Below are 143,161 nucleotides of genomic sequence, written 5' to 3'. Positions count from 1 at the left end.
ACGGCCAGCGTAATCATGGCCATTGGAGGAACAATACCGAGAACGCCCAAGGAAAAAGAAAACAATGATTGGTGTTTGAATGTACACGTCCTTGTTTGTACCGCGAATTTTAAAAGTATATCTAGGAAGAAAAAAAAAAAAAAAAAGTCACCGGGCGCAGTGGATTTTGGGACGTTTCGGCATGATGCTATGAAGCCTCTCTAAGAAATCTGTCGCCTCTGTGCGCTTTCCCTCAAAGCACTTGAAAGAGATAATCGCTACGAGCTACGTCTGTGCAGAGCTTTCCCCGAAGAGTGCAGCGAGTGACTCTCTCAACTGTTTGATGGGGAAGGGAGGCGCTTCAGATATCCGACAGTCAACGTACCGGGGTAACTCGAGCTTCGAAAAGCAATAATAACATCGCTCAACTTTTCGTCATTCGCTAAACGAGTGAGATCTCAATCAGGACGATCAGTCCTTCGCTGCTCTATGGAGAAGTATAGCAGACGCCCCAAGGGCGAGTCTCTCGACTCCAAAACACAGTTTGCTCTCTGTGCTACCCAATTCGCAATTCAATTACGCTACCCTAAGGATGCAAAGCAGCTACGAGTACTTTTTGTGGTGTTGTTGTTGAGCACGTTTTAATGTTTTGATCTCTTTTTCTTAGAGATGTTTTTATACGAAGTACGCGTGAAGGCGTCAGATGCGTTCGCTCCTGTGTGTATATGTATATATATATTTTTTTTTTCTTCTTAAGAAATGCACATAAATGTTGCGGAGGAAGTGGAGGCCTCAGCCGGGAAGACACTCCAGATTTCTTAGAATCTACGCCTTGGGCTCGTGAAACTCAAGATAGACTCGAAACTCTCCTAGATTTTCAGAGGATGAGACGCTTCCTCACCTGCGGTATCTGTTCCGGCGGACGTCCAGCGGCCAGCACGAAAGACGCGTGCATGTTGAACACGGCAGCGGTGAGCAGAATCACGTTCCCGCCCACACAGAGCCTCATGGCGAGCTGGGACCGCTGGTGCGAGGCAACGGACGAGCACGGCAACGACCTTCGGCCCGGTCTCTCACACACATTCGCACCAGCGCTCCTCGGCTTCCGAATTCACGGAGTCCGCGCCGCACTTCCATGGAGTTGCAGCAGACGGAGCGCCGCCAGCATCGTCTGCTTAGCCGCGGCGTCGTCTGCTATCGCCGGCTCCATCCTCGCGGAGCACTGGCCAGACTCCCCGCCATCCACACCAGAGAGTCACACTCCTCCTCGCCTTCAACGGGTCTCTCTTTCACTCACCATCACCTCCTCTCCTGTTACAATTTTTCGCCCTCGCGCATTTTTAGACGAGGGTGAAAGTGGAGATGGCAAATAAGGGCGAGGAGGAAGGTGCATGGCGTGGAGGCCCAACCTTCGAGGGCGCTGAGGAGGCCATGGAGATGCTGCCAAACAGAGACTAAAAATATGGGAGCCTCGGTCACATACTGCTAATACAAAATGTCCCCCCCCCCCCCCCCCCCCAAAAAAAAAAAAAAAAACTGTTTTTTTTTTTTGTTTTTGTTTTTACCGCAAAAATAAAATATGTATCACAGTTCACTAATTCTCTGTCCAAATGTAGTGCTAGAGGTTCAAAACAGATGCCAGTTTCAGCATTCAAACTCTTGTTCAAAGGTTATATATAAGTGATTTGCGGAAAATTTTAATGGTCAAATGGGGCTCATTCTCGCTGGTTTTCGGTTACTGGCGTCAAAGAGCGCTTCGTATATTATAAAAAGGTACATCAGCCGCGCCATTTTCCCCAATAAAATTTTCAAAAAAATAAAACCGTTTATAAGTTTTGAATATAAGATACCGGTTAGTGGGAAAACTTCGAAGCATCTTCGAAGTGTGTTGACTTAACACATATGTACGCTTCGAACCTATGTCTAAAAACTGTATTTTGTACTACCAATATGTGATGGGACCGTCATACGGGGGAAAAAAGAAAGCCTTAAGCAGTGACTGCAGACCGTTTTTTTTTTTTTATTTGCATTTTAATGATGCAGCGCGAGCGTTCCACAGATTGCATCCGTGGCTATATGCCCTTTCAGCACCCTTTATATTCTAGGAGAAGGGTGTTGTCGAGTCGATCGCTCTTCATCCCTTTGAGGGTGTAAAAAGGGTGTTGTACCGCAGTGTTGGCACGCGAAAACGTACCCGCTTCAAACTGCTTTAGTCGAGGTCCCTTTTAGCGACGGCATCGAATAACGATTGCCTGTGTGCCAATGTTCCTTACTTGAAGACACGTTCCTTGAACTTGGAGATATTACGCTTTAGCCGAAACGTTGACGATAATTACGCGGCCAATATACCCTCGACCTTAATCGCGGAGGACGTCACTCGCCAATCGGTGTCTTTCAATTGTCGAGTGCATAAGGCGGTGGAGCAGTCCGCGGGGTCGTGATCTCGGTCTGGTGCGTGCTCTACCAGGTTGTTGTTTCTGTGCATATCACAACTTTACGTGGGGCGTGTTGCGCGTGACTCTGTGTTTGTCGCAAATCTTCCTATGGTGCCGCTATAAGATCACGAGCACCCTATTTTAGAGTGCTCACCAGCACCCTATGGGTGTTAGCCCTGGGACAAGCTGTTTCACACCCTTAAGGGTGTAAGATCGTTTAGTTTGTATACGCAGATTAAAGTCGAAAGGATTCTGGAATACCGTTTCAATGGAGGCAATCGAACTATAGCCAAGTTACGCACAATTTATGATTGTACAGTTCATCCCTTCGAGAAACAAGAATTGTATTTGTAGGCTCGTGTACTTTCGAGCGTTATAAAAAGAAAAATTCGAATTACAATTTTACAAAACGGTTTTGGAATGGTGCGACACATTTCATTCGAGGGACGGGAGTAAAAGGACGGAAACCACCCCGTAGCAGACAGTGTGGTGAAAGCTACGTGCTTGTTGAACCAATCGTACGTCTGTCTTTTGACACGTGATCACGCTAACGCCTACACGCACTCCTGCAGTCAGCGGGAACCTGCCGTAGAACGAAGCATTAAACAAACGGACTTACGTTCTACTAAGAACTGGACTCCATACTAACGAAACGATTGGTGAGACGAAAGTCCGAAACTTTATATAAAGCGCTACGTATATAATGAATCATCGAATGTGTAGTATGTAACTGTGTAATGTTTAACTGTTTATAGTGATAATTACTAACAACAATTCAACCATTTTAAAATCTTCGCTCAAGTACATGCTCCAAAGTAATAAAGGCATAGTTTTTCCTGTAAACTTGGTCCTTTTTATGAGTCTTCACGTATTACTCCGCACTTTGAGTTACACAAACTAAGCACAATCTGAATGCAAGGCGTGTAAACTTGGTATTATAGATGGGCCGGAGCGTCCTGCTCCATTGCAAGGCGGCAACACATGTTTCGTTGTCATTGCTGTCGGGAAGGCTCGCCGCGCGATTGCTCACAATATCTCCGCGACGTGGTGGAAAACAAGAGCGGAATTTATTCCTCTATTGCGCCCGCGGCAAAAGCTTTTGCGGATGTAGCCGAAGAACAAAAGGGAAAAGGGTTTATGGCTGCAAGTTTCAGCTATAGTGTAACGTATTTTATTGTTCACATTTTTATTCCTGTGCCCTGCTGATAACGGTAACCTTGATGGAATAGATGCAGTCTTTCTCGCTTTCTTTCTTTGTTTTTGTGTTCGGTTTTGCGTATATGAAGTTTCGGTTGACATTGAAATGCTGATTTTGCTATGAGGACTCATCAGCTTGTCCAAGTTTTCATTCTCCTAAGAAATTCGCTTTGTTTACGGCCTTCCAGATAAATGGGAAAGTTGAGACAGTTGTTGAACACTTAAAAAAAATAGCCATGGCAAGATGCGACGCGTTTCAGGGAGAAAATAGAATCACGTGTAACTAGCGACAAACACCAGTCCGTTGTTCGTTTTTCAACGGATGGAATTGAACAAATTTTCCGCGTTTCAAACTTGCATCCGATTTTCGGATGGTTTTTTCTTTTTTATATGTGCTCCAGCTTTAAAAATCGCGAGTAAAATCTCACAATATGAGTCAAGCATAAAAACAAATTTTCATATGTAAAAAAAAAACCTTTGAAACCCGTTTGAAAATTTGAAGTTAAAAAATATTCTACTCCACTTTCTTTGTAGGAATTGTGCGATAGTTCTTTTTTTTCGGTAAAATACTACCGAATATACTTTTAGCAAGACCTTATTTTCATTGTGCGTCCAATAAATGAATCCCGGAGAAAACTTCACCAGAGAAAAGCTCGCATGAAAAAAAGTTCACCGAAAAACCGGCGGATGCGGAGAAAAGCTCAACGATTTTTTTTCCTCTTTTTATATAAAAGCCTTCGGATCCTGCGTAACATATATCAATGTATTATCATTAAAATTCGTCAATTTTGTAAAAAAATTAATTGTTCTTTTTTCTTCTTTTTTTATATTTGTTAAGCTTATTTGCTGTATATTTAGGATTTCGTGTTTTCGAACTTTATTTCTCGTGAATATCGGAGGGTGTTTTTCAGAGTTTATTTTTCGTTGAGGATTTGGTGTTTATCGTAATTTATTTTGGTTTTAAGTCCAATTTTTTTTTTTAATTCGGAAGTTATTTTAATGAAAAAAAAAAAAGATAAAACAAAGTTCAAGAACAAAGAAAATAAGGTCCGGGTGTCGTCATCCGTTGTTCCGAAGGAACCTCGACGTGCTAAAAATAAAAAGCAAACCCCTTTTGTCAGTAGTTCTAGATTTTAAAGGAAACTGAAGTGGAATCTCTTTGAAACCATTGACCCAGTGTGCTCTTATAAAGTTTAATTGTGAAATTTCGTATTTTTTTGCTGTTTATTCTGTCGTTGTGACCTCGAAATTCTGAGTTTTTCGGATAAGTCCGAATTGACAGAAAATCTAAAAACCAGTGTTTTTCGGATTTTTTTTCGGATTTATCTGAAAACACGGAACCCTTATTGCTCGCAAATCAATAATAACGAGTGCTTTTTATGGTTTACTCTCTAGACAACAAAAGCTCAACTGAAAACTTCATAAACTCGAAAGACATAAAGAAGTTCAAAAACTTAATAATTTCTGCCTAAAACCGCCCCCCCCCCCCCCCCCCTCAAGAAATAAACAAAAAAAAAAACAACAATACTGTAATTTCGAATGCGCATGCGCAACAACTCGGTGCCTGAAATTCTCTTTAAAGCGTTTGTTAACCTTTGAAAACAGGATAGAACGCTCAGTGGGATATCGAGGTTTCCTTCTTCCACGGACATGCACCGTGCTGGTGTTTCCACACGTTGCCTTTGTGCGGTAGTGCCGTTCTACGGAGAGCCACCCGTGACCTTCAGAGCTGCACACTGCCACAGTTGTTACTCGTGATCTATGAAAACCGCTCAAACGACGAAGACAGAGTTCGGACAACAAACACGACTGGACGAAGCTGTTGTCACGGCGCAACTAAAGTTTTATTAGCGAAATTAACAGAATGAACTCACCGGCCCTTGAGCGCTTACATCAACAAACACCTACTTATCTATTAGGCAGTACACAATATTCGGAGCTGAAACGGTTCACACACCGCTATTCATATTAGCTCGCAAAAAAAAACAAAAAACCTCTTTATCTGACGGAGCTATCGACGGCGCACCCTCAAGCTGCCAATAAATTGTTGTCATTTTACGGGTGTCCTACATTCTGATTTTACATTTGCGGCGTCATTACTGTACAGAATGGAGGATTACTAATTTCTGACGAATTAGTATATCTGTCCAATAAACTTCGAAAATATTACAAAAAAGAGGATGATTATTTTTAATAAAGTGGCGAATTTTAATTGCGTTAAATTGCCACGTGCGACTCACAACCCGCTAAACTAAGAACAACAACAAAAAAAAAAATCGGTGAGCTTTTTTCCGCATCCGCTTAAGGGCCGGTGAGCTTTGCTCCGCATGTGCGGGTTTTCCAGTGAGCTTTTTTTCCGGTGAACTATTCTCCGGTGAGCTATTCTCCAGTGAGCTTTCCTCCGGTGAGCTTTTCTCCGGTGAGCTTTTCTCCGGTGAGCTTTTCTCCGGTGAGCTTTTCTCCGCCGCCCCAAATAAATACGCTCAGTTCTTAAACATATAGCGTGAAACGATTTTTGAATATTCCGATTTTTGTCCTATTTTCACATTGTTTTCGCACACGTGTTTCTTTTTTTACGTTTAGTGCTTTAAAAGAGCACAGAAAGAAAAAAAAAAGAAAGAAAGACCACGAGGGACATTCGAGGAGGAAGAGAAAGGGACAGCATCTGGTAAGTAAGACATCAGTGAACGACCGCCGGCCTCAAAGACATCTCGAGAAACGGAACGTCGAAAGGGATGCATGCGGTTTCAAATTCCTGAACTACTTTTCTGGCCTGCCACCACTCGTCGTAGGCAACGTTCTCAAAGAAAAGATGGGGCTACAAACCGGAAAAGCATTTCACGACTGCTAAAGACGCGGAAACGTTGGAGGCGGAAGAAGAAGAAGAAAACCTTGGTGAAAGTCTTGTTCGCGAAAAAAACTTTCGGGCAGTCTCGGACATATCGTTTACACTTAACGCTTTCTATAATCCGACGAAAAAAAGAAACGCGGTAGTTTCCAAACGACGAGAGCAGGAAAGCAAATCTATCTAATTGCTCTACGCTGCGAAAAAAAAAAGTCTGTCCATCGCCACGTCGTGTTTTTCCTAGTTTGCTCCACATTGCCGCAGAAGCGTTATTAGAAATAAAGGTCAAACCCTTTTAAAAATAAAAATAAGAACACTCTAAAAGAGTATACGAGTTGATTTGCTTGTAGGACACGCAGAAAGAGTCAATTACCGCGAACGATGTAAGGCGCCCAGCGAATGACAAAGCTTAAAATACGAATAAAGTAGACAAAAAAAAAAAAAAGGGTGATGTGTGTAGGACGAAGTACATTACGTTTCACTCGCTCATTCTCGTTACGCACATGGCGTTTTTTTTTTTTCTTTTTTTTCCGGATGTAATCGGTATTTTGAGCTTCGTCGTTTGCTGGAACCCTTTCACTGCTTGCCACGATGGACTGCCTTCGTGTTCTGCGGGAAAGCGAACTCACGGACCCTCTTTTGCAGAGAGAGGTTTTGCGACGGTTTGTAATTAACTTGAATCAGCTAAAATACAATTAAATTTCTATACTATATTCTCGAAAATGAAAAGTATAATACTAACGGCTGTCCTGAGCCAATAACGATTACTATTACTAATAATCATCATCGTCATCATCATCTTCTTCTTCTTTTTTTTTTCACCCCAAAACAACCACATAGTATATAGGAAGCTTCCCTTTGGGTGCAGAAAAGTAATAATATTTTTAATCGGACGATCGTATAAAAATACATTACATACTTTTACACGTGCCAGCTCGTTGCGAAAAAATCCCATGGTTACCGAACTAGATGATGCACTCCTAATAAATGAAATTTGCATACGTGACAGTGGCGAGACCGTATACAAACAGAATGTACGTAAAAGACAGTAAGATGCCTAGTCACGCGTGGAGGAACATGAAAATGGGCAGTTTTCGTTAGAAAAAGTGCACCACCCTATAATCCGTTAAGAACAATCCCCGCTGTAACTGAGTTTTTGCACCACGTTCATTCTGTAGGATAGTCGTGGAGCACCCATTGTCGCTGCATTATACAGGACGGCGCAGTCGCGGAGATTACTGGGATAACTGCCGAGTTGATTAATGAAATACCCGACTACTTCCACGTACTCATTGGAAGCTATTCGAATGTGTCCACTAGGCGCCGAGAAACTGAGCCGGGAAAGGAGGGGACGCCGAGCTCTGTGATTGGACAGATTAGTGGGTAGGCGTGAAGCTAGCTGGCCTTGTGTCCACTGCACTCGTCAAACACGACTAAACACGGAACGCCGGCGTCCGGCGATTGGCTCTCGCATTCGAAGGCGTTCGACGAGCGCAGTTTGCGGTCTACCCACTAGCCTTTCCAATCATAGCTCGGCGTCCCCTCTCGTCCCCTCCTCTCCCTCACTTTCTCGGCAAATAGTCTCTGACACTCTCTACGGACATAAGGAACGCTGGGCACACTCTAAGAAAAGCCCGTGAGTCCGCTTTTTCGCACAACACTCGGAGAGCCAATCACCGCAACTTACGGAGGCAGCGCAGCGGATGACGATGCCGTAACATGTTTAGACCAAAAAACGCAGTCTGAGTTGTGACATTAAGCAATGCAAAACGTCACGCTTGCATTGCTTAATGTCACAACTCAGAGTGCATTGTTTGGTCTAAGCATATGTTTCGGCAATGTCATTCGCTGAGCCGCCTCCGTAAGTTGCGCTGATTAGCTCGCCGAGTGTTGTGCGTGAAAGTAGACGCACATACATTTTTTAGAGTGCAAACGGAGTCTTCAGCATCTCGTTATAGCAGCGCAGTTGATGAGATTGAGGCGTTGACCCATAAGGACGTCAGAGAACCAATCGCGAAGCAACACCCGTGAACGTTATAAGCCACGCCCCTTTTACTGCTGTCAGGGAGTCTAGCGGGACCAACAAATCTGAGCACACCTTTCGCAAATCATATATATAGATACCGGGCGTCTCAAATGGTGGTCAGGCTCTTTAACTCGACCGCAAAAATCGGTTCCTTAACCTATCGCGCTACGATTTCGTACAGCATTGCCCACAGGTGCTGCATTTTTTTATTTTATTTTTGTTTATCAAATTTGCAAAGAGCGGACTTACCCGAGAAAAACGTAAAAAAAAAAAAAAAATAAAGGCTTAACTCCGCTCTTTGCAAATTTGATCGAAAAAACGCACCATCTGTGGGTAATGCTGCACGAAATCGCCAGCTGGATAGGTTAATAAACCGATTTTGGCGGTCGAGTTAAAGAGCCTGGCCGCTATTTGTAAACCCTGTTCGTGCGTTTACCGAAACGCGGTACTCAGGAGAATCGGACATTGTGCAATCCCAAGATTATAAATGTGAAGTTATCTGCCGCGAATCTCGTCGTGGGGCCGGTGTTGCCTTGTACTTTCAGAATGAACTAAACTACCATGTACTGCATGCTTTCACTTGTATAAACAATGATTTTGAATCTTTGGTTGTGGGTTATGGAGGTTGTATATAATAGCTGTGGTTTACCGTCAGGTACTTTAAATGTTTTTTTTTTTTTTGTTTTTTTCTATTTTCTTGAAGAAACACTTGAATATGTTATGTCAATAAATCAGAAAACAGTCTTGGTGGGAGTCATGAACATTGATTTGTTGACAATTAAACCTTTGAGTGTAGCATAATTAGAAATCGCTCAAGCAAGCGGATATGAAAATATAATCAGTGTTCCCACCCGCATAACTGAACGTACGCAATCACTAATCAATATTTGTTTAACGAATTACCAAAAAAATTGGCGTATTTTGTGGAATTCTAACTTCAGATCTCAGCGACCACTTACCATTTTTTTGCTTCTTTCCCCAACACAATTCACGAGCTCCTGTACAAAAGCCTAATATTTTTCAGACTCATAAACGCAACCACTTTGAAAGATTTCTATAATCTTGTTTCGACAGAAAACTGTGAAAATGCTTTTTAAGGAACCTAACCCGACAAAATCTTACAATATTTTTATATCAAATCTTCAAGAATACTATAATAAAGCTTTCTCGAAAGTGGAGGTAAAAACCATAAAAAGTCAAGGAAACCATGGGTAACGCTAGAACTTTACAACAGAATCAACGCACGTGATCAGATGGTTGCAACATTTATCAAAACTAAAAATAAGAATTTACTTACTGAATATAAAAAAAAATGCAGAAACAATCTTCCCTTGACATTAAAAAGGGAAAAATAAACTTTTATAGATCTCCGTTTCTTTTAATTTATAATTTATAAAGACCCTGCTAAGCTGTAGAATACTATGAGAAAATTAATGTCAGTAAATTTAGTCTTCATCCCCGAAGAGCTTAAAATAGGTGGTACTGAATATACGCAAACTTTATTGGCAGATAAATTTAATGCACATTTTTGTCATCTGGTGCCAGTGAATCAATGACCTATATGATAACCATTACTCACCTGTTCCGGTATTAAGCTCGATATTTTTAGAACCAACAGATGAAACAGAAGTTCGCAACATACCGATGTCCCTAAAAAATAACCGCGCATGTGGTGTTGATGATATCAAGGTTACCCCTATTAAAGCAGTAACGGAGTGGCCTCCTCTTGTTGATCTTTGTAATAGGATAATAGTTTCTGGTACATTCTCAAAAAAAAAATGAAAATTGCTAGAGTCAGTGTTATCCACAAGGGAGGCACATATAAGAATCTTAATAATTACAGGCCTAAATCTGTACTACCACTTCTTTCCAAGGTTATAGAAAAAAATAATTAATTCAAGATTTTACAGGTTTTTTTACTGTTAATAGTGTTATACAACTGAAAAACAGTTTGGTTTTCACAGAAAGTGAAATCAACTGAATCAGCCCTAATATATATCAAAGATAAAATAATTACTAATATAGAAAATCATGCATATACGTACCATTGGTATTTTTCTGGACTTCAGAAAGGCGTTCGTTTCAATCAAACATGAAATTTTACTGGAGAAACTATCGGCGTACGGAGTTAGAGGTAATGCAGCACTAAAATTAATTCGCAGCTATTTATATTCGCGTTCTCAAAATACGGTACTTAATGGATTTCAAACTTACCTCGCACCAATAGCATATGGCGTCCCGCAAGGTTCCATACTGGGGCCTCTGTTATTTCTAGTTTATATAAGCGATATTGTGAATATACCTGAATCACGTGATATTATTTTATATGCTGATGATACCAATGTCTTCTTTTCAAGTGGAAATCTAGATCAGCTCGAGGAATTTGCAAATAGTTGGCTCAGTAAATTATTTTTGCGGCCAAAGCGCAACCAGCTTAATCTTAACACTAGTAAAAGAAAATATGTATTGTTCAGATAAAAAAAAAACTATTTCGCGTACATTGAACATCTTTTTTGATGGGGAAAAAATCGAAGGTGTTAAATATCACAACTTTCTTGGTGTGTGGTTTGAAGAAACACTAGTTGGACAATACATATAGAAAAAAAATGAGGGTTGATATTGCAAGAGCAGTAGGAATATTAAGCCAATCCCGACAATTACTGCCAAAAAGGTTGAAACTGCAATTATATTATTCGATTGTCTACTCACGCTTACAGTACTGTATGTTAGTATGGGGAACCACTACACAAACAAATAAGCAAAAACTATTTATTTTGCAAAAGAAGGCTGTTCGATTTATTGAGAACCTTAAAAAATACGAACACTCATTCCTGGTATTTCAAAAGTACAAAATATTAAATATAGATCAAATCCTGCTTCTTAAACTATATATTTTTATTTTTAATAAAACTAGACAAAACCAAGCACCCTTTCTTTATGTCTTCGACCAAACCTCGGCAAATTACAGTCTCAGAAGTGCACAGTATACGAAACCTAGGGCTCGAACTAATTACGGTACACAGCACCTCACATATCTCGTACCAGACATATTAAACACACACCCAACCATAGCAGAAATGGCCCAAACACACATTTCGTTTTCCCAATAAAAAAAAAAAAAGGATTGGAGTCTACAGTTAGTACGAAGTTGACAGTTATGTGTTATTCTGTCTGTTGTGGATTTTGAAATTGGTGTATTTTTGTATATTTATTATTTTTATGTTCCTGCTTTTCTTCCGAGTGCGGTAAAAAAAGAGGGCTGGAGCCTCGTCAGAAGATAACTCGTCTTCTTTTGCTCCAGCCCCGTAGATCCTTTTTTTGTGTCTGAAATAAAATATGCATACATACATATATATTGTACACTCATTTAGAAATTTCAGCTTGAAATGAGACGCACGTATTCAAAGATCCTGAGCGTGTTGAAAGCATTGTAAACCTTTATACGTCCAATCGCGATATAGCGTTACATTGTTACGTCGAAAATCGGAATCCGTCTATTTTTTTTTTTTCTCAAAGGCTGAGAAAAAATAGCCTCTTGAATTAGTGAAAAAAAAAACAGTCTAAAAAGTTACTTGAGATGGAGACTTGAACGAGCCGAAGATCTCCTCTTCCCCTTCCTTCGATAAAGGAACCAAGTTGGAAAGAATGGCGGTTCTCAGCTTTGTTAAAGAGGGGCTATCAATTCGTTTCCCAGAGAAACAAGACACGCTGTGATCCAGTGTTGCGGAATGGGCACCCCCATTCCATTCCAATTCCATTCCGGGAATTAGACTTTTCGATAATTCAATTCCTTTCAACTCCTAGGAATGGGGGCACTGGGCCCATTCCCACTCCTGGAATGGCTGAATCGTTCCATTCCATTGCTCTAATTCCTAAACGTAAAAATTGGGACTTGATAGCTACATTTCGCAATGTTTCCGGCAGAAGCAACATAAAGCTGACATTGTCAAACGCATAGACAATTGCAAAAAAAAAAAAAAAACGCTAAATGCCTAAAAAAAGCACTAATTTTACTGAGCTCACGGCGCTGGATTGCCTGAAGCGAAGCGTCCGCAGCGGTCCATCGCAGGTGAGACAAAGTATGCAGGGACTAAAGTCAAAAGAAATGAGCGGGCATACGCTAGCTTGTTTGTAACCCCAACCCACTTGAATGTAAAACATATAACACAAAAAACAAGCATTGGAACAAACAAAAAGTAAAAGGTAGACTTACACGTAAAAATGCAGTATAAAAAAAAGGAGCAAAGCGCAAGAGGAGAAGTGAGAAGTGAATCTCGCTTTTTTCGCACTTCAAAGGAGTGCGCGCGAATGAACGTGGAAGGCGGCAAGGTTGGCCACCTGCCAAACAACGCTCCTCGAACTACAAGAAAACAATAACTGATCATCTTTCTGCGGCGGCATGCGAGTCAACCAGTTCTCAGAGCTCTGTGAGTTATGAGTCGCCCCCCGCTCCCAGATCTTAGTCTGTGCGCACGCGTGCATTCTCCATGCCGTCGCAAAAAAAAAAAAAAAATGTAATACAGGAAGCACGATGAGGAGCCGCGCATGGAGGCTTCTTTGCCGCTTCCTTCGCTTGGTGATTGGTTTCTTATTTCGCTCTCGTGTAACACCAGTAAAGCCCGGCGTCTGCGCGTCCGTGAAAGGCGCCACCGCCCCCCCCCTCCCCCCCCTCCCCCCTTTGGTCTTTGCTCCGACGCTTGTCTTTTGTATTGCTATAGACCTTTTTCACAATCTGACGTCACTTCCAGTATGGGCGAAAACATTGTTTTGCCGTCGCCACGCCAATAGAATGCATTTAGGAGATAAGCGTAACCCTCACCCATTCTCGTTTTGTCTCCCCTCTATTTGTTTACTGTTTGCAGGTTAAAACGTTTTGATATTTTTTCCGGATATGCCTACTTTGCAGTCGGGGCGAGAGTAAGTGGAAAATGTCTATACTCGGCGACAACTTTTCTTGGCAATGCAGTGGAAGGTACGTCCCGCGTACGCTCTCCCATTTTGAGTGTACGCAGGCTCTCCTCCTCTCCCCAGAAATGGGGGAGGAGGAGACACAGAGCCTGCGTCCACTCAAAATGGGAGAGGGGACGCGGGACGTACCTTCGACTGCATTGCCAAGAAAAGTTGTCGCCGAGTATAGCAGTTTCCCACACATTTTTTTTTCTGAGCAACTGACTCGCTGACTGGCTCCGTTTAGCTGAACGTAACCTCCCCCCCCCCCCCTCCCCCTCCCCCTCCCCCTCCCCCTCCCCCCCCCCCCCCCCCCCGCTCAAAAAAATAAAAAAATAATGATAAAGAACCGGTTTCATTCCATTCCCATTCCATTCCGGACAAATGACATCTAATTCCATTCCCATTCCACTCCCCTCATCGTTACCCGCCATTCCATTCCCATTCCATTCCGGGGTCGCGAAAATGCGGAATGATTCCGGAATCATTCCAACTCCGGAGTGGCAACTCCGCAATTGTATATTTATTATTTTTATGTTCCTGCTTTTCTTCCGAGTGCGGTAAAAAAAGAGGGCTGGAGCCTCGTCAGAAGATAACTCGTCTTCTTTTGCTCCAGCCCCGTAGATCCTTTTTTTGTGTCTGAAATAAAATATGCATACATACATATATATTGTACACTCATTTAGAAATTTCAGCTTGAAATGAGACGCACGTATTCAAAGATCCTGAGCGTGTTGAAAGCATTGTAAACCTTTATACGTCCAATCGCGATATAGCGTTACATTGTTACGTCGAAAATCGGAATCCGTCTATTTTTTTTTTTTTTCTCAAAGGCTGAGAAAAAATAGCCTCTTGAATTAGTGAAAAAAAAAACAGTCTAAAAAGTTACTTGAGATGGAGACTTGAACGAGCCGAAGATCTCCTCTTCCCCTTCCTTCGATAAAGGAACCAAGTTGGAAAGAATGGCGGTTCTCAGCTTTGTTAAAGAGGGGCTATCAATTCGTTTCCCAGAGAAACAAGACACGCTGTGATCCCACGGGGTCTGATGCCGGAACACGGTGCCGCTGCCGCACGTGATTCAAATTCGATATGAGCTTCGTTGTTACACTCCGAGGTTTACCGGGAGATAACGCCATCTGTCCGAATTTCGGAGAACCTGTTTTTTGTACTTAAGATGGCGCTTGAGTCGGTCGTCGGTCGTAGTCGGTCGCCTACGCGAAGACGTTGGGATTTGTTAGTTCATCGTTCGTTCCCCGAGGAAGCCTGAAAAGGGTCTTCAGGATTGGGCTTGAAGGCCCTGATTGGGTCTGAAGTTCACTGAAAACGAGCCTGGAGTTGTTTAGGGGTCTTCTTGAATGAAATGCATCGCTGGATAAGAAGTATACACTCTAAAAAACGTTTGTGCGCCTGCTTTCCCGCACAACACTCGGAGAGCCAATCACCGCAACTTACGGAGGCAGCTCAGCGAATGACAATGCCGAAACATATGTTTAGACCAAAAAAAACGCAGTCCGAGTTGTGACATTAAGCAATGCAAAACGTCACGAACTCAGACTGCGTTTTTTGGTCTAAACATATGTTTCGGCATTGTCATTCGCTGAGCTGTATCCGTAGGTTGTGGTGATTGGCTCTCCGAGTGTTGTGCGGGAAAGCAGACTCACGGGCTTTTTTTAGAATGTAAGAGCTCGTTTATCGTGAAGCACAAACCACTGTTGAAAAATTCGTTCAATTGAATATACCGGGTGTTTCAGAGAAGGCTTCAAAAAAGTCCTACGGTAATCGAGGGGGAAAAAAAATGTCTTCCGGTAACAAACTGCAAACGACGATGGACGTCAAGGAATCTCAACACGCACACACACACACACACACACACACACACACACTAATGAGCTAAATAATAAACTAAAATTTACAAATTCACTTTTTAATCAGTGCCAATAAACAAGGTTCAAATTCGAAACTACCTGAGCGTTATCGAAAACTTGTAAATCAGCTAATTTTTGGAAAACTGAAAGCACGCGTGGAGCGTGGGGAGTGCGCTAGAGTTTTCAATCGTGCAGCACGTGACCATAGAAAAGAGAGTGAGCGCGACAGAAGTCGGCCAATACTCGACTGGCTGTCGAGTATTGGCCAGTCGAGCCACAATTACTACCGCCATCGCTTCTGCACGGGACGCAAGTGTGTGAACCGCCCTTTATGCGATCAAAGTTGGACGCTAATCATCCCCCTCTCGAAGGAAAATGCGAAAAAGGCGCCTAAAACCTTGGTAGCACTACAGCTATTAAATAAGAACGACCACTTCACGTAATCATATCATTTGACGTGAGCTTCTCTCCGGGTTTATCGGAAGACTGGTGAGCTTTTCTGCGCTGAGCTTTTCTCAGGGATCCAAGTTAATGTGGTCAGATTTGCAATAAATAAGTACCGCTTTATTTTATCTGCTCGTGCATGCATATATGTGCGAAGATGCTTGTTCCGCGTTCAAAACATCTCCCGCACACTCGAAATCTTTGAAAATAGGAAAAAGCCAGGAATTATGTGCCCACTAAAAGCCGCCCGGCGCAAAATAAATAAATCAATAAATAAATAACAATAATTAAGAGACAGCTTTTATATCCCACGCACTTTACTCGTTACGTTTTGAATGCACCAGTGCTCGTAAACCTTGAACACACTCTACATTCCTTTCGATCGTTAGTTTATTTATGATTCGTCGCTCGTGTTTACACCGCTCCTGTATGGAACACCTGTTTGTGCTTGAAATATAGCCAAGTTAAGCATCACTTCTGCTGACGCCATATTGGTGACAACCTCGGATTCGGTCTCCCGCACGCGATCAGTTCTCTGAAATTCACCTCCTTCCTGGCGAAAATTTCTAACTGGGGCCAGTCGGGACCTTAACTGGTTTCAACTGGGACTATAGCTAAACCCAACTGGGACCTGCTGAGTGGTTAGCTGGCTTGAACCATCCCCCATTTGGGGAACGAGTAGGAGTAACCTGGGGGGGACCAGTTAAGAAATTAGGTGGTTGGAGGGATTTCCCTAGTCGGAGTTTAAAGGGTTTTCCTATTCTCAGTTGGTGTTCGCATGGTGCGTCAATTTTGACAAGTTGGGGGCGTATTAATCTTTGCCAATGAAAAAAACAAAACAAAAATTACGTTTATAGATTTATATATAAATAAATAAACATTTATTTACTAGGTACATTTATGTATTTACAAAAATAATTTTTAGTTGAACTAGTACATTTAATTTTATTTTTTAAATTAAAAATATAATTAAAGACCTAAAATGCGTTTATACCTAAACAAACATATATGTAGATATATAAAATGTATTATAACATTTATTTTAACCCCTGCATTATAATATCTTAAGAAATAAATTAACTTTTGGGCAATCAGAGCTATACTTCGTTTCATTCTATCTGCGAGCGAAGCCAAAGCTAGAAGCGCGAGACCAGCGCTTTTTGCGTTTCTGCCCAGCTCACGCGCTCGAGCAAAGCCTGAAGGCACGGAGGTTTCGTGCTCGCGCTTCCAGCTTTGCCTTCGCTCGCACATAAGGTGAAACGAAGTTAGCCGGCCGCCGTGGCCCGTGGGTGCGGATTAGATTTATGCGCTCTCGAGCAGATGGCGCTGCATATGCGACAGGGACCTTAGACGCGCGTAAGGTCCCTAGACGGGGGCAGAGGACCTAAACTCGTCAAACACAAAGTTGGAGCCGAAAGTTCGCGGAGCGCGCCGATTGGGCGTCGACGACAAAAGTGCGAAGTCATCGTCGTGATAGTTCAGTCGCAGCGCTCCGTCAACTTCGATCCCAACTTTGTGTTTGACGAGTTTAGAGCCCCAGGGCGCGGTGGGCAGGAGATCGATCTGACCCGTTTGTTTTCCCCACGCTTGGTGTTTACTCAACACAAGGCCTGTACACATGCCGACAGGCCTTATGGGCATGGCCATGTCATCGTCTACAATAGAGCGCGGGGCACAGTTTAATGTAAAAAATACTAACAATCGACGAAGCGACGTTAAGTGCCGGATCTATCCTCGGAGAATGCGAGCTTGACCCACTTTGGCTTTTGTGCGGAGCTGGGATCGTGCATGCTGCATTGTTCATGCAGCCCGTAGTGGAAAAAAAAAAGCCCCTCCTCCCACTCGCCGGAGAACACGAACTCCAGCCGAACACTGACGCCGCGTTCGGTTATGTCGGCCGAGCGCTGCGTCATTGTATTTGTTGTCCCTATCCATGTAGTTGTTAAGTTAACCGCTTGGGGCGTCACGGTCTGAATTGGGCAGGAGATCGAACTATAGGGGGCGCTCTGACCCGTTTGTTTTCCCCACGCTTGGTGTTTACTCAACACAAGGCCTGTGCACAAGCCGACAGGCCTTATGGGCATGGCCATGTCATCTTCTACAATAGAGCGCGGGGCGCAGTTTAATGTAAAAAATACTAACAATCGACGAAGCGACGTTAAGTGCCGGATCTCTCCTCAGAGAATGCGAGCTTGACCCACTTCGGCTTTTGTGCTGAGCTGGAATCGTGCATGCTGCATTGTTCATGCAGGCCGTAGTGGAAACAAAAGGGCCCCTCCTCCCCCTCGCCGGAGAACACGAACTCCAGCCGAACGCTGACGCCGCGTTCGGTTATGTCGGCCGAACGCTGCGTCATTGTATTTGTTGTCCCCATCCGTGTAGTTGTTAGGTTAACCGCTTGGGGCGTCACGGTCTGTCCTCCTCCAAGGGGAGACATCGCGACGCCCAAGTTGGCGTACAGAATAAACGTATGATAAACGGATATCGGCGCGTCTTTGTACCCAACTGTAAACACGCCATGACGGCAGCGCTGAACTTCGGGAATAGAAGGATGCAGTTCAGCTATTAGAGGACACCCAAGGAAAACACAGGCGGAAGAAAAAACCGCCGCGGAGTGCATAATGGCAAAAATGGCAGGAAGTCTACCTCAGAAATGTTGGCCTGCTGTGGCACAAGCAATAGGAAATGTTGGACCGCAAGGTGGGAGTGCCACCGCATTCTATCGGGACTTTACCTGCACAACGTGGGAAACATGGGTGAGCCCCTTTCTTCCCGCGATGGGGGAGAGAAGCTGAGCACGTCTTCACTGATGCTGACAGACACCAGCGGCCTATCTTCTTTCATCTCAATGAACACTACCTCTCAAAGGGCGATTCAATCATCGCAAGCAAGACGGGTCGGCTGAAGAGTTCCTCACAGAACCACACTGCGATTCCTTCAGCTCGGAAACGTGTACGTCACTGAATCTATTATTTATTTTTATTCTCCAAGTTGTTGACAATAAAAACTGGTCAACCTTCCATTTTGTGCCGTGTTTCGTTGTTGCTGGAGCTGGCACCAGCGGAAGGGACCAACTCCAGCTGAGATCAACTCCAGCTAAGACCAATTCCAGCTGGGACCAACTCCAAATTGGCTGGGACCAGTAGTAACTGGGACGCGCTTGAACTGGGTCCCGCTCAAACTTGGACCAGCTGCAACTGGGAATTGTTCCATGAGCCGGTTGAACTGGGACAAGTTGGACCCCATGTTGAAAAATTTCACCTGAGCCAGTTTCTACTTCTGCTATATTTCTTGTCCTCAACATTATCGACTACAGCCGCTTTAAAACGTCTTTTCATTACAAGCCTCGACTCAGGATGCTACCTACCTTCACTACTCTTCTTGCCACCGCAAACACCTAATCGACTCCGTTTTGTTTTCACAATTTCTCCTCTTTCGACTCCTTTGCAGTGACGTTGACAATTTCCATAATTAGGCCCTCTTTATGTCCACAATTTTTCTGAACCGGGGGTACCCTCACCCCCTTCTCGACAACATTAGACCGCGTTTCACACATGTCCCATTCCGACGCCCTTTTCTCTCCACCGAGATTAAAAAAAAAAAAAAAAAAAAAAAAACACCTACCCCTTTCATCCTGACATAACACCCTTCTCGCCCTTAAAGGCCAACGACCAGTTCGCGCTTTCCACTCTTCCCTCACTTCCTCCTCTCCCCCTTCTACCCTGTTCACCGTTGCCTGTTTCCTCCTCCCCCATGGTGAGGAAGATCTTCTGCCTTGCAGAATCTCGAGTCTGGTCGTCGGCCTTCAACCAGCCAAAACCAAAATCACCCATCAGCTTCTCTCCACTATTGGCCACCTCCACAGTCCACTTCAGTGCCTCGTACCCTTCCAAACAGATTTCTAAAGCCCCTACTGTCGCCTACCGCCACCCCGCAAACTTCCGATCTCTCAAGGGTGAACAGCCGCCTTCCCTCCGCCGTCCCTAAATCCCCCACACAGCAATCACCCGGTACCACGTACACCTCAAGAACCGGAGTAAAAAAAAGTCCGGCTCCTCGCGTATAGCATTACTACCTAATTTTTCCTTATAAGTAGATAATTAAGATTATGTAGGTTCATTCTAGATTAGATATATGTTACCTTATCAAGGCGTATACGCTTCAAACGGCAAAAGCATCGCTCCTTTCTCCGACAAACAAATTCTGTAAGAACTACTTCGCGGGACGTATGAACAATGCACAAAACTTCCCTTTTTTGGGGGGTGAAAACGCGTATATCAGACGCCCCACCTACAAGCGTGTCGCTCCTCCTCTCCCTATTTTTTTTTTTCAAACACAGAATTCCTGACAACCGTACCGGCAAATTTGTTAACATTGTTTGCGTAATTTTCTTCCCAGTCCAGCACGTGCGTGTTGGTCGATTCGGAAAGCGAGGAAAGCACGCTCCATACGCACGAATATTCAAGATAGCACCTCCCACACGCTAGCTCTTTCTTGGCCCTAATTTCAAACACAAAACTCCTGACAGCCCATACCGGCAAATCTGCTAACATTGCTTGCGTTATTTTCTGCACCGCATGCACTTCTGCGTGAGCACCGCCGCCTCGTAACCCTGAAGCTCACCGCATGTTTCCGACCACTTCTCTCAATATAGACACCGTGCACTCAATATGCGCGTTTGCGTCATCAAATCTAACTTCATTTTCAACCGCTCCCGCAAAAAAAAAAAAAAAAAAAAAAAAAAACTTGTTGTTGTGCTTAATTGTTCTGTTTTGTCCTTTTCGTTTTTTGTTTGTTCGTTATTCCCACGTCATGTTCCGACAGCCCTCGCGTTCTTTTCCTTAGTTTTTCTTAATTTTCCTGCGAAGTTGACCTCCTCTCCTATTTCGTTTGTTTCCCCGTTCTTCACAGTTTGGACCTTCTTCAGGACCTTTATCTCCCCATCTGACTGTTGTTTGCTGCTGTGTTTATGCCCTTCTGTTTTTTAGAGCGCAGCTCTTAGGGGCCCGTTCCCGGCTTGAGCGGCGTCGGCGTCGCCGTTGGCGTCGCCGTCGGCGTAACCAAGGTCATCCCAAGGTCACGTGGCCCCCAAGGTAACCCCAAGGTCACGTGACACCCAAAGTCACGTGACCCCCCGAGGTCGCGTGACCCCCCCCCCGAGGTCACGTGACCCCCCCGAAGTCACGTGACCACCCCCAGAGTCACGTGACCCCCGCCGAGGTCACGTGACCTCCCCGATGACGTCACCGGCATCCGCATCGTCATCATCACTGGACGTCATCAGTGACGTCACTGATGACGTCATCAGTGATGATGACGATGACGATGCGGGTGCCGGTGACGTCATCAGTGATGATGACGATGACGATGCGGATGCCGGTGACGTCATCAGTGACGTCACCGATGACGTCATCAGTGATGATGACGATGCGGATGCCGGTGAAGTCATCAGTGACGTCACTGATGACGTCATCAGTGATGATGACGATGCGGATGCCGGTGACGTCATCAGTGACGATGACGTCATCGGGGAGTCACGTGACCTCGGCGGGGGTCACGTGACCTGGGGGTGTCACGTGACTTCGGGGGGCATCCGCATCGTCATCGTCATCATCACAGATGACGCCATCAGTGACGTCACTGATGACGTCACCGACATCCGCATCGTCATCATCGCTGATGACGTCATCGGAGTCCGCATCGTCATCGTCACTGATGACGTCATCAGTGACGTCAATGATGACATCATCGGCATGGTCACGTGACTTCCCAAGGTCACGTGACCCCCCCAGGTCACTTCACCCCCCAGTACCCTTCCCTCCTCCTCCTCAAGAGCTGCGCTCTAATTCGGTGTTACAGAGAGTTGTAAACGGCTTTCACTTTTTGTTTTTTTTGTTTTTTGTTTTGTCGGCAAGTGGAAAAGGATGCTAAAAGCAACATTCAAATATACCCGCGCTTTTTAGTGCCGTGACGTCAGGGGAATGCAGGCTTGTGCGTCGAGAGAGCAGACTAAATATAGACAATGCCGAGCATTTGTTTTGTGCTTTTGTAGAACAATCAGGTTGCTCATGTTCTACAAAAGTTTGCGACACCCAACATAAAACCAACAAAAAAGTGACTCGGTGTTGTTTCAAATTATGAACAGCAGGTGGCACAAAGCATCGACCAATTCATACAAAAAGCATAGTATCTACCATCCACTCAGTTACAACTGGTTTGTTTACAAACCATGTACAAACCTCGTGGACACGAAGGATGTGGTTCGTACACGTTCTTCGGTTCACCTTCGGAAACGCACAGATCTAGCATCAATTGGCTGCTTTCTTCGGTAACCGCAAGTCATGAGAGCAACATTTACATTCAAGAACCGCTTACGAGCGGAAAGGTAAGGCCTCGAAGCACCCCCGTAATGTCCGAGACCGCTAGACCGACTAACAGAAGACAGAAACAACCGATACCGATTATGACTCGCAACATGCACGCGAGGATATTTTTTTTGGCAGGCCTGCAATCACACGGTGCTCGTGAGGTATGGACGAGTGATCTGTCACTTCGCGTGCATGCTGGACGTGCTCCAAGCCTGTCGATATCAGTTTCTGTTTGCCGCTCTAGTGGGACTTCTGGCATAAGCGAACGTCACAACCAAATGACTACCGTGCTACCCGTCCTTGGCTCCATATCACAAGAGCGAATGACATTTTAGCGGACGGCGACATTTGAGCGAATGGACGTTTTAGCGAATAACGGGGGCGCGCGTTAACCCATCCGCCGCGCTGCGCTTTACGCCGCTTCGCGGCGACAGTCTGCGGCAACTCATTACAAAAATATGAACTCACTTGGCCCACCCGAAAACGCCGCTTCGCGGCGTCCGACTATTCGCTAAAGTGTCGTTCGATGAAACGTGGGCGTTCGCTAAAACGTCATTCGATCAAGTGAGTGCCTCCCGCTGTCCTCCACGAGCACTGAAATTTGTCGGGGAGACGTCAGTAAGGTTTGTGAAGTAGTGCTTTTATTGCGTCCTTTCAATTACTCGAGCTTTTTTCTTAATATTTGGTGAGGGTGCAAGCTAGACGGTGCAGGTGACTGCGCTGAAAAATGATCGCACTTAACCGACGACATCTCACCCAGTTTAAAGAGATGCTGAACCGAAATTTCCAGCTCATAACCAAAACAAGGCTGGACGGATAGGCGGGACGCTGCAAAATCCAAGAACATCACTCATTCAGTGCTATCTCTAATGGATGGCCGTATTCTTGGAAAAGAAATGCGCGATTGAACACGGCCGACGAGACATGCGACGTCACAATCCTCTTTCCCCTCCTCCTCGCTATGTCCCTTTGAGCTGGTGAACCGAAGCGAGAAAAAGAGAAGCGAGGCCGCTTCCCCTCATTCTCAAATTCTCCAGGAGGACAATGACGTACGTCATAGCCCTTGCTTGATCGCGCCCTTCTTTTCCAAAAGTATGGCCATCTGTTTGAGATATTGATATATGAGTGCTTGCTGTTTTGGAGTTCGTAGCGTCCCATTCAACGCTTTTGTGGCCTTATTTTACGAAATCCAAATTTCGGTTCAGTATCCCTTTAATCGAACGCGCCTTAAGGGGTGTCCAAACAGGACACTACAAAACCCGCGACTCCGGCAAATCGTGCCGCGCTCTGCCGCGATCCGCTTCCGGCCGTCGGAGGGAAATTTCCCTCCGTCAATTCTTCCCGGGGGGAAACTTCCCTCCGTCAAATCTCCCCCTCGCTTCCTCCACAACGGCCTTGCTCTGCTTATCACGTGGATCCGGAGAGCCACTCACACGCTCTGTTGGCTGTCGGTCAATTGCTCAAGGCCTCCGCTCACAATACGGAACCCCATCGGACGCCATCACGATGAAAGTGAATCTCGACAAAGAAAGCAGATCCGAGGCGGGCGAAACGCACCCTTCGACGCAGGAATGTCCCAAATCCACCCAAAGCCGGACCTCCTTGGCCTTCGAGCTGAGGCGACGGCGGTACGCGAGGGCGTTGGCGAGGTGAGACAGACGCAGGTGGCGTGTGACGTCAATCTGAAGAGGAGAGCAGTCGTGATAGTAAAAATTTTCACGACTCCTGCAAACATTTTCACGACTCCGACAGACCGTAAAAATAGAAGCGTCCGCTTCGATTTTCACGATTTGTCGGAGTCGCGGGTTTTGTAGTGTCCTGTTTGGACACCCCTTTACCAGGCTGACGGAATCATATCGCCAGTGCCTCGTTTGTTGAGGAGAGTGCACATGAAGTTGTGATTGTTCATTTATTTTGGAGTGAAGAGAAAGGGGGGAGGCCAGGAGAGGTGTGGGCAGGAAGTTTTGGTCTGGCGAGTACTGCAGTGTTTAAACCTTAAGACCAGAGTGGACCGTGTGAGGCGTGTGGTGTCGCTATAGGTGTAGACACCGGCGCATCGGCGTTAGGGTCAGTATGGTTGTGCGCGTCCACTACGCGCACGTTCAGCGGCCTGTGCGTACTGCAGCGACTTTCTGCCGCCCTGTCGACTGCAGCGCCGCGATTGTTGTCTACACGCGCAGCCTCACAAGTTCCCATTGTCAAGTTGCACCGGTCCAGACACTACCCCAGTACACTGTACCAGTACGACTGGAAAGTAATGCTACTAATTAGCCCTGAGCAGGACCGATTGGAGCGCTGCAATCGCTCGATGGCGATGTAGTGACTGGCATCACATATGACGGGGCCAGTTATTTTCTCTGCTTTGCCTTAGTTGCGCGATTTAGCGCGTAGCAGCGGAAAGTGTTCGCTAAGTATATTTTGTTTTTGCTAGGACGCAAAACGACGTGCGTAGGACTAAACCCAAAAACAAATCTGAATGCACCGAGCGATGGGATTCGGAAGTTGCGTGTAGGTTACGATAGAATCGCACAATACCCTTGTGACTGCCCAACACCGCTCGAATTCTTCGCCTTGGAGACCAGCGAACATACTTCTACGTGCTCTTCGGTGCTTCCCAACTTCAAGGAGCAAAAGGAAAGAAACACATACTCTAAACTACGATGCCCAGTGAAGGCTGCTCAATCCGCGGATTCCAGAAGCAATGACAACAGCCCCGCCGACTTGAGAGGCTGTAGCCGTACTAGCAAGGCGTTGGTCACTCGCTGCCCACAACCCGCTGCTTTGTTGAATGAAAAATGTTTGCTTGACCCTTTCTCATTTTTTTTTAAGTGGACCCCTTCTGAGTTTGAGTTATTACCTAGATTTTTTGGTTAGAAGGTGAGTCTTATCTTTTCGTCTTCTTCTTGTCATTTTCGAAGCGGTGTGTGGTAGCGTCGCACACTTTCGTCGCAATGACACCCTCAGTGTTTTTATGTGCTGTGTTTCTTGACGTACAGCTCAGATAAACGCTGTATGGATTACCTTGGCATCTTGTGGTATGCACATCTTATTTTTCGAGCATGTCCCTTTTTGTTTTGAGGTGACACCACAAAAGTCAACACGGATGTAGCTCCAACACGTCTCGGTAACTACACTAGTTACGCGACACCAGGCCAGCACTTCCTTTGCCGAACTCACGTCGGCATCGAGAACAAAAAAGTTACTGCAGAAGGTAATGAAGTGGTGATGCCGCACGTTCGTGATATTTCAACGCTCGGTGAGCTTTCAAGGGCCACAGTAGCCTCGAAGCCGCACAAGCAAACTGAAGAAAACGGTGATCGGAATGCCTAGTTTGACTCCTGCTCAACAGTCCTTGCGATTCTTTTCTGTATTGCACTATCTGTTTCCGACAGGCTGGAAAAAAAATAAGTAAACCTCTCCGGAAACAATGCTGTCCCAGAATCTATCTGTTTTGTCACTTGACGAGCCTCCGAAGCCACAACTACAACCGACTCGTGGTCAATACAATAACACGAAGCTAGCTGGGTTGTTGGGTCTTGTTGCTTAGGCTGTGATGCTGCTGTTGTTGCTCTGCTTGGGTTTAATTTTGACGAGAAGTATAGCGAAAAGATTATGTCATAAGCAAACCTGAACTCTTAATCAAACTAGCAAACTAAATGTGAATCGTGAGCAATACACCTCAACCTTCATACATAGAATCGGTCATGTGATACTTGTTCCTACGTCACGAGGAGGAGCCATAAGGTGGCCCCATTCCGTGTTCTCGGGGCTAAGAGAGCTCAACGGTCGAAACCAAAATCTAAAAATGAGATTTCGTTCTCTGGATTGGATTAGAATTTGGTCTTTCTTTTTGTGTTGAGGACTACAGTACAGTGACTTTCTGATTTAGCGAGTGAACCACACGCTATCGTTTGCTACCGCCGCCTCTGCCTAGTCAGCTTGGCTTTGCATCTTTTTTCGGTGACACAACCCCATCACCAGCACGGACTTGACGGTGTTGCCAACCGCAATGTTGCTGTTTTAGCTTTGCAGTGCTGCCGGCTGATCAATCTATCCACGCTTCTTTAAGCGAACCGTGCCACCTCTTTTTCCGGATTTCATCTACTCCTAGCGTCGATTAATGGTGCCACACAGAGCCCTCACTGTTACTGATCTGTAACCTCTTCACTGTACGGTACAAACCTGACGAAGCTCTATTCCTGCATGCGTTCTTTGCTTTCTGGCGGTGGTGGTGGTAGAGAACAGACGACATCTGGCTTGTGACTTACTCGTTTGTTCGAGCGCGTCCTGTGCTTATTTGCCAACAAAATGCAATGTACCCTTTGAGATATCTTCTCCCTCCTTCCTTGGAAACTGAGTCCTCGTTTGTAAAGAATTGGTGGATTTCGGGAAGCTGTACAGAAGATGGCCGTAGCTAGACTAGCAGACACCGCCGGCCGTATGCTGACCATGACGCCCCTGTCCCCCCTGCGCCAGGAGCAGATGACGATGTTGCTCGCTCTGATTGGGCAGATAAGAGTTTAAAGCAGCTAGCATATCTCTGTCTGCCCACTATACTTCCAATCACAGCTCTTTGCTGTGACATCACTGTACCCGTGGCGCAAGGAGCGGACAAACTCGCTCGCCACATAGGGATTTTCGTTCGATTTCTTCTTAGGTGCTCCTCAAGACCACAGTGGGCGACATCGACGTGGAGCTGTGGTCGAAGGAGATGCCCAAGGCGTGCCGCAACTTCGTCCAGCTGTGCCTGGACGGCTACTACGATGGCACCATCTTCCACAGAGTGGTCAAGGGGTTCATTGCCCAGGGTGGAGACCTCACGGGCACCGGCGAGGGCGGAGAGGCTATCTGTGGAGCCCCTTTCAAGGTACCTCGGCTACTCTTTCATACATTTCTCCTTTGTTCCGTGGCTGCAGAGTACTGTGGCTCTTGCGCCGCTCGTGTCAACCTTAGCCACCTTTCTCCAGTATGCCTTCTTGAGCTTCACCGCTTTGCACTGGAGTGCTAGGAGCAGCGACTTAGCTGGGGGAGTGCCTGGCTTAGCGCGAGAGGCACGCATATTATGCTCAGGATTAGTACAAGTTGAACTTCTTTGTCCCCATTGTAAGCTAATCTCTAATATAAAAGAAAAGCAGCGGTGAAAGAGAGAGAAGAAAATGAGGTTTTACATATATTTGGATAAATACTGTAGTCGCTGTACAGTCAATCCCGTTTATAACCAACAGCAGGAAACGCTACGATCGGTTCGATATAGTAAAAATCATTTGCAACAAACTTCCATGTTGCGTGCGTTGTAAGGCAAGAGCATCTCTTTCTTTCTCAGCTCTTCGCTTCCGCCTTGTACCTACGCGCTGATAAGCTTTTTTTTGTTTTTATTTTTAGCTTATTTCCCTTTCTGAATTGCTTCTGTTTGTGGGCAATGATTTTGGGATGAAAAGTTTTATTTTTCTGTGCGTGCGTGGAGAGTATTTTTAGCTTTCTCCCATTCTGAATTGCTTCTCCTCACTCAATTTTGTTCGCAACTTGAGCTTTTAAAATTTTCTTTCTTTTCCATTTTTTTTTGGGGGGGGGGGGGGGGGGAGGAGGGAGGAGGGGAGGGGAGGGGGGAGGGGGGAGGGACAGGGACAGGCTGGAAGACAATTGTTTGCTCATTTTTGAAAGCCTTTGCAAGGAGAAAATGTTTGATATAGTGAATATGCTGTTTGTTATAAAAAGTACATTTTACATGCATTTTTATTTAAAATTTTCCGTGACTTCGATATCGACAATAATTTGTTGTACGTGGGTTTGTTCTAAACGGGTTTCACTGTAGTTCCCGTGCAGCTGTCGATCGAAAGAGCAGCAAACTTCGATGTGACTCTGGTTCCTATGCTGCTAAAGAGCAGTGTCATCTTTAGAGCGCGAGTGTAGGCTTTTACAATATTTTTGGGTGGTTGTTTTTGCTGTTTATGATATTAGAGTCTCGAGTTTCGTAGGTTCATTAAAGGGGCCATGAAACTATTTTTCTACTCTCGCTAGATAATACTTAGAATCACTCTCTAATGTCCATAACTGCGTAAACTTGCCTTTATTTTTCTTTCTAGGCAATGGCAGTCGCCCAGAAAATTTGAGAAATCTGAGCATCTTTCACTTCCTCAATTTGGAGCCAGAACACAAGCGACCACGTGGCCTGGTGCCTGTCCTATGCTGCCAACGTTTATCATAGTCGCGCGCTGGGGTTTGCAAAGTAGCAAATGCCTGCTAAGCTCCAGGCGTAGTTATGGGCTATTCTCATCACCGCAGCCTTCGGAACGAGCCACTACATGAGTGTCGCCCAAGGCATTGACTGTTACAAGCCGAAGTCGAATGCTCGCGCAGTTCTCGTGTCCAATTCATGAGCCAGGCTCAACTTTCGTCAGACAGGTGGTTTTGATACTACAATTAGGTCATCATGCTTTGCGAAGGCAGGACTGAAAGAAATAGTCCCCTTTTATCTTTGCAATTTCACCGCGACCAAAAAGTTTCTGAATCGGTGGCGATCTGTGCGAGTATACTTGGGGCAGACTAGGACCAATACGCCTCTGCGAAATCATGATCATTTCAACCCGATATCGTTTCATGACCCCATTAAACTTACGGGACACATTTTTCTTGGTAGACATGTTAGCGGATATGCTGGTTCTTGCTGGCATTTTACAAGCATTATGTTTACGAGCTAGACAGGCTACTGAATGTAAAATGAAGAGGAGAGAGAGAATTTATCCCAATGAAGTGCTGCGTGCTATGATTCACTTTTCAACCATTTTTAATACCCATTGTAAATGAAACCTACTCTGACTAGAGCCTTGTATAAGAAGACTGTGTTCCTTTTATGCCCTATCTATTCTTATCACAAAAGGTGGTAAGACGTATGCTCAGATATTAAAGAGGAACCCTCGATTACTATCATAAAGGAAATCATTGAGATGTAGTCACTTTTTCATTCTCAAGTGATGTGCTAACAGATATTGACATTTGCTCCAAAAGCATCACTGGCTGCTCCAAACTAGTATTTTGCCTGTTACATCACTGTAGAACACACATCATCTTCGAATGTCTCGCCGTGATGTTCAATCACTTGTAGAATACACATCATCTATGGCACGTATTGCGAGGTATTAAAAATATTGTTGGAAGTTGATCAGTTACGACGCCACTTCATAGCCAAGGTTTATAGGCACGATCTTGCCAAGTCATTGCCTCATACGCTAGTTTGACAGGACGAGTTTTATATGCACAAGTCTACTGGGCAAGTGTTACCTTCACAGAATGAACACACCCAAAATCTCGCCGCGTCATTTCCTGAAATGGGACCTCCACAAGACGAGTGCCACACGCGGCTGCGGTTTGTGCAGAGGGGTCTGGTGGCCATGGCCTCTGGAGGAGCAGACGACAACGGCAGTCAGTTCTTCTTTACCCTCGGTGCGACGCCTGACCTCCACAACAGGCACACCGTCTTTGGGAAGGTAAGCTGGCATTTCGGCTTGGGCGTCAACGCTGCTGTAAGGGAGCTCCTTTTGGCAAGCAAGTTGAACTTTCCATAACCTTTTCTGAATTTACTGGATAAAAATTTGGCAGGGCATTATTGTTTGGTAATCCCTCACCCTTCTAGTGAAACTTATGACATGTTAGATGCATAATTATAAACTATCATTGCTAGCAGTACTACTCCATTACTGACATAAGGCTGGGGCCAACTATGAGGTGGTCCATCGGGTCTAAAAGGGTTCTAAACCTGTTTAGAACGAACCCACGTACAGAGAATTATTGTCAATATCGAACTCGCGGAAAATTTAAATAAAAATGCATGTAAAAAGCATGTTTTATAACAAACAACATATTGGCTATATCAAACTTTTCCCCTCGGGAAGGCTTGCAAAAACGTGCAGACAATCGTCTTCTACCCTGTCCCTTCCCCCAAAAAAAAAGTAGGAAAGAAAGAACATTCTAAAAGCTCAAGTTGCGAACAAAATTAAGCGAAGAGAAGCAATTCAGAAGGGGAGGAAGCTAAAGAATATACTCTGCACGTGCGCAGAGAAAAAAAAAAAAATGTTTACCCAAAGCGTTTGTTCGCGAAAGAAGCGATTCAGAAGGAAAGATAAGCTAAAAAAAACAACCTCTCCATGCATGCAAAAAAAGAAAAAAAAGGAACTTTTTAGCACATTGTTACAAGGTGGAACTGAAATGATGAGAAAGAAAGAGACGCTCTCGCCTTACAATGAACTCATCGCGGAAGTTCGTGGTAAATGATTTTTTGCTCTATCGAACTGATCGTAGCGTTTCGTGCTGTTCGTTATAAACGGGTTTGACTGTATGCTTGCAGAAAGTATTTCTCGGTTATGCCAGTGCTATCGGCACTAGAGCAGACTCACTTTGAGTTGAACTCTGAAGGACGAGGCAAAACTGTTCCACATTGCGAGAAGTTTAGTTATCAAAGGATGAGACAAACATTCTGACAATAACAAGCACATGCTGTAAAGTTCCACTCATCTAGGACACTTCATTAATCGGAGTTACGTTTAAAGAAAGTATACTCTGTGTTCCCCTTACAACTTGGAGTCTGTGTTTTCGGAGTTTATTCCTCGCAAAATTCGGAGGGCCTTTTTTGGAGTTAACTTTTCGTTGAAAATTCTGGGTTTGTTGGAGTTCATTTTGTTTGATTCCCAATTCTCGGAAATTCTGAGTTTATTTTAGTGTGTTCCCAGTTCATAAATATTCATAAAATGAAATAAATAAAGTCCAGGTAAGACGACCCGTTGTCTCGAAGGAACCTAGAGATTTCAAAGGAAACTGAAGTTGCATCTTGTCAGGCCCACTTACACTTGTACTCTTACAAAGTTTGTCTTTAAAACGCTGTCTTTTCTGCTTTTTATTTTGTCATTGTGACCTCAAAATTCAGAGTTTCTTTTTTTTTTTGTTTTTGTTTTTGGATATGTCCGAACTGGACGAAAAGCCTCTTGGCGAATGTTTTTCGTATTTTCTCGGATTTATCTGAAAACAGAAAACCCTACTTGTGACCAGCCGTTGTGGATGCTGCGAGACAACTTGAGCCAGTCCAAGGCTGTGTGAGCTTTACGTGCTCTTGGAGAGGGGGCGCAGTGACGGGCAGAGAGCGCATCTCTCGCTACGTTTACAGATCTTGTTTGGCCGAGATGGCTCGCAGCATCCGCTGCGGCCGTACGTAAGGTGAAACCGGGGTGCAAGATGGGCACAGGGAAAACGAGAGCCGATGGGGCGGCCTGACCGCGTCCCCGCTTCGGGAAGGTTCGTGGCACTCCACATAGATGGCACCATGCAAAAACGAAACGAAGAACTAAATGCCCTCAGTTTAGAGCTGTGGTTCTCAATTGGGGGTCCGCGAAGCCCTACCTCATCAGTCGAGTATTTCTTTTAGATTGAGATGAAACGTTCCAATTTCCGGGCAAGTTGTCTCGTGTGTATGTCAATAGGAAAAGTCTACTTCACACTAGCCCTTAGTTTTATTGATTTATGGAATCATTATCATAACCCATCCCTTCCCCCCACCACGAACGGGGTCCTCCATCATCTCCGCCGATCGCCAAGGCGTCTGCAAAACATCAATGGTTGAGAACCGCTGGTTTAGGGATTAAAAGTGCTAAAAAGTACTTTTCCGCCCCCAGCTTGCTGGTAGCACTCTGTACAACATGCTGTGGCTGGAGGATGGCCTCGTGGACTCGAACGACCGCCCACTGCACCCGCACAAGATCGTCTCCACGGAGTTGGGTTCGCCGCCTTGTCCCTATAATTACACTTTTCATACTTATGCTTTCCATACTTATACTTTTCATATAATTTACAATGAGGCAACCAACAGAAAATGCCAAGCACATATTTTATCTAAATAGTATAATTTTCAGACCCTTTGGGGTTCTTAGGCCCTGTCGTAAATTACTCCAAAATTTTTCGACATCTGGAGTCCTGGACATTCTAGGGTATGCAATGTACCTGATCAAAGAAAAAAACAAAATTATACGAGCTTGATCATGCTGACAAAGACTGACAAGCGCAGATTGTGCCGCGCGAATGAGTTTGCTTTTGCGTGCTCTGGCCACAGACCCTGGATGGCTCGGTTTGCGAAGCACTTAGCTCACAATCTCGGGGTGGTGAGTTCAAATCCTGCCGGTAAACTGAAGTCCTTTTATATGGTTTCCCATGTGCATAACGCTTCTTGGTGTCGGTTTTTCGTCACAGCCGTCTGGTACAGCTTGCCACTACAGCCAAACGTTACATAACTGCTTGTGGTGCCGCTTTTGTGCTACTATGGCTTTCCACAAAGAGTCTAATATTTAGACTTCATTAGTTGCGCGCGGTGCTGAGGAAGCCACGGGCGAAACAGAAAGGAGAGCCGCTTTTGTACTAATTTTAAGTGACAGGCTAATCTCTGCAGGGACAAGAGCGACATCTTGGAGGGTACAAGTAAAAGGGGAGTTTTTTTCTTCCCCTCCTCTTCAGTTATGCTCTCACCCCTGTACTCTTGGTAATGCTGCGTGCAACTATAGGGAGAGAAAATCAAATAAAGCGGCGTCTGCTTTCTTATTCGCCACCGCCGCAATGCAGGTGCTGGTGAACCCGTTTGAAGACCTCGTCGCTCGAGAAAAAGAGAGGGTCCGCGTGGCGGAATAAGAGCGCGCCGCCAAAGAGAAGCTTAAGTCAAACGCCTCAGCCGCCGCTGCCGCAAGGTGAGCCAGTTTTATCTATACTTCGTTACACCTTATGTGTGAGCGCGGACGATGTTATGAGCCGAGGGGCCAATCAAGCAGCGAAAGAGGCACAACGTCATGGCGTGCTCTATGCGCGCTTGATAGGACTAGCTGGTATTCGCCGTCTTTCTGTGCGTGCTCCTCCGCCGGCTAGTCCTATCAGGCCCAGAGAACACGCCGTGACGTTGCACGTTTTGCGCTGTTTGATTGGCCCTTCGGGTCATAACATCGTTTGCGCTCGGACCTGAGGTGAAACGAAGTATAGCAACAACTGAAGCTAGAGCTTCTTCAACTTAAAACACACCGAGTTTTCCCACGCCGTCGTTTGACTCAGCGTGGAAGTAGTCAGTGACATTGAGATGACACTGACTTCCATGAGGGTTGGAAGTACAGCTTTTCTTAAGAGTAGTATGCAGGCTCTAATTGAGACAAGTCAGAGCCTGCGGTTGATAGTTACGCAGTAATGTGCAACTCGTATAGGCCTCAGTCTAAAGGCCCATTAACACAGTGTCGTTTGACTACGTTTGACAGCAATACGAGGATTTACATTCATTTACAACTGTGAGTTGCTGGGTCATCCGTGCTTCTTTTGCAGTATGGCAGTCAATTTGAGGAGTAACTTAGGAGACGACATACAAAACATGGATGTTTTGGTGACTTGCACTCGTATCTTGTCATAACACAGTCAGATGTGCTCAAACGCATCTTTGTGAATGGCCCTTTTGCGAGCCGGGGTTATTGATACGACTTGGGTGCTATACCTTGTGGCACTCCCGGCCGGGTTGTTGGAGCCTAGCTTCGAAAATTTCACCGTAAAGAACCCTTCGGTGCTCTAGGCAAAAGTAATGGATCTGTAATTACAATCTCAATTCGAAGAAATGTTCCATTTCACTCCCTCGCAACTTTTGTGTCAGCACTGGATGGACTGAAAAAGCAACTTCTCGACGCATGTCTCTCCTGACATCGCTGTATATTGAGACAAAAGAAAAGCTGTTGACTGCATCTGAAGTGACCTGTTGCCATGCACGGGTCAGATTTTTCTCTCTACTTAACCACAATCCCAGTGCCCCGCCTGTGACAGGGAACTTGTCGTAGCTAAGGGCGATTCATAGCTAACTTTTTTATACACCATCGGCCGTACACGCGTGCTACTTCGTTACAGAATTTACAAACTGCTCTCTTTCGGCGAGGAGGCGGAAGAAGACGAGATGGAGCTGGACGTTGGTTCCAAGGTAGCCACTGGAAGCTGTTCTTGACTTTCGGGGTGTTGCTTTGGACTTCTATTGGCGTCCGAATGCCACGCAGCGCTTAAAGGGGGTCAGGACACGCGAAACATAAAATCCGAGCTAGCTCTACTGCTCAAACCCTTTAGGTGTCTGTATATTTTTGCTAAATTTGTTTCGTAAGCAGCGTTTTAGTTTCTTAGATAAATTTGATTGAATCGCGGGACTCTCGTACCCGTTTGTTCAAGAAGGCCGCCATGTTTGAAGGGTGACGTAGTCCACCTGTATCTGCCTCCTTAGCGGCGTGGTGGCGCAGTTCCAACCGTCTCTTGCATGCACTCGTGGATTTGACTCTTGGAACTCTGGCTGCTTCGGCCATTGGCTTCCTCGTTGCCCTCCCGCATATCAAGCCGACGGGAGTCTACAACATCGCTCGCGTCACCAGAATCTTTTGTTTCGGTAGACTAGGAGTAAGGAGCAGGCAAGGAAATGAGGCGAGCTGTGTAGCGTGGCGAGTATGGATGAGTCTAGAACGAGAGGGCGTGCAACTATACGATCAGTCACGTGGCTGATGTACTTCATTACATCGCTACCCTGGGCAGGTTATAGGTAGAGCCCCTGAATAAGTAACGCTTTCAGAGTAGCACTTTCCTTTTCTTTGGCATTTTGCCGACAATACAGTCGGTCTATCCAACAATATTCTGGTTCGCTGCGGCATCATTGGACAGCGGCAGTCACATGAGTCACTATCATTATCATCGCGTTTTCTCAACGCCACCATCTTGGGTCCGGGGATCCTCTGCCTGCTGGTGTTTACTTTTTACTGCACGCGCTCACAGAAGTCCGTCGCTCAGCATGCTCATTTTCCGTGTTATGTTGAGATATGAAAAGCACAACCTTGATTTGCTGCCACGGCTGCGGCAGCTGGCGCAGGCAACGGCTACAGCTCGGCTTGGCTTGGCTAGAGTCACCTATCCATCTGCGCGTGGACCGAAGATTTGGTACTGTGAAAGCGTAGCTTTATTTAGTGACTCTAGTTACAAGCAGCTGACATCCGAGTTCCATCAGGGTTGCCTGGTCGCCAGATCGAAATGGTAGACAGTAGAAAATCCCTTCTTGTCATTACAAAGCAGCGTTCCCCAAGCACTGATGTTTCGGAGACCCTTTCTGGGTTGACGGAAGTGATGGTGGGGGGGGGGGGGGGGGACATTATCTACCTGGGCAGGGGCGGGACGATTACAACAATGACAAAATGGTTAAAGGTGGAAACCAACTTTAAAGCTGTGAAATGGAGAATTACCAACCCTGCTCACTCGGTGCACATAGTTTGGTTAGCCTTGTGGCACAGCCAGTGTCACTACAAAAAAGTTTTCTTGCTCGGCTCGACTGATGGCGGTGGGCTTTGTGGACCCTGAGGAGCCTCAAGGAACCCCAAAGAGCCCGCAGGTTCTTATGGAGAGCCGCTCTACTAGAGCTCTCAAAATTGCGGAACTTGGCAAATCTACTAAGTAATCCCTGAGCGTTCCATGTCGAGAGTAATCTTCCTTTTACAGCAGAGCTGTTAAGGGCGAGTTTCCCCAGTATCATGTCCGTGGGCAAACAAATGTCGACACAAAACTCTGGACAGCTACCGCCATTTATGAGCAACGGCGGTAACCAGAGAACCGGCTTGCCAGCTGTCTGGTTGCCGCCGTCGCTCATAGATGACGGCAACCTTTCCAGCCTTTGGCACTCTGGTTTTCAGCAGAGTGGAAAGGCTGAATTTCTCTAGGCGTCATCCCCGAGGTTCTACTAAAAGTCGTTCTTGAGGTCGTCCCAGAGATTGCTTTCGAGGTCGTTCTAGAAGTCATCCCTGAGGTCGACCTATGCGTCGTTTTTGAGCTCATCCCAGAGATTGTCCTCGAGGTTGTCCTAGAAGTCATCCTTGAGGTCGTCCTAGACGTCATCCTTGAGGTCATCCTTGAGGTCGTTTTAGACGTTGTCCTCGAAGTTGTCCTAGACGTCGTCCTCTAGGCATCGTCCTAGACGTCATCGTCTAGACATCATCCTATATGTCGTAAAGATAACAGCTTGGCTGGTCCTCCATCTTCATGTGAAGTGGAAGGGCTCTACATTTTTTAAGCTTTGCATCCTAGCCCCTTGAAGAACTGACATCCAGCCAGCGCTATAATTGGTTCCCTCGTTTCGTTCCATTCCGTGTCAGGACCAGAAGGGCAAGAGCAAAAGCAGTCATGACTTGACGGATGATCCGGGGCTGAGTTCGGTTCCGGTCATCGACCCTGAATACTCCACGGCGGCGTCGGACGACGACGAGGAGACCACTGGCGCTGTTGCCACCGCCACCGCAGTGGCCGCCGCCAGGGTGCGCCAGAAGTTCAAGGACGGCTTCACTGTGACGTCCAAACTGAAGCGGCTCAAGAAAGACGACGAGGAAGAGGAAGTGAGGAACTATTTTGAGGACGAGCAGTGGAAGGCGTCCATCAAGAAAATGTAAGTTTCGCCCTTTCGTGTCGCGGCTCGATGCACCTTTAGGTCCCTTAGTGAGCGCTAGTAGTAGACCCTTTTCGAAATCCCATAGGGCAACATTGACGGTCGCCATTTCTTGGAGGAAAATCATACAAATATCTGGGAGTCTGGTTCAACGAGGGAAGGAAATATCTAGAGCAACATGAGGAGAATATAATTGGAAAGGGATAAGAAATTCATCTATTACGAAGCATTATGAGGTATCCGAATTGTCAGCAGTTACAGATCATTACGAAGTGCTATGCATACATAAAGAGCTTGAAGTGTGTTCTGTACCGCACACCCAATGAAAATGCATTAGAGTTCGACGAATTTCTAGAAAAGTTGTTTAGCACTATGACTGAAGTAAAATGCAATTTCATCTTTGGAGGTGACCTGAATATCGATTTTCATGATCTATCACGTGACAAGTCGGATTTATCATTATTGCTGTCTGGAAACAATCTCATCCCACACGTATAACAGCGTCATGTTCTTCTTTGCTCAACCTTTTTATTACAAATCATGATAGCTCTGATATTTCTGGTGGAGTGATGTGTTTAGATTTGAGTGATCACTTGCCCATATGCATGCTGATTCATAAACAAAATGTGACATCATTTGCCCATATTCATGCTGATTCATAAACAAAATGTGACATCTAGAATGAGGGTCATGGAGGTTCAGCCCTCCAGATACATTCAAATATTAACGATAAACTGTTGCAAGAAGAAACGTTGAGTGCGTAAACTGGAGTACTATAATAGGCATAAAAGATATAAATAAAGCCTACAACACATTTATTGAGGTTTTTAAAGATATTTATACTTCTTCATTTCTGTTAAAATTGGCTAGAACCAATAAACATGCCCACAAACCATGGGTTACTAAATATCACATAAAATGAATGTGTGCAAGAGCTGGCTTAAGAAAAGCATTTTTAAAAACAAGAGTCTTGGTCAAATTAGGAGTATTTAAGTCGTTAAAAAAAACACCTGAACGCAATGTTGAGGCGTGCGAAGCGAAACTATTTTAACTAACTTTTTGATTCTGAATGTATAAAACATCGTTAGTTATGGATTGGATGGAAATGTGTGGTTTTACAGATGCTTTCAATTGTCATTTTGTGAAAGTTGGGTCTGGTACCTAGTGCAGTGATGCAGCTCAAAATATACCCAGAGTTTGTGAAACTCTGGACTTATCCCACCGATGAATATGAAGTTTTTCCAACAGTAACTAATTTATGCAACCATTCCAGTTGCGGTGCTGATGGTATAAACTATGAACATTAAACCCGTGAAATTCCTTGTGACCTCATTGTGCCTCGTTTAACGCATATTTATAACCTTGATCTTTCGTCGGGTGTGTTTCCCACAGGCATGAAAACAGCAAAAGTAACAGTACTGCTTAAAGCAGGGGATAGAAATAGTAATGGGAACTATCGTCCAATATCCATTCATCCAATTTTTTCAAAAGCCTTAGAAAAGCTTATGCACTCGAGGGTTACGAATTTCTCATATCACCATATCAAGCTCAGCCGAGTTTGCACCGAACACCGACGCAGCCGTCATGTCGAACACATGCCGAGTGTGCATCCAGGCAACGGTAAACTCTGACAATTGGTGCAGTAGCCACCAGATGGCACCCATGATTTGAAAATGGTCTATTATGTTTCATCAGGGTCTAGCTATAATGGGCGCGCAGACTCCCTTCTTGCCCTGTTAGATAAGCAGAGGTTTAGAAATCTCGGGTTGTGTGTTTTGTTTTTAAATAGAAATGATCCGTTTGACGTTACTAATCGTTTGAATGCAATGTGGAATATGCCGAGTCGCGGTAAATCATTCTGCTTAATACTGGTTTCGAATGCTGGGATGAGGTCACAGACAAGAGAGCGCAACTATGGCCCCGGTCACATTTGCCGAAAAACTTCTTTGCAGTTTAGGCTTCGTCGTCTGCCAATAAATTCTTTATGGGATCTCGGCACGTCTTGCGTTGCATTTCACAATTTGAAATGCCATACTTATTTTTTTAGCGCAGAAAAATGCGACCCAAGTTTCTATGTCTCTAGGCGATGAACGCAATCTGAAAGATGGGGCACGCTTCCACGTTTGGCCTTGAAACCCCACAAACATTTCTTTCATTGTTACGTTGCACACTAAAGCGGAGGTAAACTTTTTTTGTTACTACTCCGCGATATGACAGCGACTGTCTCAAAAGCCTACCCCCAGCTATGTTTGCACGGAGGATCTTTGTGGATAGTGATGGAATAGTTGACCACATTGTGCGGCTTGGCCTTGTTTCTGTTTAGCAGGCCACCCTCTGGCTAGTTTGAGATCCAGGGTTACCAGAGGCCTCACAGTCCTTCCGTCTGGTTTCAGCGGGGAGATCCGAAAGGAGTTCTGGCAACTCAAGCAGGAGATGCGGGCACAGGACGAGGCTCGTTAGGAAAAGGCCGCCAAAGGAGACGGTAAGGGAAGGGCCACTGCCCCTTCCGAGACTCAAGCACTGGCGAGCTTTGCAATAGGAAATGTTGAGAAACATTTGGAACGAGAGGTTAGCAATTACAGACAACTGAAATGCCAACCAAAGAGGACAGACAGCATACAGGTCTCAGTGCCGTCTATTCCCTTCGGGTTGTTTTTCTTTGGTTTTAATGCCGGATGTGTCGTAGGGCTGGCTCGTAGCAGTGTCCTGTAACGGAGATTCACATAATGCACATTTCTATAATGCACATTCCTGTAATGCACATTCCTATAACGCACATTTCTGTAATGCGCATCCCTGTAACGCAGTCTTGTAACCCAGTCCGTGAAGCAGGAGCATCATGCATTAGTCCACCGGTCTAAAGAAGAGCTCCGTAGAAAGTGTGGAAGAGTTCAGTTTTGAACCAGGGTTTCTCTGGTTGTAAATCCGACGCTAAACCAACTGCTCCGACGGCACGTGCGGGAAAGGCGAGTTTGAAATGTCGTCACAAGACAGCCAGCCCACATGCGATGGGAGCGTGTGCAGGAGGGAAGGGGGCTTTGGAAGAAATGAGAAGACGAGAAATAGTGGGGTCAAAGCTAAGGTGCGCCACTGCAAACAACCGCAAAGTGGAACGTGAACTTCGCTTTCCACTTTGCAGAGTGCTGGCGGGACTTTCTTTCGGAAACGCCACACGCGATGATGCGCGCACCGTCGAGGCGTAAAATGCGCGTGCCAAGTTCTCCTTTGCAACATCTGAAATCTGAATTTATGTGAAAAACACGTATTTTGATGAGCGTGTCGGAAAGACTGTGTGTCTTTCATAAGCCTCGAGAATCGAGCAAACTGACGCCGAATATGGCACGTGACAGTCCCAGACTAGCACAGAGGATAACTCGAGACTGTACGACAGCTTGATCGCTTCACTATCCTTCAGTTACCGAGTGACGCGGGGCTTTTCCCAGTTTTGCCCTCGCTAATACGGTTTGACTGTGCGTGCAGAGCAAGTAGACGAGAACAGCGAGATGGAGGAAGAGCGGAGGAATGCGCTGTTCAAGGCCTGTCGGGATGAGCAGCGGCTCTATGCAAAGAAGAAAAAGCAGCTGAAGAAAGGATCACAGAGGGAACAGCAGGTGAGCAATTTGTTCGTTCGAGGACCGCGCGAAACACCGCACGTCGGCCTCTGACCGTATATTGAGGGGATAGTAATTTCTTGCAAAAACTAAAAAAAACACCAAATGGCAAAAAAAGAAATTTAAGCTAGTTAGAAAAGTTGGCATTTGCACATAGAAAGCTCAAGCTAGGCACAGGTAGCAGACAACAGAGTGCGTCGTCTGCTCACTGCATCTATGGGGAGATGGCACTGCAAGTTAGGTTGATTGCTATATCGGTGGTCTGTGAGCATAAAACCTGTTGACTTTGGCAAGTTTGTTGGTCTTGTGTTCAGAAGGAGAACTACGCCTTGACATTTCACAAAGAAAAATTGATGATCCCTATGCATGTTCCGTGAAAGTTTGGGCTTTGTGCGCGCAGACGTTGGCGGCTCTAGCCAAGTTCCAAGCCAAGTTCCATGCCAAGCTGAAGGAGGTCCAGGAACGGGCGCCCGCAAGTCCGAAAAAGGAGGAAGAGGAGGAGGGCGCCGACGAGTGGTGAGTGACACGATTCTGTCTGAAGAAGGATTTAAAAACAGCCCGAAAAGACGAGGACCAGACAAAGAAGTGACACGGATGTAGCGCTGACTTATCAAGTAGGTAAGTCAGCGCTACGTCCGTGTCACTTCTTTGTCTGGTCCTCGTCTTTTCGCGCTGTTTTTAATTCCGAAGTATGTACCAACTGACCCGAGCCTCAACTTTAGCATCATTCATTTCTGAAGAAGGGTTTAGTCACTGACAAGAAGAAAACAGCAGGGAGGAGGTTGAGTTGTCCCGCCTCCAGCAAGAGCTCCCTACCTTCGACAATGTTTCAACATCTCATGCTCCTTGAGCGCGCACGCGCGGTCAGAGCGCAGCGGAAGGCACGGAGCACGTGCCGCAAGTCGGGCGTTTGAAGGACGCGCCTTGCCGTTCCCCTTCTGTACATGATTATATAATGAGCAGGTAGACAGTAGACATAGTGACATAGTGAGAAGAACAAGAGCACAGGGACACAGGCGCTTGCGTGTTTCTTGCGTGTTCCTTTTCCGTGGCTTTGTCCTTGTGCTCTGCCTGCAATGCGATGGCAATGATGAGCGAACCCTATAGGACTTACGCGTCCGTGGCTTGGTTTGTAACCAACGAAGCAAGTGTCGCGCATCTGTTATGTACCCACTTCGATTATGCATACAGAGGGTAATGCGCGCACTGGATGTGATATTCATATTTTTCCGAGTGTCGATCGAGGGGGGTTAGTTTCTCTGAGCGCGCTTCTTACCAAGCCCCAGTGCACTGCGGAGAAGACGCACCCGCAAAGCTCGCTTCCGCGGGGTGTCACTTTTTCGCAGTCCAGCGATGCTCGGTAGGAAGCGTGTTCAAAAGGGCTCCTCCCCGCCGCGATCGAAATTTCAAAAACTACATATGTGCCAGTCAGGAGCTTAAGGGGAAAGTTGAGTTCGAGTAAGGAAACTTTGTGGATTTCGATATCTACAGTGCAGTAAAATTTTCAGGACTAAACTTTGGTTATTATACGAGAGTATGTATTAAGCGGAGATGTCCTGACAACATTAATTCATCATTCATGATTATCTTTTGTTTTTTCTTGAATTCGGAGAAGATATTTACAAATAGCGAGATCTATAAATTCCCTCGATTAGGTATATCTGGGCATATCTATATTAACTTTTTTTTTTTTTTAATGACACACGTGTCATTTACTTGCCATCCCAACCTAGGCATTGGACTTCCTGAAGCCACAGTCCATAAAAAAGTCCATATAAAAAAAGTGCTGAGCAATTTTTTTTTTGTGTGTGTATTTGTGTGTTTGGTGTGCGTGTCTTTTGGGGTGCTCTGTTACGTTAGAGAACCCCTATTTGATTCAAACTCGCTTTGAATTCAAAATCCACTAGACGCACTTGCCTAGCTTTTTCCCTTCCGATCAGCCGCATTCCACCATGTTGACAAACAGCGCCCGCCACTTTCGCCATTTGTTTACGTGCAGGCGCTAAGTTAATGGCGTTGTTTTTGGTGTTTGTGAGATGCTGAAGCATGGCGAGGTGGCTCTGTTGAGGACCGGATTCAGTATGTACGATCCGTAATGTATTTGGGCCGCACAAACTCAAGCTTACTCCAATTCGTTCGTTTGCGGAGTCGCCCCGGCGGACTTTGCTGGCGTCATTTCGGCCGCCGACGAGTCAACTTCTAGGTCACCGGCTCGTCTTAAGTTCAAACAAAAACCGGTAGTATGTATAAAAGTCGAGTTCAAAGCAGTTCATTCATGGTACCGCAGGAGCCGCGATCAATGTGACACCCTTTGCACTTCCCAAAAGACGATGCGACTCCAAAGTTTCCCGTTATATCCTGGTCTCTGCCGTTCGTACGAAACTTGTTCCAAAGGCTGGACGGCGTTGGGACTTGCGCAGGTTGGCACACACGTTGCACTTTGAGGAGCAAGGTCCGGTGCTGGCCCGAGACGCGGCCAACCTCAACCCCGAGGAAGCGTACGACATCAGCGATCCGAGCAACACCATGAACCAGAGGTGCAGGGACCGCAAGAGGAAGAGTCACCACTCTGAGCGGCGGCATTAAACTCTCTTTTCATTCTTTCTGCATGTGTGTCTCTCCCCACTCAAACAGTTGGTGGCCGATTCTCAACGTAGCTGCTGGTGCACGTCCCTTTCATCTAACGTGCTGCCTGGTGCTGTTTACAATGCATATGGCAGTCACTTTTCTAGCTTTTAGTAAGGCTGGCTCATTTTCAAGTAACATTTTGAACTGATTTACTGGGAGCGGCTTCTTAACAAGAAGCAAGTTCCAACATGCGATATATGCCGCCACTCACTTTCCTTATTACTGCCACATTTATTTTGACCACCCGTATACATAATATGCACACAACACACAATATGATCCAATATGAGGTGCAACGGTCCTTCGTGCTTCTCTGGCGTATCTGCCAGTTTTTGAGAGAGCCGTGCTCAGAACTAGTCTGAAGTTGAGGTCTCATACTTCAGACTGTCTAACAAATTGAAAGACACTGTGGAGGTTGTGGGGACTGCTGATGTAGAAGAAGGGCGAATCGGGTGCTTCGGGTCATCGATTGGTATAGTACTTGCTGTGTATGCATTCATGCATATCATTGTACCTGTACAGCATCTCATCCCGGTGGTCAACACCCGACGGTGGCTTTCATCGCTGCCTAAGAATGATTTAAAATATATGCCACAGCGATGAAGCATCTGGTTACAAACTAGGTAAAACGTCTAATTGTAGGAAGATTTTTTGCCTCTTTTTGGGGCACCTTTACGAGGGCATTCCGCCAGTCGTGGGCACCGTCGGCAGTTACCTAATTGCTGCGCCATGTGTGAAAGGGCTCATCCTGCTGAATAATGATACACTTCTCCAAAACGTGAAGATTTCGCACCAGAAGTTAGTTTCTCTTTCACAAGGCCGAAACTGGACTCCTTTACACTGCCACGTCCTCTCTGATGCCTGCAGAGGAAACGAAGATGGATTATGTGCTTGGGCTCCAGAGGTTACTGCTGCTTCGAAACGGGCCTTTGGTCCCTCTAAATCTGTGGTTTCAAAAGTATTCCGAAAGGGCGTTTCTCACAAAAAGGGGAAACATTCTCGTCACAACATTTTTGTTACTGTGGCTGGTGCTTGAAGGCCATAGAAAGGCAAGGAGAGAGAAGGAATTTCTTCCAGGCAGAAGGTCTTTCTGCAGGTCGGCCTTTGACATAATACTTGCAGTAGCGTGCATGAAAACAAAGTATGCGGTAGGACCCTAAAAGTTCCTTTCTGCTTCTCCAAACTGGGTCCTTGGCTGCTCAAAAAAGGCGCTCCAAAACGGCAATGCCCAATCGCGTCACAGCGCCAGACGGCGCCTCGGAAGCCCCCACGCCAGAGCCGTATATTGGGAGAGTTGGGCCATTGGGAGGCGCAAGGGCCGCCGCCAGTGCCAATTATTCCCCAAGCGGTTATAGCTTGAACTTTATGTAAGCCATTTGCACCAATCAGCAAACCGTTACGTCACAACATTGAAAACGACATTGAAGGCGTGTAAGTGAAGCGTTCAGTCTGGGTTCAGTCGGTGTAGCCGGTAGCGGTCGGTGACACAACCGGCGACAGAGCAACGGTGGTTGCCGATTGTGTGCGGCGTGACTGAGGCTACGAACAAACTGATAGAAACGTTCCCATAATCGAGACGGTAGTCTCTCTTCCGTGGAAATTAGACTTCCTTTTTTGTCAATAACAGGTGAGTGAGCGCCAACCTAATCGAAGAGAGAAGGCATCGGGATTTCCGCTGTCACCTAACGGCTCTGTGCAGCGCCTTGCTTACAAGCTGCATGTACCAGAATTTATATTCTGCACCAGAGTGGACTGTAGTACATCCCGCCCGGTGTCGGAGTGCGTAGTGAAAAGCAACTCGCAACCGGCGGAAGCTAGCGGTATCATGCTATCCTGCGAGGGCGAGCACCTCGCTTTTGTACCCACCTGCGCTGCTAGAGTGTTCGTCGTGGACCGAAGTGGTTGATGCATCGATCAGAGCCCCGATGAGCGGCGCCGGAAAAGACGCTACACCTTTGAGCCACACAAGCGGCTTATTTGATTGAAATTTCTCTACCACTTTAATAATTTCTGCCCCGGAAGTATGCTTAGCAGACTCCGCTACCACACCGGGAGTAAAGAAGCTGGATTGAGATGAAGCTCCCCGGGTGTTGCGGTTTTGTCCAGTGGAGGTTGCCTTTTACACCAAATTCGCGTCATATAAAGTCACTCGATCGTTTAGGACAAAGACAACTCTCATTTGGACCAGTGCATAGAGGAAGCTGAGTGTCAGTAAATATTTTCGAACCACTACTTCATCTGGGCGACATCAGTTAATTTGAAATGTCATTTCTTTTGCTCACGAGAGACGGGGGTAGAGCATGTAGGCCGAAGGCCCGAACCAGGTGGCTGTCATAGTGTGTTTGCACTGGATTGATTACAAGTTTAATTACAGCAAGAGATACTTGTAGGTGAAGCGAGCACTGGAAAATGTATCTCACTTTGTTGCTGTAATAAAAACAGTCCCATCACATTTAGTTGGGTGTATTTCTTGTCTGCAGTTGCCTATGCGGTCAAATGAGTACCATCCCAGGCTCTACGAGCTACACCACTCAATCTGGCTTTTTGGTACTGTTGCGATTTTCACAAGCGATCTCCAGAGTAGAGAGTTTGGGACTGAAACTTCGTATTCCAGTCCTACTCTTAACCATAACTTCAAAAACAGGAAGATATGTGGCAAAGAAGCAAAAAAAGGCTATGTTTAATTAACCTGAGACGGGTAGAGAAGAAACATCAAGACGTAGAAGGGACAGAAAATAGACAGGACGACGTCTCAAACTCACGTAACTTATTTATTTAGTCCACCTCCTTATATAGTCTCAATCTCAAGGTTATCTCCACCAACACAAAAGGACGAAATCTATACAGATCAAGTGCCACAGCCTTCATCGCACAATGCAAGAATGTTGACAACGTTTACAGGTCAACGCGATAAGGCAACATCCATCCACCCTCAAACTTGAACAAAAGGATCTCTTCCACTACTACTATTCTATACACAGTTCATACTTCTGTTCAAGTTTGAGGGTGGATGGATGTTGCCTTATCGCGTCGACCTGTAAACGTTGTCAATATTCTTGCATTGTGTGATGAAGGCTGTGGCGCTTGATCTGTATAGACTTCGTCCTTTCGTGTTGGTGGAGATGACTTTGAGATTGAGACTATATTAGGAGGTGGACTAAATAAACGAGTTAGCTGAGTTTGAGACGTCGTCCTGTCTATTTTCTGTCCCTTCTACGTTTTGATGTTTCTTCTCTACCCCAGTCTCGGGTTAATTCAACATGGTTAATATTCACCAGCTCGCCTGCACCCTTCAGATTTTTTCTAAAAAAAGGCTGTTGTAGCTCATTGTTTGCAATCAAGTAAAAAGACAATTGGCGAAGTACCTTTTTACATGAGCGGAGCATAAATCCTTCCATATCAGAGCTAAAATGTAAAGTTATGTTTGGGCACACAGGCATGTCCACAAAGTTTTGTGTCCACATACCTTTTTTGTGCCTGTGCCTTACTCACCTGCTGCAAAACTTTTGCTTCGATGTGCTGGCAGTGCATCAGTGTGATTATTTTTTATTTACCTTTTGTCCAAACGAGGTGAATGGGCCAATAATTTTTCAGCAACACATGCATCGTGCCAAATGTTTTATTAGCACCTCCATAAAACTTGCACTCCTGGCTTTAACAAAAAAAAAAATGCATTACAGAGGTATGCCCACTATACCGAGAATCACATCTTAGTATGCCTAAACTTCTCTTTCATTAGTCACGGAGTCTATTATAAACTACTCCCAACGAATTATAATGTGGTGGTACATAAAAAGACACACACAGCTACCAGTATGCAAATTTATTTCGAGTCACTCACAAAAGGTATAAAATATGCCTTCAGAGAGAGCAGAGCAACTTTGTTGGTTAACGGTCAAATGGCGCACTGGAAAGAGTGCAGGAAATTGCACCAATGATGATACATAGAAGAGTAACATTGTTGTTTTGGATGCTCAATTATATCGACAGCGTGTCCTTGGTGGATGCACCTCCTAATTATTGTGCTTACGGAATTACTACGCCACTCTTCTACCATTATAGGCGCAACTTCTTGTGCACACTTTTTTTTTTTTTTTAAATCTGGTGACAAACGGCAAACCTTTACCTTAACAATAAATCCTGAGAGCCTATTGCCCCTTCATAAATTTTGGAGTACATTACCTTTCTCCACTTGGTGATCCAGACATCCCATTAGAGTTACAGAAAGCGTTAAGTCATGTACCACACATTAGAGGGGAAACAGTGTACCACAAATGTTAAAGCAAAAGCATGACATTTTATTATAAAGAGTGTGAGGCAGTGTCAGTTATCCGAGTACCAATCTTCAGTAAAGCCTTTAAGCTTCTTAGAGAAGAATGATTTGTGCACTCCTTAATTTAAAATTGGCAAGTTTTGATATTTGCTTGCAGACTTGCAGCCTACAGTAAAAAGAAGTGTTAGTATAAACAAGTCCTGTGTCTTTCATTAGTAATAAAAAGTTTATTTAAAATGTATTAAAAATTACTGAAAAATAATTAACAGTGAAATTTTAAGCCTTATATTGTTCCCATTCAAGCAAGGGGATTCCACTCAAAACTCATCCCAAAAAGAACAGAAGAATGTTTAAATACTCAAGATAACTTACCATGCTCAGGTGTCCTGTCAATTTTGCAGTAAATGGCATGTTATGCATGTATATCAAAATGTGGTTAAAAACAGCTTCCCAAGATCAGTGTTATTGTGCTCTTGGCATAACAAACAAATCTTACCACAATCGCTTTATGAACAATGGGTTAGAATCATAATCCCCAAGGTTGTCAATGGGTTTTCAAGAGTTTCGCAGGTACTCCACCAGCTGGTGTTTAAGACAAAGAAACTGGCATTCCTACCAGAAGCTATGTGCCGTAAAATATTGAGAAAGCGCTCATCAAATGGTTGGAGATAATTGTAAAAAATATGGGATGGGCACTTTGCAGGTTCCAGCGCTGAAAGTCAGAACAGTGCAGGAGCAGTTTTGTAGTCTGGTGGGACCCCTATTTTCTTAAAGCAGTTGCACCGCTTGCATCCAGCCAGCTTTGTGCTGGCACTCTCATGTGAAGCTTCATTGCTTCTTACCGGAGTGAGCATGGAAAGCTTCACCGCTCTGCACCAGCGCACTGGGAAATGTGGTTGATGCAGAGGAGCACCTTGTTTCATTCAATACATTCAGAAGTTTACTGGCCTGGGTGCTTGATATGTTCTTAATCGCTTTTTAAATTTTCAAAAGTGGGGTGGACACCTATTGCGATATGAGCACATGCTCATCATTTTATGGCACATGGAATGGCAGAGATAAAAAAGTAAGGAAAATATTTTGCCTATCACAATGGCGGGTAGTAGAAATGCATCGAAATGATGTGTTATGCGTCACGGAAAGTTAAAAACATGAATGGTTAGTAGTGACTACTGCTGCATTAGAAGGAAGTGCAGAAAGGAAGGCAAAGAAATTAACTTGGGGCATTTTATGCTGCATCAGGTAAGTTATAGTAAAGTTTATAAAACACAACATTTTAGAGACAACATGCCTCCTATAATTTATACAATTTTCGTCATGGCAACATACCCCCCCCCCCCCCATACACATCCCACACATTTAAAACGCTATTGCATGCCATTATAAATAGGGTGCTATGGCAACTATTTAGGCATCTCTCTTGACTTGTAACATAGCAGACATTGTAACATATCACGGCACAGACAAGACCGTGAATTTCAAACATTACTAAATCTTAGGCGCAGGAAGACCGAAAGGAGAAGACACAAAAAAAAGAGTGACAGCACTGAACGGGATGGTGTGTGTGTTGTCCCTCTTTTTTTTTTATCTCCTCTCTGTCCCCTTGCATCTTAGGTTTACTGATGCTATGACATGTTCCAATCAATATATCAAGAGTTAATCATTTCTAAATTGAGAAATATAACATGCAAAGCATACTGCAAGATCATAGGCGTGCACAGGGTCCTCCTATAGGGGGGGCCAAATTCACTGCAGCGCCCCCCCCCCCCCCCCCCACCCCCGTCTCACCGAGACCCTTACGCCGTAGGGGTAAGGCTCTGGGGGTAAGGTGTTCTAGTGTACCCTAGTAGGAGTGCACTAGAACACCATATTTTAACCGCGAAATATGACTTCCAAGTTTACTTCAGTGTCACTATAAAACTACCTTTCAGTTTACTTTCCCGCAGATTACTTGGAAGTCTAATTATTGCGGTTTACGAATGGGGTCCGGAGAATGATAAGGCTTGAAATATGTTTGAACCTAAAAATTAAATCTGAGCTGTGACACCGAACATGACGTAATGCCACAAAACGTCACACTTGCCACTGTTACGTGTCATCGTATCCATATCCTCGTAGACCGCAGTAATTGGATTTGCGAGTGCTCTGCGTGAAAGTGGACTTACATGCGCTTTGAAGTGTGGGAGAAATAAGAAGATGTGATAACTTTTCTAACAACAAAAACGATTTATTGCCAAACAAAAGTGGAGACCCCCACGATAAAGAAACCACAGCTTGCACTCGTAGGGCACAAGCGCCATCACAAAACACAGAAAGAAAATGAATCACACGAGGGCTCAGACGATACACAATTTCAGTTCACAAACGGTACTCTAAAAAAAAATTTAAAACAACACAACAACAGGGCTGGTGCAAATGAAAACAGTAACACACAGTAAAATTACTACACTATACAAAAGTACTATTCAAGCTGAGCTGTGCAAAAATACTATCGGTGTGAGAGGCGAACCTTAGTTCGGACGGAATCGGCTGTAAAGCACCCTCTTCCGCCGGCTGTCAACCAATTAAGGATAAAGTAGAATTATGCGACATTGTAGGTTAATGCGAGAGCATATCCTGCGAAATTAAAACACATTCATAACAAAAGTTTGCGCGTTTTAGTCGTAAAATGCTTTAAGATATTATCAAAACTGATGGATGTTGCTAGGTCCTGCTCCACAAAGGGCAGCATCAGCCAACGAAGCCGTTCCTGCGACATCATGGATCTTAACTTGGTCTTTACATGTGCGAGCTTCGAAAATGTCCTTTCGCACGAGCAACTGGTTACAGGAATCGTGGAAAAAAGTTGAAGAGCGCGAGAAAAGTCCTTGAATACTGACTTGTCCAACCCATTTTCTTTGAGTGAATCCAGCCAGTCATAGGCGGTCATGCTGTTTGTTTTTTCGTCGCTGGTTCGGGACTTCAGGAGTTGCATATCAGCACCCAAGCTGTCGGCATCTACCTCAAAAAGCTACAAATAAGAGATATTTGTTCGTTCGCTCACAGAGAGGCCCAAAAGGTTCTGGAGAGCACACACAAGCTCAAAAGTTTCTTGTGTGAACCTTTCCTCGATCCCTCGAACACAGGAGTCAAGCATCAGAAAGAAAACACCGACACGAAATTCCTCCTCTTTTGTCGCATAGAAACATTCATTCGCCCAGTTTTGGTCAAATCGCTTCGATACCTTTCTTCTTCGAACTTCGGGAATCTCGATTTCATTCATCTCGCAGATCAAAGAAGCTTCCGCAAACATCTTTTTAAAGACTGTCCAATCTTGCCTCATCTCTCGCAGCGCTTTTTGCAGATGCCCGACTTCATTGAGTGCAGTGGTAAGGTTAATTTTAGGGTCCTGAAGAGCTCGGCTAACCTTCAAAATCAGCTGTAGAATAGGGTGAGCTATTTCCATGCTGCAGACAAAGTCAAAGCTCATCACCTGGGAAAGGAGTCCATTGCCTTTTGCTTTCGTCTCCGGGTGCTTTGTGGAGTCCACAATCGTTCTTACTGCACTCGACAGTTCGCTGTAGCTCTCACAGCGAACTGGCCTTTACTGCTTCAGCACGACATGCCCATCTGGTTGTAGACAAAGATTCAAAGTTTTCAGCTGCGTGCCGACAGTTTGGAAAATTCGCTCAAAAACAGCATGGCGCACAACACTGTTTTCAATAAAGTTGTACGCAAGTTGCACAACGCCAAAGAAATCAAACATCATTCTGTTTTCTGCTCAAGACAAGCATGCATCGACAAGCACCAGGTTTAAGCTGTGGGCATAGCAGTGAACGTAGACGAGCTTGTTGTTCTGCTCTTTGCACTTTGCTTGAACGCCAGCAACGTGCCCTGACATAGAACAAGCCCCGTCAAAGCAGACGGAACTCACAGAATTCCAGGAAACATTGATGGTGTTGAGAACTGCTTGCAATGTGGAAAACACAGAGTCGCTGTCTAAATTTTTAAGCCTGTCGAGAGTAAGGAAGACCTCCACAGGCCTGTTCTTAATTTCGCAGAAGTACCTAATAACAACAGAGAGTTGTTCTGATGACTGCAGTCACTTGTTTCGTCGCACATGAGCGAGACTGTTTTACCTTCTATGCGGTGGACAATCGAAGAAAAAATGGCTGCATGCAGTGACTCTAGGATGTCATTTTGTATTCTGTTGCTGATGTAGGAGGCGTTCTTTGGGCCTGACTCTAAGTGGCCCCGCAAAACGGGGTCATACTTCTTTAAGATATTAACTATCTCTAAATATAGACCTTGCTCTGCGCTTTCCTTATTTTCACTGTGCCCTCTGAATGGCCTTCCTCCCTTTGAGAGAAGAACAACGATGTCAGTAAGGCGCTTTAGCACCTCACGATTTTGTTTTCGTTTTTCTTCAACTTGAGACGCTCGTCGTTCAAAGCTTTCATCCAGCATTGAAGCAATCGATCTGTTTGCTTTGGAGCAATTCCATGACACAACACTGTTAAGATGGCCCTCAGACCTTTCATGCTGATTAAACCTTTCTATCGCTTTCTTCCAAGTTCGAAACCCAGTTGAAACAAAGGATGGGTCTAAATGTGCTTTGGTACCACTGCCCGGCGGAAACGCCCGACAACAAAAGCAAAAGGCTGCATCTTTTGCTGGACTGTATTCAAGCCAGCTGAACTTTGCAAACCAGTGTTCACAAAAGCTGCGCTTTCGATTATTCGTTTCTGTTTGGGCATAGCTGCCCAGATGAGGCTGAAAAGGACCCCGTGCTTGCCTGGCTTGCTTGTCCAGGTCGTTAGTCGGCATTGGCAACGACGGGTCGTCGTCAGACATTTGGTTCTGGTTGGTGGAAAGCGTTGAGCAAAATCTCGGAGGCTCATCTGGTGCATCAGCGATGTGGCTTGGCGTCGTGGCACAGCTTGGCGTTGGCACACAATTTGGCGTCGTGGCACAGCATGGTGAAGTGGCGCAGTCGTCAGCTTGCTGGTGGCTGGACATCTTTTCCGGTTCATTTTGTTCATGCTGCTCTTTGCAGCTTGTTGACTGTGCTGCAAACAAATAAGAGAAGTATAACTTTTTAGTTTTCTTTTTACCTGTTAACATGGCTCTTAGAACACGCTCGAAAAGAAGTCTGAGTAAACAATTACAGAACCAACTGCGCCAATAATAAATATATTTTTTTGGAAATTTTACGACAGCTTTCTCATCGACAGCTCAGCATAGTCTCTCCAAGCTAACATCAGCAACCGCTGCTCGGAGGCGAGCCAAACACGGCCTGCTGATTGTGTTTTCTACGTTTTAACGTAAACAACCTTTTTGAAAAACCTAGGTTGCTAAAAAGCTAGTTTTTTTTTTTTTATGTCGGTGATGTTAGTTGCGCTAGAGTTACTAGTCTGGCCGAGGAGCACTACCTTCTTTGTTCATCGCGACAGAAGTTCGCGCCCTTCTCGTATAGTTAATAATTTCTAGAGAGATAATCCTGCACAGAGCGTATACACGACTCAAACATTTTAAGACTGCGTTTTATTAATGGTGAGCACTGGCGCTGGGCACGGAAATGCCCAGAGTTGCTGATTACGTCAGTGAAGACAGACGGGGCTCTAATAGAAACGTTGCTAAGTTCGTTAGACACATTTTCCTTTGTGAGGACTTAAACATTCGTGAGTGGGTGCGTCTCTCACTCTCACTGTTGCCTTCGTTCATGAGGCACTTCATTCGCCTCAACAAGATCAGTCATTTTGCTCAACGGGGTCCTGTTGAGGTGCCACGCTATCGTCTACGAACAGACTTCATAGAATGATACCGACACATGCTGCTATATAGAGACTTTTAATGAAAAGGATATGAATAATTTAACCAACTAAACTGAGATCTGGAATGAATGAATTCAACAACGAAGAAAAATACTACAAGGTCAGTTTACTCGTTTTTTTCTTGGAAGGATCACATTATGTGAATGAAACGGCCTCTAGGAAGCCTTCATACGAGCACTGAACGTCCCTGAATTGACTCATCCAATCACCAAACCAGTACCGATGTGCACGGTGGACCCCTTCTTTCGTTTCTAATAAATTGCACTGTTCTCTCTTTCTATACTGCTCCGGCAATTTATGGGGTTCTAAAATAGCGGTGTCGTTGGCAGTGGCGGATCCAAGGAGGGGGCGGTGGGGGTGATCGCCCTCCCAAACGCCTCGCCAGGCACCCCTCCCCCCGGGGTTCTTCGTCAGCTCGAAGAAAAAACGTAAGCAATCGACGCAGGATACAGCTTGTACAACCAGGTGACCAATTGCTTTTCTTCTCAACTGAGAGAGGAAGCAAATGCTCTGGGTACAGTGTAGTCTGGGTCTGAGCTTCTCCTGAAGACGCTCCGGACTTCCCCACGACCTTGGCTTAAACATAAGCCCGCTTTCGTCCTCGCCTCCATCCCTCACTGAGGATCAGATCAGCGCTGCAGCGCGGAATACAGAAAGAAGCCGACGAGTGCCAGAAGGGGGAGATGTTTCCTCTAATGGGCTTCATACTGCCTGCGGTACGATTTCTCGTGGCGGGAAGCTAATAAAAGAAAGATAAACGGTACGAGCACTCTAAAGGCTGGAGGCTGCTTACGCTAGGGAGCCTTCATGTGCGCTCATGAAGGCACCCTAGCTTACAAGGGGTCCTCAAGCCGACGCCGTAGGCATTTATTTGTATACAATGCCGTTTCAACTTAGGGTGGCGGGACATATTTTAGGAAAGGCGCCCGCTACCCCTTGTCTCCCCTTGGCGCCGTCTTTACTTTTCAAGTTAAACGCGGCTCCTGTGGATTGACGGCAGAGCTTTCGCCCGGCTTTGCAGGAGCGAATATGTGTGTGTCTAATGGAACAGAGGCGGGGCTTGCTGGTTTCCGACTGCGGCTTCGAATTCCCTACCTAAGGGACTTGGGGAAAACGAGCCTTTTCAAAGATCCGACTATACATGAATTAAATAGAGAGTGCCTGTGCCCCTTCGAGTGAACACCGACTCCCAAACATCCATGCTGCAGTCGTGATCGGCCTTTAGCCCAGTTGAGATTCGCCGACCGGACAACCGCTCTGCCCCATCATATCTCTGCACCTGTCCTCTTGACCCTGACGAATGAGCTAACTAACCAGAAACAAGTGTTCTTTTCACACAGAAAATATCCAGACGAATTGCAATTGAATATAATTTGGAAGGATCCATTGCTGGTTTAAGGTCTTATCTAAGTTCAAAAGTTATAGTTGCCGAACTGCAACATGCTTTCAAAAATATTCAACAATTATTCGCTTTCGTTCTCTCGAGTTGCATCCAGAACACGTGAAAACACGAGTTTGGGTTGGCAATGCCGCATGTGCTGCGCTCTGGACATTCCAAATATACGGCGAACAACCGACGAACTTGCATGGCAGCATTCGTTTCGCTCGCTGCGTCAACAGTGTTTTGACGCCGCGAGCCATTTTTGCGTTGAAGCCGCCGGGCCATTTTTGTCGCTTCTTTGCAACGTACTCGCTCCGCTGATTTAAGCCGCTCTTCCCGTTGCCGCAGCAGTTGAGCACTAGCTTCAACCAGAATGTCTGCCAAGGCAATGTCTTTAAGCTTCCCTAAATTGACTGCTCACGTAGTGTCGGTCTGAAACCCAAGTTTCAGAAAGGATAGTGTCACCACAATTTTCGAGATACCTCTAGCGTGGTCACCCGAAAGGTTTTCATTCAAAGAGTTCATCCTCGACAGGTAAACCGATACAAAAGCTCTCAAGATCTATATTATGTTATCAGAGTTTAATAAAAACGATAACTCTACAAAAAATATAAGCACTCCCTCCCCGCCGTTTTACATCGAGGAACCGCCCCCCCTAAAATGGAGGTCTGGATCCGCCCCTGGTCGTTTGCATGGGCACCGACAGGACCTTCTTTCTAACATTTGTCACACATTCAGTTTTAATATCCAGCCACTAAACTACCAGTATATACCATGGAAAAGTTCAAAATATTTTCACAATTTGGACACTCAAAAAAACTTCAAATTAATTAATTAGATAGCATGAATGATGTGAAATGACAGAAATCTGATATTCGTCCACCCGAGTAAGTTACCAAGCTTTCACCTAATTACGAAAGATAAAGGCAATGTCACTGATGGGTCCGGCTACCAGAGGGCCAGTACTTCTGAGGACTTTCCTGCGAGCTTGGATGCAAGCAAGTCAGTCGTTCAGCTCGATCACTAGGTAGATAGACTTACCTACCTATCTCAACAAGCTGAAAGCCAACCTGAAGGTTCCTGCTCCATGGAATTGCCATGCACTTTGTTATTTCTCAGGATTCATCATCTATAGCATGCAAGCTGCCTGCCTCAAATGTTTCAGCTATTGGCTCCATTCAACCACCTGCTCCGGAAAAATGTGAAATAGAGGTGTGTAAGACGACGGCTTTAACAAGGCAAAGCAGACACTGGTGCGTCAGGCTCCTGGTGTATCGCAACCACACTGAGGAACTGATCCTGAATGTGCCACACCTCCAGAGGCAGTTGGACCAGTGTCGTCACACAACATCCACGGAGTCAAAAGGCCCATAGGAGGTTAACCTTCTTCCAAGAATTCCATGACACATGCATGGGTATCAACGCAATTAGGTAAGGCAATGGTTGATGCCGTACAACCTTGAACAATACGCCAACAGGCTGCATTAATGCCACCAGAAGCAGAGCCACAAGCTTGGCCAGAACCCACAGCTCCATGGACAAGAATTTACATGGACTGCACTGCACCTATCGAAGGTAAAACGGTGCTAATTGTGGTAAACAGTTACCAAGATTGAAAGAAACCACTGGCATCAGCAGCCAGCCAACTCCACTGCAACAGTCGAATATCTGAGGAACACGGTCGCCTGGTTAGGACTTCCTGTTTGCTTGGTGTCCAATAATGGAACACCACTCCCCGGCACGCTGTTTACCGACTTCATTACTCAGAATGGAATTGGCCACCTAAGGACTGCACCTAACTATCCACAGTCAAACAGACTTCCCGAGAGAGCTGTCAGAACGATCAAGGACAGTCTAAAGAAACTCTCGGGTGGTTCTTTGGCCGCATACTTGCCAAGATGGCTCCTTGTGTACCCTTGCACACCGCCTACCACAGGAGGACAATCTCCAACAGAGCTCGTGTTCAACTTTTGTCCTAGAGTTTGCTGCATGGACCTCATCACTGAGACCCAGGAGCCAAAGGTAGACCTGGAAAGACCTAGCAAGCTTAAAGAAAGCAGCCCTGTTTTTGAAAGAAACATGGGAGCTGTAGAACAATGGCGACCAAGATCATCTTCCAGGCTGTCGAAAACTGCATGACTTTGGTAAAATCCACCATGGCACAATGAAGCACCACCTGGGCCAGTTGTGCCCCAGACGCTTTAACTCAACTCATTTTTAGTCAGATGATGAAATTACCACTGGGCACTAACTTGATTGGCAGTTAACAAGTGAAAAAACCAGGCTATGGACCAGGAACTGAGCAGGCATTTTAAGCAGTGCAAGGATGCCCCACCCAGGCACGGGGGACACCAACCAAGATGAACATTTAGCTTGTGCGGCAAAGTGTTGGATCATGCCACCACTAGGGGTCAGTGTTTCTGGGGGCTTCCCTGTGCAACGGCCATGGGCTTTCTCTCTTTTCCCACACTTTCCAGTGACCATGTAACAAACATGTATAACACGGCCATGTCAATTATTCCCTAATAAACAAATAGGTATGATCCTTGCACTCCATGGATGAAGCAGCCACCAACAATTTCAACATTGGTCTGTATGGAGTCAAAAAACAAGGAAATAAAGGAACTTCTGACACACAACTATTCTTGATGCATGCACACAACAGACTACTTCCATAAAGCCCTGCATGCAACATGGCGCGCGTTGCACTCTGGGAACTAGTTGGCCAGGGAGGAGAGTGGCATGGTTTCGGTTTCGATCGACACGTCGACCAGAGATTACACACAAAGCGTGGACTATAAACGGCCATTATCTCATGTTTTCTGGTCCCGAGAGCGTCATTTGTGGTCTATAAACTAACCTAAATGGCCAGACCTCGAAGCTTTAGCACAAGCCCGAGACGTATATAGCTTCTCTTAACACATGCTTGTTCTATTTTTGTACTTGAGCCTTTTTGTTAGCGTTTCGAGGTATCTGGACGAGCCAGTGCTGGGAATCTCGACGCTGCGAAGCTCGGGGATCTTGCTTATGTACGAATCAACAGGCTGTAGCAACCAATAAGTATGCATACATCAAGCTCGCGCCTTTACATTATATGTTGTTGATCAGGAAGTTTGTTCGTTTTGTGCGTCCATAGAAGAAATACTACTTTTTGCAATTACTGTTTTCTTAATACGCCTGTGTATGCGAAGTAAAACTCGGAGGTGCCACTGAAAAGCTTCTTATCTCTTATCTGTACTGACCCGCAGCACTGCACGAAGCGAAGTCCCCACCCACTTGCATTTTACTAATATTCAACATCGCGTATGCACGTAAAGTTATCCTGCAATCGTATAGGCACATTCGCGCATACAGACCGTTTTAAGAAAGCAAAAGTCGAGCACTTGTGTGAAAAATGTTGCACCATTCGCCAGAAGTACGCCGGACGGGTATGAACCCCTATGCGGTGCGCCAAACGAACGAAATTTTTCAAAGTGCATTTGACGGTTGCTAATGGCCATAATATTTGTCATGTGTTAGCTTTCTTCCTGCCTGAGTATGCTGCGATAATTTCGGACACACCGTTCAGGCACAGATCTTGGGCGTCAGTAAAAGCTCGTCCAAAAAGGCTTAGCGAGGAGTAGGGGACGCTTGTTAGGGCCTCCGTTGTAGCTAGCCCATCTCCGCGTTTGCGAAAACTTAATCGTCTATCAGCATAAAATTTGAGTGGGAGATATATGATGACACGAGGAAGACATCATAGTAACTTTGGTGCAGTAGTGAGGTCGAATTTATTGCATTTCCTTAAAAGTTTACGCGTCAACGCTGGGCTCAACTTTGATACTCCTGTGAAGATGCGGCTTGCTTTTCGCCCAATGAAGTAACAAGAAGCGGACATGTGGCAAACAAAATATGTGTAATGCTCCAGGTGACCGAATTTCACTTGTAGTTCAATGGTACTAGACGGGATTATTGAAATTGAACTCAAAGATGATGTGACTAAGCCACGTCCTATTACGTTTGCATACGCACTCAAATATTCGGTGTTTCGGGAACCAAAAAAAGTGCCCCGGCCTTCGTTTTCTATCGCTCGAGAATGAGTATATTGTACATTCGTAAAAAAGTCAGACAATCGAAATTGCAAGCAGTGCGTTCAGTCGCGGTGTGATAGCATGAGATGAATCTGCTCAGTCGAAACCGAAACTGAGTGGCCAACTAGTTCCCAGAATGCACTGCATGGTATTTCGCTGCAATGGGGCGTGTCGGTTTTGGAAGAAGTCCATTGGCCAGCAGTCTCCTTGCAACATCCTGGACACAGCAACAAAACCCAGCCCTTGCACCTGTTACACTGAGTACGAGCGTCTGACAAAAACTAACTCACGGAAAGGAAATGGCGGCAGTTAGGTCTACTGCAAACAAACTAACACACAGATACCTGACAATAATTAAGTCTGCAACTACAATGAAATAAAATGAGACAGACCCAAAAGCTGCAACCGATGACCATGGAGGGGACATGGGTCTCGTGCTTCTGCAAGAAAAAACACAGAAACTGCAAAATTAAAATAGGCAAGTGGATAAACCAAAAGGGTCAGAGGCAAAGCACAGGCTCCCAGAAGCGTAAAGGTGCTGCACGGTGAAGGCTCACATGGAAAGCTCATGAAGTAAAGGGATGGCTTGCAAATGTCTTAAGCAAGTGCAGAAGTGATAAACTTGAGGATACAGAGAGAGTGCATATTTCGAGGTATGCGAATGACACGAGGAAAGTGAACAGAAGAATGACAGGGGAAAAGACAAGCTAACATGGGCAGGAAGTCTCTGCATAGGCTTTCATGCAAGACACCAGGAAGGAAAGTGTAGGCTACAAACATCCACATGAAGCAAAAAGGGATGAGTGAAACATAAGCAGTGCACAGCAAGGACAAGAAAAAAAAAACATGATACAGAAGAGCAAGTTTGCATGACAGCGAAAGCTTCACATAGGCCTACATGCAGAGCAGAAGAAAAAGTGCTCCCCACAAAGAACCCTAGCAAGCGTAAAAAAATTCAGAGGCTTCATGCAGCCATACGCACAGAGCACAATAAAAAGAAAAGCTTCCCACAAACATCTGAAGCAAGCGTAAAAGAAAAAGAATATTCTGGGACTTCACTCAGGCTTACATGCAGAGCATAAGAAAAAGCAAGCTTCCCACAAAGAGCTGAAGAAAGTGTGAAAAAAATTTAGATGCTTACGCAAACTTACACGCAGAGCACAAGAAAAAGAAAGGATTCCCACAAACATCTGAAGCAAGCATGAAAAAAATCCAGAGGCCTCATGCAGGCTTGCACGTAGAGCATAAGAAAAAGAGCTTCCCACAAACATCTCTAGTAAGCGTAAAAAAATTCAGAGGCCTCAGGCACAGCACAAGAAAATGGGCTTCTCACAGACCCGTAGCAAGCATAAAAAAATTACAGATGCTTACAAGCACAGCACAAGAAACTTCCCACAAACATGTGTTGCAAGCATAAAAAAAAATGCAGAGGCTTCACGTAGGCTTACATGGAGATCACAAGAAAAAGGGCCTTGCACAAACAACCGTTGCAAGAGTAAAAAAAATTCAGAAGTGCCTCGGTAAACAAGGAACGCAAAAATTGAAAGCTGCCCTTAACACAAAGAAGAAAGCAAAGTAAAAAAAAATGAGAACGGGACACCAGTTTCATCAACTAAGGCAATCTAAAACACTAATTAGTTCTCCGAGGTCCTGCCATCGACTGCCGAAGTCCCTGCGTTCAGCTGCCCCAGCCGCCAACTCGCGACTTTTTCCCCGCAGGAACAGTTGCAGCCGTGCATGGCAGAATCCCCTGATGAGCTTCATTTTGATTTCATGGCAGTTGGGCAGCTGAACACATTGGCTCTCTGCAGCCATCCTCGCTGATAGGCCGTCCAGGATGCCCCGTGCATGCATCAAATCCGCAATGAGGCTGCGAAAGACTCTTTCACAAATTGTGAAGAGGGCGCGTGCAGCTTCAGAGGGGCAGGTCAGAGCGTCAGGGACATAACTCTTTAGCCTGAGGAGGCTATTTGCAGGTGCCATGGGGACTCGAACAGCTGCAGCACACCTGTCACATGTAGCATTATTTTTTACAACTCTTCGTACCACATACCCGCGTAATAGTCAAAGCTATCCTCCTCAGGTTGTGACATGGTGAGTTCTACCTCCTCAAGAAAAATGTCGGTGGGCACAGCAGGTTGTACATCCAAGTCTGCGAGGTCAGCCAGGTAAAAGGAGGCATCGTCCAGTTCGTAGGACCCTGCCTTGGACGCCTTCAGGTACTGCGAGTGTGTGATGATTTTCAAGGTCATCTTAAACTCCAAGAAGTTGTGATAGGGTTGCCCTGTCGCACTACCGAAAACAAGTTTTCATGGCAGTCCTGCGTGAATCTGGATGTGAGCACAAATGAAAAAGAATGTCTCTCAATGAGACTTTGCTGCAGGTCCAGAATGGACTTAGTAGAGAGAATTACCCCCGCCTGCACTGGCTTGAACGCCCCATCCCCAATAGTGAGGTGGAGAAAAAGATCCTCAAATTTGACCAGAAAGTCAAAGGTGTTCTTGTAGCAGGCCTCATTTTGCCTGCTGATCGCAAGGACTGGGTGCCTGCTGCTCATAAGATCAAACCATTTGTTGACCTGTTCCAAGAACCAAGCCGTGGTGAGGAAGTTGGTGCTCCAGCCATGATTCTCCACCAGGAAGCGCAGGGCAGTGGCCGTGGAGTGACTGAGGACCCGTAGGGCAGTGCTCACCTACAAACACAGAACTGCTTTAGATCATCAAGTGTATGCAATGTTTGGTAAACTGGACTGAAGGAATCAATGATTTGAAACTTCCCCCTCAGTCAATAAAAGAACAGCATGGGCACTGAACGAAGAAAAGGCTGCTAACTTCCATTCCTGTTGTCCATACGAATGGTTTTTGCTGGTTTTTTATGAGTTTTTGCCACTCTCTTAAAGTTGGCAGTTCCACTTCATGAGCAAAGGTGATGAATGCCAGCACTGAAGTAAAGTACACTCCATGGTTACTTTGGTAGCTGGGCGTTGCTAAAAGTGTCACCGACTCCGATTTGTGAACCACTGACTGATTTTGTTGAAAACACTTTAAGGGAAGCTAAAGAGGTTCTCCAAAAAAAATGAGTTAGAGGTAAATTCTTCCGTATTTGTATCCTGCAAATTTGAATATGCACTATTTGCTCAAGAAGTATCACCCAACGCAAAGAAATATTAAAAAAATTCACTCGGCATGATGTCACGTCAAGAACTTTCACCTGGCCACCGAAGCTCAAGCACCATCTCTCGTGCAGTGTTCCGGCACATGTGACCAGCCTTGCCCAATGCAGTGCTTTTTTCTCGTGAAATGGTGCATCATCTGCTACAGACGCCTAGTTCCCGCTACAATCTTTCACGCCTGACCAACATCCGCTAAATCTTTTATGAAAGTTTATAGGTGTACTAAACTTACGTCAAAACAAACAGGCGAGCGAAAATCGTGAGCATGAGGTGAATCGCACACAATTTGTCGACCACTCAAATAAGCTTGCAATAGCTGCAGAGATTCCGAGGATCCTTGTTGCGACGCTGCTGTCTCTCAGAAATTTCCTCCTAGCTTCTTACACCTCGGGAGGGCGGGGCTTCAGTGCTATGGTCAAAATGCTTTGATGGCTACTCCGGGCCTCAAATTGACAAATAATTTTAATATTCGTGATACTGGAGGCAATATGAAGATGACGCAAGTGTTTTTTAAAGGTACAAAACCGCTTTAGTTTCCCCTTAACCAGGCATGTGCGAATAACAAATTTTATGTTTCAAGCAAATAAGAAGCTAATAGTGACTTGGGTCGAATAATTTCGAATCGCATATTGAATACTTGCGGTGCCTTTCTGATACTGCCATTGCGTTCAGCTTCCGCCATCTTGACAGTGTTGATGTCAAGATGGCGGAAGGTAGCTTAGCTTAATGGAAGCTAACCTAAGTTAGCTTCCAGTCGTGTGTAACTAGCTTAGCTAGCTACAAACAAGCTAAGCTACATGCTAACTTAGCTTAGCACTCTTACCTTAGTACACATTTTTCAAAACATTATAGTATTTGAGTGATGGATGAGTGTGAACGAGTATGAATAAAAAGTCATTTTAGATATATATATAAAGACTATCATACCTAAAACACCTAATATCAAGGGGCACACAGTAATCCACTGAAATGAGGTTAGACAAGAGTAATTTTGAGTATGTTTTGTTCACGTTCTCAAGGATGTGCGTAAATTCTGCAGTTGTTAATCGAAGCAACAAATGAAGCTTGTCATTTAGTTCTCCTTGTCAACAGCATTTTTCCTGTAGAGATAGCTTTCTAGTGCACAAACTCAGCATGTGAGCAATGATTATACTTTGTAAAGGAAAATCTAGCTGGTTTCATTTAGGTTATTCTCAAGTATCTGCCTACCCACTGCCAAGGCTCAGTTAATTCTGAGCCCTACATAGAGATTGTAAGTAGATGAGAGATTTGTCAGTCCTCTTGCTATACCCAAATATTTGTTTTAAATCTTAGACTAAAGAAATGATGAGCAATGATGCACACTGCTTGACGGAACCTCAATTGTAGAGTAACACAGATTCATGGTAAAAGCCAGTTTTTTTGTTTTTTTTTGGCCTTGAGGTAAGCATTTATATTGACCAGGAACATGAACAATCATTACGCTACATTACAATGTTTTCCTGCATTCGTCGCACACGCGCGTGACCTCTTCTTCTCTGGAGGTGTGCCTTCCACTCAATGCACTATCGCAGTGCCTGCGAAATACGCACGATCACGGTGTTTTCTCTGTAAGTGTCGCTTCTGCACAGCACACCGGTGCTCGTTAAGAAGCGCACTCAACTGCGCTAACTCGCTGCAATCGCGACTTTGCCAGCACTTAGAAACTGTGCACATCACCGAACGAACGGCACGCGGCCAACTCATCGCGACTCCCAAAGCAACTGATAAGAGCGCTAGAGCGATCTCGACATCACAGGACACAGGACACACACGATTGGTAGGTGAGATGATGACGTTTTATTCTAGTAGGGCCGCGCCAATCACGGGGTGCAGATTAGACCTACCTTCCACTACATTAATGGGACGCGTAGTACCTGGGAATGGTGACTAGAATGACGTCACGTGGGGACTCTGTATAGCCATAGGCTGGGGATGGCAACATGTGCAGCAAGTGCTGAGCTGTAAACAGTGTTTAATTTTGGCCATTCGTGTGCAGAGATTAGTCATGAGCTGCCCAAATGTTTGCCGAGGCACTTATTGTCACGAACCCAAGTCAAGTGTTCATGCAGTGCTCGTATGGAATCCATAAGCCTCATTCGACCATCATCACCACAGGGTGCTCTCCTAGACACCGTCAGCATAATTACCTCCATGGTCGCATCAGCAAGGTTACAAAAATTGGGAGTGAAGGAAACACTCCCCCTCCAAACTTGACTTCACATCTCGACGCTTGCAAGATACTGAGGTCAAACTAGTGCTGTATGCCTGCGATGAGAGAATCATTCCAACACAATATCAATAATCTACCCCTTCATACCACACTGCAACTAAGTGAAAAAGGAACCATGACACCAACTTATTTAAAAATAAATTGTGTAAAATACAAAAACACTACAGTTACTAACAAGGATATTATATCTGCAAATAATCAACAGGGAGCTTTGAAGCATTTGAGTGGCCTGACAACAAACTTGCCTTCAAGCCGCCGCCCCAGAGTTCTAGACGACGGCAATGGGAAGCTCCCCTCCAGTAGCAAGTCGTAGCCCAAGCTGCCACATGCAAATCGCATCTGCAGCGACTTCTTCACCGTCTCATTAGACCACTTGGACCCCCTGTTGCCGGATCTCCATAGAGCTGCCAGTTGGTCCGCAGTGAAGAACTTGTGCAAGTGAGATCGGAATGTCGCTTCCCTTGTCTTTTGTAAGGCAGCCTGCCTCACCAAGCGATGACTCTCGTTCTCCAGCTGCTGGATCTTCCGGCTCATCTGAAGAAAGACATCTTCAGTGAGTTTAGGTAAAACGGATGATGGAGAAAGAGGCTGTAGGGTTCGCTCAGAGGTCTTGGCCGCTGGTTGCCACAAACGCGGTACAAGAATTGGGTGTTGCCCACCTCATGAGATCACTCCAAGCAGTGCAAGAACCATGACACATACCCAGCTGGTGGAGGCCGCCGACACCAAGGTGCCGAGGGCAGCTGCGCTGGCCTGGCCGCGCTGGTTGTCACTGGTCACCTGCAGCGAAGGGTGCGGTGGTATTGCCACACGGGGGTACGCAGGACCCTGGAAGATGCTTACGAAGCACGCCCCGCTGGTGGTGGGGAGCGGCTGCGTTAGCAGGCCGCCCTGCAGGGCCGCTCCAGAGGTCCTGGCTGCTGGTTGCTGCAAACACGGTATGAGAATCGGGTGATTCCCACCTCACAAGATCACTCCAAGCCGTGCAAGAACCACATACCCAGCTGGTGGAGTGTGCCGACACCAAGGTGCCGCGGGCAGCTGAGCTGGCCTGGTCGCGCTGGTTGTCACTGGTCACCTGCGGCGAAGAGCGTGGTGGTATTGCTACACGGGGGTACGCAGGACCCTGGAAGATGCTCACGAAGCACGCCCCGCTGGTGGTGGGGAGCGGCTGCGTCAGCAGGCCGACCTGCAGGGTCGCTCCGGAGGTCCTGGCCGCTGGTTGCTGCAAACACGGTAGGAGAATCCTCGTTTTGCAGAAATATGGGTTCGAGAATAAATGGATTTGTCGCCCTTTCTCTCTTCATGCTGGCCGAGCGGAGAGGGACGAAGGCTTCTTTGTATTTACCTCGGGGTGAAAGATAATCCTCAAGGGGGACAAAAGTGGTTTTGGGGGAGCTCTATCTAAGTCACTGCGACACAATACGCCAACGGGATGCAGTGGACGTGCCTGCGGCCAGGGAACTCTCGTCTTTTAGCCAAGCACTCTCGAACCACTAATTCTGCAAATGGTCCATTGGGTGTTGCCCACCTCACGAGATCACTCCAAGCCATGCAAGAACCATGACAGATACTTAGCTGGTGAGGCTGTCATAACATTACAAGGCAGCTGAGAGTGATGAATGCCTCATGCATTAACTTAATAGAAGCAACAGAATATGAGTTATTGGGTTTTGACTTACATTTCCATGAGGCGGGGTTTTGTGCTGTGTCAGGCTGCAACACTGAATGATGGTGTCTCATGCACTCTTGCACAAGGACCACTCCGATTTAAAAAAAAAAAAAAAAAGGTCTCTGACATGGAACAGAGATGTCAACAGCCTACCAAGTCCACATTATTATAGGTCACCTGTGCCTCTTTCAAATCATATCAGTAAAAACATCTTAACACAAGATAAATTATTGCTTTTAATTCACTCTCATAATCTAGGTAAATACCAAAAGAACAAAAATCTCACTTATCCTCGTTACACGGACTCACTTGACTTTCAGAATGCAGAAACAAGCTCGGAACAGCTGTGGCTTTTAGCCTCCTCCAGCCGTCAGAGCACCTCGTCTGGAACTGGGAGGGCTCGAAGTGGTCCTGCAGCGAATAACGTTTTGGTAGACGTCAAAACTGTGTATTCAGCCGCTCGCGTCACAGTACAGTTATTCCGCTGACGAGAGGCTCACGCTTTCAAAATACGCGATCTTACAAATCCATCATCGCACGACCGCCACAGGCCTGAACCACTCGGCTTTCTGCGGTGAAGCGAAAGCGCACAGGACGCTTCCACGGCAGTAGAAAATAGATCACAAAATACACGGTTTTGTCACAGTGCACTCGCGTCCACCGTGCTCGCGTCACAATATTAACAATGAACAATACCTCACCTCGCAAAGGTACGTCCTGTCGGGAGGTTTCCACCTCGCGCCACGCTTGATTCCTGAAAGCCACAGTTTCCGTCTCCTCGGGGATTTCGGCAGCTTGAACAAGCGAATTCCCCTGGAAGCTCTGTTCCGGCACTTCAGAGCACAACAACGACCCATTTTTCAAACAAGACCGGAACGGCGGAACTCCCGCGGCTACACAAACTTTTGTTTACGTTATTTCAACGCACGTGTCCGCGTGCGCATTCCTTCACCAAGTTTTCAGTCACCGAGCGTTAACTTTTTTAACTCTAGCGACGCTAAAATGAAATTACCGAACCCTGCTTTACTTTTGAGGCTCACGACCACCGCTAGGGGAGGTTTTGCGGCTTGTGATTGGCCACGAGCGGCCTGTCAATCAACTATTCGACCAATAGATTTTCGCCCCATTGATACCAATGAATGGCCAAACTCTCCCAATATACGGCTCTGCCCCACGCGCTCCACCCGCACCCCGCCACGGGACAACACCGGCGCCACCGTCGCGAGTCCAGGGCTATGGCGCCGGGCTCGAGGCCGCGCATGCGCGCTAGCGGCCGCCGCAGCGCGCCGCAGTGGGCCCGCAGCCACCGCAGCCATGGCGCCTTCCGCGCGGCGCCGCGACCAGTAGCGGGCGCCATGGCGCGCCTGGCGCCGCCCGTGCTGGTCGCCTGGCTGCTGCTCGTGCCCGCCGTGCTACTGGTGGCCGTCGACTCGACGCCGGCGCTCCTCGCCGCGCTCCCGCCGCGCTCGGCGCCCCAGCTAGCCCGGGCCCTGCGCCGCGCGTTGGCGCGCTGGGGCGCCGGGCCAGGGGATGCCTCCGCGACCTCCTGGGTCGTGGCCGCCTTCAGCGCCGTGCCCGACACCCGGGCTGCCCTGTCCGCGCTCTGCACCGCGCTCGAGGGACACGCACCCCTGCTCGTCGTGTCGTTGGCGGCGCCGCCGGCGGCCTTCGCGCCGGCGCTCGCCGCGGGACGGGCCAGGATGCCCGTGCTCGCGTACACCGGGGGGTACCTGGACCGCGCCGCGCAGGTGAGTTGGGCTTCCCCGCGTGGGCACCGTCGGTGCGGGGAAGCGCGCTTGCCGGTGGCGCCGATTGCCGGTTTGTCCGCCCGGTGTTTAGGGGGGCCGGCTGCGTTGGTCGGGAGTGCTCAGAGCATCGAATATGTCGCTTCAGGAGTTGCACTGGATAGATTTCCGGTCTGGGGCCGTGAGATCGGGTCACTATCTCTAGGGAGGGAACTAGGATCACGCTGCAGGAACGTCGTTTCGACGGTGGTTTGGATCCGAGGTTTAACCCGAGCAGAAACGTCCTTTAAACACGCGACCTCGGAAAGAGACGAAGAAAAAAGAACAAACAAACTGAAAGGCTCGAAGAAAGTCTCATCCGTAACTGGCACGCTTTGAGATTGCTCGTGTCGGTTCGTGTAATGTCCAATTTCTCTCTTTCGGACTAAAACACGAAACGTTTAGGGAAGGACTGAAGGCCGAGTTACTATCAAAGCAAGTAATTTACAGACGCAGTTACACAAATAACAAAACGTGTCCTAGTTACATTTCAAACATACTACAACGTCCAGATGTGCTGCGATTGCCGAAGAACGGTTCAGGTTCCCTTTTTCGATTCATCACTCCACCCATGGCATCGTCGGAAGTGGCGACAACGTGCAGCGTTCATGTTGAGCCTAGCGTAGTTAGGTGTCGATTTAAATTTGAAAAGTTAACCGTAACCGAACGCTTGTTACAAGACAATTCTAAAAGATAACTGTTATAGTTACGTTTTTGTTGCCAAAAGTCGCAGAAATTTCGTTTTAACCGAAATTTCCTTGTAACCAACAGTCCCGAAATTTCGTTGTAACTTGAGAGGTATTGAGTCACCGACATTCTAGTCAACCGCATACTTTTACTCTACAGCTCTCAAAAGAGAGAGGGGGAGGAGTAGGATGTTCAAATTCACGCACGTGGTCTGTTATCTCACCTCGCGGCCGCGCGGGTGACCGCGTTCCTGGAGCGAATAAATCGATCGGTATGCTCGCACGTGCCGCGGAGCCCCCGCGAGTTATTCGCAACCACCGATAGCTGACCGACGGGTCGATCCACGGCCCGACCATCGCCACGTTTAATCATGAGCGAAACCCGAGACACGACGGGGCCGCCGGGGGGTCGCCATAAACTAACATCAGCGGGGGACGAGATCTGGTAGGGTTTTCTTACGTGTATACTCGTTTGTTTTTAGGCAGTCTGAGAGTGTTTTCTTTTTACACGCATGCGTGTCTGGTTTGCTTTTTGTTTTCTAGGCGCGGTGTCGGGCTTCCTTTTTATTGTGATTAATTGTGGCGGCGTTATATACTTCTTTGATCCCTTCCTTGGGTTAACACACAGTCTGGCTGGTGATGCAAGCGGCGTCGAAAAGTAAAGATGTTAGAGGCTCAGGCGCGGATTTGTTTGGGGTGCACAAATTAGTTTCGTGGAAGCAGTCAGCTGTTAAGGAAATGCATCAAACTAAATCTACAGAACAAAAAATTGTGGCAAAAAATTAAGTATTCTAGATCAGGTGCGCGCAAGAACTCGGAAACAAAGTCAGAGGGTGTCCTGAAGGGTTACGGTGACACAGTGGTCTGTCGACTTATTTGTTTTCTACTTTTTGTTTTATTTGGAGTTCTTTGGCACTTTTTTTTTCTGTTTATTGTCAGAAACAGCACTTTGGACTTCACTATCCTCTACCACATGGGGCAAGACTCAATACATCAATTTTCCACACCTGGTGCTGCGAGTTTTTGGGCTTCAGACACCAGACCCGTTCCATGTAATATGTGCCCAAACGGCTCATACATTAAATTGTACAGCACTACCAATGATCAATCTAATCACCGCTGCAAAGAGATTTACAAAGAAATGTCAGCCCATGCATAAGGATTTTATTCGCTTGCCCAGGTACCTCGAAGGAGCTTCATTTAAAAAGAGTGCTTTACAAAAATGAGGTTAGAAGCAAAGCATGCTATTTGAAAGGCAACAGTAAAAATATAGATGAGGACGAAGCAGTGACATTATGTTGACAAGAAATATCCAAATACTATAAAAGGTACGCCAAAACATGAGAGTGCTCAGATAAGGTTCAGGGATGGCAAAGTTTGTCAGGTCATTGCACCACTATTATAAAATACTTCCGAACAGGGGAGCTTCTCAGAAGGGAAATTATGCAGGTGAGCTAGTTGGGAAACATCGTATAGTAAACCCAGAGAAAATATATATATTTATTTTCCTGGTCTCGAGCTAGTTGCAAGCCACTTTCACCATACAAGCAGCACTCGCAGAAAAAAGGGGGGGGGGGGGGAGGGGCACTTTCCATTTCCTTCTACGATGGTCCGTAGAAGACGCTACGACCCATCGAAGTCAATTCAATGTTGTGTTAGATCCACGTGACCTCCGGAAGGACCCCCAGCGACGTGCGAGGTGCATGGCCATGTGACACATTGATATGCTCAAAACAATTGTCGACATCCCCGCAGGAAGCAAGCCCACTCTACCTGAGCCTGGACCCCGGCCTCCCCGAGCTGACCGAAGCGCTGTTCGGCCTCCTGTCCCAAAACCGCTGGTACCACTTTGTTCTCGTCACGGACGAGTCGGCGGCGTCTTCCATGCTGGCCCAGCGGCTGGGCTCCCTGTGCCGCGGCGTGCCCTGGCGCCCCATGCTGAGGCTGGCTCTGTCCGGCCCGACCCAGCCGCTCCTTGGGCCGCTGGCCAAGATCACGGCATCCCAGGCGCGGATCGTCCTCTTGTTCGTGGAGGCGCCCATGGTGCGAGCCGTGCTAGATGCAGCCCGAACCCTTGGCCTTCTGGCCGGGGACCACCTCTGGCTGTTTGTGGAGCGAGACGACCCGAATCCGGCCAGTCCGCACCCTTGTGGTGAGTGCTGCAGGTGGGAGCACATCCCACGTTAATCACCAAGACATCGCCCGCACAGATATATATCAAATCTCTGGCTAGATCACTATCCGACATGCGAGTATAATTTTTTGTTTCCTCCAACTAATTGTTGCGTGTATCATTTTACTTTCTACAGGCAGCTGGGTTGCTTAACTTGTTTTATTTAAGATCAAGCTTTCAACATTGCTCCTTCATTGGTTTATCTGGCCCTTCCCTAGTAGCATGTCTTTAGAATGTCCCTACGTTTCAGGGATGTACAGCGCTTGTCTACATCTTTCACTTGTCCTTGTCCTTTGCGCTGCAGTGTGTATTATGTATAACCAACTCGCCCATCAGATCATCTTATTTTAATTCCAGGGATGTCCTCTGGACGTTCATAGGACATTTTTGCTGCTTGGGTTTGTCCCTTGTTGACATTACTAGAGCCAGACCTAAGATGGTGTCCGTTTCCCTACTCTCTCATTGCTTAGTGACTCTATATATTGCTTCTAAAAGGCGCACAGAGCAAAATGACGAGATATAGACAAGAAAGAACCGACCAAAATGCTCTCTTTCGTTCATTCATTCATTCATTTTCATTCATTCATTTATTTTCATTCATTCATTCATTCATTATCACTGTCTTCGAACAACTGCCAACTTGGCCGAGCCTCAAAGCGTTTTCCTCGCTCTGCTCGCAGGCGGAGACGTGGAGGGGTCGGCCTTAAAGGGCTGTCCCCTGGGAGCCCTGAGCCTGCAGCTGAGGCAGAGCCACGTGGAGCGTACGGATGCCCCTCGCCTGCTGGCCGGACTACTACACGACGGACTCTCGCGCTGGGGCCCCATAGAGTATCCTCTGGCGCTCCGCAATGCTTCCGGGGCTCCCACACCGTCCTGCTGGGAGGAACCCAGCGCTCGAAGAGAGATGTTTTCACAAAGGCTCCACGGGTATGTGTGCTTGGGGACCATTTGGGTTTTTTTTAGACTACACACGATGTAATGCCTCCATACACTTCAAAATTGTCAATATGAAACTTTTCTGAGGAGTTGTGCTGCATTTCATTATCATAATTGTATCACAAAAGAACAAAGAGATTAAGTCTGGTTGTAGAGTTGTTAAAAATTCACTCGAATCCTTCAAAATGTTTGAGGTGTTGCGCGGACAACTTTAAGTTTAGTGGGCCAAATAATTTTAGAAGAATTGGACTCAGTCGGAGGGGTGGAGACAACACAGCCACCTTGGAGTGACTCCAAATTTTGTCATTTGTTTCATTTCATAAATTATGTTCCTGCAGACAACAGATTATTTGGTGCGCTGTCAATTTGTTTGTATAGCGTAAACCGTTTTATTCTTGGCTAATCAAACCAAATTGTGAAGCATTGAACAGATTTCTTCCCCATTAAAAGTGGTCGGGTAGGCAGGAATTCAGTTCACTGCATGGCGAATAAGATAACTGGAACTCTCTCTTTGGGAAGGAATTTGGATGAACCAAAGGTTCATCCAAATTCCTTCTGTTTTACCGCAAAACCTTCGCTTTATTGAAATGCAGTTCCAGGGTCACCTCAAAGATGGCACCAGCATGCTCTATCATCGTAAGAGATTGCAACAAGTCGGCCCTAAGCAATGCGAGTATGTGAACGGGCCTTTATGGTGTCTTCGCACCCTTTCAAACTACTGCATTTTCCTGGCTATAGTTTGCACCCGGTGTATAGTCTGCAAAAACCAATTTAGGCAATAAAAAACGTTTTTTGCTTAGATACTAGTTTGCACCCGGTGCATAGGCCGCACCTGGTGCTTAGTCGACACGAAAATCTTTTCATACACGGCACACCTTGACAAATGTCTGCTTTCTTAGCTCACAAAGAAGCTTGTATCATACATAAATTATCAATAGCATATTCTTTCATTCCCAAAATCTGTCACGTCTCGTCGTAATGAACAATCTTGAAAAACAAAATTCCTGTTGAGTTCGCACAGCCTAAAATTTTAACTTTTAGTTGGCTCCCAGGAGATGCCAAGTTGTGAGGAGATATCTTTTTTAGCCAAAAGCTTGTCAGCTTTTTGACCTGAAACAAAATGGCAGCCTCAAAAGTAGCCATGGAGTTAATGTAATAATCTAGTAGAAGAGGTAGACGGACCTGTGGATGGTCCCAATGGGCCCATATCGCTGGCGGCACCTTAATATACACAAAAAAGCAGCAGAACATCACCCGTAACGTCTGTGCCTAGCTCTTTTCTAGCTTACTTTGCAGGTAAACACTGGCATCGCAGGTTGTACAAAAACAAGTAAAGTTAACGAGCGCTCAAACAACTTCGACTCAGCGTGACCAAACGAACATGCCTAAACAATCATCTGCTTTTTTTCTCCACTCTTCCATCCCTCTCTTTCTCTCGAGACCACTGATTTGTCCCCCTGCAGGTAACCCCGCCTCCTTTTCCCGCAGGTACCTGAGGGCGGCGGCGGCCGACGCCGTGCAGAGTCAGCGATTTCCTCCGCCCGTGTTTGACATTTTAAACTTGGTGCCGGCGGAGGGCGGTGCCCAGTGGCGTTCCGTGGGTAACGTCACCAAGGGTTCCGCCGTCCTCGATGCGGTGCTGTGGCCCTCGACGGGCGAGCCGACGTTGATGGGACCTCGGCCGTTCGGCCAGCCGCGTTTCAGAGTTGTCACGGCGTACGCAGCGCCCTTTGTCATGGCCGCCACTCGTCTGAGGAACGGAAGCTGCCTCACTGGAGTCCCTTGTCTTCAGGTACGTTTGTCCCCTGTAATCAGTTCCCATTTCAAAGGCTTAGCAGGCACAAACACGGATTTGAGATTGGGATGAACGGAAGATGCCAAAACAACCTCCTGTGCAAGAATGTTGTGTGTTCGATTTTGTTTTTGCTTCTCACTGATCTCGATTGGCTAGTTTAGTTAATGGCAACTGCCAGCCTCTGGCCATGTGTCCTCTTTGTGTAATCACGGGCAATGTTTCCCGACGGTCGCTGACACACTCGTAGCAATCAAATAGAATTGATCGCAGAACACATTTAAGTATGTCTTAGAGGGCCTTCTTGTCCTGGCATTTGCAGCACTGTCTGGCAGCCTCTACTTCTCTGTTTACCCCTGCCCATATTTTAACGATGCAACGAGAAATAGGTGTCGCTAAGAGAAAGGATATCTTGGTGATTGGAACACTCTATCATTAGGACAATGTGCAAATGTACATTCTAAGATGAATATTTCTTGTGCCAACACATGGTTGTCCAACCGGACAGATTTCGACGACCATTTCGGACGAACTTGCAGCCCTCTTAAGCCATGTGGCACTAAGAGAAAGGAAATATTAGTGATTTGAGCACCCTATCACTAGTGAAAATGCACACACTATAAGAAATATATTTCTCGTGCCAACACACCGTTGTCCACCTCGACACTTTTGACGACTATCTCGGACATACCCCCAGCCCTCTTTAGCTACTTGTCGCACAAAAAAGTCATCTTGGTGATTGGATCGGTCAATAGTGACAATGTCTGCCCAACAGGTCTCGACGGCCATCTCGGACGAACTGGCGGCCCTGTTTGCCCACTACCACCGGACGGGGGGCCACACTCGCCACCCCGGCTACAACGTGACCTGCTGCGCGGGCATTGCCATTGACCTGCTCAAGTCGCTCGCCCGCGACCTCTCCTTCGACTTTGACCTCTACCTTGTTGCCGACGGGAGCTTCGGCACCGACCGTGGCGGCCGTTGGGGCGGCATCACCGCCGACCTCATCTCGGGTGCAGCACACGTGGCGGCCACAGCCTACTCCGTCACGTCGTCCCGCTCCCGCCGAGTCGACTTCTCGGTGCCATTCTTCCACTCGGGCGTGTCGTGCCTGGCGTATGCGGTCAAGCGGGACGTGCCACTGTCGGCGTTCCTGGTGCCCTTCAGCGTGCCCCTCTGGCTGGCCATCTTCCTCAGCCTGAAAGTGACGGCACTGGCGGCGGCCCTCTACGAGTGGTTCTCGCCGTTCGGGCTGAACCCGTGGGGGCGCCAGCGCACGCGTAACTTCAGCCTGGCCTCGGCACTGTGGGTGATGTGGTCGCTGCTTTTCTCCCACCTGGTGGCCTTCAAGGCACCCAAATCCTGGCCCAACAAAGTGCTCATTAACCTGTGGGGCTGCTTCTCCGTCATCTTCCTCGCCAGCTACACGGCCAACATCGCGGCCCACTTTGCGGGCCTATTCTTCCAGATGCAAGTGCACGACTTCCACGACACCAGTGTGCGTAAGCGTTTCGTCGCCCCACTTCCTTCACGAGGCTTGTGATACTGCAGCTCTCACCTGTGCCAATGCTCTAAAAGTACTCTGTAATGCCCGCTGTTTAATTATCAGGCAATGAGATGCACTCAAGCTTTTTTTTCTGCCAATGCTGCAACTTCGTGTTCCACTTTTGTCTTTGTCAACCAGTAGTATCAGATACCTATACCTGCAGATTCAGAGGAAAGTTGCATGGGAATGAACTCAGTAATGACTTGCAGTACACACCTGACAAGGGCATCTGCAAATCCACACATAAGTGCAAAGCACTCCCAATCCTTGAGAGGTTGCAGATTACAAGCACCCTTCTGACCTATGTGCCCAGGGTCGTATGCCAGATGCAGAACGCTGTTTACAATTGGATTGGGTGTTTAACAAGGTGTCCAAAATACCCGAACAAAAGGAATCGTAGCCAGCTCGTTTGTCCAAGTGTCTTGGCAGCTACAGTATTTCTGACAGAGTGCCCTGTCTGCAGGTGTCTGTGCTACCAAAATTAAAACTAAAAAATTTGCGAGTATGAAAAGTTTTTTTCAAAAAAGAGTAATTCCAGTCCGATAGCGTTTTTGTAATGATACAGTCAACATTCCCTCAAACCTGTATGCCACGCAATGCGAGTATGAGCTAGGTAATGTATCCCTCATCATTAATCCAGTAAGGGACGATTTATACCTACCCCACTCGTTCATAGCTTGGGGGATACTGATTGCAAAAACATTGCTAACATATTACTGCACACAAAATATTGCCCGGTGCTCCAAGTTAATCCCAAGCCCTTTCCCATTGTTTTGAACGTAGCCCTAGCTGCATTAGCACATAAATCCAGAATATCTTGTGCAATATGGTTTTCTTTAATACTAATAATAATCCTTTATTTTTTTAGTGCCCCAGAGCAACCATGAGGTTTTGATGTGGTGGCACATAGAAAGAAAAAAAAGAGCCTCAATGAGACATTGTTTTAGGGATGGTACAGCAGTATGTCAAGATCACGCTTGAAGGAAGCAAAGTCATGAAAAATATCAAAAGATGATGATGCTAAGTTATTGACTGAAATTTGCATGCAAATTAACGGTGTCAGTGTGTCCATCGAGGATGGGTAGAATACAGAGTGCTTTCTACAGACGCAAGCAGACGCGTGAAAATGTACAGAGCTTAGTATTGTCCGTGGATCACTTTGTGTAAAAATATGGTATCATGCAAGGGTCTACGTGTCAAAAAATTTTGTAAGCTTAAAGTGGTAAGAATATATTCGTAATCATAATAACACCTTCTAATAGAATGCCTTGGAGCCTTTCATTAGGCTCCAAGACGAAGCGCCGTCCTACAAATCCCCGAACGGCATTCGAATTCAAGCCGAGGTGCCCGCAATTCGACGCCCTTTTGACACGTAACCGTGATTTCAGTTGCACGTCAAAAGACCGCCCCTTCCCCCGGTGGTCGAAATGAATCCTCAGTCCTCCGCCGGGGCGCGCCAGATGTCCTTCGTTGGTTTGACTCACACAAAACCCCGAAATTCGATTTGGATTCGTTTCCTTTTGCCACGTTTTGCAGCTCCTCAGCCAGCGCACAGGCACGGCCCGTGGTACTGCAGCCGAGGGCTATGTCTTTGCCGAGAACAAGCGTCTCTGGGAACACATCCAGCGCTTTGGCGTCGCCTCGCTCGAGCAAGGACTCGAGTCACTGCGCCTGGGCACCCTGGACGTCCTAATCGGGGACACGGCCGTCCTCAACTACTACCGGGCCAATGAGCCGAGCTGCCGGCTCCGTCTCCTGGGTGACTCCATCTTCGACGACGCCTACGCCGTGGGCATGGCCCGCGGCTTCCCGCTCACTGCTGCCGTGTCCGAACTCATCCTGCGCTACAACGCTGTGGGCTACCTGGACCAGTTGCACGGGAAGTGGTACGGGCGGGCGCACTGTCTCCAGGACGGCCTGCTTCAGCGTCTGGACAAGCCGATGCCGCTGGGCGTGCGTGCAGTGGCAGGTCTCTTCATCATGCTTCTAGTTGGGCTGCTGGCAGGCTCGCTAGTTCTCATCCTCGAGCACCTCGTGTTCCGCTACGCTCTGCCGGGGCTCAGGGCTCGCTCCAAGCAGTGCTTCTGGAAGAGCCCCAACCTCATGTTCTTCAGCCAGGTCTGAGACTTGTCCATCGATTGATTGATTCTTGGGCTAGTTGAAGACTGATTGATTGATTGATTTACCACACTTATTCTTGGGCTAGTTGGGGATGCATAGGCCCATTGATTTACCTCGTTGATTGACTCTTGGGCTGTAGTTGGGGATCGGTCGATTCATTCGGCACATTCCTCGATCCCCGAACTAGTTTTGGAGACTGATTTACAATGTTGATTGGTTCTTAAGCTAGTTGGATATTGTTAACCATGTTGAGTGGTTTCTGAGACCTTACTGATTTCCTCAAACACAGCTCCCCACCCAAAGCAATTACTACTGCTAGTTTTACTGCTGCGGTGCTGTCTTCTCAGAAAAAATGCACAGAATGCATCAATATTATTATTATAGACTGGAGCCAATAGTCTACAAGTACTGTAGGCTCTCAATAATTCAAGCTCGGATATTTCATACTTCTGGTTAATTCAAACAAATTTCAAAATTTTGGTTGTCCCGCTATGTTTTTAATGTATTCGTAAGCCACTTAATTCGGACGGCATTTTCGTGCAATTCACTTTTTGTTGTCGCGTCCCCATTGACTGCGTTTCTTTCCGAGCACCTGTGCACTGCAGAGAAGCGACTCCCGCGGAGCTTGCTTCCTCGGGCGTTGCTTCTCCGCGGTACACCAGTGCTCGGGTGAGAAGCGCACTCAAGCGGGCACACATGAGCTATGAAAATGGGCACCAGGCAAAAATTTCCAATGCAACTTGCACGGATGATGGTATGCTGTGGCATATGACATAGGTCCACGTCACAGCGTCCACGCAAGTTGCTATAGAAACTACCGCGCGGTGCCCATTTTATCGCTCATGTGTGATGTGAACTTAATACCTAATGTGAACTTAATAGTGCACATTAGGTAACTTTTTGGCCTGATGAACAAACTGTTTTGAGTTGTGATGTGCTCTAAACAGTCCATGATAAACAACATTTTTTAGAGATAATTAAAATTATGTCATACATTTCACAATTGTTTCATATGTGACATACCTGCTTATAATCAGTAGGTCTGTGAAGAGGAAATCATCAAATATCTGCTTTGTATGTGTAGACATTCGTATGGCAAATCATGTTATCTTGCATCATATTTAGATGAATTTCTGATGAATCAGACAAAATTCACGGCTTCCTGGAGTTTGAATTACGGAGTATACTGTACCATTGCATCTGCCTACATACAGTTTCACTACTTAATTCCTACATCTTTGCCTTTCCTTTGGTTGCAGAAGCTTTACCGCTTCATCAACACCGTAGAACTGGTGTCTCCACACCACTCGGCCAAGGAGATTGTGAGCAATCTCCGTGAGGGCCAGATAGCCAGTCTGTTCCAGAAGAGCGTCAAGCGAGTAAGTGACAAGTCGCAGTCCGACGAGAATTAAACCTTGCTAAGTTTGCCGTCTGCTTTGTCCCTCCTGCAGAAGATCAAGGAGGAGGCTCGCCGTAGGAAAAGCAAGTCCCAGTTCTTTGAGATGATCCAGGAAATCAGGAGGGTGTGAGTATTACTTTCCCGTGAATGTGGTTCTATTTAGCGCTTTAAAGCCAGTTCACACCTGTGTATCAGCGCCAAGGTAACACAGGCAGCACTGCATTGGCAGTACTGTCGGTGCTGATTCAAAACAGCGCTGATATACTGCAAAGTGCTGTTTGCACAAACAGACCTCTACACAAACATAACAATACTGGTTCATCCTCTTGCCCACCCTCTTGGAGACTCCTTGAGAATCCCTCTCGCAATGCGGTGGAGTCGTACACTGGAGCGACCTGAATTTCGTCTTGCGTCTGCGTGCAGGGTTCGACAGCAGCAGACGGAGAGAGACGAGGAGTCGCCGACGAGTCCGCACGAGGGTCCGTTCAGTGCCACCTCGAGCATCGGACCCCTGCTGGTGCGCGAGCCCTCGCCTCCAAGCGGTTCGAGTTCCTCGTCTGCTCCGACATCTTCGTGGGTGCACGGTGCTCTCCTCAGCGTCAGCCTCGAGGAACTTCCCTCCGTCGCTCCGCCGGCGTGTCGCCGCCGCCGCTCCCACTCCCTGGGCGACCTCTCGCACATGCGGCCGGCCTGGCAACCACGGCGGGCGCCGCCGAGCTGCGCCAGCGACCTCGACGATGTCCGTTTGCGCGCGCTGAGCCGCGAGCAGCTGCTGCATCGCTGGCGCGACTCGGAGCGCCGTCTGTTGAACTTGCTGCGGGAGGCGCTGCGGGAGAAGCAGGCACTCGAGCGCAAACTGGCGTTTCTTCACAGCGCCCTGCGCAACAAGCCGCCCTGAGACGGGTCCTAGAGCCACGGAACGCTTGCGGAGCGCCGGAACTCCATAGCTCCGATTTCGTGATACCGCACGGGTGCAGCCGTCGAACTGGCATCGAGCGAAATATTTTCCTCGTGAGCACTTCCTTGCACCTCGAACGTCTCGGAAGGCATCCATTTTTAAAAGCTAGGAAGCTGGGCGAAGCAGACAATGAAATCCCACGTGGCCCGAACTTAAAGGATATCGTGCTTCGAGACACGATGAAGTCAGCCATCTAGCTTTTTATTACGGCCGGCCAGACGTTTGCGGCGTGCTCTCCGCAGCTTATAGCATACCGCACAAATCATACTTTTGACTCGGCCGACCAAGCTTGCATCGACGTGGCCGCAGGCTGCCAATCAGAGGGCTCTATTTTCGGTCCAAGCAGACGCTACGGAGCATGGCACTCCAGGAGCGTTATGTGGCTCTCGCGGGACCCCCGGGTTCACAGCACTTGATGAGCGTACAACCGCGCAGCCACTCAGCCGGCGGAGATATACGGGGGGGCCCCCCCTGGTGCTAACTACTGCCCGCGTCCCTTTGGTGCGTTCGTCCGCGGCCCCGCAATGGCCGCCCCAGCCCCCGCCTCGGGACCAAGACGCGGGCTCACTCTCCTTCTAGGCCCCGCCCACTCACATATACACTCTCACCGGGCTGAGAGCGGGCCTGTTTATGAGCGCGGGGCGGGTCGCTGCTTTACATTTGGGGGAAGAGGGCGAGGAGGGCACACACGCCACCGTAGTATTTTGTGATTTTCGTACACCTATACCGGGTTATCCTCTATATATATATATATACACATATATATACACACACATATACAAACACACAGAGATGTATCTTAGCGAGACGCGGAGAAAAGCAATATATAAGGATTCTGCGGGTGCCTCGTCTGCCGAGCCGAGGGTCCTTGGGCGGCCCCGCCGCAATTGGACGAGGATGTGAGGGGACGGCCGGCAGCTCCCACCGACGCGAGGCCCCTCTCGCTCGTCCCCTTCGAGATCACAGGAGGCTTCCCAGTGCGGGTGTGGTGCCTGAAACGCCCCTTCGACTGGTGCGTTTACCACGTCCAAGAAAGTGGTCCTTCGATATCCGCCCGATGAAATGCCACGCTGTCACCGGCCACGATTTTGGCGTTGACTAGCAGAGGCGGTGGATGTGCCAGATGCCCGTTCCACTACGAGTTGCATTCCGTGGAAGCTTTGGCCGCCAGGAGTTGGTACGCCACGACGAAGGGGACGTTCGCAATCACTCGCGTTTCTTTTTGTCCGGAACCTTTATGCCCAACCGCCGGGGCTGCGACATCCGATAGTGTGACGTTCCAGCTGTTGCAATGTTATTTGTCGCTGCTTTGGGACCACTTTCGGTGCGTGGGAAGAATAGGACGCTAAACACACCAGTCAAAGATGCGTCGCATGCACCATAGCTTCGGTTTTACGTCTGCTCGAGCTTGCTTCACGCGGCCACTAGCCAGCGGCGTTATCGTTTGCGTCGTGGAAAGGAGACACCGTATTCAAAGGGCGTTTGAGTAGTGTGCTACCGACAAGGACATTCTGTCGACTCCGTTCGCAAGTAGCATCGTCTTCACGACCCGTCTCGCGGATGCATTGCCGTCGTCTGCGAGAACGGTGTCGGCGTGCCAAATTTTTTGTTTCGGCTCGGCAGGCTTTAAAAAATATAAACTGCAGCTGCTCTACAAAGTTCACTATGCACTTTCTAAAAAAAAAAAGATCTATTTCGTGGACGCAGCTGCAGCTCGGTGTGCACTTACGCCGCACACGTTGCTATACGAGGCAGCTCCCTTTTTCCAGTCTAGCGGACGTGGTTCTATGCAGGGGGAAGGAAAACGAAATGTCACAGAAACTCCGTGCACCTTCGCAGCTACGGCATCCGGAACGCATCTCCGACCACCGCACGTTTAGTTCGTCATCGCGGCGAACTGAAGTTCGCGGCAGTCTTAGCCGCATTGCAGCAGCAGGAGCGGATGTGGCAGACATCCGTTCTGCCGCGGCGCGCTAGGCTCCCCCGTCTATGAAAATCACAGGAACCGAAAATTGCGGCGGCGGCAATGCTCGCATCTGCTCGCCTTCCTTACCAGTGCTTCTAGAATCGTCTGTAGAGTTTAATGGCGGCTCCCGCGACACCTGGGCAGCGTCCCAGCCTAAATCATCGAACTTCTTCTAGATACCAAAGCGGTAGTGCCGAACGTTCTGCATCCGAAATCTTGGCACTACGACTCTGTTACCTGTACTCCATCCGAAAGACTTTCTTACCCGTACTCCGTTGGAACCCCTCGTCGTGATCTCTTACACGAGAGAGCACACTGGCGCCATGAGTCGGGTAACCCTGGACCATTCGCGATTTCCGTAAACTTTACACTACTTTCGCTCATTTTTCAAAATTTTTCCTTGGCACGAAAGTTTTTTGACAATGTCATAAACGATTGTCTCTCGCAGATAATGCGTGAATTCGATCTCGCAAGTACAGCGAAACCTTCGCTCTGGTAAAATGCAGTTCCAGGGCTGCCTGCTAGTCGGTCCTTGTTCCGTCGCCAACCACAACGAGAGAGAGTACAGGTGTCGGCCGAGCACGTCGGTGGTCGGCCCGTTTTGGGCGCCGTAGCTGCGACGTGCGCGTTCCCTTGTTCGAGTGTGGCGCGTTAGTTTTGCGGTTCGAGCCCAGACTGCCTCTTCCCACCTAGGGTGCTCGAACCGGCCGGTGGTCCGCTCGTGCACGCATCTCCCTCACCCTCATGCGAATGCCGTTTAGAGAATCGCTTTTTAGGACTCTTCACCGTAGTGCTTTCGGAAACACTTTTCCAAGGGCAGAAGGTCGCCGCGCGCCGCGGCTCCCGTCGGCGGTTGCCGCCACCCCCCTTTGCTCGAGCGTGGTCGTTCGCCGTGCCGACGGGAGTCCGTGTCAGACTACAGAGGCCGGAGTAGCGGAAGGAGGCGCGAGAGGTCGTCGGACGTTCGCTCTTTGCAGGCGCACCTCTCTCCCTCTTTCAGAAGCCGTCGCAGCATTGGCCGATTCTTTTCTATTGGGGGGAAAACGCGGGGTCGACCCTCTGTACATAGTCTCGTCACTGGTCACAAAAAAAAAAAAAAAAAAAAAAGCCTAGAGTGCCACTTGTTTGGAGTTGTTGCAAGCTGAAATAAAGTTTACGCAAAAATCTTGTGGCGGTTGTGTTTCTCTGCGGTCAAACGTGCCGTTGGTGCATTTGAGTCGTTAGCGCAGCTTTTCAAGAAAACTTGAGACGGTTTTAGGTTGAGTTAGCCAGACCTACTATTACAGTCTGCTCTTCCGGCTTTGGTTTCGGTGTTTGATGGGAGAATGACCACCAACTGACTATCCCACAATCTGTCGATCATTGTGTTTTCACCTGAACGCCCCAACTCGCTAATCTGCCACATTGCGAAAAAAATTCTTTAGTACCCATTACAAGTTTTAGAATTTATACTTTTCATCAATCAATTTTCCACAATGACGCCTTGTGAAAGAAACGGCTCGAGCGTTGCAATTTAACGAGAAAAAAATCTTTTTATTCACTCCTACGGTTTGATCACATTCTGATTACCAAGGGCAAGCTGCACATTTTTCGTGCACTAAAACTCTGCAGCCAGTCTCACTTTTGTTCTGTAATTTATGCAACTTCTGGATGAGACGAGACAGAAAACAAACAAAAACAACATGCTCTATCTATATATGATTGTTGTTTGTTTCCTTATGGCACACAATGTGTTTGATCCTTTTGAATTGAGCTGAAGCCCAAATGCTGCATGCACCTGTTCTGAAAGGGCATTATCCCCGTACAATTCGTAAAGTTAGAAAATGAAAGTCTCGAAAGGCCCAAAGGCAAATACTGAGTCGCACCAGGCGAGAAATGAAACCAAGAAGCACCCTACAAACAGCGTCTGGGTCCTAAAATACCCACGCTGATCGGACTCCATTTGAAAAATTGCTAAGACTTTGCCACATGAAATTGGTGACAAAAGTTACGTAAAAACCGACAAGGAGTGGAAAACCCAAAGCAAAATTAAGTGTGTGCTATACACACATTCTTCTTTTCAGCTGTAAAGCATACAGATGTTGCTGATAACATATTCACTAACCCTTTGACGGTCGAGTTAGTTTTCCCAAAATCTGTTTTTTAATGATCAGGTTTTGTTATTGGGATCAGTCTTTTTTTTCCCTAAATTATCTAGTGCGAGGACATGGAGTGCTTGAAAGCTGTTTAGGCCTAGAAGCATCAACTGGCTGTTCGATTCCATCTTGGTGCGTCCGCTTCTGCGACGTTCCAGCGGCTTCAGATCCCTAACCAAGGCACTTTGCGGAGCTTTTCTATCGGATGACTAGATCTCATCCTCCAAATTCAATTCTGAAAGCGTATGAATCAAAACGGCCAGTGCTCTCACTGGCACCGCTGCCCGATGCGCGAAGTGAGCATCACGTGCGCAAAGCGTCTAATTTGAAAACTATAAATAGCCTAGCAAAGCGAACCACCGTACAAATATAACGGTTATTGTTCGCCAAAGACATGACTGATGGCAACGCCTCCCACGGTGAGCACACTCTCGCGTTTAGGCAGGAACTTTCAAATGTGTAACCGGCGGCGACGACCGTCAAAGGGTTAAAAGGCAAGCTTTAGCACGAATGAGAACTTGAAATTAAAACGGAAAGAGGACGCCGAATTTCCCGCCGAATGGGAGAATTTCCAGCGGATCGGGAGAGCAAAATAATACTCGGCACAGATTGACTTTTTCCGTCCGAAAACTGAATGACATTTCCAACGAGCGAAGGAACAACGGCACGAATTGCAGCCCTGTAGAGAGATAATGACGCGATAAATAAACTGACGGGGGTGGCTCGGAGAAGACGAGGATCGGTCGTCCTCGGCACCACGTCTGGAATCTGCTCTCGGCGTCGATGCCGTCGGCCTTCTTCGATCCGGTCGCAGACCGACACCAAACCAGTTGGTGGCGGACCTTCGGGATGCATGTAGCCTGCAAACGTAATTGCAACCCATGTGTGGCTTCCACGTCAATTCAAAAGCTAAATAATTAACTGCGAAAGAAAACCACGGATGCTAGAAATTTGCTTTTTTAGGGAAGGCGGTTCACTGCAAGGTCATTATTTCGATTTTGCGACAAAGAGGCTTAGCAGTGCACTCGGCTGCAGAAATTTTATGTCCCGTGTTTCAAGAAGGGTGATAACAAGGAGAAGTTTGGTTATACCGAACATTGGTGAACCAGCCAATTTAAGGAGCGACGAAGTTTAGAGCAAAATTTAAAGGGGAGGGGCATAAATGTTTCTAGACTAAGTGGTGCAAGCTAGTGCCAAATACAAAAGGTATAACCAATTTTCATCCATCCATCTTAAGATTATGCGACATTCATATTCTTCTTACGCGTCGATCGCGGCAGGTTGGACCTAGAGTTCCTGTATAGCCTCCCTACGGGAGCCAGAGTTGCGTGTCTGTTTTCCATGTGGTGCCACGCCGCTATTCTCCGAGATCTGATCACATGAGGAGCTGGATCAAATGCCGTGCAGGAAAGCAGACGTTGCACACGCCCCAGCATACGTTGCCCTGCTTTTGAGTCTGCCGCGCGCTTCGAATGCGCGGCGCTGCTATTCGCTGAATTCAGTCACGTCGGGCGCGGGATCAACATGCCGTGCAGGAAAGACGGCGCTACGGGAATGAACGCACAACTGTGGCTCCTGTAGGGAGCCTATACAGGAACTCTAGTTGGACCCATTGGGCGCACTTCTTACCGAGCACCGATGCACTGCGGAGAAGCAACACCCGTAAAGCTTGCCTCCGTGGGTGTTGCTTCTCCACAGGGCACCGGTGCTCGGTAAAAAGAATGCTTCACAGGGTTCACCCGCTGCAATCAACACTTCCTAAAGTACAGATTTTGCAGCCGCATGCTTTGGAGACTTTCAAAGCGGGATGCTGCATGCACACCCCTGGTGTATTAAGGGGGACATGACCCAGGAAAAAAAACATTTAAATATGGCATTTTGAAAAATGCCATATTTACGTCCGCCAACATCTAGAGAGTATTCCCACAAAGTTTCATTTGTTTACACTGTATGGTTATTTTTTTATAAACTATTTGTGGTCTACCAATGCTAAAGGAAAAGTTAGGGTCAAGCACTTTGAAGGTGTTTTTCTCCGTTCCACTTTTTGGCATAAATTTCACTTAATAAAAGCTATAATTTCAGTATGAAACTATCGACAGACTTTATTTTTAACCGGCAACAGGTATTCCAGTATGCATCCCACCAGAAACATATGTGGTTGTCAACACCATTTCTCGAGGATAAATTCATTGAGCTTTACTTCGTTCTGGGGTTACAGTACCTCATAAAATTGGTTCACAGGGCTGAAACTTAGCAAGCCCGCCTTTTATATGGCTACAAACACCACCCGCAAATATCACGCCGATTGAGTGAGCGGTTCAAAAGTTGACATTCCCAGGTAGTGTCCCCCCTTAAAGGGGCGATGCAACGATTTTTGTATTTTGCGCAAATACCGCTTAGAACAGATCCCTGACGTTAATGACCTGTGAAATACCCGTTCGTTTTTCACCCCACGCAATAGAAGTCCCAGAAAAAAATAAAGAAAAACGAGCAGACTTCACCCCCTCAACTCGCAGCCAGAACAAGCCGCCACATGATCTGGAGCCGATTATATGCCGTCAGTGTTGATCATAGCCACGCGCTGGTGTTGGCAAGGCACAGGACATGCGCTGAGTTCCAGACATTGTTATAGTTTGGCTGTTGTCGTCGTTGCAGCGATTGGACACGGGCCACTACTCGAATGCTTCTCGAGCCCAAATCGAGTGTCCACGCCATGCTCGGGTACAATCTATGAGCCGCATTCGAATATCGTCACTGGGCAGTACCGCTACCGCCCAGCTACGTCATCAAGTTTTGTGAAGGAGAGATTGAACGATAACACTCGGTTTCGTTTTCGAAATTACAGCGAAACATAGGAGTTTCTTGGTCAGTGGCGTTGCGTGCGAGTATCCTTGAGTCCCACTAGTGCCAGTAAGCTCGTGTAAAGTGAAAAACATTCCGATTGAATATCGTTGCACCGTCCCTTTAAAGATGAAACAAAAGCTTGGTGAAAGTTGATAGCTACGTTGCAATACAATTTTCAAATTTAAACTGTGGCTATTATGGGGAAGTATACGTTAATCAGAGATTCCCCCAAAACCTGTGCAAACCAATCGTCAGGCTGTTTTTTTGGGGGGTTGTTTTTTTGTTTTTTCTGTATTTGAGATTGAAGAAAGGGTACTTTCATATAGCGAGAAGAACTATAAATGCTCTCAATTAGGTATAGCTCTAGTAAGTGACAGATTAAGAGTAAAGTTCCACATTAGCAGAGGAGGCATCTTCTCCAGCATTCCCTCTGCTAAAGTGGGAGGAGCTTCCACTCTGCTCTTAACCTGGGACCGACTAGGCTTTGTTTTACGCCTAACGCCTCGTTTACTTGCCGTTCCAATGTAGGCACTGGACTCTCTTAGGCCCCAGTTCATAAAAATAGTTACAGATTCAAACTAGCTTAAAATGGACAAGTGCAATGCACAAGTTCAGCTGGGTTTAATAAGAGGCTCGGAGAAACTAATCAACATTCTATTCAAAAATATTTGGCCAAAACTGCTATCACTTCAAATTCGATTCAAACTTAAAATCCACTAAGAGTATTTGCGCTTACCAAATTTGAAGCCATACCAAGCCACTGTCACACCTTCGTTGAAAATGTCAACGCGCAAGAACTTGCAGGCCACTAATTACGATCCACTAATTCAAAGGCAGAGCAAACTTCTAACTGCCCCACGTCTACATCTCAAGTTAAATTTTAGGACAATGTATGTTTCCACATGGAAGTGCGGCGACGTGTGCTTGAGCACCCTTATCTCTCGCAGCCGCCTCAGCACGAAATGATCCTTACCCGACATGCGACCTCAGTGGTTCCTATTTCTGTACAAAGGTCAGATAGGAGTACAGGAGGCTTCCTGCCATACTGTAGGAGAAAAAAAAAAAAAAAGGTACATAATAAACAAGCCAGCTTTCAAAACATAAAAACAAAAAAAAACAAAAAAACACTCATACTAGGGTGGTTTTATTTGAAATCGAACACACTTGTCAAAGTGGGTCTTTCGATTAAAAAGATATATATATATAGACGGTATATGTAATTGCTCTATTTAAGTAACAAACAAAACCGCTTTTCAAAGTTTCTTGATTACTTTGTGATTTTTTTACCCAGTTCTGTACGTTGGTATAAATACGAAAAGCATACAAAACTGACAGTAATTTTTTGAGAGCTTGTATACCATGCCGACTATTTTTTAGTCCAATTTTGTTTTAGGTGGCTATGGTAGATTCGCTTTGGCTAGGCACACATTGCTTGGGTTTTGGAATAAATAAAGGTTTGTTTTATTTTCTCCTTCAAAATAAAGCGCGCCCAGCCAAGGTGGATTTGGCACCGCTACATGAACAACATCGGCGAATGTGTCTTGCATATTGCGGGAGACCGTACAACATGTCACCTTAGGTTCCTGGCCTGGCTCACGAACTGTGCACCACACATGTGAGGAGCATAATCCTTTGCGAGCACCTACTCAGGTCCATTCTTATTTTTTGTGCTTCCTAAACTTATTGATTTCTTTCCCCGGTAAGTCGAAAAGTGCAACGCTTCTTGTCATTGTTTCTATTTTTTCAACGGTCCTTCGACGTTTGTATCAAGGAGCCGTCCTGCGAACAAAAATCGTGTACTGTGGCGAGGTGCTTCACGCCTTACAAGCTGTGTGTAGCACAAACAGATATGTGACCCTGGTCTGGCTACACGAAGAGCTCGTTCCGTTTTCTCCTCCCTCTGTGCCCTGGCTTTAGATGCCGGATAATGGAACATCCACTGCACCGCTAATGATCGGACTAAGGAATGTCAGCTGGCATCGTTACGAAACAAACAAAATAGAATATGTAGCCAAGCACGAGTGTTCTCAAACAAAATAAATCTACCCGCTGCATTTTAACGCAAAAATGAGCAGTATAACCTTTGCAGCAAAGCCAACCGGCGGAAACTGCGTTTGGCCGTTCCAAGAACGTAGGCGTGATTTCGATCACTTCTAGAGAAGATACAGCAAAAAAGGGGAAAATTGCGTCGAGCAAATTAAAAGATTATATGATCGACGGCAATATTAAAAAAATTGAACGAAATAATTTTTTTTTTGATAAAGCGGGTTTAAAATATTGGTGAATTCATTTTTGACGATATCTAAAATTTTATATAAAATACTTCATGAAAATAAACTAAACTACTGCCTGTTGATAGGCCATGTATAGGACAACACCCACATAGTATTTGGTAAGCGACAAATATAATAATTCATGAGTTACAAGGCTCTGAATATGCCACCAAATTGTCAAAGAGACGATGTTGGCCATTTTTTACCTCAGTAAAAAAGAAATATTAAAGTATTCTTCTTCGAACTAAAAAATAGTCGGCATGTTATACACGCATGCAAAAAATTACTGTCAGTTTTGTATGCTTTCCGTATTCATACCAGCGTACAAAACTGGGTAGAAAAATCACGGCGTAAAAAACAAATTTTCACCTTGCTCCACTTAACATTTTTTTGTACAGTATTTTTTTTTATTTAAAAAGTGACTGTTTTTTTACAGACATGGGGCAATTGCATATATTTCTTTTTTTTTTTTAAATCCAAAGACCCATCTTGACAAGCATGTTTGATTTCAAATAAAGCCACCCACTAAGCATTTCTTTTGCCGATCGAAATGTTGCAGGAGTACAGAATTTGTTCGCGAGCCAATCAGTTACACTTCTCACGTAAACGCAGCTGCACTCGAGGCTAAAAAAAATTAAATATGAGGAAAAGTATGATTGATGCAGTTGTCTCCATTATCTCTGTTTACTGGATTATATTCGTTTGGATCCTGCAGCTTTTGACTGTTAAGTTTGACGGAAGGCAGTTTTTAGTTGCAGTTTTGCAATCGTGGAGTGGTGTCTAACAAAGAGAAAAACAACGATTGACTACTTTTCACATCCTGCATATTATTACAGGAAAACAGCTCGCCGTTGCCACCTTAAATTGTCGGGGAATGGGCAGTTTCATTACAACAGTATTACTACTAAACTGCGGCAATCATAGCAACTACAATTCGAAAAAGAAAAAAAAAAAAGCTAGTTTTGGCTTGTTTTAAAGATTGTGCTACAAACAAAATCTGAGAAAAGTGCCACTCAGAAAACTTCAGAACGTGACGACCAGCACTTGAAATAGGTGACAGCTCTGTGAAACTTGAACAAAGCTTAGCTAAGTATCTAAAACAATTGTGGATATTTTTCTAAAGTGACTATGAAATTGCGTGACAACTCCAAAAAGTGTCATGGCAGGAATTGGCAGCCTTGGGAGCACAACTTGCCTGATATTTAGGCCCACGAAGTTGGCCAAGTTGAAGATGTAGTCCCCTCCGACATACATGCCCACGTAGGTCGTGATGATGTTCTACACAGAGCAAAGAAGTTGATGCAGTTTGTTGCAGCGTATCTCACTGCATCATGTAAGAATTGCCATTCCTGGTCTAAACGAGGCTAAGAACAACGACAATGTGCACCTATGGGTTCCACAAGTTCCCTAAAATCCGGCCTGTCAAAACTTTGGGGGCCTTTGCCCCGCTGGAGTTTCTAAATTATTGAAGCATGAACCAAAAGCAAAGAACCATATCATTTTGTTGTAACGAAACTATGAATGGTCACCTCCCGCAGCGTCCTAAAAATACACATTCTTAATGACAATTACGATAGTTATTACACGCAAAAAAGGGGTGGCATGGGTCAACCAAATGTTAAAGTTGAAAGTGCTGCAGCTAGTACATATAGACCCTAAAAAAAAATATACCCTTTATAAGCAATGCCTCCTAAGCTTTACTTGCAACGGGGCACCCATTTTGATAACAAAATTAAATTGAACGTTGCCAACTTGGGCAACGTTCAATTTAATGAACTTCTGAAACACGAAAGGGAAAGAAACACTTTGTTTGATTACATGGTTCCATTCCTAAAAGACAATTAGACAACGTAAGAAGAAATGTAATACTTTAAAACAATTTCCTACAGTTTCAGGCAGCTTGGTTTAGTCTATACGACAACTCGAAGCTACTAGCGCACGAACGAAAAGGTGACAGGCGGTCCGAGGCCCACCTTGAGGCAGCCCACGATGGTAGTGGTGAGGGCAGAGTTGTGGGCGGTGCAGAGCATCGTGGCGTGCATCACCAGGAAGCCCATGAAACAGGAGGCCAGGAACGACAACAGGAACCCGAGATCTGCCCACAGCGGGAACTGCCACGCCTACGGTCGCAAGGAGGGTTCAGTGTTTCTGGTGTACGCCCAAAAAACCCCCCAAAAGCAAAACCCAAACCGGATTCCTCAAAATCGGGACAGAACCAAAAAATTACAGGTCGGTCGTGCTGACAAAGATCAGGGAGCGTGGAACGCGCGACGTCGCAACGCGGCGGTTGTTTCGACTTGCCGGCGACTCACCAACGTCACGTCTCCCAGGGACCAGGAGAGAAGGCACAGGGGCACCAACATGAACAGGGCATTGTAGAAGAGCAGCTCGTAATTACTCAGGTCCTGGAAAGAAAAGGAAAGATAAAAGCGCCTCAGAAATTCTCACGTGGTACAAGGCATGCACGCTCGAGACTTGAAGGACGCCGAAGCGTTACTCCGGGTACGAAGCTGGTGCTGGAGGCGAGACGACCGACAATCTTCCCTGTCGTTCTCCCTTGGTCGGCAACTAGTATGTGCGAGTTAAGGTAGACTGGCGGCGCAAGGCTAAAACCGATAAAAATGGTCCCGCAGATTCTTTATGGACATGTTCCTCCGTTGTGTAGCTTCAGCATCACCGCCACTACCGGAAACTTCGGGTTACGCACATTTTCTTCAGACTTCTCAGACTGCTGTCATTTCCCAAGCTCAACAATTATAAATTATTCGATAGTCGCATATCGCACCGTATAAACAGTGTGACAATTGCAACCGTGCATTCGCGTGGACATCTGCTTCGCTGAATTCTTGCTCAGAAAGTCTGTTAGATGCGGTGTCCCGCTGAATCCAGAATCTGGGCTGGTTCGGGACATTGCTGACGTGTGGCTAGCGCTGATGCTGCGGTCGTACAAAAGACAGACTGCAGACACTGTTTGAAGAGTTCTTCTTCCTCGCAGACAGTTCCGTCATGTTGGTCGTAAAAAAAAACGTCTGCAGACATGTTCACATGATCGGGGGGCCATTGCAGTGAGTGGCCTTGCTGCCGAGTGCTCACTTTATGCAGCACAGATTTTGCGTCGAGTTTTTCTCGGCAAGAATAAATAGGAATGGCCGCCAGCACAGTTCGCAGACATTATGTGGGAGCCGAGTATTAACCGCGTACCAATGGGTCAGAATGATCCGTATACTATTCGTGCCTCCAGCTCGTTGCTCGCCCTCCCCAACGGAAACGGGAAGTGCTCTGGCAATGGTCTCCCGGTTCTCCCGCTCGGCGGGCACGGCGGAACTGCTCGCTATTATGGCTCGGGAAATCTCATTTCCGAATGCAAACGGCAGTCTTCACTGTTTCAATGTAGTGCTCTAGCCGCTACGGGATTGTACCTTACGAGAGAGTTTCGGTATTGTAGACCGAAGCAAACGCAAGAGCTCTGCGTATGCCTTAGGATTGCGTGCTCCACATGCGCATCGTCGCCATGTGCCAATCTAAGACTGTGAATTTGGGCTCCGCACACGTGCAGTGTAAAACATGCAATGCTAACACAAACACAGTGTTTGTGTTTGCTCGTAGATGTAATACTGAAACTCATTACTGTTTCACCAGTTTCCAACACCAACGAAATGTACAGCAGTGAGCAGACGTGCGAGCAAGTAGGCGGTTCTTCCAACTGGAGTGGCTGAGATTGGCAAAACGAAGGTGCGTAAAATTGAAAGAAACTAAACGTTCTAAAAAGTTTTGTAAAAATTTTTTTTTTTTTTTGAGTGAGTGGGGAGTTTTTTGTTTGAAAGGATTGGTGACATCTTTGCAAGTTTTGCCGACTGTCAAAAGTCACAAATCTGACAGCATCATATGCTTTACCCACAATTAATGTAATTTTACATGAATTTCTCAGCTTTACTAGAATGTTTTCATTGATTTTAGAGTATTTTCATTTTATAACTCGTTAATTAAAATGCTGCAATCAGCACCAGTGGTGGTAATGTGCACACTTTTGATTGCCATACCTGTTTTTGAAATTAGGTAATAAGCAACAAATTATATTAGAGCTTGAAAAACTATGTACTAAAATATCCTAATTATTAATACAAACTGTGGCCACCGAATAGATGCCACGATCACAAAAATATGCCATCTAACCATAATAGTATTTTCAGAAAGGTCTCATTTTGTGCTGTTTTTAGCATATGGAGAATTCTCACATCGTTATCAAGATAGGCAAACACTGAAACACTGGATGTAATATAACATCCTATGTGTCGCACGTTTTTAACAAAACAAACACACACACATTTCTGCTTTCTGACTCGGATTCCGTCTTTGGGTTTTTGTAGGAAAAACAGTGTTTATTAATTTATGTGTTTTGTAAACATATTCTAAACTCATCACCTGTGGCGATATTCCGTAAAATTCGAATTGTGTTATTCTTGCGCTGGGAATAATGTTAAAGCAATTAATCATCTAAGTACTCAAAAACCCGTTTAGAGGCCCGCAGTTCATTATTTCAAGCAACAATTATCTGAGCGAGAAATAGCAGCAAGGACACACAAATATCACCACTGATTTTTTTCATCAAATACAATATTCTATATTACCTCTAAGCTGTATGAAAGACCCTGTCTATGAAGAGACACTGAACTTGAGTGCACGGATCACACATGTTACAAAATAAAGTTTCCACAAACAACTGCTTTAGCATAATAACTACGCTGTGAGACACATCTTAAGTTATGAAAGAATCCGAAGTTAACACCTATTCCAAGAAATTAAAGTTAAAATAGAGGTTAGTTTCGGTTTCGTTCCAGATTTAGAATGTGCCTCCTGACATAAATATTACGCTGAACACCATTTTTAATTTCAGGATCAAGAAGTGACTTGCGTTCATAACACCCTAGCTTCCTTCTTGCTCAGTGAAGCCAGCACACTAGTCAGGCTCAGCAACTAGTATACTGGTACGCATCTCCGACCCTCACTATAACTGTTATTTTAGAAAACGAGCGGCGCCACCTACAGTGAATTGGAGTCGCGAACGGCATCGTTCATCAAACTCAAAATGGCTTTGGCATCGCTTACCTTGGCGTCCTGTTTCTTCCGCACGCAAATGATGTTGGCGGCGGTGAAGAGATCGTTGAGCAACACGAGCGTGTAGCCGCTGAGATTGAAGCTCAAATCCCGACTGCGCAACGTAAACGGGCATCGCCAACCTGTCAATCGTAGGCGTACACACACACACGCACACATGTGCCGATTCGGCTCACCTTGCTGCTATCATGGCACCTCCAACCATGGCTATTACCGATATCACAATGCCTGGCTGTGGAATTTTCCTGCGTAGAGAGTGACCGCCAGAATGCGTCGAGTGTCGACGGGTGACTCCATTTGTACTTGAGGTTTTTAGTGTGATTAGTGTGCCTTTCGTATTGCGCCACTCTTATTGTATGCCATCTAAGCAATGATAGTACCCGTAAATAAATAGTGACTAGCGGGGAGTCGTTTTATTATGCAATGTTGCGCTTGCTTCGAGTATGTTCCACTCGCTCTAGTTACCACTTTACTTGAAGTACATAACCTCTCATTTACTTTGTACTTTACTTTGAGTACTTTTTAGATGCCAGACTGGACACGCACGCAAAGCTGAAGAGCAACACAACAGAGTTGAGAAGGTGTATAGGGTTCAATAAAAGTTCCAACTTTTTGTAAACTCCCAAAGAAATAGTATCTTTGCATAAAATTAAAAATGCTAGAGGAAGTGACGAATTTGACTTCGATTTTGTAGCCGGACAGATTGACCCACATCGTGGGGCCGAGAGACGAAGAAAGAATTCGGCCACCGACGCCACACACTCACTTTAGCACAAGGTATTCCCCAATCATGGTCATCATGATAGAAAACCGCCGTAGCGCCGTGAACATGGGAAGGCTGCAAACGTAGTAGAGAGCAGTAAGTCGAGTTTACTGGCTCGCACACTCTAATAATATTGCACATGCAAAACCATCGGGCTTGAACAAACATCACTAATGTAAGCCTCGGGCCAACTCACCTCAAATGCGAGTGTGCTATATTTTGGCACAAATAAAATAGTGCTAAGACTAGGACAGGCACTTACTTGCCTGTTCTTATTCGTGCTACTTTACCTCTACCGAAAAATGCACAAACTAGCCCAGCAACATACTTTACTACAGTAATTCTCAATTTCGCATCTTTCAGGGGGCCCTCCTGGATCGGCGGAAGTGACGGGGCAGACCCATCTGCCGGAGGGCAGGGGGCGGTACTCAACGATTGCAATGACGAAAGGTTAAATGAAGGAAACTACTAAGTGCTTGCAAACCAACTTTGCAGCCCTGAAACAGAATGGTCCATTCTACTCACTCAGTATGCATCGGTTGGTCTGTTTAGCTTTGTGGGGCGGCCGGCACCGAGAGAAAAAGTTTTAATGCTTGGCTCGAGTCTCGACTGATGGTCTAAGACTTCAGGGACCCAGGAGGGCCTTCAGGGACCCCAAAGGGACTGCAGACCCCTACTTGAGAACCACTGGCTTAAGGCTTCAAGGACCCCAAAGAATCCATGGACCCCCATTTGAGAACCACTGCTTTGCTAGATCAAATATTGTGCTAGAAACTCGTTTTTCACATTTAACAATTAGAAAACAATTTCAGGGAACTGATTGGGCAAATAAATTGACCGCAGGGCCCATATGAGCCGGCTTAACCCCCCAACTGTGAAATCGGCTCCGTGGAACATATTAAACCAGCAAATTTACCGTGATATATTCACTCCCTTAGAAAGTAGGAAACGCTCTCCAACAGGTGTCACAGTTCACAAATGTGATACTCTGTCATTTGCAACAGATGGCCTCTAAACCAGCCGTCTGTATTACTTTTTTTTTTTCATTCTAACTTTCATTCACATTTAAAAACACAAAAAGTGTGACATTTCTTTTTATTTTTCGATATTCTAGGGGCCCTAAACTCGTCAAACACAAAGTTGGAGCCGAAAGTTCGCGGAGTGCGCTGATTGGACGTCGGCGACAAAAACGCGAAGTCATCGTCATGATGGGCCAATCGGTGCGCTCCGTCAACTTCGGGCCAAACTTTGTGTTTGACGAGTTTAGGGCCCCAGGAGACAAAAAATATGTACCTAATTTTTTGGGTGCCGCCAAGGCCACAGACCAGATTAGCGCCAAAAAACAATGGCAGTGGAAACACCTGCATAAAAAGAGGAACTCACTTTTCTTTTTCTCGTCAAAAGGGCACTAACGAAGCATGTTACTTTGTCCTTTGAAGGCAGCAACTTAATCCGGATGCTTCCAAACTTATAAAAAGTAAAAAACAATTTGCCCACTCTCCACTTCCAAATAAAAAGCAGGATCAAAGAGACAATACTGTCAGGAATGAGGAGAGGAGGAAAGGAAGGCTACACCTACCTACTAATCACTATTCAATCAATCAATCAATCAGTTTATTAAGTCACAAACAATTACATTTGGGACTAGGGGGCTGGAAAAAAGCTGCGTACTCGCAGCTTGACAAAGTCCAGCGCCCCCCAAAACCAAAACGCCCCTGCTGGCTGCCAAGGACGAGATTGATTAGGCCGATTCTTTATTTTGGATGTGCCAAAGAACAGCTGAGCCTTTATGTTGGTACACAATTAGTCTGTTCATTATAACCAGACTCTTTCCTTCTCATCCTTTCTCGTTGCTCCCTCGCCACCCTTGGCTTTGAGTCATTCTTTTTATATGAATGTAAGACATACATAAAAGAACACTTCATTTTTTCTACTTTTTTTTAGCACTTTGTAGGCCAAGTTTGCGATCTAAGAATATCAAAGTGAAAACCTCTTTACTGCACCTTTGTAAGATCAAACATGTAGATGAGAAAGGTGCCCTAGAAATGCACTCGAAAACCTTTTTAGTGGCAATTCTGAGGCCAAACAGTGAGATGCAGATAAGATTTCTAGCCTAAAAGCATACCATAGTCTGTTGCAGATATAGAAGAGCAAAACAAACCAGTCTTTTCCTCCCTGGCATTCACTCTGCTACAGTGGACAGAGTGGAGGGCTTTGTCGGAGGACTTTGTCCCGCTTTTTCTAACTTCAAACATATGCTCGTGCTTTTAGAGATAAGACTACTAGAAAGCTACGGGTCCTAAGTGGGGCAATTAAGTGGATTCCGAGGCTGTCTATTTATAGTGATCACACGGGTTCTAAGCATCCGAAAAAACCCAAAATTACATTCATGTGCAGCCGATTTTCCTATTAAAAATCGAATCAAAGGTCGTGACAAGCCCCTCTTTCTGCGTGTTGGAGCAGAAAGCAGGGGGCGCCGTGGAATGATGTTTTCCAGAGCCGTATATAGGGAGAGTTTGGCCAGTCTATGATTTAGCCGCCGGAACGCCCCCCTCCCGAGTGAGCCAATCAGCCCGCGGCGCAGAGCGAGAGGCGTGAGCACATGAACTCCCGGCTGCTCCCAGCTGAGCATGGAGGGCCGCCATTTTCGTTCATTCACCCGGCGGAATGCATGGGATCGGCATCTAAATTTCAGTTCTTTCCTTTTATGTCGTTGGCTCTGGCAAGAAAATGATAAACTGTTATTCCTCGGTGGCTTAAAAAGCTAAGGAATAAAGTTTCTCCATGTTTAAATGCAAACTTCTATTCAGGCGAGTTCGACATTGTCGAACTTCTAAAAACATGTTTGACAAAAGTTCAAATGAAGTTAATCTTCTTTGCACATGTGCGAAAAGTTGAAAACAAGTTGAGACCACCTGGCGGAGGAAAAGTGAAACTAACAAATGCATTAAAAGTACCTATTTTTGCTTTTATATTCCGTAAACATTGGGAATCAATTTATAAAATATAAAATAAACTACTCGCTAAATTATTTGCTTCCCAAAATTCGAAATCTTCAGTTAGAAGCCTGGCAACACTGTCTAGAAGCCAACCTTCATTGAACTTTGCAACATGTTTAAAGGTTTGCCGAACCAATCGAACCTCGTGTTTGACAAAAGTTGGCGAGACCTTAAATATAACAAATCTGCTTTAGTTTGCAATTCGCTTAAAAATGCCCAGCTGCCTTCTTTTCCAGATAGTTTGAGGCATGGTTAATATTTAGAAAAACAAGTTCTTATCATGCTCCACATGCTCTAATATTTAGTCACCTTCAAGAATTACAACGACCTACCCAATGCAATGACAAGCTGCAACTGTTAGACTTCATTTCTCAACAGTGTAAAAGATACATTCAACCATTAGGGAAGACTTATCTTTTGTTCGCACATTTTTGCAGCGGCATGTTGCGTTATTCCTCAATTAAAGGTGTTTCCCATTTTTGATTGTGTATATCGCTGTGTTTTCTTACAATGGTTCAAACAAGAATCATAATATAAAAGAAACGTCTAATTTGCTAATTGGCTTAGCAAGGAAAAGAACACACAACCAAGAAAACACCACTGCTTTTTTGCCTTCCTTAATTTTTTTTTTCTTGCTGCATCCAACCATAAATTTAAAAATTCTGGCTTTCTCCACGAACAGGTGCCTTTCAAAGCCCAATCGTTTGGGTGTACTTGTGTGCTGCAGCTGCCATGACGTCAGGGATGAGTGCAGCAGCTGGAAATGGCATCCATATAAAAGGCAGCCAAGCAAGGGAAAGACAATGCCTGTGCAGGTTTCCAAACAGGCCCTGTCAGTTAGCTTTTTCTTTCTTCGTTTGAGGCATTTTTTACGATTTTATTGGATGCCAAATGGACTTAGCTATAGCACTTAATTTATTCATTTAACCATATTTTTAAATTTTACCAGTCTATGCACTAAACCTGCAGTGCAGTTTGGTGACCATCAAAATATAAAACTAACAAGTTCTACCAATGCCCTAAAATTTTATTTCTTCATATTTTTGGTATGCCATACTTTGACTAAACGAAAAAAATTAAAAAAATTAAAAGAGAACTTAATAACTATACAAGGAAATGCCGCTCGAAATTATGCAGTGGCCTTTTGAAAACATTTTGCTATGTACCAAATGTTGCAGTGAATTCACAGACGTTTTCGTCTCGTGCCTCACCTTTGCAGAAACGGCCATAGAAAAATTGGGTAAATCAATGACTCGTAGGTTCTTCATGGTCCATAGGGTAACTATAGTAGCGACCATCTGCAAAATAAAAGTGCACCCACAACTTAAGTGAAATACAGACCAGCAAAGCGGTCAGTGTGGCACTGTAGTAATGTTCACTGACTGCATGGCAAAACCCTAAAACACTAGTGCCTTAATTGCTCAAACAATGTTATAAATAAACCCATACCATAGTTTGTATTATTGTCACGAAGGAATAAAGATTCAGCAGTGAAACTCGGGTAGGATTACAGTTTTTCTATACATACCCACTGCCCAAAGTCACACACTTTTGCCAGAGACGAACAACCTGCCAGAGGCCACTGTTATAGAACTCCTCGTTTTGAGTGCCAAGGAATCGCTCCATTTCAGCAATCACTTGGTCGTCCTCACTGAAATGCTTTCAATGACGCTTGTTTGCGCACACTGGAAGCGTCTGCACCATTTAACCACAATGTCATAAACTGGGTTGTCCTCAAACACCGCCACCAGTTTGGAATGCATATCCTTGGCATTGCTTCCCTTCAAATAGAGAATGGATCACTGCACACGCTTCAACTTTCCCGATGTGTGGTGCCATTTTTGTTTCGACGCCCTAGTGGAATTCTGCGGTAATATAGCACGCAATGTATATGCTGTGCTGAAAGACGTGCACTTGTGTTGATGCTCGTTTTGTTCACTTTTTTTTTTTTTTAATTTTTGGTTCCAATAATACAAACTTTACGAGTGCCCCTCGTAGTTCCCTTCTTCCCCAAACCCTGAGGGAGTCCAGCGTCAAAGATGCTAAAGAAGGGACTAAAGGGGTCTTTTGTTTTGCACCCCCATTTGAGGGGAGAGTTTTATGACTCCCACCCCAAAACAGGAGCAAATTAACTGAATTTGACTTTGAAATAACTTAATGCACTCTGCTCAAATGGGATAACGTCAACTTAGAAGAGAAGTGTGGCGAAGAAGTGAGAGGATTTGGGTGAGGATGAACTGGAAAAAAATGTAAAGTGTGCACTGGTCTTTTAATAACACCTCTGCAATTTACGATTGGGACGGATGTTGCACCGGTGAGCTTTTATGCAATGAGGGTTTTTATGAGTGCAAATTGGTAGAAGCTAGAAATCTGAAAGACGACAACATAGACATGTTGTCCCTCTATGCTGCCATCTTTTTAATCTATTTTTTTTGTAATCACTACAGCATGATTTGTGTTGAAGAGCCCAGGTTAGCAGTCATGCCACAGTTGCCAGCGTGCTTCTCTACAGAGATGAAACCAACATGACCAGTCTAAATCGAAGTCAACCTGTAAATGCATGCCTTCAAGAAATCTTATCCTGGTGTGTCCCTCTGCGTTTTCCTCAAATGTCTCTCTCGGAGTTGATTAAGACAATGTTTTCATTAGCTTGTTGCCTTTTGATCTCAGACTCGCAGCTGAAACTACGATCTCATATATCCTGTTCAGTACCAGCTGTAAAGCAACGGATATCGGCACTGTATGCTATGCGCGAGAATTTTGACGACTGAGGTCACAAGCCTTTACATGTGTTTCTTCTCCGCCTGCTACATTTGCCTCCCCTGACTCGCAGGTTGTACTTTGTGTTTAAACATACTGCGATTTTAGCAGTTGAGAATTTACTCTAACATGCCCGGAAATTTGCTTACCTGGCCAACTCCCAAAACCTGTGGTGAAGGAAAGCTGAAAACAAGAAAAAAAACAGAAAATGAATATTAGAGATGCAATTTATTTGTTTTACTATTAAGCATGTGAGTTAGTGTTGCACAGTCCCCAAAACTAAGCAGACCAGCTAGAGAAGTGTATTTTCGGTGCAGCACACATGTGGATCGCATGGAACGATTTTGTTCAAATTCTTGAAGCAGTAGCATGTGTGCCCGTGTGTTTAGTAAACATATATGCACGAACAGGTACGCCTGGCTCGCACCCAACTGAAAAGGAAAATTAAAACCAAAAGTGGTTGGAACTTTGCCCACATGAAAACTGGTTCCTATATATCCATACATAAAATATACGAGCACAGCAAAACACCATCAGAGCCTTTGTAGAGTCAAACTGGAGATGACAAGTCTTGAAGTGTCCCGACAGATCAGTCATTATGAACCTGGGTCAGCGAAAGACATCACTGTTTTGCAAGAAACCTCGTAGGTCCAGGAACTCTTCTCACAGCTCCGAAAATAGTTTAGCACTTGTTTCCAAGCTGAGCAATGGGTCAACTATTGCGACACTTACTTGTAAGTGGTGAGCACGATTTTGTTGACGACTATGATCAGGAATGACATGAGCCCGTAGAACAGGGCGGATAGTAGTCTGAGATAGGGCCCACTTTGCGGCACCTGCGCCGCCTGCGCCTCTTCCATAGTGACGCAGTGCGAGGCGTCAGGACGATGTTTCTTGTCCACACTCATTCATGCCAGAATTGAGCGGGCCGCGGCGGGGACACACACGCGACACGCATACCAACGTACAGGTTGAAGGACGGAAGCGGAAACCGAAACTGAAGTTATCACGCGTAGGTAGATAACATCAAGATGACTTCAGTGTAATCAGAAGGTAACTTGCGCCACTAGCGCGAGTATGACTGTATTTTAATTTATTTAAACAATTAAGTGCTTTTAGGAGTATTTATAGTAATAAGATTAAATTAATTTAAGATTCGTTTTTGAAGCACAAACCATAAGTTTATGGGTACTGCATTTTGATCAATTAAATTTTTTTTATTTTATTTTAGGGTTAGGTTTTGTTAGTTATTAAATTATTTCATTTTAATTAAAGAATTCATTGTTTTGTCAGTGGTTTTGGCACCTGCATGACTAACTCCAAATGGGTGTACAAATCAATTGTCTGAATTGGACGTTCTGCCGCGCTACGCTTTGATATCGGGAAGTTTCTAAACTACAACAAAACACGGGCCTGTTTATAAATGAGCATGGCAGGGTAGCTTGTACGGGTCATCAGTCATCGGCGCTGCAAAATGGATTCTCATGAGAGCATCCCGTTGTTGTCTCGTGTTTGTGGTGCGGCGTAAAGAAGTCGGGAAAGCTTCGACTTTCCCCATAATGTTTACCGGGTAAATTATCTGCGTGCTCGCACCCAAAGGTAGAACCTCGTCCATTCCACTGCCGGAGCCGCAGAACCCCAATGGCGAGGTCCCTCCAAGTGAGTCAGCAGAGGATCGCCGAAAAGCTGACCATCCTCAATGACCGAGGCGTTGGGATGCTCACCAGGATTTACAACATCAAAAAGGTACTCTTCGCACAACTTCACGTTCGTTTGAGGACGAAAAATGGGTGTCCTTTGGCTAGGCGGCATCGAAACATCGTCCTTTGTGTATGATGTATTTGGGCGTGTCGATACCTCAGTTGCGTGACTCCACCGACTGTGGAATTGTTAAAAAAAAATAAAAGACACATATTAAACTTCTTTTTCTTTTTTCAATCACTGACTAATTAACAGTTTCCTAGCTTGCAACTACTCTGCTAGCAAACAAAAAGGGGTGGTTTGTTAGGATATGACAGCGGAACATGACTGATTCCTCTCCGTGTTTTGCACTGTTTTAAAGTCCCTTTATGCCTGAAACCGTTTTTGTTTTGTTCTGTTATAAATCAGTAACCTTATTTGGGGTAATGCGAAAGGTACGGGCGCATTATGATCGTTAGCGGCACATAGGTACCCACAAAACGAAAAAGATCAGGACGTCTCTATCGACATGTAGCACGCGCCCGCCCAATGCCTTCCGCCGTTCATCGACTGCGCTTGCACGTGCGAGAGGCGTTGAAGCGTTATCCAAGTTATGCAGTTAACATTGAAACAGTATGTAAATAACTGCAATATTCGGTCCCGCATCCCTTATTTATGTACTCGTGTACGGATCCTGAACCGGCCACAATGGCGAAGGATCCAGATGCAATATACAGTGCTGTTATTAATGCATTAGCATTAGAACGCACGTTTTGACGAAAACTTGGCGGTGTCTTTCATTTGTCAGCGCCGGGGAGAGAGGGAGGAGGAGAGTGATAGTGATGCGTGCGACGCTCCCATTGGTCGAAGCACTGACGTTAGCACGCATCATCCTCTCCCTCTCTCCCCGGCACTGACAAACTGACAGATACCGTCAACTTTTCGTCAAAACGAGCCCTTTTATTTTCGTCAAAGTCACACTCACAGCTGCCGTGGAACCAGAGAGGTGGAGATGCCGTGCAGCACCTCCTAGATAACAAAGCCGTAGCGCTGAATGAGATGGCGTCATCAGAGGAGGCCAACGCTGAACACGGATTGGAAATGAGTGCTGTGTCAAAGCTTGGCTTCAAGTCAAGTTTGAGCCTAACCTTGACAGAATCGTCGTGTCCATTCTGTGCCCAGCGTTAGCCTTCTCTAATGACGCCATCTCATTCATCACTATGGCTTTGTTATCATGAAGGTGTTGCGCCGCAGTGCGGGGGAATGCAGGCATGCTCAGTTGCTGCTCTGCCGTCGCCAGTTGTTCTTCGCTCTGGGTTTCCGTAGTAGCGGTGCGTGGGCTGTGATGTGTGTGTGTAGTTAAAACGATGGATGCGGTTCCTTCCACGAGTGACGCATATGCGGTTTTTTCCACGAGTGGTATGGATGTGATTCTTTCCACGAGCAATATGGATGACCGTATCCAAAGGCATCTCATACTTTGGCAGGCAGAGTACAAAAAAAGGAGCGAAACAAATAACAGGAAGTTCCATCGATAAATTTGTAGGGAATCCGTTAGCATGACCCTTGGTAAATGCCACAGACGTCCCCCTCTGGGAAATAAAGACAAGAAATGTGAAGGGGTCAGCGTTAGCTTTTCCCAAAGGGGGACTTGTGTGGCGTTTCCAAGGGTCATGCTAACGCATTCCCTAAAAATCCGCCAATGGATCCTTCTGTAATTTTTGTTTACTGAAGATGAATAAAAAATGATTTGAAGCTAATGCTGAAGGTGAGACTACTAAAGGACCTCCCCTCCGTTCTTACCCAGTCACTGAGTAGAAAGTATTCACTGTAGAAAGTATACCTGTGTTCGCAACCGCTGAGCATGTGCTGATGGCGAGTTTCCGTGGTGCTTTTGCAACGTGCATTGCACACCATCAAGATTGCCGGTCTTAGCAGCCTATTAATGTGGGCTCGTTTCGAACATGCGCTCTAAACAGCGCCCCCAAATATGGTGCTCAGTGAATACCCCCTATTCGCTTTTTCTCGCACGAGTTGAAATATGGTGGCGCCAGTGTGCAAATAGCCCCCAACCACTTCCGGCTCTGAACTAGATGGTGAGTTTGGCAGCACTTGCGAACTCAAATATACATGCTATCTTTTGGAAATGGCCACTTGTAGCACTGTCAGACTTAATTCACTCTTACGATAAAAGAATGATGAGTAAAAAATGAAAAAAATATACGTGAACCGGAAGTGTGCAGGGGCTATGGAAAGTCCCAGTGACGTTAGGCATCTTTTGACCATGAGTGTGTCTTCTCTCCGCAAAGGCATGCGGCGACGCCAAGTCCAAGCCGTCGTTTCTGTCGGACAAGAACCTCGAGTCGGCCATCAAACACGTCGTGCGCCGATTCCCGAACATCGACATCAGAGGAAACAGCGTGAGTAACCGTGGAACTCCACTTCCTGCCGTGCCGCCGACAATGGAAACTTTTTCGAGCTTCCTGCAGCAGCTTTTAAGTCGGCCGAGACAATTGTCAAAATGTAGATATGCCGGCTTCCGGACGAACTGGTTTGTTGACGCTCAAAGCTTACGAACCTAGTCAACAAAGTGATTAAAAAATAAACTCTTTGTGTCTTTGAAAACTTAGATGCTTGACTCACCACCCTGAATTTACGTCTCGGGCTCAATGCCAGTTTGCACGACTCACTTGCACAGCTGTCAAATTCCTTTTTTTTTTTTTTTATATCTAGGAGTTTGTTGTATTTATTTTAGAAAAACACTGAAAACAATTTCAAACTCTATATTTAAATGACTTTTTTTTTTCTTTTTTGCGTTGGAGTTTTATTGTTTAACACTTTTTGGGGGAAATTTTTATGTAGTATTTCGTTTTGGGAAAAAAGTAGTCTGCAGTACCCTAGAACAAGAAAACATAGGAAAAACAGTGGTGTAAAAGCAAACTATTGTTCTGCAAAGCTTTTGGACAGCGATGAGCTAAGGCAATTCAAGTCTTCAGCACGATTGAACATGCCGCTGAGACGCTTCTTGCCTGTTTGTTTCTTAGAAGGATGCTTAAAGTATCCTTTTCTTCGTCTGACAATTTCACCGTGTCTTTGCGGTATCTCTAGTTCGTGGTGTTACTGGGATATAACACGAACCGACGCTCTACTTGTTGCTTCTGACCTTTTATAGCCTCTTTTGATTATGTAACTTTGTCAGCACGCCTGGAAAGGTAGCACCTGCAAAAAATTAATCGTTGAAGCCAGATTGAAAGTTTCTAATGTTTGCATGCTTATTCCTGATGACAGGCTCAGCTTTCGGCGGTGTTCACGATCCGACAGGACATCATGAAGTCCCTGTCACTTTACTACTACACATTTGTGGACCTGCTGGATTTCCGGGTAAGCTGCTGCAACTTGCACGGATGACTTGCGGATTTGTAATTTTTCTGCACCTTTTTGTTTCTCTAGGACCACGTCAGCGAGCTGCTCACCACGATAGACTCGTTCCAGCTGTACCTCGACATTGTGAGTTTGAACTCTGCGTCTGACCTTCCCTTTTTTTGTCTTTGGGTGATGTTAGCTTTTCACGTATGTGTTTCGTTTTGGCTACACTTAATCAAGACTTGACGTGCAGACGAGTGTCGCTGCATCCCGTGCAGCGACTGACGACAGACTATCGAAATCCAGAGCATGTCGTCCTGGCAATGAGATTTTTAAGGCAGAGGATTGGATTGGCATGGATCCACAGTGGCCAGAATACTGATTGATAAATATAATACCTATGTCTCAGCCTGGACGTAGCTGATGGTTAGTCGTGTCTATGTCTTCTGCCTCGTCCCAGTCTTTTGCACGCTGTTGCCACGCATATTCACCCAGAATAAAGGTTGTCGTTCTCGTCAATACTGCTCGGCTGCTCTTGAAGTCGGCTCTGGATCGGCCTCGGGCTTTCATCATTTGATCATTCTCTTTGCCAAAGTAATGGGCTAAATACAGAAAACAAAACCTGTCTTTTTTTTCTTTTTTTTTTAAAGTGGGGAGGGGGGGGGCTCGCATAAATAATTTATGTATTGAGTGATCGAATGCGAAGGTTTGAGCATGTGAGGTTGCCTGGGCCAAAAGATACCAAAAAGAAACACAATTTCTTTATCAGCCAATGTCCATGCACACAGCAAAGCCTAATATTCATCAAACAAAAATTTGAGATTGTGGGTGCATTTATTTCAGTGAAAGCACTTGTCAGTAAAAAAGATGCCATTGTTTTCTTTCTTGCTGGTAAGTTTCCTTTTTCGCCGAAATAAATTCTACAGGCACCCAGAATCTCACATTTCGGTATGATGACTATTAGTCTTCAAGGGTTCAGCTCATAGAGAAGTTTTGTTTTGTGGGCGAAAAACACGACTTTTGATCCAGGTAACATAATATGCTCAAACTTTCTCATTTTATCGCCACCGCTAGCGCCATATTCTCATGGAGTTTTGACTTCCTGCGACGCATAGTTTGCTTATGTGGGCCGAAAAACCGCGTTTTGTCTTCTCCATCGAACCCGGTGCTTTGTGCCAAGGTTGTCGCAGGAAGTCAACTGGTGACATTGCCAGCTCATGAACGCCACATCTCGTCACTCTTTTCCCCGGCGTTGCAGACCCTGAACTTCGACATGACCAAGGCCTACCTGGACCTGGTGGTGGCGTACGTGACGCTGATGATCCTGCTGTCGCGCGTGGAGGACCGCAAGGCGGTGCTGGGGCTCTTCAACACGGCCCATGAGATGACGCATGGCCACAGCGACAACAGCTTTCCCCGACTGGGCCAGCTCATCGTCGAGTACGACCCCCCGCTCAAAAAGCTCGCCGACGAGTTCGTCCCACATTCCAAGGTACGTCTCTTCGCCTCCTAGTCGTGCCGAGAAGTCCGCCGCTCTCGCTCATCTCCCGTGCATGTTCTACAGCCTAGTTTAGTTAACGAGGTCGCTACAATTGTTCACCAGTTGGCTAAGCACCACTATACTTCGATTCACGATAACTTGGCAAAATGTGAAGGCTGCGGGCCATGCGACCCAATAAGTGACATATTCGCAAGACCGATTTTTTAGAAAATTTTCCGGGTCGTGAAATTCACAAAAATTAAGTAATTTACAGTAATATACGATTAAGGGGTCACTATACAGTGCTTGAGGAAATGAAACGGACCAGTGAAGTGTGTGGCCTCGTGGATATACCATAGCGATGCCTGGAGTCACTAAATGGCAGAACCATATGGTTACCCTTGGCTGGAGTCACTGTGCATGCTAGCTGTGAACACTAGGGCAATTCTATATGCGCCTCAAGCAGAGAATATGGAGTTATTCTGGAGAGGCCTCGCGCTCCACCGGTCTATTTTGTTTCGTTGATCATGCTGTACATGGACGAGCACCGAACCATGGTTCAGTAGGTTTGACTTTAGTTCATGTCAAAATCGCTAACTATTTTTCTAAATCGGGAAAGGTCTTTGATAAGTGTATAATTGTAGTCTGTAAGAAAAAAAAAACTTTCTTAAGTCGAAATTTATTATGTAGGAGTTTAATGGTATACCAGATCGAGGCTTGTTTATATTCAGATGTCTGGAGACCTTATTATTATCATGTAACACACGCCAAGGTCATAGGAAGCAAAGTCACGGGAGGCTTTGAAGACTTGTGGCACTAACTGTTTTTCCCGCACCAGTCCCTGAAATCATTAATGAAATTAATTTCAGGAAAGATGTCCCTGTTGTGCATGCAAGTACTTACCATATCTCTTCTCCCCTCCTTGCGCTAAATGTCTACCGTTAAGAGTGCACCGATAAACGATTGTTTCGGCTTTCTTTTTCGTGCGCATGTCATTCCCAGACGCTGTTCCAAGCTCTGCTGTCCCTTCAGCAAGTGTTTCCCCGGCGTAACCTGACGGCGGACGAGTGGCGCAAGAGTCAGATGCTCAGCCTGCTCGTCTCGCCCGCCCAAATGCTCACCCCAGCCCAGACAGAAACGGCGAGTCATTTCGCAACATCTCCGACCGTCAGCTCAAGTCTGCGGCCGTGGTCTTTCTTGAGATACACGCCATCGTTGGCATGAATTGTATCGACAGGCCGAAGGTTTGCCGAAGACAGCGCTTCACTTTTGCCGAAGTTGGACGTTTATCAAAGTGCTGCCAAGACTTGCCAAAAATTTTGGGAGGAGTAGCAAAGCCTGTTTTATAGTCAAGTATCCGTAAACTATCCTTTTTTGTCTTTTGCTATTGCCTTCTAGGTAAAACCTTACTTAAGTGAACTCTTGGAGATCTAAGGAAAGCATTCACTCATCAGAAACTTAACTCTGAGGAAACTTCAGTATGCTACTGGCTTACGGTTCCGGGGAAAACTTTATAAGCTTGTGAATCTGATCTCTCTGTTGGAGTGAGGTTCGCTCGATTGAGGGTCTGACAAATTGTCAGGAAGATCATAGCCACAATGATGCTTTCTCAGTAGTTGGGGACTATACTTCGTTTCAGCTTCGGTGCGAGCGCGGCCGATGTTATAAACCGGAGGGCCAATCAAAGAGCGCAAAAAGCGCAGCGTCATGGCGTGCGCTCTCCACTTAATAGGACTAGCCGGCGGAGGAGCGCGCACAGAGAGTCGATGAATACCGGCTGGTCCTATCAACTGCAGAGAGCACGCCATGACGTTGTGACTCTTTCGCTGTTTGATCGGCCCTTCGGCTCATAATATCGGCCGCGCTCGGACCGAAGCTGAAACGAAGTATAGTGATAACATGGGCACATGTGCTGCTCTAGTCGGCACCTTGTGTGAGAGTGCATTTTGGGAGCAATCTTTCTGGGGTTCAGACGCTCGTGCACCTCTCTGCCGACAGCGACTCGGGAATATGTTCATATTTCCTCCTCCAGTGCACAATGTTTTCAGCTCTGTCATTCTGGATATAGTTTTTTTTTATTTTTAATATTCCATTATTGTGGGGACAAATAACACTGAGGCAGGATAATTAACTTTTTGTGCAGCACACACAACCTAACTTTGTAATTATTCGTAACTTATAAACAACCAAGTAAACATAGTAATCTTAATTTGTCGTAACAAACATCGCGTTCTTACGCTTTGTCTTGCCTCAACAGATGCCGTGCGAATACCTCTCCTTGGAAACCATGGAGCGCTGGATCATTCGTGAGTTGGCTCTTTCCCTAGTCGGGTTGGGCGTCTCAAGATGGCGGCCACCGCGACGTTGTCGCATCTCTTCCTGCGCAGTGGGCTTCCTGCTGATCCACCCGTACCTCCAGCAGCCCCCCGCCCAAGCGCTGTTCCTCCAGGCGCTGTCCAACGGCTGGGCACTCACTCTGTTCCGAGACGAACTGCTCCCGATCCACTCGTACGCGCAGCAGTTCTTCGAGGGACTCAAAGGCCACGGCAAGCGGGCCTCGGAGGTGAAGGAAGCCCTGGCGCAGGCGCTGGGGACGGCGCCGCTGGTGCACCGCGAGCGGCGCAAGTTCCTTCGATCGGCGCTCAAGGAACTGGCGCTCGTGTTGGCCGAACAGCCAGGATTGCTCGGACCCAAGGCAAGCGGTGGATTTTTATTTGTCGCCTTTATCCGAAGCCAAGGCAAGTCCAGAAGCTGCATATTGGACGGGTTTATTCAGATACCGCTCATCTCCGTGCGTTTCATTTCCAAAAGAGCACGGTAAAATATTAGTGGGTGCAGTTCATCTCTCAGTCTTGTATGCTGCGTTAGTTCTGTTTTAGGTCCTACACTACTACACTGTATTTGTGCTACAATTGGAAAGAAAGAGAAGTATAGGTTACTGAAATGGGGCTGTACAACAATGTTTGGTAGGAACTTTTTTTACTTTGCACCAGCTTACTGGCACTAGTAGGACCCAAGAATACTCGAACGCAACGCCACTTACCAAGAAGTGTCTTCGTCGCGGTGGAATTCCGGGGATTAAAGTGAACCTCTTCTTTCAGTCTCTCCTTAACAAAATTTGATGACGGAGCTCCTTGACAATGCCAACAGTACGATGCCCAGGAGTGCGCCATCGAGCTTTTTAATCCCCGCTGCGACGATGTTTAACTGCCGCTCGTACACAAAGTCTGCGTAGGCATTCGATTGTGACTCGTGACAATAAGTGCCTCCACATGCATTCGGCCAGTGGCTAATGCCCAATCGCTGGGATGGCGGAAATAGCCGTACCTTAACAATGCGTAGAGCTCAACGTGTGCCCTCTGCTCTGCCGACCCTGCATGGCTGTGCTAAAAACATTGGCGGCATATAATCGGCTCCAAATCACATGGCCGCTTTTTCTTGCTGCGAGTTGAAAAAGTAAACGGTGTTCGTTTTAGAGCGCAGCTCTTAGGCGCCCGTTTCCGGCCTGAGCGACGTCGCCGTCGGCGTAACTGCGCGGTGCATTATGGGTAAATTTCCCCGCTAAATCTAGCGGAAAAATTTCTCCGCTAAATTTAGCAGAAAAACTTCCCTGCTAAATCTAGCTAAAAAATTTCCCCGCTTTAGCGGAAAAAATTTCCCGCTAAATCTAGCGGGAAAATTTTCCTGCTAAATTTAGCGGAAAAAATTCCCCGCTAAATCTAGCATAAAAATTTCCCTGCTAAATTTAGCGGAAAAAATTCCTCGCTAAATCTAGCGGGAAAATTTTTCAGGGGTCCTTCGGAAACAGGAGACCCTCAGTACCCTTCCCTCCTCCTCCTGAAGAGCTGCGCTCTAATTCAGCGTTACAGGGAGTTGTAAACGGCTTTCATTTTTTCTCTAATTTTTTCTGCGACTCCTATCACATAGAGAAAAAAAGCAATGTGTGTTTTGTAGCTCCTAAATATCTAGGAATAATTATTGAAAGTTGAAAAAATGAAGGTTGCATCGCCCCTTTAACATGGGTTACTGAAACGTGTCACGAGGAGGACTGTCTAGGTGCCTGCCTAGAGTAATGTTGCTGACCCATAGGATAATCGCAGGACACTAATTGGGAGATCCTTTGTAACCCCTGAAACCCGAAATCAGTTGACTTCCATTAGTTTATTTTACCACTTCTCAAACCTGTGCAACGCTCCCAGAAGAACTCATCTTACGAAATCCTCAATGTGCCAAGTAAAGGCATCGGTATAAAAAGCTTCTGTGCACTACTCTTGCCCTTTCACCTAGCCACATCTCGTCCATTTGCATTAGTTTTGATGCCGCAGATGGCACAGTCGAAGCGATTCCCGTCCGACGTCGCGCGACGTCCATTTGTAAACGAGGGTGGGCGACGTCTCGTGATTCGTAGCTCTACGGTCATTTGGCCAGAAAAAGAGGTGGGCGATATCTCGGGGTAGGACATTGGTACGGGACTTGGCGGTGGAGGGTGACCTCCCGTTCCTTGTGCTTGCAGGCCCTGTACGTCCTGATGGGGCTGTCCCTGTCTCGTGACGAGGTCTGCTGGCTTGTGCGCCACAACGAGCTGGGCCCGCCCTCTCGAGCCCCGGGCCGCTCCCGCAGCCTCCAGGGGGAGGACCTCTTGGACCGTCAGCTGCCGGAACTCCTGTTCCACATGGAGGAGCTCAGGGGTCTCATGCGGAAGTACAGCCAGGTGACCAAAGACTGTTCCGTCCTGTGCATACCAGTGCTACGTTGCCGGCGTCGCGCATTACATGAAAATGAATATAGCCGACAAGCAGTCGAGCGACTTCAATTTGTCGCGTCAAAACGAGCATGCCTAGCCTGTCGCCTGCTTTCTTTCTCCGCTCTTCCGTCACTCTTTTTCTCATTCCCGCTCTTGGGACTGCTATTGTCGGCGCTTACAATTTTCCACATTCCGCTCCCGCCTTTACCCCTAGGGTTGAGTGCATCCCATTTTCAGGCCTTTCGAATTAGGTTGAGTTAAGGCCCGCTCACTCATTTTTGTTTGCTTACGACCGACTTCTTGCAAAGTCTTATGACGATAGAACACGCCGGCGCCATTTATGCGTGGTGACCCCGGAACTGCTTTTCACTAGGGCGAAAGGAGAAATGGTCGTTCATAACTGTGTCAAAAGTTTTTCGAGCCAAAAGAAAAAAAAAGAATGGTGCACGAAGAACATGGAAACATAAGGAAACTGAAAGCGTTCCACAGCTGCCCGATGAATGGCACCAATCTGTTCTCCCCTCTAGATGGCCTACATCTGTGTCTATCTCATAACGAAAGCATCCTTTGTCGTCTTGGGCGCACTCACTGTGTGCGTTGTGCAATAAAGTGGTGTCTAAGCATTAGCCAAGGCTACGCGCTCGAGCTGAGTTACGCCATTGTGCGCGCACTTCGAAAGACATAGAAAAACACCTATTGGGCGGAAAATTGGCTGAGATGTCACCGCTCTGGCAAAAGCGTGCGTTTGTACGATAGCACTCTCCTATCGTTGTGAGAGATCTTAGGAGGTTTTAAGGGGCACAGTCGTAAGCAGTCGTGAGCATGCGATTAAGCCTCACGAATGCCTACAACCGGCGCTCTGCCCGTGGACACGAGCTCGGCCGGAGTCACAGTTTTGCTTGTGGCGTGCAGGTGGTGCAGCTGTACTACATCCAGTACCTGAGCGGCTTCGACGCCCCAGCCCTGGAGGCGGCCATGCAGGGGATCCCGGCCATTCCCGAGGAAGACGCGGCGCTGCTGTCGGTAGCGTGCTCGACGGCACGCTCGTTGGCCCCGCCCCCCTCGGGGTCCGAGGCGCCCCCGCCAGACCTGCGGGGCCTGCGGCTCGACTGGTCGCGGCTGCAGCTCCACGCCAGTGCCCAGCGCCACCCCTGGGGCCTGCGGGAGCGGCCCCACCTGGCGGCCCTCATGAACGGGCTCGTGTTCCACACCAAAATGGTGGACTTCCTGGACCGGCTGCTCGTCGAGACCTCCGACCTCTCCTTCTTCTGGTGAGCCTCGGTCGCTCGGAGATGCCCACGTGGTCCCTAGATCGGCGGTTCTCCAACGCGGGTCTGCGGACACTTTGGTTTTTTTGAGCCCTCTTACGGCTTCCGAAACCCTCGACTGTCTGTCGAACTGAAAGATAACGCTTTTCTTTTACAAAAAATGGGCTTTGTCTTGTGGGAGTTTAGAAATTTGTGAAACCGGAAAGTGAAGCCACCGATTAGCTCACTGTTGATTCGCCGAGTCGGGCTACGACATCCCACCCCCTAGCTCAACGCTGATTGGCTGGTTCAGATACGACGTCACGTGCGAGGCCACGCTCGCTCGACTCTGATTGACTGGTGATTGCGCAGTCATTCGTGCGCCACCGCGAGGTGCCCGCAATATGACGGAGGCTTATTGCGGAGAAGGCGCCGTGTAACCGAGCTTTCGGTTGCACGTCAAAAGATCCCCAGGTGGTCCAAATTAATCCCCAGTCCTCCGCTGGGGCGTGCCAGATGCCCTTCGTAGGTTTGGCACGTAAAACCCCCAAATTTGACTGACTTTTCGTGCGCCACCGCTCGTTTGCCAGACGGCTGGATGTCATCGGAGAAACCTCTGCAGCCTTTGAGGGTTCTGGGGGAGCTCTAGAGGTACCTGGGTTAGCGCCGGTACCTTCATTCCAGGAATTTCTATAGCGTGTATGTGCCACGTGTTAAGCCATCCGCTAAACTAATCAATGAAGAACGCCGAAAGCGTAGACATCAGTCCCAGAGGAACCGGGCCGAACGTAACAAATTGCTGGTCACTTGTGTTAAACGGGAAACACCGAAGTATCGCCAAAGTAAAGATGCCACACGTTTCATGTGCGACGCATTTGCCCAGCAATTTGCTATGCATTTATTTTATCGATGTTGGCTGTTTCGCCAAAGTAAATAGTAGACTAAACCATATGTGCCGAGCGAGTAAAGATGACTCTTTTCAGTTTCAAACCTTCAAAGTTGGTTTTCGTGTTTTAGTTTTGTTCATTTCCTTTTTTGTCATTGCATTTATCCAAAACTGCTCCCTCCCCCCCAGTAAATCGGGTACCCGATCGCTTGCATCGATCCAGAAGAGGCCCCTGAAACATCAGTGGTGACGAGCGAAAAATGCAAGTGTTGCTGTCGTCGCGTCATCCCGACTTGTGCCCGCTTTGATTTTGGTGGATTGTAAAAGCGAGGAATGACCTTCGAGAGAACAAGCGTCTGCCACATCAGTTGCTGCGCCATCATTGTGCGTAAATAGGGGGCCACAAATGAGGACCCGTTAAACGCATCCTTCAGAGACGCGTCTTAGGCACCACACCGACGTAGCTCTTGCACGTGTTCCATCCAATTGAGCGGGGTTTGCTTTTTACGAGCAGCAGGACCAGAAGTGCAGTCGCAGATGCCCAATACCAGAACATGCGAATTGACATTGGTTGCCGAAGTCTGTGCTACATCTTAGAACTTTTTTTTAGTCCACAACCGTGCAGGGGGGGTGGGGCTTCGAAGAGTTGTTACGTCCTTGAGCTTACATTTCACTTTCATTTCTGGGGGCAGAGACAATGGCCTCGTTCGTGTCTCTCTTACGTTTGTCTTTGCCCTTTCATCACAGCCTGAGCTTTTCGAGTGTTTTTGTTCTAAAGCTATTGTGTCGAAACTCACCAGAGACGTGCACCTTTGGTGGGAGATTTTCTACGTCAGTACCTTGAAAGGGATCAAATTGTCACAGGCCGAAATTACAGGTTATGATAATCGTTCGTGTAAAACTTAGTTGAAGCGCGCACTTTGTTTAGTATTTTTTTGCCTTAACACCGACGAATCGAGTTTTTATGGAACAGCAGTCGAGTAGCAGAGCCGCAGTTTTGAATCGGTCGGCTGAGTCCAGCCCCGCTCGCTCGCAGTTTCTTCAGCCGGGCATTTGAAGACCAGTTCCACCTGTGCCTGGAGTTCCCGGCCCAGACACGCTACATCATCGCCTTCCCGCTGGTCTGCGGCCACTTCATGAACTGCACCCACGAGCTCTGTCCCGAGGAGGTGAGCACAATGCCGCTTGCATCCAGGGACTAAAGGCTACTACAGACACTTTCCACTACTTACGACCGAGTGCCCTTGCACTTTCTCGAATCTCTTACGTCCAGAGGATCACATTAGCGTCATCTACCAGGTAACCGTGGAACACGTGGCATTTCCGTATATTTCCTTTTTTCTTCACGCGTCATTCCTGTTTTTTTTGGCTCGAAAAACTTTCGAGAATGTTATAAACGATCATATCTCGTAGATAGTATGCACTTTTGATCTTGCAACTGCCGGAAAGCTGCTGTAGTGACATGCAGTTCTAGAGCCACCTTATAGGTGGTGCCAGCGAGTTCTCTCGTCGTAAGAGGTCGGGAGAACTGGGTGGTAAGCAAACGCGAGTGTGGGCCTCTGGAGTTGTCCTCGATTGACTCTGTCTGTGGATTCCTCCCGGCGTGCACAGCGGCACCACATCGGAGACCGTAGCCTGACCCTGGTGAACGCCTTCTTGGACGAGATGTCCAAGGAGGCCAAGAACATAATCACGACCATCTGCGACGAGCAGTGCACCCTGAGCGACCGGCTGCTGCCCAAGCACTCGGCGCTCAACATGGCGCTGGTGGTGCACAAGAAGAAGCGGGACAAGAAGCAGCGCCCGGCCACGGCGCCACCCCGCGACAAACCCGGCACAGAGAGCTACCGTCGGACGCGGGAGGAGCTCAGCACGTGCGTCTCTGCTTTCATGCCGAGAAAAGCCGCACATTTCATTGACACAGGTCACGTGACCTCATGACCTCACGTGGCTTAGTGTCGTGTAATGTGGATTTACGTGACCTCATGAGGTCACTTGACTTAATGTCAAGTTTGGGTGTCATGTGATGTCATGGAGTTATGTGACCTTGTAAGGTCAAGTGACTTGGTGTCGAGTTTGGGTGTCATGTGGTGTCATGTTACCTCATGCTGTCACATGACCTCGTGACATAATGTGACTCGATGTCGAGTTCAGGTGTCGAGGTCACTTGGTGTCGGGGGACCTCATGATGTCACATGATTCAGTGTGAAGTTTGGGTGTCACTCAATGTCAGTGTTGCACGACATTGTCACACCGTGACATTATGGTGTGTGACACATGATGTCATACTTTCACATGACGAGGCAGACACGCACACACAGCGTGTGCCCAGCTCATTTGCAACACAATCGTTACGTTTACATTAACGATTGTTAACGTAAACGTTACGTTATGTATCAGTTGTGATCGAGACGTGCTTAAATTTTTCTTCGTTGCCTTTCTAAAGGCCCGTTCACACTCTTGCGACCGAGTACGACTGAGAGAGACGAGATCTCTTACAACTTCTTAAATGTTTCTAGAATGAGGGAACACACTGACATTGTGGCGCCATCTATGCGGTGACCCTAGAACTGCATTTCACAAAAGCGAAAGTTTTGCGGGATTTCCGAGGTCAAATGGGCGTAATACCCATAGAAAGGCTCGTTTATAACATTGACAAGAGTTTTTCGAGCCAAAAAAGAAAGGATATTGCGCGAGAAATAAAAAAAAATATGCCGGACCGCCGAGTTTACACTGCTTCCCAATAGATGGCGCCAGTGTGTTCTCTGGTTTAAGAAGTTTTAAGGAACCCAGGTTTAAGAGGTCGCAAGCAGTCGCAAGAGTGTGAACGGGCCTTTAGCGTTTGAGGTTATTTTCTCTTTCACACTTTTATCACTTCTCTTTTTTCTCTGCTATATTGGGAAAGGTTCAGCCTTTTTTGGGTCTCCTCAAATTGCCACCTTCTTGTCGATGAGGCGGCATTTGGTCATACAGACCGTCACGGAAAAGAGAGTTGATTGACAGCGAATATCTTGCTTGGCTTAGGCCTGGCTTCTTTGCAATTCTTCCAGAATCTACCTCCCGAATGGGGTTGGCTTTTAGAGTTTTTCACCAAATTGTCTGCCACTTTCTTCCATTTGTCCGGCGTTAGTTTGCCACTTCCACCTCGTAGATGCTGCTATGTCATTCAGTATTTAAAACTATTTTAAGATGCCATAAGAAACTAATTTCTTGGGCTAAATATTTCGCGAATTCGGTAGAGTGTGGGCATCGGGAATATTTTGCAGGCACACAATTTTGTGATTTAGGGTGATATGCTATCTGTCTGTTACCATGGGGGATATGTTGTGATCTATTCGTTATCATAAAAGGTATTTTTTGCGATATTCGCAAACGAGTTCCACGCAAACGTCTTGCGTGGAACTGTACGGGCCATACAAAAAGCAGGTTATGTGTGTGAGTGGGAACATCTTTGTCAGGAAGCAAACGCTTTCAGGCTTGGTTTGGATGTTTGTCTGCCCATTGTGCAGGATGGACAAGCTGCACATGGCCCTGACGGAGCTGTGCTTTGCCATCAACTATGCGTCGAGCATCCACGTCTGGGAGCACACGTTTGCTCCGAGGGAATACCTCGCTCAGCATCTGGAGAACCGGTTCAACAAGTGGGTGCATCCAAGCTCTCCCACGCTCCAAACCGATGCCTCGTGCACACGAGTCGTTACAAAAGAACGCCAAGAGCTGTTGCCACTACAGTCCGTTGCCCGTATAGTATAATCGCGTCGTGTGCCAGATGCATAAACATGGCTCGGAGCATGCATTCTGCGCAATGTGGGCGGAAACAGCTGAAACTTGACATGAATTGTGTGTATTAACACCCAAACGTGTAGCAAACGCACCCTGGTGTTCTTTATGCGTGGGAATGTCTCATTAACATTTGATCTCGCTTTTGCCGATAGTAATTACACTTACGAACGTAGCGTAACCTACGTCTTTTAGAAAGTATTTATGCCGAAGCTACAATCGCCAACTGCCTAAGAGACGTCGCTTTGCGATTAATTTTCCAGCATTCTCGACGAGTACTGTAATCCCATTGGCCGTGGAGCACGAATAAGATCCTTGCATTGCTCTTAGTCGCCATAGTACGCGTCGAGGAAGTGCACTTGCTGGGGTGAGATGCAGCAACGCTTGGAGTGCTGACGTTTCCATCAATTTAAAGGTTGTTTGTGCGCAGGGCATTGGTAGGCATGGTGATGTACAATGCGGAAAGCCACGAGATCGCCAAGCCTTCTGAATTGCTCTCCAGTGTCCAGGCCTACATGAGTGTGCTGCAGGGCATTGAGAACCACGGTGAGCACGGAAACTACTCAGAGCTCTCGGCCGTGCCAGGGCGAGGGAACTGTTGCCCGGCTTTGTGCTGCTACGAGTGCTGTCCGTGTTTGTTAATTTTGTCATATTCGTGTCGCGCTTTTATCTCCTCGGACAAAAGTGCCACAGAACGCCCAGAGTGGGACACTCTGTACGTAAAGTCGAGCAGGTTCACTAGGATTTGGTCTGGGTCTCTCGTACTCTGATGGAAGGCTCTGTAATTTTGAGGCCTTCCAAATATTGACACTTTTCGAGTATGGACACCTTCTAAGTACGAACTTCTTTTTTAGCTATTTACGCTTTCTAAATTTAGATGTTCTCTATATATGGTCACTTTTTGAGTGTGGACACTCACCGTAGTATCCCGAGAGATAGTTTACCTAAAATCGAGACCAAATTGAGTGAAAATAAGGGGTGGCTAACTTTCGATGTACACCCGAGAAAAGTTTAAAAACGCGATTCTTAGATCACGTTTTCCTGCCAAACTTGTTATTACAGCAAGGGACAATGAAGCAAAAGATGACTGTACTTTCCAGTCAGCAACGTTCACTTATGTTCCGCCATAGCTACCTAGCCGCATTTACGCCGAGGTCGGTGATTCAAACGCTATGATCGCTAGGAGTGGGCTATCTTTTGGTGTCTAAAAGAATATAGCAAATCGAGCTAAAAATAGCTGTGGGTTATCTTTCGGAGGGGGCGTTTCTCGGGATATTACGGTACTAATATATTATTAGCACAAACAACTATGAAACATACTGTGAGCCTCCCAATGAGAGATGCATCGCAGTATTGACACACCAAACACATTTTACATTAGTGTGGCTCGTGCAAATGTATATGAACACGAATAGTCGAGAGGGCACCCTGATTACTCGATCGCATGCAATTGTGAACTTTGGAGTGGTTGGATTGGCGGCGTTGGTGACAGCCGGTGACGTCACCGTCTCTTGCCCGTTGCAGTGCACGTGGACATCACGCGGGTGTTCAACAATGTGCTCCTGCAGCAGACACAACCACAGGACAGCCACGGCGACAAGACCATTGCCACGCTGTACACAAACTGGTGAGCAGTCGGCTAATGCTGTGTCCTCACTGGCAGAGGAGCGATACAAAGGTGCTCGGGACGGCCCATGCCCCACATTTCTTAGCTTGTCATTGATTATAGAAAGAATCGTTTTCGATCAATGCTTTGAACTACAATCTTTTTGTTTGAGGAGGGGTGGGATACCGCTGGGAATCTATGAATTTTTGTTGGTAGGGCAATCTAAAGTCCCATTCACTGAGTTGCGTTCGACTATGTTACGACTAAAGCCCCTCTACATGCTTGTCTTTGCCTCCTGTGGAGCTTGGAGGCAAAATGGCGGTACTGCATTGAAATGAGCTGCCCTTGGAAGCGAGTGGCGATGCAGCACTCGCTCGTGGCTTGTGCGCGTGTTTGCGCAACAACGGTTGGCGGTGCTCGTAAGGAGTGCGACGTGAGTTTTATCGAGGGGCTTTAGTTATGGCGAGTTACGAGATGGCGGGTTACGGGAGCACTCTTGCCTCGTACGCCACGTGCCAAGCTCATAGTCGAATCGGTCGCCACGAAGCTTGCGGATCACGAATGTCTCGGTGACTTGCGCAAGTTGAGCGTAGTTGTGACGTAGCCGTATGCTACCTTGTGGATGGGACCGTGCCCTCCGTGCAACTCTCGGCTCAAGGCGGGCTCTTGTGTCACCTTGGCGGGCCGGCGAAGAAGGTGGCGGATGCGGGGCGACCGAGCGTTTGGTCGGCGCAGACTGACGAGGTCGTCCTCGACGCAGGTATCTGGAAGTGCTGCTACGCAAGGTGACGGCCGGTCACATGTGCTACTCCCCACTGCAACGGGCCTTCGTCAACCTGATCCACGACGGCCAGCAGGTTCCGTTCACGGCCGAGGAGTTCTCTGACGTGCAGGGTGAGACGCGGCGGGAGCGCCGTCTGCTTCCTCCGTCTGCCTCCTAACCGTTGGTGGTGCCACCGTCTGCCATAGATAATTTTGCACCTGTCCTACTGAAGAGCTTTGTCGTGTTTCTAGAAAAAGTCTTTTTTCTTTTTTCCTTTTGGTACAGTGTAGAGCACCTAAAGCAACATCGGTTTTAGTCTACAGTAATCCCTCGTTATAACGAAGTTAATGGGATGGCAAAAAAATTTGATATAAGCAATAATTCGATCAAAGCGATAGAACCAAAAAAAACAGTGCCGCCAGTCTTGAAGGAAGATGGGATGCTTCCTGTCCTCCTTCAAGACACAGGTCTGGGATGTTTCCAAGGAAGTTGCCCTGATTGTGGCCAAAAATATAAAATTTCTAGACCTCACTCTGATTTTCAATCAAGGACATCTGTGCTGGAGGTACGTATTCCGGCCAGCAAAAGGGTTTCTGCCGTTCACATCTGGACACTCGGGAACTGTCACAAGCACGGGTCTAATCTCTGCCCTACGCAAATCGTGTGAACATCAAATAGAGCAAAGCTTGTAAAAACAGATGTCACGGCTTGGAGATTCAGGATATCCGATAAGTCTCATGGTACCCGTGTGTGAGAACATCCACATAAACTTGAAGCGTACAAGGCCAGAGAACGAAAACGCAGACAAAACTGGAAGGGAGATCGTAGTGCTAGCCTATATTAATGAGATCACGCACAAGTTGAAAAAGATTGCCGCAAGAAATGACGTTCAAGTAGTATGCACCGCGCCCAACAAAGCCTACTCCATGTGCAGTCAAGGTAACCGAAGAACAAAGGAAAAATCCTGGCGACACGGCTTACAGAACGCAGTACAGTAGACTCTCATTAATTCAAACTCCAGGAAGCCACAGATTTTAGTTTGAATGATCAGAAGTTTGAATTATCAGAAATTCATCTAAATATAATACTAGACAACATTATGATTCGTTACATGGATAGCTACACATACAAAGCAGATTTTTGCATTTCCTCTACATAGGCCTAATTATAAGCAAGTACAGGCATAACACATTGGTGGAAGAACCGTGACGTTAAGTTTATTCATCCGGCAAAAAAGTTGTCGATTGTGGACCGTTTACTCAGCACATGAGATCTCAAAACAAAATTTTCAATACCAGCCATTGCAAGTAGCTTCTTACGGGACTCTTTCTTTGCAGACAGAAACTTCCGGAGCTGAGCGATGTGCTCAAAAGCCTCTGCGGCTGTGACAGTTGGTAGTGGGTCATCCTTTTATTCATTGTCATTTTCACTCTCACTGCTGCACTGTGCTGGCATTACTTCCTGTACTATGTCCTCTAATGAGTCATCACGACAAACACACACATTGTCGTCAAGACTAGCGTATTCCGCCAGTTCGGCATTCACATTACGTCCTTCAAGGCCAGAAAGCTTGATTCGAGTGAGCTGTTACTCATCCTCGATGTCGTCTTGGTCATCATTGCTAGTCTTGAAGCACATAATGTGAACGCCGTTTTCCGCTAACGTGTGCGCGCTTGAGCCCCGTTGAGTGCACTTCTTTCCGAGCACCGGTGTAGTGCGCAGAAGGAACACTCGCGAAAGCAAGCTCCGCGGGTATTGCTTCGCTGCGGTGCACTGGTGCTCGGAAAAAAGCGCACTCAACATGGCCGTGAGAACAAAAAAGTATGAATTAAGCGAAAACGCCGTTCGAATTAAGCGGCTTATAAATACATTTAAAGCATAGCGGGACAACCAAAATTTTCAAATCTATTTGAATTAACCTGAAGTACGAATTATCCGAGTTTGAATTATCGCGATCCTACACAACAGGAGTGGTGTACCACATTCCCTTTTCATGCGGGAAACGCTGCATCAGCCAAACGGGCCGATGTATCAACGACGGAGCCCGCGAGCATGCAGCGTCTCTTAAGGGAACAGCGGCAGGACATCTGGCAGCTCATTGGAGGAAGTGCCAGTGCAGTGCAGCTTTTAACAGCACCAGCATTCTGGCCAGTAACAACAATCCTCATGCACGTGAGATCCTAGAGGCGCTCGCTATCGAGGAGCACGCGAAAGATTGCGTCAGCACCCCATCAAACACCCTTCACAAAGAAGAAAGACACTACCTACGAAATGTCACGCCCTAAATAACAGCAGCACGAGCTTGTGGCGAGTTAGTTTTAGGGAATTCTGTGGAAATGCTTTGTATAATTTGTACAAGTGTAAATATCAGTAGTGCTCATTGTTAGTGGAATACGTTTATTTATGTAATAAGTTCATCATGCTCTACTTGGGACTCTAAATGAAGGAGGAACAAGTTTAGACTAAAACATAGTTGCTAGTCAGCTGTGTGTTCCCTCCTGTCCTCCCTTTTTTCGTGTTCAAGTTTAATTCTAAAGTTCAAGCTGATATACTTACAAGTATGTACCAACAAGCTCAACTCTTAACCGTTATTCTGCCACATATTGTGTACTCTAAATGACTTCCTTTTCGCAAAATTCACAAGTGGAAAATATTGCGCAAAATTGGTTTCGCAATTATATGACTCCGTGATAACTAATAGGTAGCACGTCGGTTTAAATCGTGGAGATTGGTGCCTGCGAGATATTCCTAATACCCATACTTATTAAAATTTGCAAAATATTGAGCCCACGGAAAACAAATTGTTTACAGTATTTCAACTTAGGACCGTTTCATACCCTGACAAGCTACGACATTTAGGATGCAAGTTTTGGCTGTCCGGCTTCACAAGGTGACTTTGCAACTTTCAAGAGACGGAATCGGGAGGTGCCGTAGTGTTCACAAGATACCTTACATTTGGACGATGCAAAAAACGTGGCCGGAAAATGACGTCCCTCGCCTCGGCACTTCCCCGCCGAGTTCATTTAAGCTAAAATAAAAATATAAATTTTAACGACGGTGGTTGAAAAATTTCTTGGCTTCTCCCACCGTGTTCTTGCCAGATTCACTGACCTAGCATTTTAGGCCATTTTTGATCACTGAATTGCGCACGGTGTTCTCGCAGAGCTGCGCTCCCTGGCCGAGCTGATTGGTCCCTACGGGATGAAGTTCCTGAACGAAAGCCTCATGTGGCACATTGCAAGCCAAGTGGCCGAACTCAAGGTAAGCTTTTCCCACGGTCGGACCGTCCAAAACACGCGCATGGGTTTCTCTCGGAGTCTGGACCAGTGCATAGAAGGTTCATTGGAAATAAGAATGGCGCTATGGAGATAGATGGCAAGTAAACGAGACGGCAAGGCGAGACTGGCTCGGAAAGCCCCCTTATTTTTACACTCGGGGCAAGAGTAAACTCTAATCTTCTAGAAGTACGGAGCAGCATTTTTCTCTGTCATGCTTGCAGCAGTATGAGTTCCGATTGTGCGGTACGTCGATTTCGGTCCAATGAATGAGAGATGTGTGCGTCTCGCAGGGTCATCTTAAATACTGCGGAGAAGTTTCGGTTTTCGTAGTTTCTTCCCAATTTCGCAAGCTGCACCGTACTCCATTTGTTTGATGCCTCTCAAAAACAAACTCGGAGAGCGTCGAGCTTCCTAGAACGCAAAAAGCGCCGTAACGTGGGTTAAGTGGAAGCACGTTTTTTTTCGGGTCTCCTTGCAGAAGATTGTGCTGCTGAACCGAGAGATCCTGGTGGAGCTGCGCTCCAACTACGACAAGCCGGAGCAGATGAAGGAGCTCTTTCGCAAGCTGCAGAGTCAGTGGCTGTCCTCGTGGCGTCCGCTTTGCCGCCTGACCTCTCTCTTTGTTCTTTCCTCTCTCTCTCTGTCCTCTCTCTCTCTGCCTGACGCACGGCTTGCTCTGTCTCCTCATCCGAGGACCCCGGATGGCACAGCGTAAGCGCTGCTCGCATCTGACGCACCCGCGTCCCCGGACACTTTGCCGGCTCAAACAACGGCAGGCGCTATTAACCTCGTGGTAAACACTGTAATAACAGTCAAACTTCTTTCACCTACGAGCACTCTTTTTAAGAAAACATGATTTTTTTCAAACCCCCATCGGGCAACATTGGCGGTCGCCAATTTTCGGGCACGAAGCGCGCGATCAGGTTCGATTTGAGTTGTATGCCAACACGTTTCCTGCGTCCGATTGGTGCTTGAGGGTATGTGCCCAAACAACAGCCCATTCAAATACTTGGCGCAGCAGCCACTAGACGACGCACACTTTTAGTTCACGACACGAGTCAGTGACGCGTACGGCAATTACTTCAACAGAAAAAGTGACTAGTCGGAATGCGAAGGACAGAAAGAGCGAGTCGTCCGTTTTCGTCTCTTTGCATTTCATCGTGTTTGGAGTGCGTAAAAAATGCACCAGCATGCTCGTCGGAACTAAAACGCACGAGCGAGCACTTTGTGCGTCGGTAACTTTAGTCCCCCCAGAAACAGTGGCGTACACCTATAGCCACGCGAGCGCTGCACTTTCCAGCACAGATGCGCGACCATTGGGTTGGCACCCAGTTTACAGAGGTGCGTCGTGCCTGGTCCAACGGGTAAAGTGACGTAGAGTCCGAACCTCCCATCCTTAATTGTCCTGTAACTTCTCCTGTCTTGGAAGCTGTTACCGTAGTTGCGGAAGGAATCGTTCTCAGCCAGGTTGCTCAAACAAAACGCTACTGAAACGGCGGGATATTTACGCGATACGTACGGGGAAGGTGCGACGGCGTGTCCTTGCGCTCTGGCTATCGATCCCATCTTCCTTCTCGCCGCAGATGCCAGTGAGGAAATGTACCTTGTTCTGCACTGAGCTCTTTATTCATTATTATGTAAGAATAAACAGCAGCCATTTGGCTGTTAGCAGCAAAAAGATAGGACCCACTGCACTCAATCCAATGTGGGATACTAACGGAGACCGACGAAAGTGTCCGGGGACGGGTGACGTGCCTGGTCCCGGCGCCTGACTGCTGACGTTCTCTTCCCGCTTGTCTCGTCGCAGATGTGGACAGCGTCCTGCAGCGCATGACCATCGTCGGGGTCATCCTTTGTTTCCGGATGCTCGCCCAGGAGGCCCTACAAGACGTGAGGAGTGAGGGAGAGGAGGTCCGTGCTTGCGACCTTACCCGTCTTCTGTTGCAGGTGCTGTCGGTGCGGATCCCGTTCCTGCTGGGCTCGGTGGCGGACCTCAAGCACCATGTCTCCAACGGAGACTCTCTGGTGAGTGGGCTTACCAAGGCTCCGAGCGGTTATGGGCGGTACGAAGTCGTCGGCGTGTAGACGGTCCGGTGTCTACATGTCGGCACATTAGCGTGTAAGCAAACTACCCATTGTCGGCATGTGAGCACATTGGTGTCTAAAGAAATGGTCCAGTATATCAGCAGGTAAACAACATGTAGAAAAACTAACCATGTCTGGGATGGAACTGCTGCGCAAGTATAGCTGCCGTTGCTCTATGCTTTTCTGGAGTCCTGGAGTCGCTTCATCCGAATAATGGAGCGAACAGTGCCGCCATATTGCAATAAACTCGAATGTATTTAAGTTGGCGTGCCTCCCTCTTGACTTTACTTGTGTGACTATAGACGTTTCCATTGTTTTCGAAAATCACAGTCCACACGTGCAAAATCACAGTCCAGCCAGTGCTCGCTCGAAATTGCAGTTAAGCAGAAACTGCGCGTGCATGACACGCACGCGGCAGTGAACGCGCCCTAATATGCTTTGGAGGAAAGATGTATTGCAAGCCCGCAGCCCGGATTGGCCTGTCCCGTGGTCCCGCGCAGAAAACTTAGGAACATAGAAAGGCGAGTGAGCAGTGAGGTGTATGACGGAGCAAGGTACAAGCTGAAATCTATTCCTACCTGTTTATATTTGCCCCTTTGCAAGTTGGTTCCATCACATGTCACACTGTCGTGCAGTTTTGCTTTACTATATGTTTCGTGTAATTTCGTGAAAAATGTTTAAAATAAAATGCTAATTGAAACTTCCATTAAGTCATCTGTATGCCAAAATTTCCTTGAGTTTTGAAAACCATTTAGTATCTATTTTAACATTCGTAAAACTCGTACGCTGCTCCCAACTTGCTCCAAGACCGCTTTTTTGGTGCTCCCATCCTGCTCCAAATTATTTTTTCCTGCTCCCAAGATTGCTCCAAAGCTGCTTCGCCCAGTTCCATCCCTGCAATGTCGACGTGTCATCGGCACATTGGCGTGTAAACGACCCAATGGCGACGTCGGCGCAAAAGCGTGTAAACAAACGACCCAGTTTGCGCGTTTTGTGAACACTTCAGCTTGTAGAAAAACAACTAAATGTTCACATGTCGTCAGCACATCAGAATGTAAACAAACGACCCAGTGTCATCATGTTAGTTTTGCTTTAGCTCTTTGTCGCTACTTTTTGTCCCACAGGAGGGAGGAACGTCGGAAATTCTGCCGGGTATTGATTAGAGTATGGGGTCCATAGCCCATCAAAGGCCTGCTTTTTGTGGGGGGAAAGCGAAGCTTGGACGTGTTGTCAGCGGTGTCTTTTTGAATGAGCACTTAAGCACTCTAAGGTGTTTGCCGCCTCTCGTAGATTCTGCCCTGAAAGATTGTGCGCAAACATTCTTTTGACGTTGGCGCAGGCGGTGAGCGAGATGGCATCCGCCGCGGGCCTGCCCTGCAAGGTTGATCCTGCGCTGGTGACTGCTCTCAAGTCGCAAAAGAGCGGTAAGCGCGACCTAGGGAATAATCTGGGGAATGGCCTAGGGCACTGGTTCTCAAGCGTGGACCTTGGGGATGCGCCAAAGTGATGGGGGACCCTGCGGGGAAAGGGGAATTGAGTAGAAAATAAGGCAACTGATTGCAGTGCGAACAGGGCGTTCTTTACTTTTATAGACTGGAGAAGTGAGAAGCATCAAGTTAAAGGAGGAATGGGTGTTTAGATTGTAACGGCTGTGCCCTTTGTAACGGTCGGTAGCTTGCACCGCCTAGGGTATAAAGTGGGAGTCGATGGTTGCGACGAGGGCCTTTCTCTAGGCCAGTGGTCCCGCCATGAAAGCGAAATGTAGAGGAAAATCATGATGTGCCGTGACGTCACTGTGTCACGTGATCGCATGGTGCCACCACCATGCGATCACATGCGATCATATAAATGGGGTATAAAAGCGATCACATGCAATCATGCAAATGGGGTCCTGCAAACCCAATGGGTTCACCCCAGTTGAGAACCACTGACCTAGAGAAAGGCCTAGAGAAAGGGGGGAGGTGTGATAGCATAAAAACTGCCGAATAGTCTGGGTTTCCCTAAAGAAGGGCTCAAAGATGGGAAGATACGACCAGCAAACTCTGTGTACATAGTGTGTGGAACTTTCGTCTTTCAGAAGCCCTTGGGGGAAACGTGACGAGGCCATTTGCGATAATGATGTCACGTGCGTTGCGAGACAACTTGAGACGGGTGCCGCAGTTTGTCACTATGGCGCTTGATTTTTTTGTGTTTTGTCGTTATCTATTAAAGCGTGACGCGGGCTGCACTTTTCAATTTTGCAGATGCTCTAGCACGACTGCCATAGGAAGGTCACTGATCGATAGTTCCAGTGGTGGAATCAGCCACCCAGTTGCTACGACTTGGGTTATTGTGAAGTGCCTGCAGGTACACGACCCCCCTTTATTTCCGCGCAGCCAGTCGCATCGCAAACGAAGTTCCCTGTCTAAGCATTTGGGTGATATAACCGTACAAGTCGAAGGACTTGGGTTGAACGTAAGAGCGGTCGGGGATAACCGTGCCTTCTGCGGTCGAGACAGGCGTCGCGGTACATTTACACCTGCATTGTTTCGAAAGCTGCCAAGCCGTGCCCGCTACAGTTCCGGTGGTGAAATCGAACGTGGATGATAACCCCTTCGCGAAACAACGGCTGGACGACAGCGGCTGAAGCCGCCATCTTGGTGTGCCCAGATGTGGGCGAGGACGAGTACCAGGTGGCCTGCCTGCTGATGGTGTTTGTGGCAGTCTCCCTGCCCAAGCTGGCAAGAAGCGAGGGCTCCGTGTACCGGGCATCTCTCGAGGGTGAGTGCATCGTAAAAGGTTACGATAACATATAAGAGGATCGGAAAGCTTCTAGGGCTATCTACTAGCTAGCACCAGTGTGTGCTAAGCAGTTACAAAGTGCAATGCACTTGAGTCAAGCACACTCCATTGTTCTTTAGACAAGGCAATTTTTTTTCAGCACCTTGACATCCCAGTTTTAGCAACATGGTCGTCCTGCGTTCACGTGCGTCAACCACTGAAGCACGAATTGCTATCTTTTAAAATTTAGGTTTTCTTACACTGTTGTAAATTGAAATTTAAATTTTCTTACGCTGCTTGAAATTAAAATTTTATTACACTGTCTTAAATGTTATTAAAGTTACCCATTTTTATACTTAAATGGCATTGAGGATACTATTGGATATCCCTGAAACCATTTTGCTGCGAAAGCCATCAATTTCAAACCAGTTTTGATGTAAACCCCGTCCCCAGTTGTCATCTTGGGGGTCCCACGAAAATGCCACATCCTCGATTGGCTGTTGCCTCACAGACTCATGCACTCACTCACACACTCACAGACGTGGCTCTCTTGGCGTCTGAAGCTTCAGCTTCCTCGTTTACCTTCCGCGTTTCAAGCATGTGGTCCGTGACGATTACGTCTACGGCATCGCTCGCCTTGTCAAAGTGTTTGACGTTGATTGCAGCAGCGATGAGAGTGATTGCTATCTAGAAATGTTGGAAGGTGTTCATTTTGACTGCGACCCGCTGGTGACCAGCGACGGCCAGTTACGCACGAACTCGCCGTGGTCACTGTCGTCCGGGTCGCAGGCGCATGCAGGGTGGAAGGTCACCGGGCCGGGGGCAATTGCAAGAATAGCGTTCGGTTTACCAAGTTGCATGAGCAGCTTTGTTCGTACTGCGGCGAGGAGAGCTTGGGCGATCATGGGGGCGCCTAGAAGCAGAGTGCATTCATGATAACGTGGTTTATGGACACCAGAATGTGGCTAACTTGGTTAGTGTTGCCTGGTCGCCAGATGAAAACAATAAAAATTCGTAAATTGATTATTGCAATTACCAGAGCTCTAAAAATTGCGTAACTTGGTGTATATACTAAGTAGCCAATGAGCATTTCATTTCAAGAATAATCTGTCTGTTTAATTTTCCTGTTATAACCCCCTTTAACTGTCCCATCGAATGAGCCGACATCACCAGCCTCGAAGCCACGCCAAACAGCACCCTAAATCCTTTCTCCAAGCGAAGCCAGCTCCCAGCTAGGAAACCACGCGAGAAGCCTAGACAACGGCACATAGTTTCCCCAATCCCAAAACCCATCCCTGGGTGTACCTCAAGCCTTTTTTTTTTTCTGTGAGCCTTTATAGACATTTATATATTTGAGGGCATTTCAGTTTTCTCAATGGAGATGTTACTTGAACATAGTTACAGTTGCGCACTCAGGGACAAGGAACCTGCCCTGTTGAACTTCTTGGTCTGATATGTTACTTCCCCCTTTCAAAACAATTTTTGGGAGTATATAGTCCGGTGAATAAACAGTAAATAGTTTTTTCCATTCAGACAAGTGACAACGTGCCGATCTTCGTTGTTTTATTAATTAGCTTTTCTTTTTAAATATATTTTTTTATTGATTATTAAGGTAATTAGTTAAGAACGTGGGCTGTTCGCGAGAACTCTGCAAAATGAAAGTCTTGGAGTGTGGCCGCCTTGATGTTTCCCGTATAAACACATACCTTAAAGACAGTAATTAACGAAATTAATAATTAATTTTGTTTAATTATGAAATTGATGACTATGACTATCCTTGTTTACCCTTCAGCGTACCTAGGTGCAAAAACGGATATAGTGTACCTCTCAAAGTTCTCTAAACTTTTTAATTTGTGAAATTTAATTCTAAACATTCAGTATATCGAACTCTAAATTTTTTAATTTGTAAAATTTAATTCTAAACATTTAGTATATCGAAGTTGGATGCACATCTTGATAACTTCCTTTAGACTTTATGAGGCAAATAGGTCCAGAACATCTTTAGTTGAAACAAAAAGTCAGTGTGCAAACGAGCTGGTGAAGGTTAGCCCCACAAGACTGCTGCTCCACTGGAATGTTCTAAGGCTTTGCATCTGAGCACAATCGAGCTATGATCCGATAGAGCCAATCATGGGATGCCAAAAAGCGCATTGCCACAGCACTTGTCATCTTTACGCCTTTGCTATCTCCTTGCTAAACCAATCGCGGCACGTAAAAAAATAAGGGCACAATCATGGAGCATCTCTGTGCTGATCTCGACTTCTTTACCTGATAAGCTTATGAAAATGTGGGAGCTAACTATGCTGGTGCTGAATCACTGAGATGTATTTACTTAAGGTCCCCCACCCGGTAAACCAAGCGACATGGCATCCATGCAAACGTGCCAATCAGAGTGTCGAAATTGGCCCGTTTACCTACTCCACAAGCATTTTTTTTGTTTTTTTTTGTTTGACACATTACTTTTGATTGTCGCGTGGGTGCTGCCAGTCAATTTAAATATCGACTATTGAGGTTGGGCCTCTGCATAGTACCTCGAGCGACTTTTGCCGAAACGACCGCTTCTTTCTCCGCTTCGTAAATGCTCGACTTGTGCCAGGAGCTGCAACAACGGGCTGTGCTCCGTTTCACCTTGGGATGGACCGCAACAGACGCTAAAAACAGTCCCAACCAATCCAGTGCCGCGCGTGTCATGCGACCTTTGCGAGGGGCACAGCTACGACCGTAGGGGCAGAGACGAAGCAGAACGCGGCAAATCGTATGCGTTGGCGGGTAAAGGCTGCTTCACACGGCACCGTTTTCTTTCGTTGTGTTACGAAATCTTACTTCTGCGAACCTCGCAAGCTACCGGGACATTGGTGCTTCATTGTAAGCCTGGCTGCAGCGGTTCAAGGAAATAGCATGGCGCGCGACATTCGAGCACAGATTGTGGCTCGTGGTACAAGAGGATGTAAACTTTGGTAATCTAAGAAAACTAATCTGTATGAACCTTTAAATTTAATTGTTTCATCGCGTAAATCTTCTTCGTAGCTGATGGTCTTTTTGTGTGCATGTGAACAGCCGCTGAAGAAGGTGATTATGTGTATGAAGAAGCACACTAAAGCAAAGTTGCTAGTCAGATGTTTTGTCCTATTCCGTCCTTCGTTTATTTCCGCAAGTTTAAGGTGACCCTTCACCCAGGGCCAGCCCTACACCATCGAGTGCCCTGGGCGGACTCCAACCTTGGCATCCCCCTCCTCCTTTTAGAGCGCAGCTCTTAGGGGCCCGTTCCCGGCTTGAGCGGCGTCGCCGTCGGCGTAACCGCGCGGTGCATTATGGGTAAATTTCCCCGCTAAATCTAGCGGAAAAAATTTCCCCGCTAAATCTAGCGGAAAAATTTCCCCGCTAAATCTAGCGGAAAAAATTTCCCCGCTAAATCTAGCGGAAAAAATTTCCCCGCTAAATCTAGCGGAAAAATTTCCCCGTCAAATCTAGCGTAAAAAATTTTCCCGCTAAATCTAGCGGAAAACTTTCCCCGCTAAATCTAGCGGAAAAAATTTCCCCGCTAAATCTAGCGGAAAAATTTCCCCGCTAAATCTAGCGGGAAAATTTCCCCGTCAAATCTAGCGGAAAAAATTTTCCCGCTAAATCTAGCGGAAAACTTTCCCCGCTAAATCCTAGCGGAAAAAATTTCCCCGCTAAATCTAGCGGAAAACTTTCCCCGCTAAATCTAGCGGAAAAAATTTCCCCGCTAAATCTAGCGGGAAAATTTCCCCGCTAAATCTAGCGGAAAAAATTTCCCCGCTAAATCTAGCGGAAAAAATTTCCCCGCTAAATCTAGCGGAAAACTTTCCCCGCTAAATCTAGCAGAAAAAATTTCCCCGCTAAATCTAGTGGAAAAATTTTGGTCACGTGACCCGGGGGTCACGTGACCTGGGGAGTCACGTGACCCCCTCCCGAGGTCACGTGACCTCTGAGGGCACGTGACCCCCGAGGTCACGTGACCCCCCCCCCCCCCCCCCCCCCCGAGAACACGTGGCCCTCAGTACCCTCCCCTCCTCCTCCTCAAGAGCTGCGCTCCAATTCGGCGTTACAGGGAGTGGTAAACGGCTTTCACTTTTTTTTTTAGAGCGCAGCTCTTAGGCGCCCGTTTCCGGCTTGAGCGCCGTCGCCGTCACCAAGGTCATCCCAAGGTCACCTCAAGGTCACGTGACCCCAAAGGTCATCCCAAGGTCACGTGACCCCTCAGAGGTCACGTGGTCCCCTCCCCAAAGTCACGTGACCCCTCTCAAGGTCACGTGACACCGCAAGGTCACGTGACACCGCAAGGTCACGTGACCCCCAGGTCACGCCTCCCCGATGTCACGTGACCCCCCTCCCCGAAGTCACATGACACCCCCCGAGGTCACGTGACCCCCCCCCCCGGAGCATATTAAAGAATGAGGGGAGGAGGAGGAGGAGGAGGGGTCTACCCTCCCCTCAGTACCCTTCACTCCTTCTCCTTAAGAGCTGCGCTCCAATTCGGCGTTACAGGGAGTTGCAAACGGCTGTCACTTTTTTTATACTGTCCTATCTACTAAGAACGACATCACATTGGTAGTAAGCATGCGAGTATTGGCCCAACACAGTCATTTTGTCAGACAAGAACCGCATTACAAAAACGAACGGCGATTGAGTATGTAACAAATGGTGATCGAGAATGTTGTCGGGCGGACAGGAGTACAAAAAAACACAAAAGGCCCCCCCTTTTGATGGTACCCTGGGCAACTACCCAGGCCACCCACCCCTAGGTCCGGTCCTGCCTTTACCAATACACAGTTTTACATAAAGGGACCCCAACATTTGGGTGCCCCCGAGAAATTGGGGGCACCCAATTTCGTGCTATTGGAAGTTGATAATAATATTGGCACAAAGTATGCCCTTGGCTTACGTGCTGAACAATGAGAAAGTAAAAAAATAAACGAAAGCAATTGGGATTTTGAGAAAACTGTTTTGCAACTCGGTACGCTCAAGCCACAGCTCACTAATTTCGTGAAATCGCTAGCAAGTCCATTCTCCTTCTGTCAGAAGCTGGCAATCACGCTGGCGAAGATACGTCGCTGAGTCGCGCGATACTTTTTTTGCCAAATTATGCAAGCACCACGGAGGATGCTTGGAATGGGGGTACAGGTGCCCCTTATGCTCATCTTACCCCAAAAATGCGCCATTTCGTCTAGATTTTCTCTAGAAAATTTACTGTTGCAGATGCCAGCACGGGTAACTACTCTTGTAGCAGGCATATGCTCCTTAATGCCGAGATAATTGAGCAAAATGTCTATCGACCATTCCAGAAAAGCGCTTCTGGTAGGTGCCGTTTTCAGCGTACGTGCGTGTGACGCTTACTTTACTCGCCTTCTAGAGTGGCGAACATGCGCGTACTGGGCTGGGACCTAACACATGTACACTGTGATTCTCGTAAGCATTGAAGTGTGTAGATGGAATGAACTGCATTCGTGTAGGCCAGGTGGGAGGTTAGTGTTCATGAAGATTGGGGCAAAATTAAAAGAACACCGCAACCACCGAGCCGAACATCAAGGTGCAGCGAAAGGCGTGTAAAATACACCGATAGTATCGTAAAATCCCTTAGGAACGCCCACCCAAAATGAAGAGATGAATATGGAAAAACATGGGGTGGGTTATCTGTGAGAATGGGACAGCAAAAATATGTATCAAAAAAAGAAGGCGATAACACACGGGGCTATCCCCCACAAACCACATAAAACGGGAACTGATACCGCGGATTCCGGACACGGCAAATTTGCATTTTATGATGCGATAAACACGCGGGACTTTGCTACGACATCCTGTGTCATGGTCAAAGGGGTTCCGGACGCAACAGATTCGCTTTACCGTGTTTGCACGCTTCTAACACGCAGATGTTCAAAAAGTAAATTGTGGCCGATTCTACCATACCTCATAGAACGGACTTTATGCAACGAACGCCGGCACAAAAAGTCAAAGCCGTTTACAACTCTGTGTAACGCCGAATTAGAGCGCAGCTCTTGAGGAGGAGGAGGGAAGGGTACTGAGGGGGGAGGGGGAGGGAAGGGCATTGAGGGGAGGATAGACCCCTCCTCCTTCCCGCTCTCCTCCTCCTCCTCCCCTCATTCTTTAATATCCTCCGGGGGGGGGGGGGGGGGTCACGTGACCCTGGGAGGGAGGGGTCACGTAACCTGGGGGGGGGGGTCACGTGAACCTGGGTTGTCGCTTGACCTCGAGGGGTCACGTGACCTTGCGGTTACGCCGACGGCGACGCCGCTCAAGCCGGAAACGGGCCCCTAAGAGCTGGGCACAAAAATGAATGCCGTGCAGTAGTCGCCGTTGTCAGAGTCCGACTATGTTTCTTCGCCGTCCACTGAGGTGATCCCTGCTTTCATCTGAGGCGTTTAAAGCACTTTAAGTGCCGCGCTTGTTGCGCATGTACGAGTGCGCGGCCGTCGGCTTTGGGAGGGTCGTCTTCCAAGCACCACTTTGCGAGCTCGTCGGGTCGCTGGGATTGCGAGGCCACGCAGTGCTGCTCCGTTGTTATCTTTTCCCGCCAGTGGGACGGCCTTTCGTTTAAATAAAGCCTCCTAGTATAATTTTTACAGCGGAGCTGTTAAGGGCTAGTTTTCCCAGGATCGTGCCCGGTACCAAACAAATGTTGACACCCGTGGTCGACACATTGCACAACACTGGTTGCCGCTGTTGCTCATAGATGGCGGTAGCTGTCCAGAGTGTCGTGTTTGCCGCTTGTCTGCTTGCCGCCCTCGCTCATAGATCGCGGCAACCTTTCCAGCCTCGGCAACCAGACAACTGGTTGCTGCCGTTGCTCATAAATGGCGGCAACATTTCTTCGGAGGAAGAAGAGCGGGACCGGAACGAACGGCAATGTGCGCAGCAACGCGAATGGTTCCGCAACCGCCGCGAGGCCGCTATCGCCTAAAGTTCCACTGCGTCGAGCGTCGCCTGGAAAGCCACCGCCGAGAACGAAAGCTACAACTCCGCTGCTCTTCCTTCACCAAAGTAAATAGGCTAAAAGTATATATATATATATATATATATATATATTTACATACACACATACATACATACACGAGTCGGTAGACGCGAGAATGCGCGATACGAATACCAAAATGGTGAATGTAAACAAACGGTCACGATGGTGTTGGGGCTAGCCACTTTATACAGAGTATTGCACTTTTCTTTAGTTTCGGTTTTCGCGATTTTGGCGAAAAAAACAGTGCGCTTCAGAGTCGCCCAAGCGCGGTGCAAACGTCACGCGAGAATTTCCCGCGAACTGGCGTGTTACGGGAACCGATGCCGCCAATCGCGGATGCAGCAGATGTTCATTTCACGGTGCAACAGACATTCGGGACAACTCGTATAGGGTATGTTTTCACTGACGTAATTTCGTTTACCATTTTGTTGTTGCGATCTGTCTGGCGTGTGCCAAACTCGAGCATTTCAACGATTTACATGCCTTCTCAAATGTGTAGAGCACCGCTGACATCATTTCAACCGGTTACGATGTAATCCTTCAATGTAGTAAATTTGTTTGAAAAAAACAAACTAACAACAAAATGGCGGATTGACGTCATGTGCAAACAACCTATATCGCGTGCGCAGATCGCGCACAAAGAACGCGGGAACCACTACGAACGCGCATGCCACGGGAACAAATATCGCGGACACAGCAGACTCGCATTTCACGATGCAACAACTTGCAAGTCACTTGAACCAATATCGCGTGCGCAGATTATTGACAAAAACGCGTGAACCCGCTAAAAACTCCCTTGTCAGAGGTACCGCACATCGCGCGGTTGATGTGATTCCTGTCGGACTTCGCGTGATGTCCGACGGGAATAGGGGGTGGGCGATATTTCGGGACTTTTATGGTTAAGTTAACAAAGTTGCCCCAAAACACTTTGTGAATGCACCGCGCTCGAACACTCATCCACGAGTGCTCATTGCGAAAGAGTAATTTTATATAAGAATTATATTTTTAGTATGCTTTGGTTTTGCACAGCCTCATCAGCTTTACATTTACATGTTTCTCCTCAATGAAATCAATATTTTTGTGGTTTTAAAAACTTTTCAGCCCTGTATAACATTTCGCCCGAATAAACTAAACATTTTCACCACCTCTTCTGCTAGAGAATATTGCGCGCCAAACATTTGACAAACGAGGCAACGGTTATATCGTATATTAATGGAGCTCACACCCGCTCCCTAAACTTCTGTAATACAAGACAGGAATAGCAATGCGTCAAAAGTCAAGTCTAAACTAAGACTTGAACTTTGTTTAGACTTAAAGGTTAGAAGGCGCAAACAAAACAAGGGCAATAAAGGCACAAAGACGGCAGGACGGGCGCTAACTCACTACTGATTTTATTACAAATACTTTGTTACTTCTATACACAAAATTGAACTTTTGTTTAGACGTTTCCCCTATCGTCTTCAACAGTTCGGCCGCGTGAGTGTAACTCCGATCGAGAGTAGCCCCAGCTAGATTGGATCTCCAAAACTAATAAAATGTTGAAACAACAAACAAAAAGAAAATTGAAGCAGTTGTGAACAACAAATGTGACTGCTCCAAATGTCGATTGTAGACTAGAATATGCATTGTTTTTCTCGGTTTTATTAGCGCTCCTCTCTGGATGGATGTCGTCGTGGTCACAGCCGGCTTAGGTCTGCGCTTGCCGCTCTTGAAACTGTTCCAGCTGCGGAGGGATACTCAGCTCGCAGCACGCGGCTATAAAGTATTCCGAGCATAAAGCTGGGGTCACATTGCATATGCATCATAAAAAAAGATAGTCTGCATACGGATACGAACGCGAGTCACGCGAGATCCATGCCTCGAATGCCAGTTGAAGGAGAAAACTTGGCACGCGGCATTCAAACCACGGTAATGGCGGTGAACTCGTGCTTGCAGACTGTGACCCTGGTTTTAATGAGAATGTTTCATTTGGGGGGGACGCCAATTCTCTCGGCACACAGCTCGCGCAATAGCACCTCGACGCGGGCGAGCAGCTGCTTTATTTGGATCTGAGGTGGAGCGACTTGGAAGCCTTGGAAGACTTTACTTGTCTTTAAAGGGACACTGACAGGGTATTTCTGCTCTCCAAGGTTTTTATTTGTACATGACTCATGAAAGCCCAACTACTACCCGGAACAGAATTTGCGGCTCGAAATTTGGCTTGTTTCTGCCCGAAAACCGCCGATCGAGAACTGGCCGGCTTGAGTTGAGCTCACTCTCTTCTCCGTGGTCACGTGCACAACCACCAAAGATAATCAAAGTCGTTGGTCATCGCCCACGACTTTGATACCCACTCAATGCTAAAAATAGACAAAAAAATATGATACCCATTTTTAGTGGCTTGTTAAACAGCTGCAAATACGTTGAATGAAAAAAAAAAAAAAGTTGCACAGCCACGTGATTTTTGGTAACTTTCCCCTCTATATTTCTTCTTCCTCCCCAGTCCAGTTTCAATTTCAAGCAGTTACGTTTTTTTTTTTTTTTTTTTTTTTTTTACTTTATTAAAAGTTATAACTATACGTGACGCTGTAGCAAAATATTGATTGGGTTGTCTTCTGACAAAAAAATAACTTTTTTTTCTTTCTTTTTTTTTGTGTGTGTGTGTGTGTGGGGGGGGGGGGGGGGGGGGGGGGCGGCGGGCGGCGGGCAGGGCAGGAACGCTCGGCCGATCGGGCCAAGAAAATGCACTCGGAGTCTCGGAGTAGCGAGAGGTTGCCATGTGAACGGTTACCACGTGTCTTTAGGCTTAGGAACGCCCAGAATCAGACGACTATCTTTAAAATGGGGCGAGCTCATCACTCATTCCTTTATGATTTGAGCGAGATAAAGCGAAGCCAGAGCCGGCTGCACCATTCACTGGCAATGAAAGTGGCGAATACTGCAGCGACCATGACGAGTTTGCTCCGAAGTGAGCGGAAAGGGCGCCGCCATGTTTGCTATTTCTCGAATCTTGCGTTAGGGGCGAGCGCCAACTCGAAATCCAGTTTGGATTCGGCGCATGCGCAGTGGTGAGCCCGTATTTCTTAGGGGACCCCAAGCTTTGGGGTCCCCTATCTACTAAGGTCGCTATTAGGGAGCTTTAGTAGATCGTCCCAATAGCTCCGATCACGACACCCGATAACAATAGGAAGTTTTCGTAGACCGTGTTTCCCCCTGCGCTAAGCCCTCGGGAACGAAGAAGTCACTACTGTGCCAGCGCGCCGATGGCCTTGACTGTAGATTTACGGGTATCGTTGCGGAGTGCGTTGCGGGACAGCAGAAGGCAGGACCAACTCTCTGTTTTTGGATATCGCTACAGGTGTTACCGGAAGGATCTAGTAAACTTGCTTATATCCCGCCGTTGCGAAGCAACCGAAATGCGTAGGTACTAGAGAGAGAAGCGTTGTGATAGAGGTTGGGGGGTAAAGAGAGAGCCAATAGTGTATGCGCACTGCGTAGATCCTATTTCCCTGTAGTCAAGTGACATGTACCCGGCCCTGGATTGGTTGAGATGGTTCTGCTGAGATCTGCCGTAAGACGAAACGGGGCTTGTCTCGACAGCCATGTAAATGTATATATCGCCGTATCGTCCTCTCCCGTGGTCCGTTCGATCGCCGAGGTTGCTCGCGATTGGCCGTCCGCGCTCCAACGATTACGGCTTGCGCAACGTTTTGCAATTCTGAAGCTCTATTTTTAAGTCCCTTAATGGCGTTCGACCTTCTTGGCGCGCTTAAGCGATTCTGATGTCCGTATCATCCATGGGGTCAGACAGGCTTCGACCGAAACACGTGTACGAAAGATGACGTTTTTTGTTTTTTTTTTGCGTTTTCTTTTCCCTTTGTTTTATTTATGATTGTTGGTGTATGGTCGTCGTGAATAAGTGTTTCCTATTGGTCGTTGTTTTGTCTTTGCCAGTGGCATCAAAAACACTTAAAACGATTCAAGTTTTTTTTTTTTTTTAGAACATAAAGGGGGGGAGGGGGTTTAAATAGAAATAATTCTTGGACGCGTATGGCCTGTGCAACGGCGATCTCTGGCATCTTTGAGGGAGAGAGAGACCAGATATTTGCCGTGCGCTATTTCCAAGCAAGCCCTGACGGGGTGTGGGCCAACGCGGAGTTTCCGCACGAGGTATGGCACGTGTGCACGAACCGCGTCAAGTCTGTGCATGCGCCCTGCCAACACCAGCGTCTTGGTGTATACGTTCAAATTATCGGGTTCGAGAATCATTGTGGCCTCAAAAAGTTTTTAGAGCGCACAGCTCTTAAGCGCGATCCAAACCAACGCGTTTTGGTGCGTGCGGAGGCCGTATACGCTTCCCGGGAATTCCGTATTTCGTGACGTCGCGCTGATTCCTTGCGCCTTCCGGGCGCGTATAAGGAAGGTAGATGATTTTAGCTTTCTCTGAAGGCGCACAAAAACGCGCTGTGACGTAGCAGGGTGCTCCACTCCCGGCCAATTCGGTGGAGGGCACCAGTTCTGGCTCTGCGTTTCTTTGCCGTCTGGCGCAGATGCTCTCTGCTCTCCCGAAAGCGCACGTTCTAACCAACGCGCATGCTTGTGCACCAGAAATGTTCAGCAAAAACGTCGCGAAATACGCAGTTTCCGGGAAGCGTACGGCCTACGCGCGCACAAAAACGCGTTGGTTTGGATCGTACCTTTGGGCGCCCGTTTCCGGGTCGCCTTCGGCGTAACCGCGCGTTGCATTATGGGACGTTTTCCCGTTAAAGCTAGCGAGAAAATTTTTCCGCCAAGTTTAGCGGGACATTTAGCGAAATTTTTCCGCTAAATGGGAGGGGAGGGGGGCATACCCTCCCCTCTTCCTCTTCAAGAGCTGCGCTCTAATTCGGAATTACAGATAATCGTAAACGTCTTTCACTTTCTTTTTTTTTTTTTTTTTTTAATTGCCGAGTTTCGAAGGTCAGATTTCTGGCTTTTTTTTCGTGTGCGTGCGTCGTCGTCCTAAGGAAAAAAAAAACTTTCAGCGATTGAAGCGAAAAGTGCATATCACGCATGCAACATACAGCGCAGCATTCGTTTCAATAAAGAATAATCATAAAACAAACGTCCTAACCATGTAATGGATGATAAGGAGCTTCTGAAAACAAGGCGAAGCCCGCAGCGCTCACCGTATACGTTCCCGGTGAAGATTACTGTTGCCCAAGCTGCCGCGGCGACGGCAGCTTGCGACGCGGGGAGTGACGTCACTAGCAAAGTTTTGGTACAGTCCATTCACTTTTCTTTTGGGGAGGAAAAAAGGAGGAGGGGTTATCCCCTCCCCCCTAACTAATGATGACCGTCCGGCTTCTGGCTGTGACTCCCACGTTAGTATTTACTCTTTCGCAAGCCCTAATTTTCCCTCCTCTCTCTCTCTCTTTCTCGTGGGCAATCGTTGCAGGTGATACCACAGCTTCGCTGTCCAACTACCTTTCAGCGTAAATTAAAGCCCCCACCTTTTTTTTCTTTTTTTTTTTTTTTTGGGGGGGGGGGGCGACTTTTACCATATGTATAGCAATTCTATCCCACTCGCTGTGTCCTCTAGCTACGCGAATTTTTTTACCATACTATTTCTCTGTGCGCGGTGTGCAGCCAGTAAAACAAGTGCACCTAGCAACGGATTGCTGTTCCGCATATCGTGCGTGCCACCTACGCCGTCCTCGCAGACAGTGTCTACACCTCCGTGTGACTCTGGGCGGTCGCGATTGAGCCATCTGTCATTTACTGGGTGACTGTCGCGACATCGCAGTGCAGCAGCGGCGGCCTCTGCACAGCCCCTACCTTCCTCCGATATATACAGGCAGTGTTTAGGTCTTAGCGTTTCTGCGCAAAGCCGATATCCCTTTTTCACAGCTAGAGAAGGTGCAAACATCGCGTCCTCCTTTCATTGTGCCCCATTTTCCTCAAATATGGGATTAGGGCAGGCACGTAGCCAGGGGGGTGGCCCATGCCCCCCCCCCGAAATCTTTCAAATAATTGTGGTAGCTGTTGCCTGTCACGCCTAAATGAAACGGTAGTCCTTAAAAAAAAAAAAAGTCGTAAAAAAGGGGGGGGGGGAGAGAGAGAGAGAGAGAGAGAGAGAGAGAAGAAAATAGTTTCTTTCACCTTGGGTAGATGGCGCCATTAAAACTGAGCTTTGTCGATGATATGAGGTTTTGGCGGATTTACTCTTGAAATGTGAATATTTCTATCTTACCAACATTGCAATGCGTGGATAGAAGCGCCGAAGGACAGGGACAAAGTGAAGAAGGTAACGACAACACGCAGCGTAGTCGTGTTGCCCTTGTCTTCTTCACTTTGTCCCTGTCTTTCGATTCATGAACCAACCAGCCCAACTGAACATTTTGCTATTACAATGCACCCAGGTGTTCGCCACGCTCTAGTTCCCAGGGCCGCCACCCCGCGGCTGCAAATCGCGAAAGATTCCCGCTCTTTGCTGTTACGCAACTGAATCGTGTTATTTCGCGTGACGCGGTGTCTGCACCCCGTCTGCTAAGATGAACATTGGAAACATTCAAAACTGCAAATTCTTTGGAAGTGGAAATTGTTGCATCGCCCCTCTAAAGGGACGCAACAACAAAGCAGATAGATTATTCTTGAAATGGAATGCTCATAGACTACTTCGTATACACACCAAGTTTCGCGATTTTTAGAGCTGTAGTAATTGCAATAATCAATTTACGAATTTCGATCGTTTTCATCTGGTGACCAGGCAACACTGCCCAACTTAGTCACACCCAAAAATTAAAAGCGTGCAATTTAGGTTTTGATGTGTCATTTATGGGAGAGGGGGAAAAGTAAACCGAGTTATACCAGGAATGCTCTACGCAGACGACATTGCACTGTTAGCAGACATCCAGGGTAGGATCCGTGGATAAGAACGAGACTCTCTGGGCCTCATATTGAGAAGCGACAAGTCGGGAATAACGGCTTCTAACGATGAGAAGGGGGGGAACATGTCACGTGACTAGGCGCGTCGCTGCGTGCCCCTAAAGGTCACGTGACTCGGTGTCGGTGCTCGTGGAGCCCTCCACGGTCCAAAGTGCTCGACGTCAGAGCGCAGTGGTGGCGCTGCTGTCGGCTCTGCGCATGCGCATAAAAGGCTCTTGACACGAAGCACCTCTGGTTGCAGCGCACAGCAACAACATGCACTGCCTGGCGCACGCCGTGAACGCCCTGGCGGGCTCGCTGTTCACGCTGTGCGGCCACGGCGACGTGGAGGACCGACTGAAAGAGTTCCTGGCGCTGGCGTCTTCGAGCCTGCTCCGCCTGGGGCAGGAGGCGGACCGGGAGGCCGGCAGGGAGGCAGTCTTCCTGCTGCTACACCTGCTGGTCGACGAGTCGCCGTTCCTCACCATGGACCTCCTGGAGTCCTGCTTCCCCTACGCCCTGCTGCGCAACGCCGCCCACGCCGTCTACAAGGCCGAGGCCTGACCAATAAAAGCCACCCCTGGTCCCTTCTGTACACGCTGCCTAACGCGTGTCCGACTGCTGCGCTTAGCGTCGTCCTTTACATGGCTTGTACTCGCGTCACATCGCATACGTTTGACCATCGGTACTAGACTACCTCGGTTGCGGAATTCCGCGGAAGGGAGTACCTTCCCCCCTTCCCCCCCCCCCCCCCCCCCCCCCCCGTCACTCCCTTCAGCCCGCCTCCCGTCGTTCGAAGCGCCATCTAGATTTTCGTTGACGAACTGTGTGTTCCATAGAGTATGGTGGAATGCCATCTAGACACAGCACTTCGAAACGGACGTATCCAATACGATACACTGCAGTTACCGTAGCGGCCTTCCGGCGCATCGAAGGACGGGAGGCGAGTCGTGGCGAGTGGGGTCGTGCATGCAGCGTCTATACTCTGTTTCACCTTATGATGTACCGCAGAAAAGGCCACAAGCGCGAGCTTCTTGCTCTAGGACACATCTCGGCGGCACAAGCTCTCGTGCGTTAAGAGTAGCTCCCAACGCTACGAGCTCGCGCTTCTAGCCTTGTCTGCGGTACAACATAAGGTGAAACGGAGTATAGGAGCAGTTCCGTAACTGACCTAATCTGATAACGTTGCTTTTGACCACCATGAAAGAGGAGGAGAGGGAAGCTGCTTTTGTAAGAAATTGGAGTGACGGGTGAATCTTCAGGGAGGAGAATAGCGACCCCTGTGCAAATCCGGGGGGCACGAAAGAGGATCCTGGTAAGAGGGGAGCTCCCTCTTCTCTGGTGGTCATCGGAGCGCCCTTTGAATAACGTCACGTGCAAGCCATGTAAGTGGTCCCGGAGCGGGAACAAATGACGTCACAGAGGCTGTCGGATGTCGCGAACCCGGCTGTTGGTCGTACAGGTTCCGGCAAAAAGCAGGAGGGAGGCCGAGTGTCCCTGTCGTCACAGCGTCCCAAGCCCGACTGGCGGAGTTGCAGCAGAGCGGGCGTCTGCCACATCCGCCAGGACCTAATGACTATAGTAACGCGATACCGGGAACCAGTTACTTTTTTCGCTAATTTGGAACTAACGCGTTACTGTTTAGTGTTAACTCTAAGAATGGTACTCTTTTTTTTTTTTTTAAGGAACTAGGAAGAGTAACGTCGCCACAGTTACTTTTCAGATAAATGCGTAAAAATATAATGGCACCTTTATTTTTTTTTTTTTCAACAAAACAATGTTGAAAAAGTGACACGGGAAAAAAGCTGTAAAAACAGCTTGACGAGCCATCTAAACCAGCAGTCGCGATGCAGGCACCAAAGTAACTATACAAAAATAAAAGATGACACGTGCACTACATGTACTGCAAAAAAGAACTAACGCTATACAAG

General features: G+C 46.8%; 4 protein-coding genes, 1 long non-coding RNA gene and 1 pseudogene across 7 annotated transcripts in view; 3 read left to right on the top strand and 3 right to left on the bottom strand.

Annotated features, from left to right (window-relative positions):
- LOC8024858 (A disintegrin and metalloproteinase with thrombospondin motifs 16) overlaps positions 1-1,228 on the bottom strand; it is a 95,959-nt gene extending 94,731 nt beyond the window's left edge. The window contains exon 1 of the mRNA XM_042289406.1: positions 881-1,228. Coding sequence (XP_042145340.1) covers positions 881-988 — 108 coding nt within the window. The 5' untranslated portion in view covers positions 989-1,228. The remainder of the gene's footprint in view (positions 1-880) is intronic.
- Positions 1,229-21,967: 20,739 nt separating this feature from the next.
- LOC115320368 lies at positions 21,968-42,786 on the top strand (annotated as a pseudogene).
- Positions 42,787-60,417: 17,631 nt separating this feature from the next.
- On the bottom strand, positions 60,418-61,793 carry LOC121835328. The gene is made up of 3 exons (XR_006077543.1): positions 61,739-61,793; positions 60,913-61,026; positions 60,418-60,556 (listed from the first exon to the last, which is right to left on the bottom strand). It is a non-coding gene; the product is annotated as an uncharacterized LOC121835328 (long non-coding RNA).
- Positions 61,794-66,725: 4,932 nt separating this feature from the next.
- On the top strand, positions 66,726-81,951 carry LOC8034279 (glutamate receptor ionotropic, NMDA 3A). Its single transcript, XM_040219216.3, has 9 exons — positions 66,726-67,177; positions 69,655-70,051; positions 70,753-70,999; positions 72,497-72,800; positions 73,576-74,298; positions 75,883-76,464; positions 77,727-77,846; positions 77,919-77,992; positions 78,290-81,951. The coding sequence occupies exons 1-9, from the start codon at positions 66,785-66,787 to the stop codon at positions 78,762-78,764; spliced, it is 3,315 nt and encodes a 1,104-aa protein (XP_040075150.3). The 5' UTR covers positions 66,726-66,784; the 3' UTR covers positions 78,765-81,951.
- A 1,696-nt stretch (positions 81,952-83,647) lies between these two features.
- Positions 83,648-100,667, bottom strand: LOC8034277 (UDP-glucuronic acid/UDP-N-acetylgalactosamine transporter). The gene is made up of 12 exons (XM_029974876.4): positions 100,412-100,667; positions 99,829-99,862; positions 98,131-98,217; positions 95,214-95,281; positions 93,924-93,995; positions 93,334-93,402; positions 93,149-93,251; positions 90,355-90,447; positions 90,016-90,162; positions 89,238-89,320; positions 86,743-86,814; positions 83,648-83,785 (listed from the first exon to the last, which is right to left on the bottom strand). Exons 1-11 carry the CDS (start codon positions 100,585-100,587, stop codon positions 86,766-86,768), a joined length of 981 nt encoding a protein of 326 aa, XP_029830736.3. The 5' UTR covers positions 100,588-100,667; the 3' UTR covers positions 83,648-83,785; positions 86,743-86,765.
- A 436-nt stretch (positions 100,668-101,103) lies between these two features.
- On the top strand, positions 101,104-141,825 carry LOC115320367 (membrane-associated protein Hem). Of its 3 annotated transcripts, XM_040219215.3 has the most exons (23): positions 101,104-101,425; positions 103,669-103,779; positions 104,648-104,740; positions 104,810-104,866; positions 105,981-106,214; positions 107,205-107,342; positions 108,460-108,508; positions 108,590-108,897; positions 110,716-110,913; positions 111,859-112,217; positions 114,116-114,248; positions 114,691-114,953; positions 116,589-116,720; positions 117,290-117,405; positions 118,384-118,486; positions 119,226-119,359; positions 122,392-122,489; positions 122,985-123,078; positions 124,314-124,396; positions 124,454-124,531; positions 125,931-126,015; positions 127,241-127,351; positions 141,493-141,825. In XM_040219215.3, exons 1-23 carry the CDS (start codon positions 101,321-101,323, stop codon positions 141,792-141,794), a joined length of 3,384 nt encoding a protein of 1,127 aa, XP_040075149.2. In that variant the 5' UTR covers positions 101,104-101,320; the 3' UTR covers positions 141,795-141,825. The 3 variants fall into 3 exon arrangements, with proteins under 3 accessions (XP_040075149.2, XP_040360077.2, XP_042145339.1); XM_040504143.2 differs by having other exon boundaries at positions 101,107-101,425; positions 124,314-124,531; XM_042289405.1 differs by having other exon boundaries at positions 101,107-101,425; positions 108,460-108,897.
- The last annotated feature ends 1,336 nt before the right edge of the window (positions 141,826-143,161 follow it).

This window comes from Ixodes scapularis, unplaced genomic scaffold, assembly GCF_016920785.2.
Source record: "Ixodes scapularis isolate PalLabHiFi unplaced genomic scaffold, ASM1692078v2 PGA_scaffold12__126_contigs__length_90152505, whole genome shotgun sequence".
In the NCBI taxonomy this organism is placed as follows: Eukaryota; Metazoa; Arthropoda; class Arachnida; order Ixodida; family Ixodidae; genus Ixodes; species Ixodes scapularis.
This window is presented reverse-complemented; position numbering and strand designations above follow the sequence as displayed.

Excerpts from the sequence above, each read along its gene's own strand:
- LOC8034279 (XM_040219216.3), top strand. The coding sequence starts at position 66,785 with ATGGCGCGCCTGGCGCCGCCCGTGCTGGTCGCCTGGCTGCTGCTCGTG. Across the intron at positions 70,052-70,752 it reads GGCCAGTCCGCACCCTTGTG|GCGGAGACGTGGAGGGGTCG; the intron begins GTGAGTGCTGCA and ends CTCTGCTCGCAG. Across the intron at positions 76,465-77,726 it reads ACCTCATGTTCTTCAGCCAG|AAGCTTTACCGCTTCATCAA; the intron begins GTCTGAGACTTG and ends CTTTGGTTGCAG.
- LOC8034277 (XM_029974876.4), bottom strand. The coding sequence starts at position 100,587 with ATGAGTGTGGACAAGAAACATCGTCCTGACGCCTCGCACTGCGTCACT. Across the intron at positions 98,218-99,828 it reads AGGTTTTGGGAGTTGGCCAG|ATGGTCGCTACTATAGTTAC; the intron begins GTAAGCAAATTT and ends TTTATTTTGCAG. Across the intron at positions 95,282-98,130 it reads CTATGGCCGTTTCTGCAAAG|GTGTTTCCACTGCCATTGTT; the intron begins GTGAGGCACGAG and ends CTTTTTATGCAG.
- LOC115320367 (XM_042289405.1), top strand. The coding sequence starts at position 101,321 with ATGGCGAGGTCCCTCCAAGTGAGTCAGCAGAGGATCGCCGAAAAGCTG. Across the intron at positions 101,426-103,668 it reads GGATTTACAACATCAAAAAG|GCATGCGGCGACGCCAAGTC; the intron begins GTACTCTTCGCA and ends CTCTCCGCAAAG. Across the intron at positions 107,343-108,459 it reads CCCCAGCCCAGACAGAAACG|ATGCCGTGCGAATACCTCTC; the intron begins GCGAGTCATTTC and ends TTGCCTCAACAG.